The sequence below is a fragment of the Prunus persica genome, chromosome G3 (genome assembly GCF_000346465.2).
Source record: "Prunus persica cultivar Lovell chromosome G3, Prunus_persica_NCBIv2, whole genome shotgun sequence".
NCBI classification, from domain to species: domain Eukaryota; kingdom Viridiplantae; phylum Streptophyta; class Magnoliopsida; order Rosales; family Rosaceae; genus Prunus; species Prunus persica.
The window spans coordinates 13788673-13899608 of record NC_034011.1 but is presented as its reverse complement, the minus strand read 5'-3'; the positions used below and the strand labels follow the sequence as shown (position 1 = coordinate 13899608).

Below are 110936 nucleotides of genomic sequence, written 5' to 3'. Positions count from 1 at the left end.
CCCACATGATCGGGCCAGCCAGCAAGAGAAAGCAGACCGAGATCAAGCCCAAAGGGCGCTGACATCCGCCAACGGTAACACGCCACATGGCTCGTTCTAGTCACTCAGATGGTTTTTTTACTTAAATTCAACGGCTGTTCTTTTTTTTGGCATAAAAAATCTGGAAAAAATTTTGAAATTTTTTTTAAAAATTACCAATAAATTCTGAAATTTTTTTTCTATAAATACCTACCAATGTTGTTCACTTTCAACACCAAATCCTCATACATTTTCTTCTCCTTCTATTATTTTTCACTTTCTACACAAAATTTTCTTCACTTTCAATTTTCATTTTTATTCACCATCTTATGGCATCTTCCATCGAAGCCGAAGGGTCGTGGACAAACTATCAAAAAGGTCAAAATCTTGGCAACAAGGTAAAAAAATTAATTGTCGTTTTATTCAATTTAATGTAATTCTTTTTATATTTTCTAGCATTTCCAATTTAATTTTTTTCATACATTATTCAAGGCAAAACAAAAAAAACAAAAAAACCATTACACATGGCTCCTCAAGTGAACAATATACACAATCAGTTCTCTTGATGCCTTTCGTGTCGGAAATAATGGCACTATTACATCATCCGAAGAAAAATACTCCCCTACGTCGTTGTCCGGTGGAACCACCTCCGTCAATGATCGAGTCGTCCTTGTACTCAATTGTGTCGGACTATGAGGACCAAGAGTATGTCAATTGTATGATGAGTGAGTAGGTATTTAATTGTATGATGAGTGAGATGTGAATTTTATAATAAATATGGACATGTGGCAACCGAAAATTTTATTTTATCTTAAATTTGAGATGTGAATTTTATAATAAATATGGACACGTGGCAACCGAAAATTTATCCGAAATATGAGATGAGAATTTTATATAATAAAAAATGACATGTAGCAACCAAAAATATTCTCCAAATTAATTGTTTAGGTAAAAAAAATAAAATAAAAAACCAAAAGTGAATAGTATTTGCCCTTTGCCATGGCAATGGGTGGAAACACACCTTGTTTTTTGCAAGGGCTGCCACTATTCATGTGAATAGTAACAGCCATTGCCTCCTCTTGCCCTTTGACATGGCAAATGGATGGAAGTACTTTGAGGACGTTGATGTCAATGAAGCAAAAAAAAATTATTGAAAAAATTCTGAAAAATTACTAATCCTCATAACGACGTCGTCGCTCACACCATTAGAGCCGTCGTGAGCCCTCTATCAAGTTGGTAAAGAGAAGGTACACACTAGCTCTTTCCATGGCTATCTAATCGGTTTAATTATGTTTATTGTGGAATAAATTCCATAATTGATTGGAATTGTGAAGTTCAAGAGAGAAAGTTATGACACTTGTCACATCAATGAAAGACCCAATGTGTCAACTTTATTTGCTTCTCGTTGTGCAGGAGGCAAAACTGTTCCACAATGAGTGAGCATGGTACTTTGGATGGAGGTTTATTGCTGCAGGCTTAATTTTGAACCATATGTATACTGTGCTTCCTTACCAAAAAGGAAAGGGGAGAAGTAGGATAAGAAATCCTGCACCTCTAACGTATTTTGTATATGCCCAATATTTTCATTAAAAACCAAAAGAAAAAAATAACTCAGGAGAAACAAAAGGAAGCTTTTTAAAAATAAATTAGCATGAAATATTCATATACCATGCTCACATTACTTCTGGTTGTAGTACATTAGATCTTGAGGTAATGTGAGCTATTTACAGCAAAATATGTGTGTGTGTGTGTATATATATATATATACTTAAACATTTACAATTTTGAAAACAAGTGTTGAATCCATATATAGATAGTCAATCAAAGGCACGTATAGTATAGATGTAGCCACCTAATGCTGAATCATTATAAAATAAAGTGGAACTTGGAAACATAGATAGATATAACTCATGATTGATTAGTTGAGTAAAATGAATCTCTCACTATAAGTATCACCGCACTAATAAGAATCGATAATTTTGATTTCGGTATCAGTAACTTGGTGTGACTGAAGATCATATAAAAGCAATTTAACTTCGGAGCTTATATATTCCAACGGCCTAGCCATAAGAAACTTTTCATTTGGTTTTAATGAATGGAGACTTATAAATAAACCCAAAATGGGTGAAGTATTTATAAAGAATGACAAAATAAAAGTGATTCGACAATAATGCCCTTATCCATTTCTATATTGCCTAAGGAGTCTTGCTTTTATTCTTTTTCAGTTGATGCTGTATAGAGCTAAAGGGTCTGGATTTTCTTGCTTTGGAATGCTGCATCGTTCTGCTGTGATGATTTCCTCACATGAGGTGCTGATGCTGATCATGCGGGCTTCACATGGAGTTCATGCTTCTAACATGTTATCTATATTGTTGTTTCCCTCTTTTCGGCCGGGTAGGTCGATTGAAGGAGTTTTTGGTCCTTCTTCTTTTAGATTGCGTAGGCGTGCCACCACCAAGCCACTGACTTGCTTGAATGGAAAAGGTTGGATTGTTGTGTTCACGCTTCTGACTTCTAACCAGTCGATTGATCAGCCAAGCAAGGAACCTCCTCTTGGCCTAGGTTCTTTCACTTCCTCGGGGTCGAGGATGGTTAGGTTTCGTATAGGTATTTTGGTATTTTTGAGATTTTTAATGATAACGATGCAAATTAAATTAAAGGATGCGATTAAACTTAGAGACGAGAATTGAAGTGCGATAAAATAAATCAAAGCAATAGATGAACTTAAATTAAGTGAAGAACGAAATAAGAATGATATAAATGATAAAGGCAATAAAATAAAGTAATTTGAAATTAAATTAAGCTTAAAGCAAATTTGATAACAATTAACAATAAAGTGATAAAATTGAATCTTAAAACAACGTAAAGGAAAATACAAGAAATTAAACTTACACTAACGAAAGTGAAGAACTGAGCTAGTCTACTTGCTTGGAAAACAAAAACCTAGTCTAGGGATAGAAAAATTGAAAAATAAAAAGTAGGTTTTTGTGTCTGATGTCGGGTCCCTTTGCTCTTTGTCTGAAGTAGTTTATATAGGGGCATTTGTCAGCCCATGGGCTGGCCATTAAATGGCCAAAAGGTCAGCCTCGTTTAGAATCTTTCCTTGTGTGGCTTCCTAAATTCATGGAATTGATTCGAATGAGATCTTTGGATTGCAAATCTGATCAATCAATTCTCTCCTCCTTAGGAACGTTCCAGATTGACATCAACTCTCTTTGATTGCTTTCCTTGGATGGATCCTGTCACGTGCATGAAAATTTTCGGAGTTTCTGGACCCACTTTTGCGGGTTGGGCTTGGACCTCCGAGGACTTGGCTTGACATATGGTGAGACATCACGGCTTCTGGAGTCCTAGTCTTGATTGAAAATAATACACCGACATTGGGGAGGCATGAGAGCCCAATGAATTGCGTAAGCTTCTTTGACGTATGACCAACTCGTGATGAGCCCACAAAATCTTTGAATTAAGAAAACACTTAATATTCAATTTTGATAAAACTACATATATAATAATTAATAATTATATATGTAAGCCACGAAACCATTACAAAGCCAAGGACCATTTTTGTCTTCCAAAGTCTTGCCTACCTTTGAATTATCAAGATGACCCACATGGGTCTGACTTGACCACTCTTCCAGCCAAGTCCTTAACTTGTCCTAGCCAACTCCATTGTCCAAACAACTTCAAGAGGCCATTCTCTCAGCCAAGTCAAAGACATCAATTAACCTATCATATATATAATATTATATATATATATATATATACAGCCAATTGAAATAATATATAATATTAACCAATAACATAACCAATTCAATATATATAGTACTATATATATAACCAATCGAATATATATAATACTATATATATATAATCAATTGAATATATATAATATTATATATATATATGTAATCAATTGTTTCAGTCATTGAAACTTGCGGCCTGATCAACAACAGATTGGCTTTGACTAGGCAACCTTTCAACTCACAGCACAAATATTAATGTGGGGCTTGGCTTTTCAATTCAAAACAAATATCAACGTGGAGATTGGCTTTGGCCTTCCTGATATCACCCAAAGGTCTGAACCCCGCTGCTGTGGCTTGATAAAAAAATCTCAGCTCAATAACTTACTTTCCTTTTACTATTCCAGCTGCCATTGAAGGAAACCTACACTCCACCTGATTTTTGGTGGTGAGAATTCTTCATTTTCTTAAACCTCTTGGTTGGCCCCAAGCCAAGCTTGTGGACCTTGCCATTCTATTTATTTATTATTTGACTATTGTTATTCTAAACAACAATATCTTTTGTTTTGGCTAGGCATTTGAGTTTCCACTTGACTTGGTTTGGCTTGGATTTGGTGACGACATCCAAACATTGTCCCTTTGATTCCTTGGCCTTCAATTGATGAAAGGGTAAGTGAATCAAAATTCTCACGACTTTTAGTTTTCTCCGAATGTTTCACCTTCAAGCTTCACTGTAGCAATTTATGGTATTTGAGTTAAATTGATGTTTAAGGAGATATCCCAATCAATTCTTGAGAGACCTTTGAACTTCATAACCGTTAGAAAACCTAGGCATTATAAATACCAATTTGGCTCCAAACATTTTTTCATACTCAAAACTCCATTGCCATTGCTCTTAGAAAGCTTTCTCCCACCAAACCTAAACTTTGCTTCCAAGATTCACCACTTGATAGGCCAAAGAACCATTCAAATCACCACTAAATCCACTATTTTGCGAGTTTTCAAGTATGTTGAATTCTTTTCCGGTTGATATTGTTGTGATTTTGATGAATGGTGGCTATTGGAAACTCATTTTTTGAACTTTTGAAAGTTTGAATGTTCTTCATGTTCTTGGCAAATTTTAACTTTTTGCCACTATATTTTTCTTGATTCAAACAATATTTGTATTTGTAGGATGGATCTAGAGTTGAAGCCCATCATCTCTCACTTGGCCAAGTTCAAGAAGGCCATGACTGAAAGTCAGTAACAACCTGAGGAAGCCTACGCCATCAAATTACAAGGTGATGTCCCAAGATACGTTCTTGGCCCTTTGTACCCACTTCAACCTCCAGATGAAGTGGTGAAGATTTGGGCCGAGCAAAGTGATGATCCTCCGCCTTTCACCATGGAGTTCGATTGGAAATCAACATGGGAAACTCTTCGACCTTCCAAAGGTTGGTGATAAGGTCATAATTTCACACATTTGCATGCCTTCTTTGCTTAGTAATTTTGTTTAGCTTCTCTTTATTTTGAGTCTCTTACCTATGTTTGTGTGTTATGTAGGTTAAGACAGCAAGGGGATGACATTTGATACAATTCATGCATGTTAAGGGCTGAGTGGCACAAGAGGAATATGAGCTTAAAGACAAAACCAATTTGAGCCACACTCTTTGTCAGTCCAGTTTCGTAGGTCATTTTGCAGGCCTCGTTTCAGCAAATTACACAGGTTGGATGAGGAGACATCCTTGATAGAAGTTCTTCCAATGGGTGTCTATTATAACATATCCAAATTTCAGCCCAATTGGATAAATCTAGAGCCCTCAACACGTCAAAGACTAAACTAAGTTCACAGAAATGTCATGTTGACTGCCATCACATTTAATGCGGCTACAATCCCTAAAGCCATGTGCTACACATGGGCAGCCACACATGGGAGTCAAATCAGCTCAGAAGCTCAGAAAGATAAACAAAAGTCAAGCTTTCCATAAAGAAACCATACCAAAGCATGTATTTGGCAGCTGGAGCAGTTGGCAAGTATGTCAGCTGGAGCAGTTGGCAAGTATGGGCAGCTAGAGCAGTTGGGAGCAGCTAAGAGAGGTGTGCTTCAGCAGCCAAAGGGGAGGACGAAATTGCACTCTATAAATAGAGAGTTGCACACTCATTCAAGAGAAAGGGGTCAGACACACACATTCACTTCATCCATTACTCTCATACACACATTCAGATTCACCACAAAGAGAGAAGGGAGCTTGGTGCTGTCAAGGGAGCTTGGAGCTATCCTGGGAACTTCCTTGCTGCCATCATCTAGTTCTTCTCCTCTCTTTATCCTATCTATGTATTTCTTATTTTCTGTATTCATAGTTATGTCTAACTAATCCATTTAGTTAGAGCTTAGGATGAAGCCCTAGTCATGAATATTCAATGTTATGGATGATTTTATAGTTAATTGATTTCCTTGCTTTTATTATCAAGTTGTTAATCTCCAGTTTATTATGTGCTTGATGTATGTTTTCTTGGAGTAGCTAACTAGGATTTTATGCATCTAGCACAGGTTGGGAAGGGGTTTAGATTCACCAATTCTACTCTCCTTTCACAAGCAACACATGAATGGCCTAAGAATCATTCAAGGGGTTAATAACCATAGGTTGACTAGGACAGATATCATGTTCTAGGACTTGTGTGATTATCATATTCTCAAGGAGCTTAATGACTCTTGTATGCTTTATTCTAAGTAGATACCATGCTTAGGTTGCATATTAGAGATCACGTGTTGTGTAGATACCATGCATAATCACATGCCTTAGGAGAATCATGCATCCTGCACCTAGATACCATAGGCTTGTATGTGATAATCTATTGCTGATGACGCTTGAGTCAATTTCTATGCATTCATAACTTGGATAGGAAAACTAGTGGTGGAATCCAAGGCTCTAACACCTCTCAGTTATTGTTTCACAATCTTTTGATTGCTGCTAGTGTTTACTTTCGAGCACTTTCATTTCACTTTCTTCTTTTCATTTCAACAACAAAACCCCCCATTTCGAGTGCGTGTGTGGTGCTAGGATTCTGTCCTAGACCTTGAGTAATTAGCAAGAGGCCTTGTTGAATTCGACCTTGCCTTTAGCTAGTTAGTCAGTTTCTTTGTTCTATGTTTTTCTAGCATTCTAAGTAATTTAACTTGGAACCAAGTTACCATTCTCCGTGGGATCGACCTCGTATTTACATAAGCTATACTATAAACGGTTCGTGCACTTGCGAGAATTAAAGTTGCTGTTTTTAATAACTCATTTTAGTTGTTAAGAATTGGCTCAACAGTTGGCCATGCAAAGCTTCTGAAGTTGACTATGTGGCTAAGAAGAAGTCCAAAGCCAAGAAACCCAACCTAATGGCCAATGTTGATCCTAAGAGAAGTTGGTATGATTGGTATAGAGCTTTGGAACCAAGACTGAAGACTTCTTGGCAAAAAGCGGGATCTATGATGTCTTGGCTCTTTGTGCCTCCGGGGACTTTCCTTGTGATCGTTCACTCATCATTGCCGGCCTATGTTTTTGGTCATCCTCCGTTAACTGCATGAGGTTACGGTTTGGGATGATGACCCCCACTCTACTTGATCTGGCCGTTATCGCTGGCCTCCGTCCACACGGTGTGGTTTATTCAGCGACCGACCTTCTGGAACCCCTTTTGAAGCCGGACTACGACAAGCACAACAAGAATTTCTCCAACTGGATCAAAACCTACTTAGGCTATACCAGGTCATCTTCTGGGCTCCGATAGGTTCAACCAATGGTGTATCCTACATGGAGCATGTAGCCTTTCTTCAGATGTGGCTATGCAAATTCTTAACTTGCTCAAAATCTAGCCAAGTCACCAAAGAAGTCCAACCTTTGGCTGAAGCTCTGGCAGATGGCCAAGCAGTGGCCTTGGGTCCCATATTTTTGGCCTACCTTTACAGATGCCTTCGTGATATTGTTTTGCCCAAACCCATGTCATGCAACCCTTCAGGCCCGATTTGGCTTTTTCAGCTGTGGCTCCAAGTTTACTTCCCGGAGTTGGGTCCAGCCAACGTCACATTCCGGGGTGACTCACTTCTAGGGAAATCAATTGCTAGCCTCCCCTTGCCTAAACACCATGTTGAGGACTGCTTCAGATTTTTCTACGGATGTTCACAGAAGTCCCCTAGTGACTTATCCATGTGCTTGGATCATCGCTATCCAGATTATTTAGCTTTGGACCTTGCCAGCATCCCCACACTGGAGACCAAGGAAGAACGACAAGAACTTTGGGCAAGTATCTTAATCAATCGAGATCTTCCTTATGGCTTTGCATTGAACAAAGGGAGCCATTACCCTTGCGGCTGCAAGGTTTACTATCCTGTTGCCGTTGGTCGTCAGATAGGTTTTATTCAGGGTGTTCCATCTCCCATGGTTGACTCTCACAACTACTTTTCCTCATGGAGAGTATCTTTTAAGAAAGCAAGTGAGGTGAATTCCGTGGTGAACTTTAATCGTGAGCTAGTCAAAGTTTTTAACTTCCAAACCTGCGACCCAGAATTTGGCTTCACCCAATCCTTTAAGGCTTGGTGGGGGAAAATATCAGCCACATGGTTTTCCCAACCTTTTGAGATCGATATGGGGAGAATCTTCTGGGATTGCGCTTGCTTTTCCACTTATTACAGTTTTAAGCAAGGTAAAATTTTAGTCATTTCTTTATATTTTATATGCTAGTCTTATTAGTCTACCAACATTTTCACCTCTTGCAGCCACAAAAGAGGCGAGTGCCGACTCTAGTCATAGTCAAGGTGAAAAGAGGCCACTTCCTTCCACCCAAGGTAAGCTAACTTTTGTTGGACTTCTGGCCATTTCCCATTTAATCTTGGATTTTTAGAAGCCAACATTTCCGATGTTTTCTTCCAGATGTTGGGGAAGATCGGAACTCTTCCGGCTACGATGTTGAGATTCCACCAGCTGATGACATCATCCTTACTCGACCGAGAAAGATCCCGAGGAACCCATTGCCCCCAAGTATGATCGATTTTTTTTTTTTGGGAATTAATTCTAATTAGACTTTGGCCTTATAGGCTCGAGTATAATAGTAGGGCAACCTCATCCCACTCACTTGACCATGGCCACTCACTCAGTCGTTTCTTCTTCGGCCATTCCTGTAAATTTCATTCTTACTACATTTTCCACTTTATTCCTAGTATTCCCTTAACTTGTGGTTTAAATGTAGGAATTTTGAAATCCCATACTTGAGACTGAAGTTGGTGGACAGACCGCTACTTCTGAGGCTGAAGTTGAGGTAAGCTCCTTTGGCCCATCTCGGTCTAATTTCCATACTTAGATTTTTTAAGTTTCTACCTTTTTTTAAAATCAAATCTTGTCTGACAAATTCAGACGGAGGTTATCGGTGTCAACCCTTCCACCAACCCAGATGTCGTCATAGCCGAGTCTCAACAAGTCGCCCAGCCATCAAGAAGTCGCGAGGTTGATCGCGGAGTTATTGATGACTCGTTCCACATTCCAGATTATCAGGTAATCTTGGAATTTCAATTTCATCAAATTTTTATAAACGATAACTTGCCTCCAGTCGTCATTTAAAACTTTGAACCACTTTAGGTGGTTTCTCTTAGTCTCGAGACCACCTTGGTTCCAACGACATTTAGAGAGGAAGTTCAACTTTTACCAGATCACTCCTCAGATCTCTGAGACCCGATCGACCATCCCGCAGATGGTCAGACTCTTCAGGTAATCCCACATACTTCATTATTTTTTACATATTCAAAGCCTTTCGAAAATTTATATTTTCTCACTTTGGTGAATGTTGTGGATTATTAGACCATTTCGGCCGATCAGACGGCTAATGTCAGTGGTGTACTTTCGGCCATCCCAGTCATATTGAGCGACGAGCCTGCATCACGGATCCCTCAGCCGTCATCAGATATGTCCATACCTATTCTGACATATCAGCCACATGAGGTATGTCTTGACATCTTGCTTTTCAATGCTTAAATATTATCCCAACTCATTTGATCTCATGTCAGGTTAGAGAACCTATTATGCCCGATCTCTCTTTCGTTCGGGCATCTACAGCTGGAGCTTTGGTTGAGAGTGGCAGTGAGCAACTATTATCGATAGACCAAGATGACCTTATTCAGTCGCTTCTGGACCATGTAAGCATCACTTGCCAATCCATTTCACTCATTTTTCTATAATTTGGAACTTCTAATATTCATATAATCTAATTGGCAGGCCCCTGGCGACATCTTTGCTTATCTCGATCAGTGGGATGCTTCTGCCACTACTGTGGAGGCTTCCACCCGTCATGCCACTTCTTCGACTGTGGCTGAGGTGCTTCTAGATCCTGCAACTGAGGCCCTACTTCAGTCCTACAGAGATCGAGATTGCATATGCTTGGCTGACCAGGATGAGAGGGACAGGGTCAAAGCTGCTATTGAGGCATTGGCAAACTCCGGCTTCTTTCCTGACCACACTACAATACGTACGATCATGCATCTATTTTGAGAGGTGGCGAGATTGATTCCCCGCCATCCTTCCCTTCGAGAGGAGCTAAGGGCAGGTGAGGCCTTAGAGTGGCACATTGCTTCGACAAGTGCCATTATTAGGCAAAAGGTCGAACTTGACCTTAGGAAGAGGCACGAGGTCGAGAGCATTGATGAGCAGATCAGGCAACTTCAGGAAAGGAAGGCTACCATTCTCGCTGAGGTCTCCGAGGATATCCAGAGTTGTGGGCCTCTTGAGGCTCAGCTTCGCCAGGACTCAGTTGCAGTGAAGTCATTTGAGGCAAGGAAGCTACCCATCATATCTGCCTTATCTGCTGGAGAGAGCGCATGTGAGAGCTTCAGAACTGCTCTTCGTAGCCTGTTTCCTGATGTTTAGATATGTATTAGGCCATTAGTTGGCCTTTTTTGTACCCAGCTAGACTTACCTTTTGTTGTCATCATATATGATAGAAATAGCTTTTGTTTAGTTCGATGAGCGTTTTGGCCATTGCTTAGCCTATTTTATAGAGAACTCATCCGACATATCTATGTATACGATGTTGCTCAGGTTGATTTTTTTTACTTCAAACAACTTATTCATGTAACAACCTAATCTTACCAAACCCAAATGTTATAGTAGATTACTTCCCCACCATCTCCCAAGTCGTAGGGTAATATTTCTTTAGAAATCTGCCATTAATTGGTGCATCATGGACTCGCCCATTTCGGTCACTCAGCCTATAGGCTCCTTTCCCTAAAATTTGGTGGATAAGGAATGGGCCTTCCCACGTCGGAGACCGCTTGCCAAACTTAGGATCCTAAAATCCAATTGGAAGGATGGTCTTCCACACCAAATCCCCAACTCCGAAACTTTTGGCCTTAGTTCTCTTGTCATATGCTCGGGCCACCGTTTCCTTTTGTGCCTTGAGCTTGTCCAAGGCATCCAACCTCACTTCGTCAAGATCATCCAACTCTTGCGCCATGGCTTGGTTGTACTCATCCTTACTCCACTCCCCATGACGGGCCACCCTCAATGATCTCACGAATATCTCGAGGGGAAGAGCAGCATCATGTCCATATGTGAGTGCGAATGGTGTCGTTCCGGTACTAGACCTTCTTAAGGTCGTATATGCCCATAGGGCTCGTTTGGTACACCATATTAGACTCTGGATAGGAGTAAATAGTCTATGCTAGGTGTTTGGTATCAACTTGTATTATTTAACTACCCGACTATTTTATACGGGTTGGGCTTTTAATATTCTCCTTACCTGACTAACTAATACAACCCACACACCCCGGTTTAGATAATACACGCTTAATTATACGGCTAGGGAAAAAGAACACGCGTTCTACGAAAAAAAATCAGACGCTCTTTTCATCTTCTTCTCCCTAGGGTTGTTCTCTGCTATCTTCTCCACAGGTTATTTTCTTCACTCTTCTCCAGGTATCCATCTCTCACTCTCTCTCTTTTTCATACTCTCTCCAATATGCTTTATATATTCCAATTTTTTAGTGGAAATTAGGTTATGAATTTTTCTTTTTTGGCATTTTTTTTAATTGAATGTTTTCTTTGTATGTGATATAGTGATTCGACGTTGTGGGAATATTTAGATTGTTGGCATTAAACAGAGTATTGCCAATTTTCGTCCAAAAACAAACAACTGTGCTAGTGTTGGTAGTTTAGTTGAATACATACATACCTGATGACTAGGAGAGCATAATTACAAAATTAAAATTGTATGAACCTGAATTCTAGGAACCATTTTTTTTTTCTTTGTCAATTGCTATTAGAAAAGCAAAGATGGACTTGTCTATTAATGACCAAATTAAGGCACTACGGCTAATTTTGGAGAAAACAAGTGATGAAAAAACATTCCTGACATTCGATGGTGCTATGAGAAAAGCATTTGTTCTTCTCTTACTTGGGGCGAGGGAGTTGTGATTCACTCTTTGATGTAGTTTGGTTTATGAACAACTTTCTCTTTTGCTCTTATCACCTTAATATGTGATCACTTTGAATTATACATTATTTGGTACTGTTTTTATTAACGTATGCGAGTATGTTGGAATTTTTATGAGATACTACAATTATGATAATGGGTTATATGAAAAAAAACTTAGCAAACACAATTGAAAAACAAATCTTGTCATATGAATCTTACCCAAAAAAATTTGTGTCATTTGAATCTTAATTTCCATTAAAATTATCAAAGATTTTTTTTAAATTTTTTTATTTATAAATAGTCTGATATGATGTTATCCGAAACATCACCAAACACAGTATAACTTAGTCAGATTATTTATCCGGAACAGCACCAAACGCCTTATAATATTATGGATAAATAGTCAGTACTCTTCGGAACAGATTAATACTATCCGACGGAAATTAGTCAGTACAGTCCGACGTACCAAACGAGCCCATAGAGTATTAGAAAGGAGGGAATGCCATTCTTTGGGATTATTCTCAATCATTTTTCCCAAAATTCCCTTTATAACTTTGTTGCTGGCCTCAGCTTGGCCATTCGATTGAGGATTATATGGAGTGGATTGGACCATTCTAACTCCCCAATTTCTTGCGGCTGCTTGGACAGCCTCCCCCATAAAAGCCGTTCCTCGATCAGTCATGATGGATTCGGGTAGACCAAATCGGTGGATGATAGTTTTCTCGATGAATTCTAACACCTCGGCTTGGGTTACTTTCTTTAGCGGGACGGCCTCCACCCACTTCATGAATAAGTCGGTGGCCACCAAGATGTACTTGTTGTTAGACCAAGTCCTACTCTGCCTACGATTTCAAGAGTTTGTGATTAAGTCAACTTGTTATCCACCAAGAGTTAGTTTTGGTTAAGACTCTTTTAAATATTTCATTCCGTGTAAATCTAAGTGTGCTGTTTCTGTTGTATTGTTTGAATTTCAAATAGCCTTGTAAATAGGGATTTCAGTTCCCTGATGTAATCTTGAATGAAGTATAAATACATGCAACCCTTACTGATCGGGTATGCAATTGAGATCACACATCCTTCTCTAAGTCTTTCATGGTATCAGAGCCCTAGCAGTCTAACGACACAGGTCCAAATTTTTATTTTTTTTCTCTTTGCTTCCATGGCCAACTCTAGCAACAGTGACTCCCCCCAAACTATCAACACCACTCTCCCAAATTCCACCATGAACCCCTTCTCTTCCTTCACCTCAGTTGTAAACATTAAGCTGGATCGTACCAATTATCCTTTGTGGTTGGCACAGATCTTACCTATTCTCAGGAGTCGGGACCTGATGGGTTATGTTGATGGAACCATTGTTTGTCCTTCCCAGCAGCTTTCTGGAAGTACAACGACCAATCCTACTTACACAACCTGGGTGCAGTACGATCAAATGATACTCAGCTGGATTAATGGCTCTCTCACGCCATCTGTGCTCTCGGTCGTGGCCAGCAAGAGGACCTCTCGTGCTACCTGGGAGGCTCTTGAGCAACATTATGCTTCTATGTCCCAGAATCGCATCTTGTTTCTGTGGAATGAACTTATACAAACCAAAAAAGGTGATATGTTGATTGCTGATTATCTTGATAAAATGAATGCTATTTCTGATAACCTTGCCCTAGCTGGCAAACCTGTTTGTGATGATGAACTTGTCCAGATTATCTTGAACAATCTTGGACCTGCTTATGAGATGACAGTGAACGCTGCTTAGGCACGTGATACTCCCATCACGTACCCTACGCTTGAGGCGCTCTTACTGACTACAGAAAGGAGGATGACTGAGCAAGCTGCTCCCCTTGTGGAGGCTGCTTCTGTTAATGCTTTTGTCACTGCCAGAGGTCGTGGTGGACGATTTCGTGGCAACGGACGAGGAACAGTTCCAGCTGGACGTGGCGATGCTGCTGGACGTGGTGGTGTCAATCCTCGCCCCAATCCTTATAATAACAATGTGAGACCTAATTATGCACCCAATGGTGAAAGGTTTAATGGTGCAGGTGAAAGGATTACATGCCAGATTTGTGGGAAACAAGGGGATCCTGCCCTAGATTGCTACCAGCGAATGAATACTGCGTATGAAGGAAGGGTCCCAGCTAAGAAACTCACTGTCATGGCCACCTCTCCTATTACTCTTAATCGACAAACCAATGGGCAGTGGTTACTTGATACTGGTGCCAATGCACATGTCACTCCAGATCTTCAGAATTTGGTTAATCCAAAAGAGTATAACGGTAATGAGAATGTTGGTGGAGTAGGTAATGACTCTGGAATTTCTATTTCTCATCTTGGTTCAAATACATTACGTACTAAATCTTGCTCATTTGAATTAAAAGATATCTTAAGATGTCCCACTGCCTCCACACATATTATTTCTGCCCATAGATTTACCTTAGACAATCAATGCTATATACTTATTTTCCCTCATTTTTTCCTTGTAAAGGACCTCAAGACCCGGAAGACGCTTTTCCACGGGAGATGTGAGAATGGCTTATATCCATTTTCAGGTGGCGGTGGACAGTTTAACTACCCTATTTCAGTGTGTGTAGGCATTCGAGTCTCGGCTCAAAAATGGCATTCCCGTCTTGGTCATCTTACCTCGTCTACTGTCAAGTTTTTAATTTCGAATAAGAAAGTACCAGTTCTTGGTGCTTCCAATGTAACGTTTTGTCAGTCATGTCCCTTAGGAAAGAGTACTAAATTACCTTTCAGTATTTCCAAGTCTGTCTCTCAATTCCCTTTACAATTGTTGCATTCTGATGTTTGGTGTTCTCCAGTAAATTCAGTTGATGGTTTTCGTTATTATGTGTTATTCGTGGATGATTATTCTAGATATTCTTGGGTTTTTCCAATGAAAAGAAAATCTGAAGTTTTTGAAATTTTTGTGAGATTTAAGGCACAGGTCGAAATATGTTCAATACTTCCATCAAAACCCTTCAATGTGATGAAGGTGGGGAATATAAAAGTCATGTTTTTCAAAATTATCTTGCATCTCACGGCATTTCACAATGATTTTCGTGTCCAAAACATCCTGAACAAAATGGTATTGCCGAACGAAAACATCGTCACATTGTTGAGTCTAGTATTGTCATGCTTTCTCATGCCCATATTCCAAATAAATATTGGGTGGATGCTTGTTTGACAGCTACTTATTTAATTAATAGATTGCCAAGTCGTGCCTTGTCCCATAAATCGCCGTATGAAAAATTGTTTGCCCAAGTTCCCAAATATGAAACTCTCAAAGTGTTTGGCTGTCTTTGTTTTCCTTGGTTAGTCCCTTATACACAACATAAACTCCAACCAAAGTCAAAATCATGTGTGTTTTTAGGTTACTCACTGAATCATCAAGGGTATAAATGCTTAGACTTGTCCACGAGACGAATCTATTTGTCTCGCCATGTCCTATTCGATGAGGACACTTTTCCATTCAAGGAACTCACATCTTCCCTGGACAACGTTGGAACCACAGGTAGTAATACTTCCCCTGACTTGTTATTTACTTTTCCTCTTTTATCTCCATCACCCCAGGCCAACCCATTATCTCCTAGCCCGCCTTTACAGTCCCTTCATCAACCAAACACCATAGCATCTGATATTCCTAATCCTACTAACCTGCCTTCCACTCCTGCCTTACTTGATCCTCTAGCCACGGTAAACCCAATGCCTTTACAAATCTCTAGGCCTACCATTTCATCTTCCCATGAGCAAGAGGCAGTACCAGTTCCTGAACTGAACCAATCCGTGCCAACTGATACTCACGGTGCTCTGTCTTCCAATCAACAGTCAATCCAACCTCAAAGAATGACTACTCGTTCACAATCTGGCATTCACAAACGTAATCCTAAATATGCATTGCATGTTAATATTGATCATTCTCTCGTTGAACCAACCTGTTATAGTCAGGCCTTCAAGCAACATGAGTGGAGGAATGCCATGGTTCAAGAGTTCAACGCACTACAGCGTTGTGGTACCTGGAAACTTGTTCCATATCATCCACAAATGAATTTGTTGCCTAACAAGTGGGTTTTCAAGCTTAAACAGCGTGCGGATGGCTCAATAGAAAGGTATAAGGCGAGGCTTGTTGGCAACGGATTTCATCAGAAGCCTAGCATTGATTATACAGAAACCTTTAGTCCTGTGGTGAAGCATAGCACCATACGACTTGTTCTTAGTCTTGCGGTTTTCAAACGGTGGCCTATTAGACAATTGGATATACAGAATGCATTTTTGCATGGATTTTTGAACGAGGATGTGTATATGAGACAACTTGCTGGTTTTGTTGATCAGCAATATCCTCATTACATTTGCAAACTGCAACGGAGTATCTATGGCTTGAAACAAGCTCCTCGTGCTTGGTTTCATCGGTTCTCAGATTTTTTGCTTCAATTGGGATTTGAAGCATCCACTTGTGATTATAGTTTGTTTGTTTACAATCACAGAGGTATTTACTTAATTCTGTTGATATACGTGGACGATATTTTGTTGACAGGAAATAGCTCACGACAAATGGGTTGCTTAATCAAAAAACTAGGAACTTTATTTTCCATGAAGGATTTGGGTCCACTACATTATTTTCTAGGAGTTGAAGTACAATATATGAATGATCAGATGCATTTGAGTCAAGCTAAGTATGCCTTGGACTTGTTGAAGCGTACCAACTTTTTGGATGCCAAACCAATTTCAACTCCAGTTCCTTGCGGCCAGAAATTGAGTGCTTATGATGGTGAGCCACATGACAGTCCAGACTTGTATCGGAGTGTAGTTGGCGCGCTACAGTATCTAACCATCACCAGACCCGATCTTTCCTATGCTGTGAACCAGGTCTGTCAGTTCATGCACTCTCCAACAACTACGCATTGGACGGCAGTCAAGAGGATACTTCGTTATGTTAAAGCCACGTACAATCATGGTCTTCTGTACAAACCTGGTCTTTCACATCTCACGGCATTTTCTGATGCTGACTACGCTGGGAATCTTGACACTCAGCATTCCACTGGTGATTTCTGCATTTACTTCGGCTCCAATCTTGTGTCATGGAGTTCTAAGAAACACAAAACGGTGTCTCGCTCGAGTTCCGAAGCTGAGTATCGGCAGCTGGCTTACACAGCTGCGGAACTGTCATGGCTAAAGTCTCTTTTCCGTAACTTACAGTTACATCTTGTTTGTCTGACCATTTGGTGCGACAATATCTCGTCCATTGCCCTAGCTTCGAATCCAGTTTTTCATTCGCGCACGAAGCATTTGGAAGTTGATTACCATTATGTTCGTGAAAAGGTGGTTCATGGTCAGTTACTGGTGAATTATATTTGTTCTCAAGATCAGATTGCTGATTTGTTCACTAAAGGTCTGTCTTCTTTGCGTTTCAAAGTTCTAGTTTCCAAGCTTTCAGTGGCTTCCCCCCCTGTCAGCTTGCGGGGGGATGTTAGACCAAGTCCTACTCTGCCTACGATTTCAAGAGTTTGTGATTAAGTCAACTTGTTATCCACCAAGAGTTAGTTTTGGTTAAGACTCTTTTAAATATTTCATTCCGTGTAAATCTAAGTGTGCTGTTTCTGTTGTATTATTTGAATTTCAAATAGCCTTGTAAATAGGGATTTCAGTTCCCTGATGTAATCTTGTATGAAGTATAAATACATGCAGCCCTTACTGATTGGGTATGCAATTGAGATCACACATCCTTCTCTAAATCCTCAATCATTTGGCTGGCCAAAGCATGATAGCCAAGCAAGGCTTGGCTGGTCACCTTGTAATCCCCAAATAGTTGTTTCAAAACCAACATTGAATCCCCAAGGATCATGACATTGTTTATTCTGAGTTCTCTCATAATCTCCAACCCGATGATCAAAGCCTCATACTGGACCTAATTGTTCGAACAATCAAAGTCCAACTAGAATGAATAGCGAGTTCGGAAACCTTGGGGTGATTCTATGATGATGCCTGCTCCACCCATGTTCGAAGTTCGTGATCCGTCGAAATAGAGACGCCAAGGAAATAGACTCAATGTGTTGACTTGAAAATAGTCCATGTCTTCTCTTTTGACGCAAGGGTGAGCGGCCAAGAAATCGGCCAAAGCTTGCCCCTTGACGGCCAACTATGGCACGTAACGAAAGGTAAACTCAACCAAGGCCATCGTCCATTTTCCTATTCGACCTCTAATAATTGGCTGAGTAAGCATATATTTTATCAGATCAGTCTTGGCAATTATATGAATCGTTGAAGGCAACATGTAGTGCCTTAATTTGGTCGCGGCGAAATATAAAGCCAAGCAAAGTTTTTCAATCGGCGAATATTTCCTTTCAATGGCTGTTAGAATCCGGCTAAGGTAATATACTGCTTGCTCCTTCTTATCATCGTTGTCTTGAGCCAAAAGGCTTCTAATGGAATTTTCTGAGGCCGAGATATAAAGCTTCAAAGGTCATCCTCGTTTTGGTGGGATGAGAACAGGTGGTTTTGTCACATATTCCTTGATAGAATCGAAAGCCTTTTGGTGGACTTCATCCCATCTAAATTTCTCTTCATCTTTGAGTTTTAGCAAAGATGAGAAAGGTTCAACCTTCCTGGCTGAATTGGCTATAAACCTTCTAAGGAAATTTATCTTTCGGGGGTGGTGCATTAATGATGGCCTTAGCTTTGTTCTTATCTATTTCGATCCCCCTTTGGTGCACCAAGAATCCTAGGAAGTTTTCAGCTGAAACCCCGAAAGCACACTTCTTTGGATTCATCTTCAATTGATGTTTTCGCATTCTTTCGAAAGTCGACCGAAGATCAATCAAGTGACCTGGCCTTGACTCCGACTTCACAACTACATCATCGATGTAAACTTCCAAGTTTCGACCGATCATGTCGTGGAAGATGGCATTCATCGCTCATTGATATGTGGCCCTAGCATTCTTGAGGCCGAATGGCATCACCACATATTCAAAGGTTCCAATAGAATCGGGACATCTGAAGACTGTCTTGTGGACATCCTCCTCGGCTCTGAAAATTTGATTATAGCCTGAGTGCCCATCCATAAAGGAAAAGATCTCATGCTTGGCTGCCCCATCAACTAAGAGGTTAGCCATAGGCATGGGGTATTCATGTTTAGGAGTTGCAAGATTGAGATTACGGAAATCAACACAAATTCTTATTGCTCCCGTCTTTTTCTTTACAAGTACAATATTTGAAAGTCATTCTACATACTTAGCTGGCCTACTAAATTTGACTTTAACAAGCCTTACAATTTCTTCCTTAACCTGTAATTCTACTTCGATTGACATTCGGCGAGGTGACTGCTTGAAGGGGTTGAAATCCTCCATTGTTGTTAAGCGATACTCGACCAAGTCACGACTCAATCCAGGCATCTCGGTGTAATCCCAAGCAAAGCAATCCTTGAACTCTCTCAAAAGTTCTTCCATCTTGGTCCGAAGCTCCGACTCCATTAGGCCACTAATGTAGACTGGTCGATGGTTGTCTTCCGTTCCTAGGTTGATCTCCAATAGCGGATCTTGGACTTCCGCCTTTGAATCATCCATCTCAGTGGGTGCCAACTCGACCTCCTTGAGTTCAAGTGCATCATTTTCAAGACCTTCGTGGAGGAATTCCACCAAATGAGTGGTGGACCCAAAAAATAAAAAAATAAAAAAATATGAACACACCAGGGATGCGGAGGTGATGCTGCGGTGATTAGAAGGCATGACCTGTAGTTGGGATGTGAAGCGCGCTGACCAACAGCCCAAGTCCACACATATGTCAAATACTGGTAACGGCTTCAATATAACCTGGTGCATCCGCTGCATGTGTCATTTGAAAACATATTGGATCCCCTTCGTCTAACCTTGAGCCCAGAGCCAACAAGCTCCGCCTTTGGCCATTCCCAGCTCAGATTGTAAATCATAAAAGACGCTTTTTTATTGCACTCAGTTTCAACCCATCCATCTCCACCCTCTCCCCTTGTCATCTCTAGCAAGAACTCAAGAGCCTTGGCTATCTTTCAGAGCATAGTCGTGTGGGTTCATCTATGTGAGGGTGCCAGATCTAGAAAACCTTCAACAAAATCAAAATCACCATCCGCTGCGGCTTCGTCGAAGAGACAATCGGATCCTCACCGAGATCCGTCCCAACTCCGACCCCAACGACTCGGATGAGCTGACCCAGACCGAGTTCAACCCCAACACAACATACATTCGGAGTTCCTGAGCTTGGTTAACGGTAAGCTTCGCGTTGTGCTCGTAACTGGGTGTTAGTGTGGGTATTTTTGTGTTGAAAGTAATTAAGAACAAGAGTGATTATTGTAGACTTCGTTGCCTTGTTCTGAGATACTCATCCCCGTCTGTTGGCGGATTTCAGCGAGCAAGTCAATCTTCAAGTTGGAAGTAGGTATAATATCGAATCCCTGCAAGTTTTTTTTTTGGTAGATCTGCATTAATTCATGGGTCTTTCTGGATTGTGAGAATTTCTGCTTATTTGTGTCTTTTGGTTGGTTCTGATAGCGATACTCAGTTGTGTGGTGTCTGGCTATGTGATGTAAACTGAGCTGCAAGAAAAAAATTAACTACTCAAAATTATATATATGTGCTGGATCTGCAACAGCTTCCCCCAAACTTGCATCTTTGAGTGAGCTCATATGAATTGCTTTAACTTCCAGTATAGTGTAGATGTGGTGATGTTAATGTAGACTTGCTGCTGGGTGCATGATTCCAGTTGCTGCTGGGTGCAAGATTCCTGCTGCTACTGGGTGCAAGATTCCAGTATAAGATTTTCTGTTTTTTGATGCTTGCTGCTGATGGTTGTGTCATGCATTGAGTCAATTATGTGTTAGGAATAGAAAAAAAAATAGAAACAACTAGATAAAGAAAACAACAAATTTTTTTATTTTTTTGTTTATTTTGTTTTCAAAAATAAAAGAAGTAAAGAATTTAGAAAAACTGGGTTGCCTCCCAATAAGCGCTTTATTTTAAGTATGTAGCTAGATTTTGCAGAAGCCTGGTGGTCAAATCACTGGTTCCTTCAGAGTCAAAGACTCGGCTGCAATGTCAAAGGGTGTCTCCATGTAGGGTTTCATCCTATGACCATTCACCTTGAACGTGTTGCCTTTATCTTCATTAGTGATTTGAACTGCTCCATGAGGAAAAACTTGAGTCACTAGGTAGGGTCCAGTCCAAAGAGATTTTAATTTCCCTGGAAACAACTTGAGCCTTGAACTGAATAACAGAACCTTTTGCCCTGGCTGAAATTCCTTCCATAAAATTTGACTATCATGAAATGCCTTAGTTCTTTCCTTGTAGATGCGAGAACTATCATAAGCACCTTGACGAATTTCCTCTAGCTCATTTAACTGCAATTTCCGCTTTTCCCCAGCTGAGTCATATGCAAAATTTAACTCTTTAATGGCCCAGTAAGCTTTATGCTCCAACTCCATAGGTAGATGACAGACTTTCCCATAAACAAGTCGGAATGGTGACATCCCAATAGGAGTTTTATAAGCTGTCCTGTATGCCCACAAAGTATCATTTAGTTTGAAACTCCAATCCTTGCGTGTAGAGCTCACTGTTTTCTCCAAAATACGCTTTATTTCTCTGTTTGAAACTTCAACTTGACCAGATGTCTGTGGGTGGTATGGTGTAGCCACACGATGATTAATCCCATATTTTGCCAGTAGGTTAGCAAATAGTTTATTAATAAAATGCTTCCCCCTATCACTAAGAATAACACGCGGAATTCCAAAACGTGGAAATATAACCCCCTGGAGGAACTTCAGGACCACTGATCCTTGATTAGTTGGTGCTGCAATGGCCTCGACCCACTTTGAAACATATTCCACAGCCACTAAAATATATTGGTGCCCATTAGAAGATGGGAATGGTCCCTGAAATCAATACCCCAAACATCAAATAGTTCAACAATTAGGATTTGCTGGGGCATCTCATTCCTTCTGGATTGATTGCCAACCCTTTGACACCTATCACATGCCTTGCACCAATTTTGTGAATCTCTAAAAAGTGTTGGCTAAAATAACCCACTCTGTAGGATTTTCTCTGCTGTCCTTTTCTCCCCAAAATGTCCTCCACAAGCGTAGTGATGAGCAAACTTTAAAACACTTTCCTGTTCAGCCTCCGGAATACACCTGCGAATAATCTGGTCTGCACAATACTTGTATAAGTACGGTTCATCCAAGAAATAGTGCTTTACATCAGATAAAAACTTCTTTTTTTGCTGGTAGGAAAAATCTGGATGCACCACAACCTTAGCCAAATAATTGACAATATCTGCAAACCAAGGTGTGTCAATTTGGACAGCAAATAGCTGTTCATCTAGGAAACTTTCACTCAATGGTAGAGAATCTGCCTCTGTATCTGCTGGAATAATTAATCTAGATAAATGATCAGCCACAACATTCTCACTGCGCTTCTTGTCTTTAATCTCTAAGTCAAATTCTTGAAGTAAAAGAACCCAACGAATCAATCTAGGCTTTGCATCCTTCTTAGACAACAAGTATTTTAGTGCAGCATGATCAGTATAGACAATTATTTTAGCCCCAACCAAATAAGACCGAAATTTCTCTAGTGCGAACACAACTGCCAACAATTCCTTCTCTGTAGTTGCATAGTTAAGCTGTGCATCATTGAGAGTACGACTTGCAGAATAGATGACATGGGGAAGCTTATCTTTTCGCTGCCCTAAAACTGCCCCGACAGCATAATCTGACGCATCACACATTAGTTCAAATGGTAAATCCCAATTTGGTGCAGCAATGATGGGTGCCGAAGTTAGGAGTGCTTTCAACTTGTTGAATGCTTCTAAACAGGCCTTATCAAAATTAAATGGTGCATCCTTAGCCAATAAAGTACACAAAGGTCGACTAATCTTGGAGAAATCCTTGATGAACGGACGATAAAAACTTGCGTGTCCTAAGAAGGACCTCACACCTTTTACTGATGTAGGAGGTGGCAGCTTTGCAATAACTTCAATATTTGCTTTGTCAACCTCAATGCCTTTGCTAGAAATTGAATGACCCAAGACAATTCCCTGTTCAACCATGAAATGACACTTTTCCCAGTTTAGCACTAAATTTGTCGCTTGACATCTCTGAAGAACTAATGATAAATTCTGTAAGCACTGATCATATGAATCCCCAAAAACAGAAAAATCATCCATAAAAACTTCCACAATATTTTCGACCAAGCCAGAAAAAATACTCATCATACAACGTTGAAACGTAGCATGTGCATTGCATAATCCAAACGGCATCCTCCGATAAGCATAAGTACCGAATGGACAAGTGAAAGTAGTCTTCTCTTGATCCTCTGGTGCGATTGGAATCTGATTATAACCAGAATACCCATCCAGAAAACAGTAAAAAGCCTGCCCAGCCAACCTTTCTAACATCTGGTCAATAAAAGGCAATGGAAAATGGTCTTTTCTCGTCCCTGTGTTAAGCTTCCGGCAATCTACACACATTCTCCAACCCGTAGTCAATCGTGTAGGAACTAACTTATTATTATCATTTTTCACCACTATAATACCGGTCCGTTTGGGCACAACTGGAGTCGGGCTAACCCATTTACTGTCAGAAATAGGATAAATCATACATGCATCAAGTAATTTCATAACCACTGTTCTGACCACCTCTTTCATAATTGGGTTAAGGCGGCGTTGAGCATCAACTGTTGGCTTCACGTCGTCTTTCATTAATATTCTGTGCATACATAGTGCTGGGATGATTCCCTTGATGTCCGCAATTGTCCATCCCAATGCATCTTGATATTTTCTCAACACACGAAGCAATTTATCTTCCTCTGTCGGTGTTAAATCTGCTGCAATTATAACTGTCAGTGTCTCTGCAGCTCCTAAATATGCATATTTAAGATGTTGTGGTAAAGGCTTCAGCTCCAATTTTGGCGGCTGTTGTCTGGATGGTTTAAGGGGCTGTTTGGGCTCCCCTAAACTCTCGTACACATTCCTAAATTTTGGCAACACTGTGGACAGACTGTTCAATGCGTGAATGTACTCATGAGCACCTTCATCTTCAAAATCTGTCCCAAGTTCCCCCTGTAAAACATGCAGCAACTGATCTGTTTTTGAATTAGCATAAAATTTGTCCTGCACCATACTGTCTACCATGTCAATACGCATACAATCTTGCTGTTCAACAGGACATTTTGCTGCCTCAAACAAATTAAACACCACAGATTGGTCCTGAACCCGTAAAGTCAATGTTCCAGCTTCCACATCAATTAAGGTCCTAGCTATTGCCATAAACGGCCTCCCCAAAATAATAGGTGTTTGAAGGTCTTCATCCATGTCTAAAACCACAAAATCTGCCGGTAGATAAAGATTATCAACCTTAATAATTAGATCTTCAATAACACCTCTTGGATAAGTGATTGAACGGTCAGCTAGTTGAAGTATAATTGATGTAGGCTTTAAATCTCCTTGCCCCAATCGTTGGAAAACAGAAGAAGGCATCAAATTAATACTTGCACCCAAATCAATTAAAGCACTTTAAAATTAGAATTTCTAATAGTGCAAGAAATATTAAAACTCCCTGGATCTTTTTTTTTAGGTGGTAGTTTGTGTAGCAAAACTGTGCTGCACTGTTCTGTCAAAATAACTTTGTCCAAATCTGAAAGCTTCTTTTTGCTGCTGCAAACTTCCTTCAAAAATTTGGCATATGATGGAATTTTCTTGATTGCATCCAGTAATGGAATGTTGATTTGAACCTTGGATAATGTCTGCTTAAAGTCCTTGAGTTGCTGATCTTTTGCTTTTGGCTTCAAACGTTCTGGATATGGAATTGGGGCCTCATAAACACGCTAAGGAACTTGTTTTGGAATAGTTTCTAGATCTGCCAGATTATGTTTTTCTGCAGGTTTGGCAGGTTCTGTTGCTGCAAAATTTTTTGTATTATCCTCCACTGCTTGCTGCACCTTTTCAATGCTATTTTCACGATTGTCATAGCTTTTTCCACATTGTAAAGTCCGAACAACGTTGCAATCTTCACGTCCATTTGGATTAGGAATTGTTTGACTAGGAAATTTGCCCTTTTCTCTATCTGAAATCTGTGTAGCTAGCTGTCCAAATTGTTGCTCCAAACTTTTAATTGATGCTTCAACATTTTGAAATTTTTGATTGTTGCCCTCGATGAATGATTGAGTTGTTGCTGCCAGTTTAGCAAGTTGATCTTTCAGAGATGGTTTGGAGGGAACAAAAGGTTTTTGTGCATGCTGGAATGGTTTGGCATTAGTCTGATTGTCACCCATTTGAAATTAGGGTGATCCCTCCATCTAGGATTGTAATGAGTTGCATATGCATCATTCCTAGGCCTTTGATAGCTGTTCATCATATTGACATGTTGTTCAACAAGCTCTGGGTAAGAGTCTCTATGTGGGCAGCCAATTATGTCATGTGTAGCCATACTGCATATAGTGCAAACTGTTGATGTAGGCGGCTGCTGTGTAGAACTTGCTATATGTTGTAGAAGCATATCAAACTTTGCATCAATTTTCTTCTCCATTTTTTCCATTTGTGCAGACATGTTGGGAGAACCTACTGATAACTCAAAAATGCCCATTTTCTGTGAATGTTCTGCTGCCCATTGCTGAGATTCTATAGCCATCATATCAAACAGTTCAAATGCCTCTCTTGCAGATTTATTTGACAATGATCCTCCAGCTAATGCATTCACATGGCTCTTAGATGTAGGATTAAGCCCATCAAAGAAAATATTCATTTGTGTATCTGAATCAATTTTAACATGTGGACACTTTATGTACATCTCTGTATATCTCTCCCATACTTCATGAAACTCTTCATTAGGCTTCTGTGTGAATGTCAAAATCTCCCTCTTGTAATTCAATGTCTTGGATGCTGGATAATATTTGTTCATGAATTTTGTGTGTAACTGCTGCCAAGTAGTAATGCTATTAGCTGGTAAAGTGAATAACCAAGTTTCTACCTTGTCCTTCAAAGTGAAAGGGAAAAGACGTAACTTAATAGCTTCAGCAGAAAAACCCCTAATCAAAATATTCTTGCACCCCACAATAAATTTTGCAATATGTATGTTTGTATCTTCATTAGGTAGCCCCCGAAAAGTAGGTAGAATTTCAAGCATATGGTGCCTGATCTCGAACGAATCACCCTCTTCTTGTTCAGGATATACAATTCAATTGGGAACATCAGTGGCACGGGCTTCCAATGACTCCCTGAGTGGTCTACCTACCGCAGGTAATTCTAACGCCATGTTACCCTCATTTGCAAACAGATTCTGTAGAAAAGTGCCCTGCAGTGAATAGTCCTAAGCCCAAGTAACTTCTCTCTGCTTCTATGCAGTGTGTGCTCTGGTTCTGGATCAAATTGTACAATCTGTGCAGTTCCTGATCTGGTCTGGACCATGCAATCTGCAGAATCTGAAATAGAAACAAAATTGTTCAATTTCAATTTTTTTTTTCTTTTGACGAAAATTAAAAATAAAATAAATCAGAAAAAGGTTAACCAAAAATTGTCTAAAATAGTCCCCGGCAGCGGCGTCAATTTCTTGATAGGATTTTTAGTACCTGTGTAAACAGGGTTAAAATCAAATAAAACACTTGCAAGAATACAAAGCTATTGTAGTATAGATGCTCATGCAAGGTCGTTTTCCTTAAGGACTAATTAGCAATTTAAGTACAAACAAATTCCAAAAAACTACTTAAAATAAAAAGTCACGAAAGATGATTTTGAATTTGGTTGATTCTAAAAACAAATATTAAACAAAAACAAATACGATTGAAGGAAAGAGTTTTGAATATCAATTTAAAAAAGCACTAGGGTTTCACCATCACCTAGCAATCCTATGAACTTTTACCAATTACTTATGATTTGCACATGCCACTTTGAAGGTTAGGTTTTCCTAATGTATATTCTACATGGAACCTCCAACACAGAACGTATATCTAACATGCAACCCGTCCGGACGTTCGGATCAAATCTGAACATGAAAGATTCATTAAGTTTTGTGAAAACCCTTTGGAAAACCATGCAACCCTTAAGACGTGGTATTCATCTTAAGTGAAATTACAATTATTAATCACAAGAAGCTAGCATCAATTTCAGGGAACCTTCAGACCAAAATTGCATCCAATTACTTTTCTAAAGATCCTAATGGTGATCAGGCATTAAGACAATTAGATAGTTTAAAACAGTGATTAACAATTCAAGTAGGCATGCACTCATCATAAGCAATTAAATAAAAATCACATATTCATGCTAAGGTTCAAAGCTTCACCCTAGCAAAAGAAATTTAGTTACGTATACTCATAATTGAAATCCAAGAAAATATCATTAAGAAGAAAAGAACGAAAACACCTGAAAGTTGCAAAAACCCAAAACCCTAGCAATTGCTCTCCGCAATGCAAAGTTCAAAAGTTCAAAAGAATTCCTAAATTTCTTGTGAGAAAGAGCTTAAATACCCCCTTAAAACCTAGCTGCCAATGTATAGCTTTTCTATCCCCACAAGGAAACTAATTAAAATAAAATAATACTAGGAAATAAAGTCCAAATTGGAATAGGAGAATCTGCCTAAAATATGCCCAGCCACGTTTTGGCCCCAAATCTCCTCCAAATCTGGCCCAAGATAGCTTGTTTTAAAGATAAAAATGTTTTGAACACTTCTTTAGAAGGCCACGAACCCATCCTAGGTCATCTTGGGCTCCAAAAACGCAATAAAAGCCCAACACGTCACTATTCCAGCACCACCCTCTGCTCCTTTATTTTATTGGTAGAAAATAACTGCTTGGAAGAAAAATCTGAAAGTTTGATACGATCAAGCTAAGTAGCACACGAACGTCCTCCAACTGAAATTACTCCAAAATTCGTCCATTTAATTATGTTTTGCTCCAGAGAGATTCGAAAGTCCTATATTGGAAATATAATTCAAAGTATCAAAATTCTTCCAAAATATTAACCAAAATATACTAAGAATGAGGTTAAATATATAATATAAATTATGTCCATCAGCTGTCTCAAAGTGTCTTCCACCGCGGCTCTTTTCTCTTCCTCAATGGTTGAATCACTCATTGAGAAAGAAGAAATCAGCCATTATAGGGCGCTCCCCATCTGCTTAGGCATCATGTGCCCCCAAGTCTATCAATTTTTAGGCCGAGACTCTCGCAGGTCAGCCGTTCTTATCTGACCCAGTGAAATAAAGAGGACCAAGATCATCCTCATAGAATCTGGCCTCCACCGCATTGGCTGAAGCCATGAAAGGCCATGAAAGGCCGTGAATCGGCTTGAACTAGTTCCACACTCCCATCCTCGTGCCAAAATTGTAGGGTCTGATGAAGCGAGGAAGGGACACACATACTTCCGTGGATCCAATCTCGGCCCAACAACGCACTAAAATGAGCCATTGTTTCTACCACGAAGAAGGCTATCATCCTAACCTTTCCTCCTACTATGACTTGGAGTGGGATGATCCCCTTCGATCTTGTGGTATCACCCACAAAGCCACTGACTGTTGCCTCGGTCGGGATTAGTTCGTCTGAACTCTTCTTCAATTTCTTCATCACTGAGGCTGGGAGGATGTTCACCGTGGCCCCTGTGTTGACTAAAACTTTGCTCAACGGAATCCCATCAAAATGAGCACTCACGTATAGAGGTTTAAGACGGGATGCCATCTTCTTGGTGGGCATTTCGTAGCACACCTTCTCCGGCATTTTCTTTTCTAAACTTGGCACTACGATTTGAGGCTGAGCTACCTTTGCCTTCGAGATTTCTCGAATCACTTCGATTTCCTTTGGTTCTCCCATCTGAAATATGGATTCGATTTCATCAAACACATCCCCATCCGTGGAATTTGGTTGACCTGGCTGAGCTTCGAAAATTAACGGAAGTGTGACGACCATGGCCTCAACTTCATCGAAGTCCCCAAACTTCACCTTGGCCTTGCCCAGTTTTAGTTCATTTTCAAACTTGGTCATCTCTTCCGTGCGTTCTTTAGCTAGTTGCTCCATAACTTCTTCGAAATACTCATCATCTTCCTCATAAAGTTCTTCATCGGCAGCCAAAGTGCCTTCTGGATTTTCTGAAGCTTCTATGGCCTCAACATCGGCCTAGCCCCAACCTTTTCTTCCGCTTCGGGTGTTTGAACATCAACCATAACTTGGTCTTCTTCTACCTTTGGCTTGTCTTCTCTCGTTTGGGTTTTACGCTTAACATTCTCGACCATTTCATGGTCATTCTCTTTTTCCTCATCAACCTCAGATGCTAATACCACCTTAGTCGCTACTTGATTCTTGAGGGCTGGAGGTTTGGCCTTCAACTAAACCTTCCTAGGTTTCTCCACCTTTGATGGTCCGTCATCCAACCCCTTCATTGGCCCACTAGATTTGGCCTTGGAATTGTTTGCCTCAAACGCTCCACTTAAATGAGCCTCCAACTCTGAGATTGCCGGCAGATTTTCCTTTCTTCCGCCGCTGCTGCCTCCAACGAAGCCACAGCATCGGCTTTGGCCAACTCCACCTCTTCCAGCCAAAGCTTTTCTCGAAGCTCGACTAATCGGTTAAGTTGGGCTTGTCTCTTGTCCGCCCATTCGAACTCTGCATTACATGAGGCAACATATTGCCTCTTAGCCCTTCTTGTTTGAGTTTTGTTTAGAGGTATCGGAGGAAGCTTTGAACCTCTGCTCCTATACCATTGGCCTACCTTGGTGTTTGGCATCTTGAACGTTGGAATACCACTACCATTCGTTGGGCGAGGTCTTGATACATAGGCCACCTCTCGATTCTTTCCTTCTCCCACCGAAACCCACATGCTTCTATTTTGGTTTCGGCTTGGGTTCAACGGATCAACATCCTCATACCTTAGTGGCATCTGCTGACTTCTTCTCTTAGGCTGATATCGTGGCTTCTCGTACCTATCTTGATACTCATGTAATGGCTGTTTGTTCGGCCTTATATATGTCATGTCCCTTTGGCTATGTGGGCCGTAATTCTCAGCCGGACTTTTCATCATGTTCTTCTCGGCACTTTTGGGCCTAATTGTCTGGGCTTGCTCCTTGGCCGACTCCCTAGTTGATTCTCTGGATGGCTCCTTGCCTTTGGTGGAACTACCTCCAATGAGACCTCACATTGACATCGACTGCATAACACAATGGCCTTGGGAGGTTCTTCCTTAATTGGAATCCTTTCATTGAGAGCCTTAGTCATTTCCAGATACATCTTGGCCTTACCCTTCGCTTTAGGATCCACCTGGGTCTCCCTTTCTCTTCTCTCAGCTGCTGCTTTTCCAGAGCCATCTAAGTCCAACCTTGGTTGAGGCTGATCTGGCCTTGGGAAGTTGACTTCACCATGTTGGCCTGAGCATTAGGAAATGGATTCTGATCAACGCCCATTGTAGCTTTCTCATGAAATTTCAAGACTTTTCGATCGATGAGGTCCTGCACAACATTTCGAAAAACAAGGCAATTGTTAGTTGTGTGAGACCATACATTATGCCATTTGCAAAAAGTCTTATTTCTAAGTTCATTAGCCGACGGAATATCATGACTATTAGGCAATTTTATCATCTTTTGAAATGTCAAAGATTAGTTCGGCTTTTGAAATGTCAAAGGTATAGGACTTGGTTCCGATTCCCTTTTGTGAGGTTCCACTAAACATAGAAATCTGGACCGTCGTCGGCCTCCGATCCTTGGAGGTTTTAGATAAAGCCTTGCATACGTGTGGTCCGCTGGCCACGATTTCAGCCAAGTTTATTCTAGCCGATTCTTCTTCTTCCTCTTGGAAGACTTCCTCGGTTTTTTCCTCCGAGTCCAAATCTTCAATATCCACTGCATGGACAGCTGTGGTTCTAGAGGTGGAAGGTTTTCGTAGATCTCTATAAAAGGTCGGCTGAGATGTTGGCCGGTTCTTTTGTTGTTCCTCCTTTAGAAGAGCTTCATATCGATCCACTCGAAGTAGGAGGTCGTAGATATCGCGAAACTCAATACCCTCAAACTTCTTCTGGAGATCGAGTAATAATCCACGTTGGGCCAACTTCACGAACTCATGTTCAGGCATGTTAACCTTACATCTAACCCTTGCTTCTCTGAACTTCCCCAAGTATTCTTGGATTGACTCATTTGATCCTTGACGCATCTTGGCCAAGTTGGCCATCGAAACCTCTGGCTCTGGTCGATAAAATTGTTCATGGAAGATTTGCTCCATGGTCTACCAATTTGGAACTGAGTTCTGAGGAAGTTTGACATACCATGAAAAAGCAGCCCCTGTGAAGGTACTCGGGAATAGCCTTAATTTCAAGGCCTCACGATGTCCGTTTTCAGCACATTGAGCCGTGAATCGGCCAATATGCTCCACAGTCGACTGAAATCCGTCTCCTGAAAACAATGCAAAGTCCGGAACTTTGAATCCTCGTGGAAACTCCTCTTGATCAAAATGCTCCAGATAAGGCCTCCGATAAACTGGTCTACCAATCCTCCTAGCATTAGGCACCATATCCTGGATCATCTGTTCAATCGCCCCTCGGTCGATCGCTTGGTTTCCTAGTAGTGGATTATTCAAGTTTGCATTCCCCTCAAGATTATTCCACCCGTCGATTCCAGTGAATTGGTTAATATGGGGACCAGCGAAGTTGATTCCTGCCCCCTGGTGGACTTGTGGATGGAATTGGTTATATGGCAGGAATCTTTGGAATTGGTTGGCCGCCACATATGGGTTATTACCTATCGGCGGAACATTGATCGCTGGGGCTAGATTATCCCCAGCTGGTGGATTCAGTTGAGGCGGGTTCGCCCCCAAGACGTTTGGTTGAACCTCTACTTGAGGCCCCTCAGCTGGCACTCCATTTGGAGCCATCTGATTCCCATTTTGGCCATTTTGGCCTAGCAATCGATCAAACCTCTCATTTATCTAAGCATTTTGGGTTGCTATGGTTTGAGCCATATCTTGTAATCGTTGATGGTTGAGTTGGTTTCATGTCCCCATTGCTCGGATGAGCTGTTGGATCTCCAATGAAGTGGCCGGATTTGGCCTCAAGACTGGTCCTCCATCGGCTTTCGTAACATCTTTGACCACCACATGGTTGGGGTCGACGGCCGTAGCTCGGCCGATGCCGTTTTGGCTTTGTTGTCCATTCATAAGATTTTGTGGCTGAGTGTTCATGGGAAGTGAACCAGCCATACTTGTCTCTGATTCTGAACGAAGTCTAGACTCTCCAAACTCTCGACCTCTTCTAGTCCAAACTCTGCCAAATTATGTTTCCCTTTTTTCGGCTGAGTAGGTCGATTGAAGGAGTTTTTGGTCCTTCTTCTTTTAGATTGCTTAGGCGTGCCACCACCAAGCCATTGACTTGCTTGAATTGAAAAGGTTGGATTGTTGTGTTTGCGCTTCTGACTTCTAACTAGTTGATTGATCGGCCAAGCAAGGAACCTCCTCTTGGCCTAGGTTCTTTCACTTCCTCGGGGTCGAGGATGGTTAGGTTTCGTATAGGTATTTTGGTATTTTTGAGATTTTTAATGATAACGATGCAAATTAAATTAAAGGATGCGATTAAATTTAGAGACGAGAATTGAAGTGCGATAAAGTAAATCAAAGCGATAGATGAACTTAAATTAAGTGAAGAACGAAATAAGAATGATATAAATGATAAAGGCAATAAAATAAAGTAATTTGAAATTAAATTAAGCTTAAAGCAAATTTGATAACAATTAACAATAAAGCGATAAAATTGAATCTTAAAACAACGTAAAGGAAAATATAAGAAATTAAACTTACACTAACGAAAGTGAAGAACTGAGCTAGTCTACTTGCTTGGAAAATAAAAACCTAGTCTAGGGATAGAAAAATTGAAAGACAAAAAGTAGGTTTTTGTGTCTGATGTCGGGTCCCTTTGCTCTTTGTCTGATGTAGTTTATATAGGGGCATTCGTCAGCCCATGGGCTGGCCATTAAATGGCCAAAAGGTCAGCCTCGTTTAGAATCTTTCCTTGTGTGGCTTCCTAAATTCATGGAATTGATTCGAATGAGATCTTTGGATTGCAAATCTGATCAATCGATTCTCTCCTCCTTAGGAACGTTCCAGATTGACATCAACTATCTTTGATTGCTTTCCTTGGATGGATCTTGTCACGTGCATGAAAATTTCCGGAGTTTCTGGACCTACTTTTGCGGGTTGGGCTTGGACCTCCGAGGACTTGGCTTGACATATGGTGAGACATCATGGCTTCCGGAGTCCTAGTCTTGATTGAAAATAATACACCGATGTTGGGGAGGCATGAGAGCCCAATGAATTGCGTAAGCTTCTTTGACGTATGACCAACTCGTGATGAGCCCACAAAATCTTTGAATTAAGAAAACACTTAATATTCCTATTTTGATAAAACTACATATATAATAATTAATAATTATATATGTAAGCCAAGAAACCATTACAAAGCCAAGGATCATTTTTGTCTTCCAAAGTCTTGCCCACCTTTGAATTATCAAGATGACCCACATGGGTCTGACTTGACCACTCTTCCTGCCAAGTCCTTAACTTGTCCCAGCCAACTCCATTGTCCAAACAACTTCAAGAGGCCATTCTCTCAACCAAGTCGAAGACATCAATTAACCTATCATATATATAATATTATATATATATACATACAGTCAATTGAAATAATATATAATATTAACCAATAACATAACCAATTCAATATATATAATACTATATATATATAACCAATCGAATATATAATACTACAGTCCCGATCTCTTGGACCACAGGGGTCCAAGAGATTGTGGTCACCCACCGTTGGATATTAATCCAATGGTTGAAAAAAGTTTATTAAAATGAGTGCAAGAGTGAGTGAACCGTTGAATTTGCATCCAACGGTGAGTGACCACAAATTTCTTGGACTCCTGTGGTCCAAGAGATCAGGACTATATAATACTATATACATATAATCAATTGAATATATATAATACTATATATATATGTAATCAATTGTTTCAGTCATTGAAACTTGCGGCCTGATCAGCAACAGGTTGGCTTTGACTAGGCAACCTTTCAACTCACAGCACAAATATTAATGTGGGGCTTGGCTTTTCAATTCAAAACAGATATCAACGTGGAGATTGGCTTTGGCCTTCCTGATATCACCCAAAGGTCTGAACCCCGCTGCTGTAGCTTGATAAAAAAATCTCAGCTCAATAACTTACTTTCCTTTTACTATTCCAGCTGCCATTGAAGGAAACCTACACTCCAACTAATTTTTGGTGGTGAGAATTCTTCATTTTCTTAAACCTCTTGGCTGGCCCCAAGCCAAGCTTATGGACCTTACCAATCTATTTATTTATTATTTGACTATTGTTATTCTAAACAACAATATCTTTTGTTTTGGCTAGGCATTTGGGTTTTCACTTGACTTTGTTTGGCTTGGATTTGGTGACCACATCCAAACAATTGTGTAGCTGTTCTTCTCCTAAGTTGTTCTAGTATGTGTTGTCATTGTCTTATGCTGTAATCTGTTCTCCTATCTGGTTATAGATTTCATCAAAAACTTTTGCTCATGTTGTACTTATCATGTATTCATATATGTCATCTGGTCTCCTGGATGTAGATTCTGAATAAACCTTGATAAACTTGGATTGGTGAAGGAGGGTCAGACGATCATCATTGAACAATTGTTGCTCAGCTATGATTGCTCCTCTATATTTTTGAATGTCTTGCTTAGTAGGAATTCATGTTTTTGCTGATTCTACCGGACTAAACAGTTCATTAAAAGAAATAATAATTCTATGTTGCCCTTTGTTTGGGTAAATATTATCCTCAAACCATTCTAGGGGTATGCTGGTGAAATCTAATTTTACATTTTTCCAAAGAGGAAGATAAAAACTTATGACTTCTTTAAATTTTGAAGAGAATGAATCTAAATGATCACTACTTTCAATATAAAGTTGACCTAAATAACCATATTCTGCCAAAAATGCTAGAGTAACTGTGATTGTTTTTTGTTTATGCTCAAAATGCAGTTTTATATATTCAACCATGTTAATACTAGCTAAGTGAATAGTATAATGAGAACAGCTTTTGGTAATAATTTTGATGCCAAAGTGTGGATTACTTTTTAAATTGAAAAGAAAAGCTTGGATATATAGTTGAAGAGATGTATTTTGCTCATACTCTAATCTAATTATATGACTCTTAACATCTTGTGGTAAAAATTTATACCTTTCTCTAACTAGAGTTTGAAGAAAATATGAATTTTTAGTTTTTTGCTCAAGTGAAATAGCTATTAAACAATGACTTTGGTTTACTAGAGACATTGACAAATTGTTTTTGCTCGGTGGAAACAAAATGCTTTTCCTAAGGATTCTCTCAAATAGAAATAGAGAACGAAGTAACTAGAAATATTTTTATAATCCCCCTCTTTTCTATTAGGGATCGTCTAGAAAGCGGGTTGTTCTGAATACATTCAGACAGAAAAGCTGACATAGATGTTATGGGTGGAATTTTTTTTTTATTTCGTTCATGTCTTAATCTGGGAATTTATCCATCTTACATAAAGGAGCCGAATGAAACCAAGCTCAAGTAAGTTGGGCTCATTAGCCTCTTTTTCTTATAGAATTTGACATCTTAAATTAATGATTCTAAAATTTTTTACTATTGTATCATATCCCTTCTTTTGCTCTTCATGTTTTTCCTGCAAAAAAGAAAGTTGTTGTTTTGCTCTTTTATAATCATAATTATATGCTAAAAACTCTTGCTCAAGAACTCTAATAAGTTTTTCATGCCCTCTTCTCATGCTTTCAGTATTAGTTCTAATATTCCAAAGTTGTCTAAAAGAACTTTTTGTTTATCTGCTAATGATGCTTAAGTACAATATTTTAAAGCAGGATTTCTAACTTCTTGTACTGAAATTTCATTATAAAAATAAGTATTTACTACAGAACATGTTTGACTATTTATGCTTAATGGATTACCAATTGGTGATGGCGTACCATTATTTTTGCTGCCAGATGACAATGGTCCAAAATACTATATACATGTTAATAAATAATACGGGATAAGATATCTGCTAAAGTATTATCCATACCTTTAATATGCTCAAATATCGGTCTAAATTCATTTTCTGTAATAGAATCAACAAAATTGACCCATCTTCGGGCTACTTGTTTATTAGAAGTAATTTTATTATAATGAGAAACAATATTCTGACAATCTGTTCTAATAGTAAATATTTCATTATGTAAAAACAATGAAAATGCTTCAAAGGAGTTAATGACTCCTAATATTTCTAAGTCAGTAGCTAGAAGTCTAGCCTGTATATCATTAAATTTTCCTGATGCATATCTACAAACTTTTTCTTCAGATTTGGTTCTTCTTTATGTTTCTTCTGATATAATATTTCTACCCATCCTATTGATGATGCGTCTATTTCAACTATTTTGTAATTATTATCTAATGGTAATGCTAAATGTTTAAGTTGAGTTATATCTTGTTTAATACTTTGAACTAATTTAATATCTTCACTATTAAAATATTTTTGACCCGTTTTACTAGTTTTACTATGCAATGCTGCAATCTTTCTTCCTAAATCAGGAATAAAACTACTAACATAATTTAATAAGCCTAAAAATGCTTGTAATTGTTTTTTATCCTCTAATCTATCTAAAAATTTTAACACTTTTTTAGCTATGTGTTCTTGTAATTGTATAGTTCCTGACTTAATATACATACCTAAGAATTCTATATCTTGTTTTTCAAATTCTATTTTATTCCTACTTATAACTACACCATTATCAATAAATTCTTTTAAAATAATTTCTAAGTGTTTGCTATGTTCATTTTTATTTTTACTATGAACTAATATATCATCTACATACACACTACAAAAATTATCATACTTTTTGAAGCTTTGGTCCATCTTTCTTTGGAAAATCGATGGTGCATTTTTTAATCCAAATGGCATTACAAGCCATTCAAAATGTCCTTCTGTACAAGTAAATGTTGTCCATTGGATTGATTCTTCTGCTAATCTAGTTTGCCAAAATCCTGATTTACAATCAAATTTACTAAAATATTTACTTTCTTGAATTTTATTCATAAGTTCATCTTTATTTGGTAGTTTATAACTATCTTCATAAGTATTATCATTTAATCTCCTATAATTATACACTATTCTAGCTTTACCTCTCTTAAGTTCTGAATGTTTTCTAACTACAAAGGCTACTGATCTATGTCTAGATTTTGAAGGTCTAATTACTTTTAGGTTTAAAAGTTCTTTTATTCGATGTTCAAATTCTTGCTTATCTAACAAGTTACAAGGCATATCTGTTGTTTTAATTGTTAAGTCTGGATTAATAATGTCTAATTTTGCTAAAATCTTATTTTTATTCCAATGTAATTGGGGATCTTCTCCAACAATTCTAGTTTGTTCAGCTAATTGTAACAATTCTTCTAAATTTTTTGGTCTATCTATTTGCATAATTTCTAAAGGTTCTAGGTTTCTTGTAATTGGATATTCATAATCAAATATTATGTCATCATATTCTAGATTATTTTGTTAATCTATTTTTTCTTTACTTATTTCTTCTAATTCTTCCATGTTATATTTAAAATTTTGTTCTTCTATGTTAATACTATTATAAGACTCTAATATATTACTTTGATCTGTTGTGATTATTCCTTTATTAAAAACTGTAATGTCTGGAGATGTATATAAAAATCCTCCTTGTAAACTTTTTAAGAAATTTAATCCTAAGATAAAATGATATGATTCTACTGGGGATATAAAGGTTAAGGGTAAATTAAACCGTTGTCCTTCTATCATAATTGATACATTATTAATACAGTGTGTTAAGTATACAGGTCTTGTGTCAAACTGTATAATTCTTATTGGTCTAGCTAGTTTTTGTCTAAATTGTTTTGGCAATAACTCTTCTTTTATTACATTTTTTGTGCTTCTTGTATCTATCATGGCTGTTGTTTGAATTTTATTTTCTTTTGACAATTCTAACTCACAATTAATTGTTATTAATGAATAAGTCTTTTGTTTTTCTATGTTAGGGCAGTTATTCTTTTGATTATTGTTATCTATTTCAATTGTATTTATTTCTATTGGTCTATTATTGAAATAAGGTCACTACTACAAAAAGTGAAAAAGACGACCAGAAAACAACGACGGTCTAAGTGAAAACCGTCGTGGTTTTTAAAAAGATGACGGTTCTAAAAACACCGTCGTGTAATACAACCTTAGACAACTAAAAAATGGAGATTCAAATGGCTGTTCAAAAACAACGACGTACCTAATTAAACAACCGACGTCTATTTGAAACAGATTTCCGCAGTGTAAAATCAATGCCAACAAAGAACAACAGAAGTTATGAATCGACCGACGTAGAAAGTAAAGACGACGATTTCAATAAAAACCGCCGTTTTTACTCATAAAATAACACGACGAGGTTTTCGTATAAGACGCCGTATAATTACAAACAAATCCACGGCTTTAAAATACAAAATATCGCCGTATTAAATTAAAGTACAACGACGGAAAATATAAATATATCGACGTCATTCTCGTATAGTTCTACGACGTTATCTTTAAATCGTACAATAAAATTTAACGTCGTATTTATTCATTTTATACGTCGTACCTTTAATTTAAACCGTCGTCTTAATAAGAAAAAACTCTATTTATAACGCACTGTAATTGAAAAATAAACAGAAAGGTCACGGGAAAAAAAATTCTATTCATAATTTAAAAATTCAAATCCACGTCGGTTATATTAAACCTAACGACGTTAAATGAAAAGATTCCACATCGCAAAACAAATATTGCGTCGTGTTAGTTAAAAACGACGGCATAACAAAAACCCGTCGTTGTTTCAAACTGAATTAATTTAAAATTTCTTCGGGAAAGCAAAATCTATTTATAATTTCCTCGGGTTAGTAATATTGCGTCGTGTTAGTTTACAAATTCTAGAACATTAATTTCCCTCATTTTAAATTTCCTTGGGAAAGAAAAATCTATTTATCACGCTTTGTAATTGAAAACTAAAACTGAAAGAATTCGGGAAAAAAACTCTATTTATAATTTAAAAATAAAATCCACGTCGGTTGTAGTACACTTAACGACGTTTAACAAAATAATCTACGTCGGTAATTATAAATCTACCGCCATCTTACCTTAATATAGACGACGAGAAAAGACGACGGTAGAATAGAAAACCGCCGTTGTTTCAGTTTCTTTAACAGTTTGGTCCTTTATCTTTCTGCAGGACTTGTATAGTTCAAAGCATTGACAATGTCTTCATCATATCTCCCAGCAACTACTGATTCGATTGCTCATGCTTTAGAGGCCATCTGAAGCCATTTCTATTCTTTATCGCATTCTTGAAACTCTTCTTCTTCTTCTGAAGCTCTACGGATAAAGGAAGAGGCTATCACAAATCTGACGGATCTTCTTAGCCAAGAAAATCAAGCAGAGGATCAGGCACATCTGATCTTCAGATTTCCCTGAGAAGCGAACTTTCCTTCGACAGCGAGTGGAGGCCAGGCTTGCATCTCTTTTGATGGAAAGCAAGGAGTATTCAGAAGCACTAAGTGTCCTATCAGGCTTGATCAAGGAAGTGAGAAGGCTAGTTGACAAGCTTCTTCTTGTGGACATGTATTTGATGTGAGTAAGCTCAATTTCTCTTTGAGAAAGACATCCAAATTATTGTCTTTGAGACGTGAGAGACAGTGTCTCTGAGAGAGGAAGAGTACTCGGAACCCTAAATGTAAACCGAAAATGAATGAAAGCGACAAATTTATAGAATAAATTTTTAAAACCAACGGCGGTCCTTACAAAAAACCGCCGTTTAAATTGTAAAATCAACGTCGGTATGACCGACGTATATTACAGAAATCCACGTCGGTACATTAATAAAAACGACGTGTTAAATAATCTACCATGACGCGAGTTATTACTTATGTACTTTATTTTTGAGACGACGGTACCTACAACACTACTGTCGTATTTATTTACTACGTCCGAAGTTAAATGTACCGTCGTATTTTGTAATTTATACGTCGTAGTTATATGTAACCGCCGTATTATTTTTTTGAAATGGTTTTATATGTAAGCAACTTTTCGTCTACCTGACTTACACATGCGCTGTTTCCAAACCCGATTAAAAATTTCAATCTCCCAGAGAAAACTTTTAGACTTTTTTCCTTGTCAGAGCACTGTCAGAGTATCTCATCGTCTTCCTCTCGTCTTCTTCGTCGTCTCTGAACTTAAACATCGTCTTCCTCTTGCTTTCATTGCACGCAAAAGGTAAGCTTTCATTTTCACTATTTTGGTTGCTGTTTTGCATGCTCATACGTTTTTTGTTTGAAAAATCTTTTTACCTTTTTTCTGGCCAAAATCATTTTTACCTTTCGTCTATTATAATTTACAACTTTTTCAATTTCTTAACCCCGACGTGGTTTTTCAGTCGTCTTTATATCAAAATATTCAAAATAAATTTCAAATTAATCCGAAAAATGAAGCGTCAAAATAAACGGCGTTACATTCAGTGTTTCCGTCGTGGAATATTACATTTACGTCGGTTCTTGTAGAACTTTCGCCATGGTTTTTCTTTCGACGTTTTAAAGAGAGCGCTCTCTAAAAATTTTCGCGCGCCCTAAATTTTTTAGATTTGCTCTTATTCTTATACTTCTAACCCTGAACCCTAAAATTTTCAGATTTCGCGCAACATAACATTTCGCTCTCTCACTTCTGCTCTAATTAAAAGTTGCACTCTCCAGGCTCCGTCGAATCTGTGAACTCGTCCAACCTGTAAGTACAAACCCTATCTTCCCCTTGTAAATTCATTGAATGATATTAGGTTGTTTTGTTAAAGGGTTTTAGGTATATGCTTTGTGATCTATTAATAATGTGCTTATAGGTATGGGTTCATGGATTTTCTGTTTAATGGGTTCATGGATTACATTATCTGTTATGTTGAATTGGGAATGGATTTAATTTTGGCGGATCTTTTAATCACCCTATGTTATGTTGAATTGGGAATGGATTTATTGTTTTCATGCTTGGTTTCATGTATATGTTGGTTTCTTGCTTGGTTTCATATATATGTTGTGTTCTTAATGGGTTTTGGGTTCTTGAAAATAAACTGAGACACGACGCCTTTTTAGGCATACGACGACGATTACACAACGGTTTATGAAAAAACCGTCGTTGTATTACTTATACACGACGGTTTTTTCATAAACCGTCGTTTGTATTACTTATATTAGACGACGTCTGTTGAAAATTCGTCGTCTATATATGCCAAATACGTCTGTTTTTGTTTAAAACCCATCGTCTCTGTTGTGTATTACTTGCTATTAGATCTTTGTATAATCTGCTATAGTGATGGTTATTGCCTGTATTTTCACTTTATTATAGATAATAGGTTATAGTGTCGGAGATGGATAAGTCATGGATGCACTCGGATAGAAGATCGAAGGCATATGAGTTTGGGGTGGAAGCATTTTTGAACTTTGCTGTAGAAAATCTTCTAACTACAACACATATCCGTTGTCCATGTGTTAAATGTGTTAATTTGAAGTTGTTTGGGGTTGGAATTATCCGTTGCCCAAACTGAAGCAGGGCAAGAGCTCTTCTCCTTCCAGGGTTAATCTTCAAAGTCAAGGGCTTGGGGTTTCTCATTCAACCAAAGATGATGACTTGGCCACCCTTGTTCAACATGCCATGGATCAGGCCTCAGAGAATCTTTCTCCATGTAGGGCTAGTCGAATTCAGTTACTAAAGCTACAATTTTCAGATACGATATTAAAAGCAAACAAGACACTTAAGGGGCTACCTGATTCTCCACCAAGGAAAAAATTGATGCAGCGGATGAAGCAAAGGAAATTGGCTCGCCGTGCCATTTTGAACGTGGAGAAGTCAGTGCAATTTGAGGACTCTTTACAGGATCTCAAACAACTTGAGATGCTGTGTGGCTGTGGCAGTGGAGATACTTTTCTACAGGTCCACCTCGGATTGCCGCTTAAGAAGTTGGGTCTATACCTCAAGGAAGACGATGAATTGCAAGGTCAGGATGAGGAGATCTTTTTGAATGGAGATTGGGAGGAAGGCGAGATCCATTCATGAAGTATAGGTGGTGTAGAGGGAAACTGAGCATAGGTTATAGCCTTATAGGCCTCCTTGGCTCTGTTATTTGTTGTACATGATGAATAGGTTAGAGTTTCCACTTTGTAAATGATTAGCAATTCTTTGATTTCTAGGAAGAAAGAAATTGAGGATGTGATTCTGAATTATTCAAATTTTCAAAGTTGAATGATATTATTGAAGTTTCTATTTCTGTTTGTTCTCTAATTGGAATTTGTTCTCTATTTTCTATCTGTTTGAGGAAGTTGGTTTCTATGTTAAAACAGCATACTGGTTCTAAAGTGGAAACTTCACCCTGCCCCTTCTATTTTCTGTTGATTTCTGGTGTATGTGGGAAACAAAAGTGGATCGAGTCTTTCCAGTTCTTTTTTGAGATGATAGAGAAGGGGCTTCTCCCTCAGAAGGTTACTTTTGGGATACTCTACCAAGGGCTAATACAATCTGATATTAATTTGCAAGACAGTTTTAACATGTTTAGTTTGTCAAACTGTAGTAGCATTCACTTTTCTATTTTTGCAGAAATTCATCTTTGGGTTATTTCTTCCAGGTGATTGATTACATGCACTGCTGAATTGTGTCTTTTAATTTCCTTTAGATGGTTCATATGGTATACATGTATATTTGGTCATATTCATTATACATATCATTTTCATATTAATTATCTGGTGTGCAAAGGATAATGAAAGTTTAATCCTGGAAAGTCAGATATCTTGGCAACATCTTCTTTCCACTTGGTTCTGGGTAATGAAAGTTTTCGGCCGCTGGAAATCATAAGATTTGCTCAACTTTCTATTGCATTTGGTGGAGCCTGCTGGTTTTCTTTTTCATTTCTTTTGCATCATCCATTACCCTGCAGTAATTGTCACTTGGTTTTTTGTCAAACCTAGTAGTAAATTTGAATCAGTTTTTGTTAATACAGAGCCTTCTATGGTTTTCAGTTACCTGTTCCCTGCACTTATCCCAATTTCATACTAGTATGATTTTCACTAGGAACTTGCGTTGATGTAATGTGAGCATGGTATGTGGATCAGAATGCCAGCAACGGTGGATTTTTTATTTCAGTTGCAGTACATTTTTTTTTTGGGGGGGTAAATAGAGCTCTGGTCGGAGTATAATATATTATTGTATTTTTTTCACCTTTCTGAATGTTTTCGGGAAATAGTCCTCTCAGTTTTTCTTTAATTATCATCAATGACACTGAAAATCAAACAAGGAAACCTTAGGTGTTCCACGTTTTAAGCATTTGCCACCGCTGATGAGGGCACTCCGAAAAAAAAATTTGGAAACCATTTTTATTTGTACATGTTGAACATGGTCAATGGATCAGTCACATCACTGGATCAGGTACAAACAAATCAGTGTTAGAATGGATGACGGAAAAATTGAAACTACAACTACTGCTTGCTTGCTACTTCGGCCACTACTAATGCCTGTTCCTACCCTTGTTTTCCTTCTGCTTCCGGTTCTGCCACCGCCACCGCCACTTGTCCATTTTATTTACACAAGGCTGGGAGAAGTCAGATCCTGGGAGAGCCTTTGATTTTTCGCAATCTTTCCCAACAATGTTGCCGGCAGTAACGAAGAATTACAAGAGATATAAATGCTGGAAAGGTTAAAAAAACATCATTTTGCATAAGAATCTTCAGGACAAGGAAATGATCCTACAAGATTGCAAATAGAAGCGATAACAAGAGTGCAAATAGAAGCGATAACATAGCTGACTATTAAGTTCTCAGAAAAGTAATTGTATATTTTTACATTAATCTGCGCATTGATCTATTTAAATCACTATTCAGCAAACTATGAATTAGACAGATTTCAAAAGGCCACAAAATTAAAGGAAAACTAAGAGCGCTTTCGTTATGAATATCTTTGTAAGTTGATCCTAATTTATACCGGTTTCCACATGTTGTTCCAGGGACGAAAATATCCTGCAATGCAATAAAATTACCTGTGAAGATACGGGTTCTCACAGAAGACAGATTCCAAAAAGCTGTGGCTGCTACAATCTTTTTGTGTGAGGAAGCTCCCCATGTTTCCAACGCCCACCATTTCAAGCAGTCAACTGCATACCGAAATTAGACTTCGTTTAGTGCGGGATGAATATAAAGGCAAACTTTATAGACATCAAGCACATTGGTGGATTCTAATACCTTTGTGGTTCATTTGGATGGAGTAGCATGAGTACAGTTTTGGGATTGTGAAGCTGATAAAAAAAGCTAGCCATAATTTTACACAATTGGTTAGCAGCATGTACTCCCATTAAATATTTAAAACAACAGAAGAAGAAAAAAAAATTCATTGATTGGCAGATGGGCATGAAGTCTTATACCAAGCATACAGAGCCTCCAAAGGATTGGCAGATGGATACAAGTACATGCTTGATACTACCACTAAAATAAGGAAATCCGGGAAATTTGAAAGAGAGAAGCAGTCACCTAAAGTTGATTTCTCTGGCAAAGCAAGAGGACAAGAAGAAAAGAGACCCCAAAACCAAACCAAAGGCTTGACCTTGCCACATCTCTCCACATAATCAGATCATTCGATCCAGGCTTCCACGGTACTCATCATCAACTATCAACAAATGAAATCATAAAAACCCAAGGAATTGAAAAGACCAAAGAGTGTGTTAAACGTAATGCATTTGTATCAGTTGTTAAGTAGAGTTATGTCTCTTGAGAAGAGCTATGTTTAGGAAGAGTTGTATCTCATTAGAAGTCTAGAGTTGTGTCTGCAACTCTTGGAACTAATCCAAGAGTTATGTCTGTTTATGAAAAGGTCTGAGTGTTATTATAAATAGACAATGTTATAGGCTGCTGTAGTATCAAAGAAGTTAAAAAAATCAGTTTGAATAATTCTCTGTTTTACAAACACTCTCTGCCTTACTTTTTATTTCCATCATATTCTTCAGTTTTGTGATCATTCCTCCAACAGAGTGCAAGAAAAGAGAGCAATTGGGACTTACTTGATGATGCGCTTGGGGAGGGCAAAGAAAGGACCAAGCTCAGCTTAGACCGCCTTTTCCTTGGGTTTCCAATCTCTTCCACCAAACCCGAATCTTTATCTTCTCTTCCATCTGGGCACCTCTGCTTTTGCACCTCCGGCGTGGCCCTGCGGTCTCGACCGCGGGCTCATCAACCATTTCTAGTCGATCCGTGAGACGGATCTTGGACCTTTTTCGGAGAGGTGAAGGTGAAAGAAGGAGAAGCTCGCGGAGAGGGAGGGAATCGGAAGATCTGATAGAGTGAGCAGAAGGGGACGCAGTTCTCTTGGGTGATGATGTTATGAGGCCAAGAGAGAGATGAGGAATTTGTCCGCTTTGGGCAAGCCGTGAGGCTGATTTCGTCCTGGACGGTGGTTCCGAACGAGAATGATGATGATAAGGAGGTGTTGCTGCTGCTGTCGAATCCATGAGATTGAGATTGGTGGTTTTATTTATACGATCAGATTTTGCCAAGGATTTTGTGGGTTGTTAATGAAAGATATCAGTTTCTTGGGTCAAAGATTTTATGGGTCTTGATTCAAAGTGCAAGATCTCTGGGTTTTAATTAAGAGATTGAGGGAAAAGAATTTCGGTTTTGGGAAGGGTTTGTTCTTGATTCTTGAAAATGGGTTCTGCTGGATTGTGTGAGGTCTCTGAAGTAGCCGTTAGGGGAATAAGAGCACTATATTTGAATTTCAACGGCGGGGATAGTGGGGCAGTGAGCACAACGGTAAGAAATTAACGTGCCGTTTGTTTGACACTATTCGTGGTCGGCTTCACTCCCATTATATTTTGGTAAATCCCTATGCAAAAAAATTAAGGGGTCTCTTGAGTGACATCTGTCTAGGGCTCACACACTTTGCATTATATTTTCAAATATCATTTGCAAAAAAATCTACAAAATCGAAAATCAGTTAACCATTTTATTATGTGGTAGTCATTTTAATGTATGTTTTTGAGTGCTGTTAAATGAACCTTAAAATTAACTGAGTGCATCATAGTACAAAACTATTTATTGAATTACTAATTTATCCAAATATAAAATAACCAAAAATAATATATTTATTTATGAAACAAATATAATAAATACATCATACTCACCATATTCAATCATAATCCGTAAGTGAAAAACCCTTCCAAGCTTGTTGCTGTACTTCAAGTGCAACCTTTCAAAGCTCTTCTAATTTAGTGCCTCATATACATCATAGCTGCAAAACAGGAATTTAACAATGTTCATAATCATAAGGCAGATTCTTAGCGAGCCTCTTCAGAGACTAGAATATAGAGGTTAACAGAGAACTAAAGGAATGCTGTACCTTCATCTATAAAATATTACTAATCTTACTCTTAGGAAATCCGCATAGAAAGAATTGAAAAGTCAGTAACCTTATTAAAGAGACTGGCTATAGCAATATGAGGAACGGGAACCTTTTTTTTTAGAACTTTCTTTTGGGCTATTATTATTTAATTTTTTCTCTCTAGGATAGGAAGCATATCCTGGACAAATCTTATGATTGACTTAGAGAATCTAGTTTTGGGTTTATAATTTGAAGAATGCTAACGAATGGAAAAAAATGAGTTTGTTGTTGTGTTATAGAGTGTATTAGAGTGTACGAGGGGTATTTTTGGTAGTTAAATAAGGACTACTTAGTTAATTTTATATTTTGATTTAAATATTAGGGTGTATTTAGATAATAGGGTTGTTGAGGCCCAAAAAATTCAGGGTTAGGTCCAAATAAATTCCCGGCCCAGTGCGACACCTTATTAAGAAAAGACCCAGTTCAGAGCATGCAAAATTCGTCATGCATGCTTACACTAGCCACGACTACGTGCCATGTCAAATAAATATGCAATCCATCACGCTAAGAATTAAAATGAGCCTATAAAAGGCATTGGCTCTATAAGTCCATGCTAATTATTTCGTCAAGCATCATATCCCTTTTCAAAGCGATAAAATTCAAGCACGCCGATCAACATGCAATGCCAAGCAAAAAACTCTTATTTTGCACCTAGCCACGCTACAAGCTTAAGTGGGTCCAAGCCAAAGCCACGTAAATAAATGCTCGGGGCTTGCTGAGTGGGTTGTGGTATGGATGGTAACGAGCTTTCATGGGGCCCATTGATGAGCCGAGAAATAGAAGTTTTGAGCTGCTTGGGAGCCCCAAAACTCAAGCCTATTTCTTGAGCCTAAATATGTGGGTAAGAATAAAAAAAAGAAAAAAGCCCAATACTCTACAGAAAAAAGCCCAATATTTTAGGCAAAATTAGCCAATCATCTCAATAAAATAGCCTATCACTTTAGGAAATTAGCCCATTTCCTTAAATGAGTTAACCCATCATCTTAGGAAAGCCCAAGCAACCAAAGAAAATATCTATAATCTCCAGCACTTAGTTGGAAACAAGAGCCACGATGAAAGCCAAAATATCCATGTATGTAAGCTACTAAGAAGCTCCAGCACATGGGCAAAAACAAACATCAAGGTAGAACACACAAAGAACTAATGGGTATTAGCGTGCACAGAGCAGAATCACCCTTCAACCCAATACCCTTACCAATTTCTTTCTCCTACCAGCTCTTGCCACGGAAGAGGGAAGGAAAGAAGGTGAGGAGGTAGTCCAAAATAGGAGTTCAACACTGAAGTAGTTGCAGGAAGACCTTAGAGCTTCCAAAAATCTTGTCTTTTTGTGTTTGGACAGAGGAAGATTTCACAAAATGGGATGAATCAAAAGGAGAGAAGAGAAATGAAAGGGGAAACTTGGCAAAATTGGAGAGAACCCATTCGGGTTTCTTGGGAAGGAGGAGCTTCTAGAGACTATAAAAAGGGCTATTTCCTACCCATCATCTCAACAACCCACATCCAGAGAGCAAGCATTATCTCTCATCCCTAAAGCCCTGCAATTTCATACCCTATTCCTCCATCTCCCTCTTCTGGCAAGCCATTCCAGAGTCTGACATAGCTTTTGTTAGGTTGCCGAAAAATTACTCAACACACCCATTTGTTCTTCCCATCTCTCTCTCTCTCTTTCTCTTCAACGATCTTCTCAAAATACCCTTCTCCTTTTACCTTAAACCCATGTTTCTCATAGGAAATCACAGCCATCTCTCTCTCTTTAATGCCAAACTCATAACTACTTTGCTTCCATGCCACAAGCCTCTCATGCCAAGCATTTATCTGTAAGTGACTGTTGGTTTCATTGGTGAAGAAGACCAAGGTGTTTCCTAAGGCTCAACTACCCTTTCAAAACACTTTTGGGGTCTGATCTTTGAACTCATACTCAAGGCGCAATTTCATACAATTGGCTTTTTACAGCAGCCCAGGCCTATATGTAGCTGCCGAAACGAAAAAGCCCCTACATAAATTGGCAACTCTGCTGAGAATCAGGCTATTATCTTCACCTATGCTTCCAAGAAAGAAGACCAGAAGCAATATCATGGCTTCCCAAGACGGACCAGACCATGGTGACTCGGAATCAGGGCAAAATGCCTCTCCTAGAGAAGAACATGCAAGTAAGGGAGCTTTTACCCTTTCAGACCTCATTGTAGCCATCAATGCTATGGGGGAAACCCAGAGGGAGATGGCAGACACAATCAAAGAGCTAAAAAGCTCAGTCTCCAAGCCAAGCAAAGAAAATAAAAGACCTCCCCAAAAGGAATTTGCTGTTGCTGGAAAGGGGTCTGAACAAAATGGGCCATCTTTTGTCACTCATGAAGATGTCATTGCCATGCTAGATAAGGAGCTGAGTCAAAGCCAGGAGGATTAGAAATATGTTCCTCAACCACCGTATCCATCAAGCCTACTCCAACAACCGTATCCCAAAGGTTATAAGGCACTAAGCATCGTTCTTTTTGACGGAAGGAAAGGAAGCCCAAAAGAGCATGTCAACCGCTTCATTGATGCTTTGGGTCCGTCTCAGAGAGTTTTCGAAAAGCCTTACCGATCGTGCTTATACATGGTACACAACATTGGCACCAGAGTACATTTGCTCTTAGGAAGTGTTCACCTGTTTTGAGTTTATTCCTGAGATGGAAGGGCAAAGTTCCCCACTGCCTTGGAAACCATTGATTGGTCAACAAGTCAGCTTTCTTTAGTGTATGAGCGTACCACTATTAGCAATAAAGATTCTAGCAGACTTCTTTAAAATCGATAACTTGCGCCCCAAGTTACTGATTTCTAAACAAACGATTATGAATTTGGGTGGGGAATATCTCCCAAATAAGTTCTTTTTCTTACCTCAGACTGGTGAGGACTTCACAATTTATCCCAGTATAAAATTGGTAATTCTAGCCAGAGTAATGAATAATAAAGTGGACTGTTTTTAGACAGAACTGCTCTTTTCAGAGTTACAAAGGAAGAAATCAACTCTAGAAAAGCAAAAAGAAAGCCAGAACTCCATTCCTGTCTGGATAGAAGCTTCTGATCCGGGCTGGACTGGGTATGTCTGAGCTAGACTGGACTTTTAACAACTTCAACTGCTCAGTTTCAGCTGTAGGTCGATACCAAAGTTCAATTTTGGTAGAGCTTTAATCTACTCCAAGCTTTGGGAGGCTTTTGAGCTGGCAGAACTACAGCTTTTTTGTTTGAAGGGACAGAAGTGGTCGTTCTTAAGAACCTAATAAGCTGAAAACTGCACTGTGAAATTTGTTGAGGTTTTCATACTTGAGAAAACTCAAACTCTGCTTGTCTTGGCTTTTGTTGAACCAAATTCGTAACGAGAGAGATCTCGTTTTGAATGACTTATTTCTTTAAGTCTGAACTTTGGGAATTCTGATCTAAGACTGTTTTTTCTTGTGGTTTAAGTGAGCTTTTGGTTGATTTTTTGGTTGTTTGTTTGATTGATGAAAAATCGAGTCCCCTATTCTGTTCACCCTCTCTAGTATTTATAAGGAAATGCTTTGGAGTAAGGTTTCATTCTTCTAACAATGGGCGGCAAAGATTTCTCAAAAGATCTTTTTATTTTTAAATGCAAAGAAAAAGAAAAGTTTTAATCAATTCTGGCAGATAAGCTCTCAATAGTCAGTTCTCAAGATCATTTCCCTGTTTTGCCTGAAAGAGAACCTATCCCTTTTTTAATTTCCAACTGCCCCCCTGCGAGAGCTCAAACCGTGATGGTTAGTTTGATTCTCAGTTTGAACAGCTCCCTGTCTCCTGCTTATCTCTTTTTGAAAGTATGACCTGTTTATTTTTTGGGAGAATCACCCTTTTGTTGGAGTAGAGGAAAATATCTCTAAATATTTTATACATAAAGTATAAGGGTTTGATCTTCTGATGGTAGAGATTTTTAGAAAGGTCTTCTCCTAGTTCGCCTGCTTTTGATTGACATACTTTATCAAATTAGTTGAAAATGTTGACTTTTCAAATGTCAAAGAAAAGAGATTTCTCATGGGTGGGTCTGTTTTTATTTTCTTATTTCTTTAATCATGCTGGGCCTGCTCTGATTTTTCTGGAATCAAACCAAGGGCTGGTTTGCTTTTTTTTCTTTTTCAAGGCCCAAGTTTTTGTTTTGCCACCTTTTAATAGATCCTGGGCTAGGTTCTTTTGGATTTCCTGTTCATTTTGTAAAGTCCAGGTCTGGGCCCGTAGTGCTTGGGCGGAGTGTATAATCTTGGCCCAATTCAAAGGAACATTGGTGGCTGGTTAAAAAATTGCTATGGGCTTTGTGACCTTGGGCTAGGTGTGCCAAATTAAGCCCAAACAGGAAGATTTGGCAGGCAGGTTTTATAAGAAATACTTCCAGCATAAGGAAAGAGTTACTACGACTAAACTCAACAACACTTGCCAAAAGCATGGGGAAGACCCTGTGGACTTCGTGCTCCGATTCCAGGACCTGGCTCTAAACTACTATGATGAGAAAGATGAGGAAGCGCTTGTTGAAATTTGTATCAGCAACATCATAGCAAATTACAGAGTCTATCTCGAGAATATTGGCGTCAGCTAATTTTCTCGACTGTTGGAAGCAGTAAGAAAAACAAGCATGTCGGTCAAGCTAACTGGGCAAGAAGCTTGGAAGAGTGAAGAGGAAGAAGCACACTAGACATTAGATGAGGATGACAAATCATCTAGTGACTACAATTCACGCAAAAGAAAAGACAAGGAGACGTACCCGCCACTGCCATGGAAAGATGAAGAATTCCATGCCATTCTTGATACAATGTTTGTTCATGGTGCAATCGAACACCTCAGGCCCTACAAAGTTCCTACAAGAGAGGAAAAGGGTGATCCTAGGTACTGCCGTTATCATCAGTTTGTGGGTCATCCAACCATCACTTGTCAAACTTTGAGGATGATATTGCACGCTGAGATACATTGCGGAACTCTTGAGCTACTCTTTAAGAGGCAAGCTATTGACGAAGACCCCTTGTTGAAACGAAGGGGGAAGGAGATGGCTACTGTCATTACATGCTTTGATGACTTGCTCGACGACGATGCATTGTGCCACCCGTGGAAGAATGACTCAAAGCCATCGGAGACTATTTGGGAGCCTTACGAAAACATGGAGAAAGCTTACTGGCATAAATATTCAAAATCCTCGAGCTATAACACCCCATGGTTGCTTGCTAATGGATGGGAGAATGGTTCCAACAGCGAAGTATCCACATTGGACATGTCGGAAGAACGCCAATCGGGGGATTCATTTGGTCAGCAAGATTATCAAGAGACAGCTGTCGTAACCTCTCATAACCTCACAAAAGTTGAAGAAAGTGTGATGGGTTATGAGCTGCAAATCACTCTATGATCAGTTGGGTTATGAGCTGCATGTAAGTAAAGCAGCAGCTGTGGCTCTGTTAAATATCTCTATAGAGCATGGCAGCCTAGTACAATACATGCTGAATACATGCCAACCTAAGCCACAAGCTTTCATGCTATTGAAAGTCATGCACACTCCTTGACCCTTTCATACTTGGGGGCTTGATTGGATTGGAGTATTCATCAATGCAAAGTGGCTCAAATCCTTACTACTGCTGAGTTGCTTTTGCACCTATCCTTTTGTTTTTGGCTTTTCAAATTTATTTCAAAGAATTGCTTCTGTGTTTCACCATATGCTTTCACAACTTTTATAGAATGCACCACTATTATAGCATGCCAAGGTGTAAGATGATATTTGCAATGAGAATGAAGTATTTTGAAGAAAAAAAAAAAGACAAGCAACTTTTCTTTACAAAACTAAGCCTCTCAGTAGCAACTATACCAAGCAAAGCCACTTAGATAGGATCCCAAGCTGTTAACAAGCACCATGCACAAACAATATTATGTGTCAATCTTAAAATAAAATTTTTTTAAAAAAAAGGGAAGGTCATGCTATTAAGTAAAATCATCCTAGGCCTTGCAATATTTGAAGAAAGTGTATGTGTTGGGGTGCTGTGAAAGAAAAATCAGATCACATAAGGAAGGCTTTGTGGAAAAAAAAAAAAAAAAAATATATATATATATATAGGCAATGGGGCAAACACTTTTGCGATCCTGTAAAAATTGCCAGCATTACCTTGCACCTACCACAACCCAACCTATTAAAATCTCAAGCAACTCATGCATTTCATTGTTTCCAACTAAGCATACTGTATAGAACAAGCTGGAAATCATTATCTCAATGCATTCCAAACCTCAACAATTCATGCATTTCATTATTTCCAACCAAGCAAAGCATACAAAACAGGCCGAAACTTAATATCTCAAGATCATACACCCTGCGGTTTCAAAAGGAAAAGCTACTATGCACCGAGCCAGCCAGCCCCCAACAACAAAGAAATGCGACCTGCAAGGAAAAATAAGGACATGTGTTAGAGAAAGATGGTGCTGGAAGATATAGCCTTGCTACATTATATATATATCACGGTGCAAACAAAGAGAATTCGATACCTCAACTATATCATGGTGCATGACTAGAAGAAGCGGAGAGAAATGATCCTTTCAATGTTTCCACCACGCACCAAGCTCCATTACCAGTAGCTCATTTGTCAAGGAGAAGGTCTCATAGCTTACGACACTGGCTCTCTAATTCTTAAGGCTCAACGCATTAAGGACAACTCTTGCTTAAGGGGATTGGGCATACATCTGTATGCTACAAGCAGCTTTTGCTTTAAAAACAGCGCATGATATAACTTCTTCTAAGTATCAAGCGGGAAGTCCACGCGAGGTCCTAATAAGAGACATGCTCAAACCCTTTCAGCACAATACTGTAAGGTCGAAAACGATGTTTCCTTTGCAACCTTCAATCATTCGCAAAACATCTTCTGTAGTTGAGTCTGCCAACTCTCAATCGAACCACTCTGGCCAACCCTTAGTGATGCTGGGTATTGAAAAAAAATCAAGTGGCCGCTAGAAACATGCCTTTTTTCTATAGAACATCTGGAAATGAGAGTAGCCTCCAAAGCTTACCCAGTGCCTATGATCGAGTCTTGGCAAGTGTTTCTAAGCTATGAAGGTAGTCGTCCCTTCTTCAACCCATCGTACAAAGGGAAATAGGCCATCACTCATAACAGAAGTCATTGTGACTTATTACGTGATTCCCTGCAAGAATTGCCAACAAAGAATATGCTGCAAAAAAGGCAAAGCATCTCTGTGTTAAAGCCAAGTAATCTCCACACTAGCATGCAAGCAATATGAACTTCACAAACCAAGCCAAGTAAGCTATCTCATGTCAAGCGAAATGCATAAACAAAAATATTTTCGAGGCATCATGCAATCTATTACTCGAGCTCATGGCAAGCAAAATTCTCGTTCCATGATCGACAAGCAATTCCCATGGCAAGCAAATTCTATCCCAATAATGCAAAAATTCAAGCATTGTGAAACATACATTATGTAAGTTTCTTAACAGCCTTTTTCCTCACAACATAAAACAGAGTCCAAAATCAATCACGCAGGTGTCCACAAGAAAAACAAGCCTAGACCAAAGCATCAGTCTATGTCTACTCCTACAACGTCAAATGAAGAACTCACGATTTCAGCAAATGGGCTGAACTACTACTGAAAGACCAAGATTGAAGCTCAAATGCCCAAGTTATGAAGCCGGTGCGCTCAAAGCTTCCAACATCAAGGAATGCGACACAAGCTTTCGGCGTCTCCCATTTCCTATGCCAGAGATATATAAACCTACAATCAGAATGCAGTGCATCACCCAAAGTTTTGCCTTTTGGCTAGCACAAAGAGGCCTAGCATGCGATAAAATGAAGAAAAGAAAAGGGAGTAATCCATATTGGTGACTCCTCCGCACGATTTCGGCCAAGGCACCCTTCCAGCAACTTGCCCGAAAATTGACGCAAACCCTGCCTTTTCTAGCAACTATGTCGTGGGTACTCTCGTCGCGGCGACAACAAAGAATGGATAGGTCGAGAGGTTTGGCGCTTGGCTGCCAAAACAAGAAAAGAAAAACCCCATGAGGATGAAGAACCCAACAAGCCCCACAATAGATTCAAGAAATTGCAAAGAGGAAAGGCAATACCTTTTTAATCACCTCAAAGGACAGCCTCATATGCACCAAGAAAGAGAGAATTGGGAATTTTGGAAGAAAAGTCTGCACAGAGACAATATCTTCCAGCAACGGCAAGTGGGTTTCTTCGCGCAGGAAATGACGGAGTCAAGTTTGGCTTGACCGCCCTTCCAGCGGCTGTAGACAGGCGGTTTTTCTTGATCTCACTCTATTTCTCGCGCTTTGAGTTTGTTGGAAGAAGAAAAGGAAAAAGAAGATGAATTTGATGGGGAGAGAGTTACTCTAGTGCGCGTAAAGAGGAAGGAGAAGAAGGAAGAAATAATAAATGAAAAAGAGGAAGAAGGAAGTTGGTATCTGGGAAAGCACAAATAACTGCTGGAACTTATGAATTTGATTTTTGGGTCGGGTTTAATTATTCTGCCCATTCCAGCACTTATCCATGGCCTTAATAAATAAGGGGGCTAATGTTGAGGCCCAAAAAATCCAGGGTTGGGTCCAAATAAATTTACGGCCCAGTGCGACACCTTATTAAGAAAAGACCCGATTCGGAGCAATGCTTGCACAAGCCACGACCATGTGCCATGCCAAATAAATATGCAATCCATCACGCTACGAATTAAAATGAGCCTATAAAAGGCACTGGCTCTACAAGCCCATGCTAATTATTCCGTCAAGCATCATATCCCTTTTCAAAGCAATAAAATTCAAGGACACCGATCGACATGCAATGCTAAGCAGAAAACCCTTATTTTGCACCTGGCCACGCTACAAGCTTAAGTGGGCCCAAGCCACGTAAATGCCCAGAGCTTGCTGAGTGGGTTGTGGTATGAATGGTAACGAGCTTTCATGAGGCCCATTGATGAGCCGAGAAATGGAAGTTTGGGCTGCTTGGGAGCCCCAAAACTCAAGCCCATTTATTGAGCCCAAATATGTGGGTAAGAATAAAAGAGAGAAAAAAACCCAATACTTAAGGAAAAATTAGCCAATCATCTCAATAAAATAGCCTATCACTTTAGGAAATTAGCCCATTTCCTTAAATGGGTTAACCCATCACCTTGGGAAAGGCCAAGCAACTAAAGGAAATATCTATAATCTCCAGCACTTAGCTGGAAACAAGAGCCACGATGAAAGCCAAAATATCCATGTATGTAAGCTGTCGGGAGGCTCCAGCACATGGGTAAAAACAAACATAAAGGTAGAACACGCAAAGAACCAATGGGTATTAGCTTGCGCAGAGCAGAAACACCCTTCAAACCGACGCCCTTACCAATTTCTTTCTTCTACCAGCTCTTGCCATGGAAGAGGGAAGGAAAGAAAAAAGGTGAGGAGGTAGTCAAAAATAGGAGTTCAACACTGAAGCAGCTACGGGAAGGCCTTATAGCTCCCAAAAATCTTGTATTTGTGTGTTTGGACAGAGGAAGATTTCACAGAATAGGATTAATCGAAAAGAGAGAAGAGAAATGAAAGGGGAGACTTGGCAAAATTGAAGAGAACCCATTAGGGTTTCATGGGAAGAATGAGCTTCCAGCGGCTATAAAAATGGTCATTTCCTATCCATCATCTCAACAACCCACATCCAGGCATCAAACATTATCTCTCATCCCTGAAGCCCTGCAATTTCGTGCCATATTCCACCATCTTCTCCCATTTTCTCTTCTGGTAAGCCATTCCGAAGTCTGACATAGCTTTTGTCATGCTGCCAGAAAATTACTCAACACACCCATTTGTTCTTCCCATCTCTCTCTCTCTTCAACGAATCCTCTCAAAATACCCTTCTCCCCTTACCTTAAACCCTTGTTTCTCATAAGAAATCACAGCCCTCTCTCTCTTTAATGCTAAACTCATGATTGCTTTGCTTCTATGCCACAAGCCTCTCATGCCAAGTTTAGTATTTATCTGTGAGCGACTGTTAGTTTTGCTGATGAAGGTAACCAAAGTGTTTCATAAGGCTCAGCTACCCTTTCGAAGCATTATTGGGGTCTGATTCTTGAATTTAGACCAATGTTCAATTTTCACACATTTGGCTCTTTACAGCAACCTAGGCCCGAAGTAGCTGCCGAAATGAAAAAACCCCTACAAGGGTATATTCATTTAATTTTAGGGTTGATTTAGCAACACTCTATTTTTTCATCACATTTAAATGTATTAATGGTTTATGATTTGTCTAATTTTTTTTCAAGCCTATAATGAAAATTAGAGAGTGAAAAAAGGGCCTTAACTTGTAGATTAGTAGTCTTAGGTTCGAATACCCATGACACTTAGTCGTGTGTGTATATGAGAAACCCTTTTTTCTTTAGAGTTTAGACTATTGCTTATATTATTAAAAAATTAAAATTAAAAATGAGACCACTCGTATCAATGAAATATACGGTAGAGTGGCATAAAGCCACAGTTTATATAAATATATATATAAATTGTTTCACCATGCACTAATCACTACTAGAAAAGGGGTATAAAGCCACAGTTTCCCTAGCCACAACATGCCAATTGTGGTTATTGAAGAGACTTTATTTCAAAATTTTACCAAATTAATCCAATTAGATTTGAGCACAAAATCAATCAAGGAAAGAAGGAAAAGAAAGTACACGAGATTTGTACTTGGAAAACCCCCCCAACGATCCTAAAATCTTGAAAATGTCCTAAAATTTCTCATCGGTCTTTTATCTTTTAAAGGGTAGCTCAGACTAGGTAAATTGAGCACAATATGTACTAGTAAAGGCCCAATAATTTATGCAAAGTAAGACAAGAAAGACATAATAATTCAAGCCCAATCAATCAATCTGTTATGATATACTGTGTTAAAATTTCAGAGAGACATACCGTAGGTCACTACTAATGAGTTCAATACTGATAATATCTCCAACTTAATCACGTGTTAACTCAGGGATCAAAACTTTAGGTAAGTGAAGAAAAGGGAAAAAGTATTATGTTCTTTTACTAAAATAATATTATATTGTGCAGAATCCTATAAAGAAAAACAAGTATTTGGCACAAAAATATTCAATTAATGAAAACACATTTTGGTTTTAAAAAGAAACATGTTTTGGGGCAACCTGTTGTTCACGTTTTCGCAGGGTTGCCTTGTATTTTTATGTGTTTAACGTAGACAACTGTGGCTACATGACAAATCACATAATTGTAACCTAGTGGCTAGTACAATATTCTCTCACTACATGACAAAAACTAACCCAGTCGCTATGTAATTTCTTATAGTAAATAATTGTGGAGCCCACATTTCATAAATAATAAAAAATTACCAAGCCCTTTGTGCCTAATCCAAATTTTCTATAAATATAAGCCCTGCTTGGTCACTCTCTCCCCTCCAGTTGAAGCCCTTCTATAAACCCAACACCACCCACCAAAACCATTGCAGCTTCCACCATGGAAAATGGTTCGCAGCGGAAATGGCAGTTTGGAGGGAACGAAGAGCTGAACACGGCGGCAATCTCCGTCCGCGGAGCTCTCGCGATGCTAATGAATAATGTTAACAGCCCAGATGACGGTGATCATCATCCGCAGCGGCCGACCATTATGCTGGGCCGCGGCGACCCTACGGAGTTCCGGTCATTCTGGACTACTCAGTCGGCTGTTGACGCCGTCACAGATGCCCTCCAGTCCTTCAAGTTCAACTCTTATTGTCCGACGGGCGGTGTCCTTGAGGCAAGAAGGTATGCATGCGTATGTTCTGGCTTAATCTAAGCTTGGAGACTCATTTCATTAATTTGCTGCTTAATTTGTTATAATTTTTTTACTCAAATCCCTTTTAAATTTCACGTACGGTTACATCTTCTCCGTCTATGGAGGGCCAGACTTACAATGAAATGGACAATTTGCAGTGAAAGGGCCAGACTTACTCCAATCCCTTTTAAAATTTTATTTTGTGGATATTGGGTTGAGTTCATTCTAAATATATAAATATTTATTTATTTATTTATTTATTTGGTACAACGTCGTCTTATTTCTCTGTTTTAAAGTTAATATTCCATTATTTAAGAAAACTGAACAATATGCTAATAGTGTTTTTTATAATTTTTATAATTTATAAATATAGTATTGTATATTTATAATATTTATACACAGCCACTCGTGAGTGGTGACCCCACATATACATGCCTGCCAGTCAGCGAATATGTCATTTTTTATGGCAAAAACACCACTACCAAAAGCCAAATTGGATTTGATTTTTTTTGTTGTAAAAAATACAAGGGAGGAGAAGAGACCCGTGTTCTACTTGCTTGTCTATGGTAGTCTCAAGTCTTGCAAACGTGACTATTATTTTTAGTTTTTTATTTTTATTTTTTATTTAATACAAGCTACAAGGGAGGGTTTCTTACACATACATTATCATGATGTTATGGAAGCTCAAACGTCAGATCACTAGCCTACAAGTCATTTAAGAGACTAATGTTCGTCTTCCAAAAATTAATCACAAATAGTTTACACGGATTCACTCATTCTCTATAGAGATGATCGAAGTGAAACTGAAAAATAATAAGTAATGCTAGATTCAAAAAGCATTGGAGACACATATTGCTATATCATATAAATATAAATATAAATATAAATATAAATAAATATATATATGCAGATATCTGGACGTTATTATCGTACAGATGCTATATACTTTCTATTACCTTTCCTTGTTTACAATGGTATCCGCACGATAATAACGTGCATACATTTAGATGAGAGAATAACTGTATATATGTGTGTGCGTTTATTATATTTTGAAGACAAAAACTATAGCTAGTATGAAACCAACCATTTATCTAATTTGAGGCATATATAAATGATGATCTCTTTAATTTATAGTTAATTAAATATAATGAAATTGATCATGCACTTATATTTGTGATTTCTAAAAGGGCTATTGCAGAATATCTCTCTCGTGACCTCTCGCACAAGTTACTAGCGGAGGATGTATATCTCACTGGTGGATGCACGCAAGCAATTGAAATCATGGTATCTGTTCTTGCACGACCTGGTTCCAACATTCTGCTTCCAAGGCCTGGTTACCCTCAGTATGAAGCTCGGGCGTCTTTCGACCACCTTGAAGTACGCCATTTCGATCTTCTTCCCGAAAAGGGTTGGGAAGTGGATCTTGATGCTGTCGAAGCTCTTGCAGATCACAACACTTCTGCTATAGTTATCATTAATCCTAGCAATCCTTGTGGAAATGTTTTCACCCACCAGCATTTGGAAAAGGTGTGCATATATGTAGTTTCGTCCCATACACACTATCTATGTAAAATGTTCTCTTGCCATATATGATGATTTTGAGTCTTGTGACCATTGATCAGTTTGATTTTTGCTATAACATGTGATTCAGATTTACAGTCTGACAAGAAATCATTACTGAATTATCTATATTTTAACTACTTGAAAATTTTATCTATCATTTTCACTTGTTGGTATGAGTGTTAGGGCTGAGATTTGGCGTATTATTTTCTATGAAGTATACTTCAATGAAATCTTACTAATTCTATGTTTGTATTTGCTAAAAACAGATTGCAGAAACAGCGAAGAAACTGGGCATCTTTGTGATTTCTGATGAAGTTTATGGGCATCTAACTTTTGGCAGCAACCCTTTTGTGCCTATGGGAAAGTTTAGTTCCACTGTACCGGTCATTACGCTTGGCTCCATATCGAAGACATGGATTGTTCCTGGCTGGAAACTTGGCTGGATTGTGAAAAATGATCCCAAGGGCATCTTTGATAAAACTGGGGTATACTTAAATTGTTGTTCTTTGTCATTAATATTTTGCTTGACTAGCTTATTTATAAAATGGTGTCTCTCTTATTATTAATAACAGACCGAATTGGGCTAGACTTATTTAAAAAATTCAAAGCCCAAGTCCGGCTTATGGGCTGGACTTGAGAAAGCCCACCGAACAGGGCCGAACTAAGCCCAATAGGCCTGGCCAAAATGAGCCTATTTTATATTGTTTTTTTTATATGAATTTTTTTTTTGTCGAACTTTTTGTTTTCTATGTTTCCTTTTTTTCACAATTCCTTTACATTTGTCTATATCTCTATTTTTTTCTTTGTTCATAACTTCATAGTTCTTTTTTTGTTTTTTGTTTTTTTTTTCCCCATAAATATGAAGATTTAGATATAGTTATATCTATGTGAAGTATTTGTCATATTTTATAAACTTAATTTGTCCCAGATTGTGGACAGCATTAAGAACTATCTGGACATCACTACTGACCCCGCAACCTTCATTCAGGTATTTATTTCTTCAAGTACTTGAACTTTTTTTCTCTTTTTTTTTTTTTTTTTTTTTTCCTGAACTAAAACTTCAATAGACAAATATACATGCATACATATATATGTACATACATACAGTCATAAATTTACGTGCGTAGCTTCAAATTTTTATGTGTCCTAATCCATTCCCATGGGAAATATTTATTGTTAAATGATTCTCATTTTCAGGGAGCTATACCTCAAATCTTTGAGAGAACAAAAGAGACTTTTTTCTCCAACATAATTGGCATCATGAGAGAAGCTGCAGATATTGTATATGAAATGATTAAGGAAATCCCATGCCTTACTTGCCCACACAAACCACAAGGATCCATGGTCGTATTGGTAAATGATAGTTAAATAAATTTTTTGTGGGACTTATTGGATTGGAAGATACACAAATAGAGTTAAGCTGAAATTATTAGTGACAAATTTTTACAATAAACAGGTAAAGCTAAACTTATCAACACTTGAAGGCATTGATGATGATATACAGTTTTGTCTGAAGTTGGCCAAAGAGGAGTCAGTGATTGTTCTGCCAGGTAAAAATAATTGAACAACTTGTGAACTTTCCCTTACTCAATAATATTGCACTCCGAGAACATAACATGTCAGACTGTAATTTAGCAACACGGTCAAATATATTAGATGTTAACTTGAAATGGTTTGCTTAGTTAGATATTCATTGATTCATATTTTTCAGGGGTCACTGTTGGACTGAAAAATTGGCTCCGCATTACTTTTGCTGTTGAGCTTCCAGTACTTGAAGATGGCCTTCAGAGCATAAAAGCCTTCTACCAAAGACATGCCAAGGAGCAATAGGATCTCTTCTTTTGTCTTCGTCACAGTCAAATTAAGCGGATGATGCTAATCGGCAACTTCATTGGATCCCCAAATAAACATGCAATGTAACAAATAAATGAAAACAATAAGAACAAGCTAGTACTATTGGTCTTGTCTTCACATGACTTTCTTGTATATATCCTTAATTTTTATGTATGTGTGCAACTACCTAAAAGAATGTGGGGTTAATTGCTCTAATGCCCTTTCAAAGTATGACCATATCCATATTAATCCCCATTGAAAGTAGGCTCGGCAAAGGGTCGTGTCGTATCAGTATTTTTAACAGGTCAAAAATGCTCAATCGGAACACATTCCTTTTATAAACGAGTTGTCACGACACGACTTGTGTAACCAGTTTAACAAATAAGTTTTTTAAAATTTAAATTTTTTTGGATAAAAATAACAATTTTCTAAACATTCCAAAATCACAAACAAATTAAATACAACAAAAATCCAAAATTACAATAAAAATCACAACCAAAATTCAAATAACTGTAACATTTTCAAGAGTTTTTTTTTAAAAACCTTCTGTATCTGCAAGAGAAACTCCATCAGCAACTTTCACTAAATCTTCAGTTTGAACGACAAACAATGTCAAGCATATTGGAGCTTGGGAATAGAGAGAGAGGTGATACAAAATGTTTGGGGTTGGTCAAATTTCCCTATATTTGCCAACTCGGAGACCTCCAATCCACCAAGGATGAATCTCCAAAGCTTTCGAATCTTCAATATGTCAGAGTTCCACCGAGGGAGTTCTGTCGAAGGTGAGGGAGTTCCGCACAAGAGGGGGGGGGGGGGGGTCGAACTATGCTTCCTTTTTTGATACAAGCAATAGTCTGCTTTAATCTAATCTAAATTATGGCGGGGGGTCAAATTCGGTGGGCAGAGTGAAGAGCACATCCGCTCTAGCCAACTTCGCTAAGCCCATGTTTGTGTGAACTATGCTTCCTTAAGTGATAGCAAATAAGCAAAGTATGTAGATACAGTTTTAGATATATTTCCAGTGCCTCTTTATCTTTTGTTTTTTCTTGATTATGTCAAAAACAGTCAAATAACTTCTCTGCGTCTTCTATGTTTGCAGGCTGATGACTATGTTCTTTGTCGCATCATAAATAAATTAGGGAAGGGAAGATTGTCTAAGAAATGAAGAATTTTTACCTTCAATGCATCTCTGTCTCCCTAAGGCCTCTAGAACTCTGTATTGGGCATTAGCCTATTCTTATATAATTGCTATGTAGATGGCGTATGGTATAAGGAAAATCATATTTGAGGTTGAAGCATTGGAGGTTTGATCCCCTCGAAGTGATCTAGTCGCTGGCTTCTAGAAGGAAGGCAATACAACTAATAAGGTAGCCTTGTTATGCTTTAAATGGCTGATCGATCAAATCAACCTAATCTTCTAGAAGGAAAAAGTTTTACATGGATGGGCAAAACTTGAAGAGCAGTTCATAATCTATCCCATCCCATGTGCTGCCACGTGTCTGGCACATGGCTTTGCCTAATCTCAACTTGATTACTTGATTTACTTGCTTTGCTCCATGCCTGCCCCCCCATGAGAATTTGTTGGCGCATGTTTATCTTTTGCTTTTACTGTTTGTGTGGGCTACTAAAGCTTCCTTATTTTTTTTTTTTTTTGCTTATTATCACAAAACGTCTTTAAGGTTTACAAAACTATTAGATTGCATCCTTAAAGTTTTTTTGTGTCATTTATGGTCCTCAAGATTGGTATGTGCAATCACAAATCGTCTCTGCTGTTAGGTTCCGTCAAAAACTTCGTTAGTTTGCTGACGTGGCATACATATATATCACAAAACATCCCTGAGGTTCACACACCTATCACAAATGGTCCTTACGAATTTTTTTAATTTTTTAATTTAAAATTCATAAAATTTTGATTTTCTTTTTAAAATTATTTATAAATGAAAAAAACATTTATAGAAGAATTTTAATCTTGAGGACCATTTATGAACCTTAAACCTTTAGTTTTTTCATTTTAAAATATTATAAAATTTAAATTATTTTCTAAAAACTCCATTAGTTTGTTGATGTGGCATATATATGGAACCCACATCTACAATAATATAGTGTCACATGTATTTAAATTCATAAAATTTTTAAAAGAAAACAAAAATTTTATGGATTTTAAATTTAAAAAAATTAAAAAATTTCGTAAGGACCATTTGTGATAGAAGCATGAACCCACAAAAATTATATATATATGTCACGTTAGCAAACTAACGGAGTTTTTGACGAAACCTAACGACAGAGGCTATTTGTGATCATGCATACTAACTTTGAGGACTACGAATGACACAAAAAAATATTAAGGATGCAATCTGATAGTTTCGTAAACCTTAGAGACGTTTTGTGATCATAAGCCTTTTTTTTTTTTTTACCTTTCTACTAAATATTTGTTATTAGGGTAAATTACTCAAATGGTCCCCAAATTTGTACTTGATTTACATTTTGGTCCCTCAATTAAATTATTAGTCCAAATGGTCGATTAACTATATATTAATTGCTCTATTGGTCCTACCGTTTAATTTTCTGTTAGATTTAACCAAATTTTAGGATAAATATGACTTTTCATAATTAACAAATAAAAATAGGGTTAAAATAAATACAAAATTAGAAAAAAATTAAAGAAAATGAGAAAAAAAAATTATAATCCTAAGAACAGACCCCCCCCTCCCCCCCCCCCCCCCATCCTCTTTCCTTCTGCGATTTCTCCTCCCATTCTCCCATGAATCTCAGCATCTTCAGCAAGAAATAGAGTCATGTGACTGGTGAGATTAAAGGGCGCTGTAAGCAAGCGCCCAGGAGGCACATTAGGCTGACCACCGCCTTTTTGGCCCAGCTTGGAAATAGCCGACACAGCCTTCTTGAAGGCCTTAGTGTTCAAAGTAACCCCATCACCCACTGCTGCAAAATCAGTCAAATTGAAAGCCACATGTCTCAGTTTTGGCATGGCTCTCACTGGAACTCGCTTAAATATTGAAAACCCATCTAAAATATTCCTCAGCCACACAAAAACTAATGCAAATGCCCCGATCCAAAGCACAGTGAAGAGGGTTTTGTGCGAGGACAAGAAGGTCGAGAACCAACACTTCAAGTCCAGCCTTTGGTGGTGGAACCGCCCGAGTGGTAAGTCTCCACCATGGTCAATTAGACTGTCCAACAATGTAAAGCAATGATCATTTTCCCAGATGAACTATTGGGTTGGCCCGATTTGATGCAGAAAATCGAATGGAGCTGTAGATGGGTGGTTGGGGAAGTCGGGGTGTTTGATTTTGATAGCATGAAAATTGTGGTGAGACGTTAATGTTGTTGGAAATCAGAGTCAGGCGGATTTGTTTGGACAATTTGATCACTTATGGGACAATTTATGGGACAGTAATTTGATCATTTATGGGACAATGTTTGCAAATACAAACTGCCCAGCCATCTTGGTGGAGAGGGGTTGATGTCCCATGCTACCCAGCTATCAGATTGGGAAGATGAAGAAGAAGAAGAAATCTAACGAAGAAGAAGAAGAAGAAACCCAGTCGTCAGATTGGGAGGAGGAAGAAGAAGAAGAAGAAGAGAGAGAGAGAGAGAGTTGATGGACGAAATGACCAATTTGCCCTCACATTTAACGGAAATAATGACAGAATGTAACGTTAGGACCGATAGAGAAAATAATATAGAGTTAATGGACCATTTGGACTAATTATTCAATTGAGGGACCAAAATGTAAATCGAGTATAAGTTTGAGGACCATTTGAGTAATTTACCCTTTGTTATTATTAGTTCACACAGCAATCTCTCTCCCTCCCTCTCTCTCTCTCTCTCTTAAAAAACAATACAAGTCAGTCTCTTAAAAATATGGAATGAATGAATGAAATTGTTAGTCAAAAGTAGGGTAAACGGCCGAAAACCCTCCTGAACTATCACGCTAGTAGAAATGTCAACCCCGAATTATTTTTCAGCCAATTTAGCCCTTGTATTAAATTTATTCGCCAACTTCACTCATGCCGTTAGCTTTTTCACAATTTCATCCAAATGCCCATCAAATATAAGGGTAAATTTGACATTTTATAAGATTTTTTTTTAAAAAAAATATTGAACAAGATATTGGGGCTTAAAATTGAAAATGAGGGGGTTGAGATTTCTCATTGGCAGTTCGCAGACGATACTATTTTTTTTCTTGGATGTTGAAGAGAATTGGGAAAATTTACTTGAGTTGCTGAATTTATTTTGTAAGATTTCTGGGTTGAGCATCAATAAAGCTAAATGCTATCTTCTAGGCATCAACTCTAATTGTGAGAAGATTTCCTGACACAGTCCTGGGTCTATCTCTTGGGGGGAATGCGAGCGCCCTTAAATTCTGGGATGTTGCTGTGGAAAAGGTGGAATTTCACCTCCAAAACCAGAAAAAAAACCTACTTATCTGGAGGTGGAAGTTTTACTCTAATTTAGGGAGAGGATGGGATAGATAGATTTCAAAGAAGGAAAGAAAGAAAGAAAGAAAGAAAGAAAGAATGTAATTACAAGTAATGAAATCTTCCGACAAATTCTCTTTAATAATTATGACCCTATAAAAAATTCCCACCCACACCATCTCACAAAATTCGTTGAGCAAAGGAAATTCATCATGAAACCAGTGCTAGTACGAATCATCTCACCTCTGAAGCATGCTGCAACAGCCACTTGAATGTCATGGGCGGTGGACTCACAAGATTAATGGCGTCTCCTCCTCCTCCTCCAGGGCGTTTTGGCTCCACCACAACCACCCCAACACCCTCGCTTCCAACCTCCTGCCTATTGCAGCCTAGTTTGGGTATGGTGGTGGTATGCGTGACCTTGTGCAGATTCTCTACTGGATTCTTACGGGCCAAGACGAAGTCGATGAAGAGATGATGTTTGGCTGGCAAGGTGGCTGTCGAGAGGGTTTGGGGGATGGGGTGGGGAAGAGGTTGATTGCTAGGGTTTTTTTTATTTTTTATTTTTATTTTTTTACTTTTTTATTTAAAGATTTAATTATTTTTAACGGAAAATTGGATGAATTACATGAAAACTAACGGCAGGGGGTAAATTGACCATTTAAAATAGTCTAACGGTTAAATTGGCTGAAAAAATAATTTAAGGTGGACATTTCAACTAGCGTGATAGTTCAGGGGGGTTTTCATCCATTTACCCTCAAAAGTATACGTGTTACTAGATAGAGACTTGTCTAGCTAACAGTTTTTAGTTGACAAAATATTCACCTTCAGTGCTTGTAGTTTATAATTTTGTTTGTTTTATAGGATATTTTGTGTTTCTCTCTTTTCGGCAAAGGTGGCCGATGGAAGGAACTTTTGGTCCTTCTTCTTCAAGTTGCATAGGCATTCCACCACCAAGCCACTGAATGGCTTGGATGGAAAAGCTTGGATGGATATGTTTTGCTTCTGACTTCTTATCAAGTGATTGATTGGCCAAGCAAGGAACCTTCTCTTGGCCTAGGTTCTTTCACTTCCTCGGGTTCGAGGATGGTTGGGCTTCGTATAGATATTTTTTGTGATTTTTATGTTTTTTTAGTAAAAACAATGCAAATAAATTAAGGACATGATTAAACTAAAAGACGATAGTTAAAGTGCGATAAAATATATCAAAGCAATAAATAAACGTAAAATAAAGCAAGAACGAAATACGAATGATAAACTAAATTAAACTTAATGAAAATGCGATAACAATGAAAAGTAAAGCAATTGAAATAAACTTGAATTTAAAAGACAAGATAATGTAAATTGCAAGAAATTAAACTTACACTAAGAAAATGAAGAACTTACTACACTAAGTACTTAAAAAGTAAAATCCTAAATCTAGGGAAAGAAAAGTGCAAGAAGAAAAATATGTTTGTGTGTTTGATGATGTGTGTCTTCTCCCTTCGTCTAACAAGGTTTATATAGGGGCATCCGCCAGCCCATGGGTTGACCATTAAATGGCCGAGGTCAACTCTCTTGAAACTCCTTCCTTCTGAGGCTCACTAAATCTGTGGGATTGCTTTGATTGAGAGAATTTGTTTGCTTGAGTTTCTTTTCTTTCAGAACATTCCGAATTATCATCACTCATCTTGATTTCTTTCCTTGTAAGGCCTCTGTCACGTGCATGCAGTGCTCCGAAAATCTTGGGTTTGAATCTATGGCTTGAGTTTGGACCTCCGAGACTTCATCTTGATGTCTGGTGGAACCTCGTGACCTTTAAGTTCCTAGAATTCTAGAGTTGGTTGACAATCCACCAAGATGGGTGGTATGGGAACTATAAATATTTGGATGTTGGGAATTCTAGATTTGGTTGAAAATTCACGGAAAGCATGGGAGTTTTGAGAAAACTGTTATTTAATTATCATATTTATTTATTAATACATATATAAATAAATTTGAGCAAGGCCATAGCAACGAAGAAACTCAAGAATGAGACTTGGCGTATGCGAGGAACCTCGATGGGTGATGGTCGCTTGGTCACAGATTGCAACGAGGAACCTCGAGCATGGGACTCGACTTCGGTAAGGAACATCCATAGCAGAACTCTCTTCACCAGAACTACCTTGGTGGAACTCCCTTCATGGAACTCCCTTGGCGGAACACCCTTCTGCGGAACTTACCTCAGTGGAACTCCCTCGACGGAACTTCCTTTCGCGGAACTCCCTCAGTAGAACCCCCTTCTACTGAACTCCCTCGGCGGAACTTCCATTCGTGGAACTCTGATAGATTGGAGATCCGGAAGCTTTGGAGATTCCTCCTTGGTGGATTGGAGGTCTTCGAGTTGATGGATATAGGGAAATTTGATCACCCCCAAACATTTGATATCACCTCTCTCTATTCCCAAGCTCCAATATGCTTGACAGTGTTTGTTGTTCAAACTGCAGATTTAGTGAAAGTTGCTGATGGAGTTTCTCTTGCAGATACAGAAGGTTTTAAAAAATAACTCTTGAGAATGTTACAGTTATTTGAATTTTGGTTGTAACATATTTAATTTGGTTGTGATTTTTATTATAATTTTGGATTTTTGTTGTATTTAATTTGTTTGTGATTTTGGAATGTTCAGAAAATTGTTATTTTTATCCCAAAAAATTTAAATGTTTAAAAAGTTATTTGTTAAACTGATTACACAGGTCGTGTCATTGTAACTCGTTTATAAAAGGAATGTGTTCGGGTTGAGCATTTTTGACCTGTTTAAAATACTGACACGACACGACACTTTGCCGGGCCTACTTTCAATGTGGAATAATATGGATTTGGTCATACTTTGAAAGGGCATTAGAGCAATTAACCTCACATTCTTTTAGGTAATTGCACGCATACATAAAAATTAAGAGTACGTACAAGAAAGCCATGTGAAGACAAGACCCAGAGTACTAGCTTGTTCTTATTGTTTTCATTTATTTGTTACATTGAATGTTTATTTGGGGATCCAATGAAGTTGCCGATTAGCATCATCCACTTAATTTGACTGTGACCGCTACTACAAAAATTGAAATAGATGACGGGAAACCACCGTCGTCTAGCAGGTTTTCCAACCGTCGTGAAATCGATCGTCATCTTTTGTACAAAAAACAATGACGGTTAATACCCGACGTCGTTAAGTCATTCAACGTCCAAATTTATTACTAACCGAAGTTTAATTACTATATAATTAGCCTAAAATGAAATTTTCGACAACATTAGACGATGGTTTTATGAAAAACGAGACGTCTAAGGAGTATTACATGTCAAGATCAAAAGAAGAACCAATATACAGATAATTATCCACGTCCCTAAATGAAGGAAAAAAACACTTGGATAAGCTAGAAATCATCGTGGTTAATTTATACTACGTTAAACAAACAAAGAAACCGATGTCTAAAACATAAACGACGTCGTTCACAAAAACCAACAGACATGTAAAGAAAATTACATGTCATTTATCTCTCAATAACTGTCGTAACCTGAAATAACCACATCCTGCAACTGACTTCACCGGCGCTTATGTATTTATCCACATCGCTAATTATAACAAAAACCGACGTGTTAAGATTTTTCACGTATGTTTCTTGCGAGACTCGTCGTTTAAATTTCACAAAGAAGGCCTTTTGATAGAGTTAGACGTCACTTTTTCTAAATAACCGATGTCTAAAAGATTTAAAATGACATAATATTAATCAATATCGATGTACAAAACAATCTCCCACATCGGTTTTTTTTTTCCAGAGGATGACGTTATAAATAGTATTGAAGGAGTCGATACGAAAATAACCGACGTGGAATATATATTCAACGTCCGTTTCATTAAAATAAAGGACGTGGTTAATTATGTCACTACGTCTAGAGATCCAACTGCTTGACGTTGTAATTGCTTACCATGTCGGTGTTGATTACATAATGACGTGGTTGTCCTTTTAAAATTCGCTTGTTTAACCCGCCTTGACATATGTATGCTCGGAGACGTCAGTTGTTTTAGGCTAGCCGACGTGTAGAACATTTGTCACGACAGTTAATGGAACTAAACGGCCTTTATTTTTCTCTTTAAACGACGGTTTATTTTAAGCAAACTGTCTTGATTTCTTTTTCATTTGTCTGTTTTTTTGTTTTGCCGTCTTTTGCCTTTTAAAACCCGACGTTGTTTTTATTTTAGACGTCTGTGTTTCCAATTTTTTTACCGGACCGTTGTACTTTACAGCTTTAACCCAACTTTTTTAATATTTGATTTGTCGTGCCCAAAGCCTGCATAATGAAAATGGGATCAGAATTAAAATGATGTACAGAATTATTAATTAATGTCATACAATTAACTGAATAACTAATGTCATACATTACAACAATCAATCAATCCATATATCTTCACATCCAGCTCTAATATTTTCATTCCCAAACTCACCCACTAGGTCATCAAATGTGTCAACATTTGGTATCCCTCTAGTAAACGGCTCACACTCAATTCTAGTATCACCTAGGACATCATCACCAATAACATCATTATATTCTCTATTAGGCATTGATAACACTACCGACCAATCATGATGCATTGGGTTGTCGACATAAAATACTTGTTTGACTTGAGAAGCCATAACAAATTGGTCATTCCTATGTCCAATTTTACTCAGATCTATAAGGGTAAATCCAAGTTCGTCGACTACAAGGCCCGAAGTGTTATCTACCCAATCACACCTCAAGACTGGGATTCTAAACTTATGGTAGCCAAGGTCCCAAATCTCTTGAATAACACCATAAAAACCCATATTGGAGACAATAAGGTTTTTATCCTTGGCACTAGCCACTTGCATAGTATGTGCAAGTAAATAAACTCCACTATTTTGGACAGTTCGCACATCATCTTGTGCCTTGGTGTTAAATTTAACACCATTAATAAGATAGCTCCTATATGATGGCACTGCCATGCTTGGACCAGCTGCTAGCTACCTCAAATTTTCTGATATGCCATTATGCTCTTCCCCATTAAGTTCACTTTGAACCTGTAAATTAATCATATATATATTAATTCAATCTAACATATAGAATGGAAGAAAATTTAAAGTTGAATATGCATGTCATCATTCAATAACTTATATATACCTTAAAGTGGAGCCATTGAATGAAAGTGCTATTGTGCTTATCTTGCAGCCACTTTGAAAGTGCTATTGTGCTTATCTTGCAGCCACTTTGTTCTCTTTCTAAATTTTGGATAAGTGGTCATGATGTGGATCATATGTTTCCTACATTGATACGAAAAAATCAAGCATTATGGTTCCTTGTATATAAGATGAACATAAGGAATAATAATATTTAAAATGGCTCCATATGGACAATAAAAGTCATACGTACTCTATATAAGGTAGGACTTCCTCCGTACTCTCCAAGACATATAGATGTGCCTGGTTTAACAAGTTCCGATCAACTAAGCTTACTGTGCAACCTGATCTGGCTTGAAGGCACTCCAACTGTACTAACATCAGATAAATGCTTGGTGCAAAACTCTACAGCTTCTTCAGTTATATACCGCTCAGCAATGCAACCTTTCGGACAAGTACGGTTTCGAACATACCCTTTTAGCACTTTCATATACCTTTCAAATGGATACATCCATCTAAAATATACTGGGCCACATAGACGAACTTCTCTGACAATATGTACTACTAGATGAACCATGATATCAAAGAATGAAGGGGGAAGGTACTTCTCAAGCAAACACAAAGTAACAACTACATCTTCTTCCAACTTATCTAGCTTGGAAACATCTACCGTCTTTGCACATATAGCATTGAAGAAGAAGCACAATCGAGTTATTGCATACCTTGCAGGCTTCTCCAAAACAGAACGAATTGCCACAGGGAGCAATTGTTGCATCAAGGTATGACAATCATGAGATTTAAGTCCAAGAAGTCTTGAATCTTTTAAAGATACAACATTTTTTATATTTGAACAATAACCTTCAGAGACCTTCATACCATAGAAAGAATTGCAAACTGCTCTTGACAAATTCCAGGGCCTTGGAGGCAAGCGAGTACGTCTTTCTCCATACTTGAGTTGCGAATAAGTTTTGACCCTCATGTTCAATAAATCTAACCGAGCAGCAATCCCATCTTTATTTTTTCCAGGGATCTCCAGTAATGTACCAATGATACTATCGCAAACATTCTTCTCAATATGCATAACATCTAGGACATGCCTCACATGAAGGTATTTCCAATATTCGAGATCAAAGAATTTTGATTTCTTCTTCCAACAAACTCTGTCACCATCATTCTTACCAACACTTCCCCCATTTTTCGAGCCCCATATGTAATTAATATCTTCAATAATGCGCAACACTTCTTCTCCATTTAACGGCTCGGGAGGCGTGCCATATTCAGGTTTTCTATTAAAAGCTGCACGCTGGCTCCGATATGGATGATTGATTGGTAACCATTTTCTATGCCCAATGTAACACATTTTGTGGCCATTTTTTAAGTTATAACTAGGTGTATCATCGCCACATATTAGACAAGCTTTACATCCTTTAACGACACAACCAAATAAGTTCCCATATGCAAGAAAATCATTAACAGTCCACAGTAATACACCTCTGAGTGTAAAGTATTCTCCTATATGTGCATCATACACTCCTCTAATCCCATCCCACAAAGATTTTAAATCATCAATCAAAGGCTCTAAGTAGACGTCTATATCATTTCCAGGACCGAAAATCAATAAGGTCAACATCATAAACTTCCGTTTCATGCATAGCCATGGTGGGAGATTATATGTAACTAAGATAACTAGCCAACAACTGTATCTGCTACTTAAAGAATTGTGGGGATTGAATCCATCAGATGAGAGAGCCAATCTCAAGTTCCTCGGCTCTTTACCAAACTCGAGCCATTTATCATCAACAAGTTTCCAAGACGGGGAATCCACTGGATGAGATATATGACCGTCAATTGATTTTCTAGCAGCATGCCAAGTCAAAACTCTTAGCTGTCTTATGTGATTGAAACATCCTTTTAAACCTTGGAATTGGAGCACAATACCACCCCACCTTCGCTGGCACACCCTCTTTCAAGATTGCATCTTTGCCTTCCTTCCACCTTCAGACACCACAAGTAGGACAATTAGTTGAATCTTTATAATCCTTCCTGTACAAGATGCAGTCATTGGGACATGCGTGGATTTTCACATAACTCATCCCTAAAGCAGACAATATCTTTTTTGCCTCGTACATAGAGGAAGGTAGTGTATTTCCTTATGGAAGCAAATCTCCTTGAAGTAGCAATAATTCTATAAAACAAACATCACTCATCCCATGTTTTGCTTTCAAATTATATAACTTCACCAAAGCAGACAACATCGTGTACTTACTGCTACCAGGGTACAAGGGTTGATCTCCATCCCCAATCACATTGGCAAACTCATAAGGATCAAATCCAATATCGCCCAAATCATTATCATCCATCCCTACTTCTGCAGAAACAAAACTGAACCTGCTTTGATCATCTTCTTCCACATTTCTAATAGCATTAGTAGTCCATTCCCAAGGTTCTCCGTGCCATATCCAAATCTTATAGCTTTGGTCAATTCCATTAAAGTATAAGTGTTCCCTTATAATTCCAACACCAAACAATCGAATATTCCCACATTTAACACATGGACAACGAATATGAGTTGTATTTACAAGATTTTCTACAGCAAAATTCAAAAATCCTTCCACACCTAACTCATATGTCTTCGATCTTCTATCTGCATGCATCCATGACTTATCCATCTCACACACTATAAAATCATACATATAATAAAGTGAAAAGACCAGCAATGAAACACAACTATATTGATAGAGAAGAGAACAAAGTGGGAAAAAAGGGAAAAAAAAAATCCACAATAATCAGACGACGGTTTTTACAAAATAATCGTCGCGTAACATAGATTAAGACGACGGCATGTCTATTTACCGTCGTCTTTAAGCAAACAACAAGATATTTGTTTTCTTTTTAAAGAACAGGTCTGGGTTATGGTCGCCTAACAACAACGGCGGTAGTAAATAAAAACCGACGTATAATAAAAATTTAGACAACGGTTGGTTTGGTGGAAACCAACCGTCGTCGTGGTTTACAAAAAACCAAAGCCTAATTATTACATCCCCATTCCATTTCAAAGAACCCTTTACAGAATGCAAACATCAAAACATAAAAGAACCCATATATAGCTCCCAATCAAGAACCCATAGCTCCAAAAACATAAAAGAACCCATATTAAGAAACCAAAGTTGAGAGAATATACAAACTAACAGAATATTTAGAGAGATCTAAGAGAATATACAAACTAAGAGAGTGTTGAGAGAATATATACAAACTAATAAGAGAATATTGAGAGAGAGATGAGAGAATATACTTACATGGATATTGAGAAAGAGCTGAGAGAAAATATCAAATGCTTGAGAGAGCTCAGAGAATATACGCAATGCTTTGAGAGAGAGCGAAAACTTTAAGACAAATTTACGTTAAATAGAGAGAAGGAAATAATTCAGGGTTAAAGGGAAATTCTGAAAATTTTAAATCCTAGTCAAAAATTTTAAAGGACCGCGTTTATTAAAAACGACGGTAAATACAACACAATAGTCGTTTAATTTCAAATTTACAACAACGGTTATATTACAATTACGCCGTTGTACAACGTTTTGACGTCGCTCATACAAAAACCGACATCTAAAATATTACATCATTAGCTTTGGTGTGCGTTTCTTGGGATTCGAACGCGTGTGCACGTATTGACCAAAAAGAGCGAAAGCAAACCGGCATCATTTCAATAAAACCAAAACCCTAAACCCTAAACCCTAAATTTTTACAATAATTATAAAAAAAAAATACACAAGTATGAGAAAAATGAACCGAAAATTGCTACGGACTCCTTACAACAAGGCCTTCTATATTAGTAGGCTAAAATCTATATTAAAGAATTTTCAATTTTATGACCACCAATGGATCACATAACCTTAGGGTTATGTTATGGAAAGTATAATGACTATTGTGCTTTGTCTCTAAATCTTTTTCACTTTTGTTATCACTTGTAATTTTGAAATCTAAAATTAAAATTTTCAGGCTTGTAAGGGGTAGATATTGTCTCCATGAGTGCATAGAATTTGTCGGTTTATTTTTCAGATTTTGTTTTGAATATATTATGAATATTAGTAATTAAATACAAATAAAAATATTTTTCACATTAAATTTTATAAAGATTTAGGGGAGATAAAAAATTTTCAATGAGTGCATAGTAGTTGTCAGTTTATTTTATGGAATTGGTTTGAAATTATTATGAATATTAGGAATAAAATATAAAAGTCATACAAAAATTAAATGACAAATGTAGATAACTGACGTTGCATCAGTTTACGACGACGTTAAATAACACAAGACGTCGTCTTAGACGTCGCAATGTAATCACCAACGTGGTTAGGGAGTTACAACGTTAATCTTATTTCAAAACCGACGTGGGTATAATTTACATCGTCGATTATTAGTAAATAGACGACGTTGTTTATAAATACAACGTCATATTTTAACCTGTAACGGACGTTGTATCTCTCTACAACTGTTTTCATAGATTTCAGTTTTATAAATTAAGCGACGTGTATATCAACCTTAAATGACGTTTTTGAGATATGTTGTCGATGTTTTCTTTCCCGCTATAATAAGGCGGAGGTTTTCTATATATATGAGACGTGTAAATAAATAAAAAGACGTCGGTTTTGGGAACAATTTAAATTTTTATGATTTATTTTCATTATGAATATTTGTAATTAAATACAAATACAAATATTTTTAACATTAAATTTTTTGAAGATTTATAGGATATAAAATTTTTCAATGAGTGCATAGTAGTTGTCAGTTTATTTTATAGAATTTTTTTTGAAATTATTATGAATAGTAGGAAAAAAAATATATAAAAGTCATACAAAAATTAAATGACAAATGTAGATAATCGATGTTGTATCATTTTACAACAACGTTAAATAACACATGACGTTGTCCTAGACATCATTAGATGTCCCAATGTAATCACCATCGTGGTTAGGGAGTTACAACGTCAACCTTTTCTCAATAACCGCCATGGGTATAATTTACACTGTCGATTATTATGTTGATAACGAAGTTGTTTATAAATTCAACGTCACATTTTAACCTGTAATGGACGTTGTATGTCTCTACAACTATTTTTCGTAGATTTCAGTTTTATAAATTAACTGACGTGTATATCAATCTTAAATGACGATTTTGATAAATGTCGTCGATGTTTTCTTTCCCGCTATAATAAGATGGCGGTTTCCTATATATATGAGATGTGTAAATAAAAATAAGACGTCGGTTTTTGGGAACAATTTAAATTTTTATGATTTATTTTCGTTATGAATATTTGTAATTAAATACAAATGAAAGTATTTTTAACATTAAATATTTTAAAGATTTAAAGGACATAAAATTTTTCAATGAGTGCATAGTAGTTGGCAGTTTATTTTATGGAATTTGTTTTGAAATTATTATGAATATTAGGAAAAAAAAATATAAAAGTCATACAAAAATTAAATGACAAATGTAGATAACCGACGTTGCATCTGTTTACAATGACGTTAAATAATACATGACGTCTTCCTAGACATCATTAGATGTCGCAATGTAATCACCGTCGTGGTTAGGGAGTTACAACGTCAACCTTTTCTCAATAACCGTCGTGGGTATAATTTATACCGTCAATTATTATGTTGATAACGACGTTGTTTATAAATGCAACGTCACATTTTAACTTGTAATGAACGTTGTATGTCTCTACAACTATTTTCGTAGATTTCAATTTTATAAATTAACCGACGTGTATATCAATCTTAAATGACGTTTTTGAGAAATGCCGTCGATGTTTTCTTTCCCGCTATATTAAGACGGCAGTTTTCTATATATATGAGACGTATGAATTAGAATGAGACGTCGGTTTTTGGGAATTAATTTAAATTTTTATGATTTATTTTCATTTTATTTCATTCCACGACATAAATATTTTATACAAAAAAAAAACACTAGAAACAAAAATATATTTCATTTGATTTTTTTTTATGAATGTTTAATTAATTACCAAAAATATGTTTATATACATTATCAAAAAATTAAAATAAACCAAAACATTTTAAAAATAAATATATATATTATCACTTATATATTGTTATGTAATTGCTTGTTCACGAATTCTGCCCATTCTAGCCTGGCTTCATCAATATATTCTTGAGTATACACAACTAGTTCCTTTGTCTTGTCAAACTGCAAATAAAGAACAAAAACTGACGTGTTACAAGTAATAAAATGACGGTTTTGAAAGAAAACGTCGTGGTATTAAAGTAAAGAAATTATATCTTAAATTTTACCTTCTTCTCAAATGCTAGGCTTGCATCATGAATTATATCTCTCATGAAACAAATCACGTAATAGCCACACTCTACATTTGTTGGTTGTCTAGGAGTGCCTTGTAGATTTTTCCGTATGGGTGATTTACGTGATGATTGTTTGCCTGTGTGAGAGTTATACATTTTGATTGAACTGTTTCAAAAAAACAAAAAGTGTTGATGACAAAACTAAAAATCAGCATAAAAAAATATTAACTGTCGTGGTAAATAAGTGAAGACGATGGTTTTGTAAAACAAATGACGTCGTATTTTATTTCAAATGTCAAAAAATAAGAACCGTTGTTGTGTATCATTCTAATGTCGGTGACGAAGAAAAACGACGTATAACCAAAGTTGTTTTTAAATGAAAGTTGACCAGAAAAAATTAAAATGTCCTAAAATGAAAAATACAAACGATGTGGTTTTTCAATTAAGACGACGGTTTTAGGAAAATACTGACGTTATAAATGATTTCAAACGTCGGTTATAATATACCGTCGTCGTGTTTTCACTACAACGTCGGTATTTGAAAAAGCCATCGTATCATTCAAATGCAGAAATAAAAAATCTTAGATTTTTATAAATAAACTTACATATTCACTATATTTCTCATGTCCTCGTCAACAGAGCGGTTTGGCAATGAATCCATGTAATAGACAATCTCCTTAGCTGGTCTCACAATTATTAACACCCAATGACCCCTAGAAAAAATGATCCATATAGATTAAATATACTACAAAAAAAAATATATTACAAGGGACCAAGTATAGAAGGGGACTAACCCTGGATTATAAGGCACCAAGTAAAATTGATCCCTATTTGCATTTTTTAGGCGGTCTGAGAGATATTTTGAACGGTGAGATAACGTTCCAGATTGAGAGCTGACTTGTCCAAGGTCCACGAGGCCAACAAGGTTTACCATATTGGCCATTTTTAAATAGTCAAATAGGTACCTAATTAAATATATGAAATTCAATTAAATGAGATTTTAATTTAAAAGGAAATGTAAAAAAACAAAATTGGATTTATAGAATTACCTCATGTATAGTGCAATCATTGTGGATCCAATCTCAACCATGGAAGCAAACTGTAAAATGTCTTCACATAAGAGCAAGATATCATGCTCAATGCCAAACACTTCCTCTGGCATGTGAATTGTAATGGTCTCGTTAGCAGGCTTCAACTTGGTCTCGACATATTGGCATAGGGTTAACAGAGGAGCTGGCATGTCAAGCTTTGAGAGATCCTACAACAAGAAATATAAATAAAGAAATAAAATTTAGTTTGTACATGAAGTAAAATAGACAACTCCAACAAATAAACAAAACCGACGTGGTATAGAATATCAATGACGGTTTCTAGAACATACTGACGGGGTAAAGGTTATATACGACGGTACATACATAACAGTCGTGGTGTAAATGTTATAACGTCGCTACACAATAGAAAGGTCGTCTACGTTAAAATAGACGACGGATGGTAAATTTAAACCTGACGTCTATTTAAAATTTAAAAATCAGACAAAATCAAATGTCAGAGATTTTACCATTTCATCTTGATGGTTTTCATCAGCATCATTCGTGGGATTGTCTTCCTCCAATTGAAGGACATTAGAGCAGCTAGCTTTGTCAGACATTGGATTTTTTGGGCTTTGCTCTTGAGGAATTCGAGGTATTGGAGTAATTGGTGTAGTTGGAGTTTTATCGAGCAAGTTGGGATCAAAGTTGGGAATTAGTTGACTGAATTGTTTCAACAAAATTTCCCTCTTTGCTCTGATTGCCTCCAAAACACTTTGCTTTGCCCTAGCCTCCATCTTTTTGGTTTCCTCTCTCACTGCTTCCATAACACTTTCCTTCAATTTGCAGCAAATTTTACTCTGTCTCGGAAAATTGAAGAATTGAGTTGGGGAAACCCCAGCTCCAACACCTCTGACCCTCCCACCATGCTCAGGGGTTCCCAAAGCCAAGGTCAAAACATCGTTGCTCCCAGAGATAGTTAGAGTGCCCTCGGAGACTTGTTTTTTCAAATCATCCTAAAAGTGAGAGAGAGAAGGTTAGTGAGTGAACAGATTGTAAAACTGATTAAATTAATAAATTAATAAAAATATTAACTGACATGGTAAATAGGTTACGACGACGGTTTATTTAACAAACAGAAGCAGAAAAATATTTAATACGTCGGCCCAAAACTACCATCGTTTTGTGTACATTAAAACGTCGGTCAATGAAATAACCGTCGTTTATTTGACATCGGAGATAAAAACCCAACCAAAATATTCATTGATCCAAAAATAGTGTACAAACCAATTGCAGAGAAAAAGAGAGGGAGAGAGAGTGTGTGTGCGTGTGAATATGAAGAAAGTTCAAAATTTAATTTAAAAAACCTAACACAAAACCGTCGTTGTAATTTAATACAGACGTTGGTTTTATAAAAATATTGACGTTATATCTTTTTTAAAAGGCGGTAAATAAAAACCGTCGTGGGGTTTCATTTATAACGACGGTTAATAAAAAGATTGACGTTTGAATGAAAAATTAAACCTCTGTTTTACAAGTTTAGAACAAAGTCTGTGAGACTTACGATTAATCTTGCCTTCTCTGCAACCTTTGGATCAGGGATGTTTCCCTATTTATCTTCTCTTGCCTTCTTCCATAGCAGAGATCGATCGATTTCTTCACCGGGCATGGTTTCTTCCAATTGATCCTCCAAACCAACGTACCCTTTCGAGTCAACCTATGGTTGTACTCGCATTTCTCCCTTCTTTGTGACTGCTCAGAATGCACAACCTCAAAATCTTGGGATAAACTTGAAGCTATAAAGGCATCCCATTGAGATTTCTCTATGAAGTTATAAAGCTGAGGGGGCTCTTTTAACTTCTTCTTCTCATTTGCGAATGGAAGGATAAACTGACTAGTTAAGGTAGACTTAAAATCCTTCCATTTTTTGGCGGCAGATGACAGCACCATCTTCTTGCCCCCTTCTCCAACAACATAAGCCATTTGAACAGCTTCCCAAATCTACTCCTTCAGGTCCTTGGGCAATTGAGTTCATTTCTTGTCCACAAGAGGGACTCTGGTGCGTGCCAAAACACCAATGTAAGTCTGCATCTCAATAGCAGCCTTGCCATGTGGTCGCCCCTTTTATTGTACTCACAGGCTTAATCTTCTGGATTTTCCTCTTCACAACATGGCTCATTGTGTTGATACCGCTAGTCGATTTCATCACTTCATCAAATGTTGCAGAGCTTGGGTCTTTCTTGAAAGATGAAGTAAATCTCATCTTCTTTGCGGGATTGCTTGGAACAGATTTGGATTCACTCATTTGTGCCTTTGAAACTGCAATGTCCTTGCCTTGACCTTTTGACGCTTGAGCTTCCTTACTTTGAGATTTCGAAACCATGTTTAGAGGGAAATACAAACTGCAAGGAAAACAACGGCGGTTAGGTAAAATACAGACGTAAAATAAAAGTTCAGACGATGGCAAAACAAAAGAACCATCGTGCTAATCCATAGAAACGTGGATGTGCTAATACGACGTGGTCATTAACTTAACACGATGGTAATTAAATAAAACCGTCGTCATATTATAAGTTCATAAATAAAAAAACGGCCCAGTTTTCTCTCTCCCTCATTTGTTTCAAATCAGACGACGGTTTTCTCTTCAAACGTCGTATTTATTAACACACCACGTCAGTTAGTATGAACAGTCGTGCTATTGAAATAGCACGAATTTAATTACCGTCGTGGTGTGTCAACAAAAACGTCAAATTCGAGAAAAACCCGTCGTCCTCACATGACCTATGAGTGATAACAGTGAAAGGTTTGGCAATTTCAAACCACCTTCTTGTCTCAAACATCAGTGGGACTCGTTCTTTAAAAAATAAAAATAAAAACTTCAACTGATAAGGAAAGTAAAGAAAAAAAAAAGGAGTGAGAAAGTTTTCAAACCTTTGGCTTGCAAAGAAAGTTTTCTTTGGAATCAAATTTTGGAGATGAAGAAGAGGAAGAACGTAAAAGTTGAGAATCAGAAACGCAGCTTTTCGAAAATGAGATGGAAACTGAGAGAAAACGGAAAATTTTAGAGAGAACGTAAAAGTTTAGGTCAGGTGACCAAAAAATATATATAGTGTCCCAATGATAAATATAACGACGGTAGTCATGAAAACCACCGTAGTAAGTATTTATTACGACATTAAAATAACATCAACCGACGTGGTTAGTAAAAAAGCTTTTTGACCTTTTGTATTCCGAAAACGACGTGGTTAGTTGGGCGCTATACGACAAAAGTTTACTTTTGAATATGTGAAATTACAAGTTACCACGTCGTTTTTTTTATATAGACCAACGTTATTTGTCCAAACCTCGTTGCCTGTAGATTAATGACCGACGTTGTTTGTATGTTTAATACGTCTTCCGTGTTTCATGAACCGACGCTGATTCCTTCTGTTAAACGTCGTTAGGGTTTATATAACCGATGTGGATATGAACTTTTTTTTTTATAAATTGAGTTTTTTTCCACGATTTCTTTCAGTTTCAGTTTTCAATTAGGGTTTCAGTTTCAGTCTCACCTCTTAGGAGGCAATTGTTTGGATGTTGGTGTGTGTGTATGTTTGTGTATCTGATTCACAAACATACACACATCACCAACATTTAAAAAAATTTCTCTCTGAATGAATATATGTGGCTGTCGTCGTCAAAATTTTAGAAGGCAATTGTTTGGATGTTGATGTGTGCGTGCATTTGTGTATCTGAAGGACACAAACACTCACACATCATCAACTTCCAAAAAATTGTCTATCTGACTTCGAATTTGAGGCTGCCGTCGTCAAATTTTAGAGGCAAATTTTTAGATGTTGATGTGTTTGTGCCTTTGTGTATCTCAAAGACACAAAGACACAAACATCATCAATTTCTAAAATATTGTCTTTCTGTGGTCCGATTATGATGAGGAACAGAGTTCCATCTAGTAAGATTTCGAAACTCTTGGGATCTCAGAAAAATCTGATTTTGTCTGCGATTTTCTATATAAACCGTCGTGGTTATTCTCAATTCTTGTCATTAAGTTGATCTACCAACGTAGGACACAAAAATACAAGAAATAAATAATATAAAAAAATTACAATTAAGACGACAGTTTAGATATAAGTTGAGACGTATAAATTGAATAAATACGACAGTCTCAGAAAATTGATTATGTTGGCTGTTTTCTATATAAACCGTCGTGGTTATTCTCAATTATTGTCATTAAGTTGGTCTACCGTCGTACGATACCAAATTCAATAAATACATAGTAAAAAAATTATATTAATAAGACGACGGTTTATATATAAGGATTGACGTATAAAGTTAATAAATACGACGGTAATGTTAACTTTACGACGTGATAAATTTTATTATACAAAGTTACTTGAACAAACCAACGTGGTTATTATTAAAAATACCGTCGTAGTATGTTCAAGAAATAAGTCGATAAATTTATCTTTATCGTCGTTGTACATGCATTTAATACGGCAGTAGTTTGTAATTTACCACCGTGGATTATTTTGAAATTATACGGCGCCGGATACGAAAACTTGGTCATGTTTATTACAAAATAAAAACGGCTGCTTTTTTTACACCGTCGTCTTTACTTTCTACGTCCTTGGATTCATACCTTTTGTCGTTGTTTGTGGGTTCCGAGTTTACTCTGAGGAAAAACTTTTTCAATAAGACGTCATTTTTTTAATTAGGTATGTCATTTTTTAAAAACACCAATTGGAATCTCCATTTTTTAGATGTTTAAGTTAATCATACACGACGGTTTTATAAAAAACCGTCGTCTTTTCAAACACAATGACGATTTTCGGTCAAACCGTCATTTTTTGCTGGTCGTCTTTTTCACTTTTTGTAGTAGTGGACGAAGACAAAAGAAGAGATCCTATTGCTTCTTGGCATGTCTTTGGTAGAAGGCTTTTATCCTCTGAAGGCCATCTTCAAGTACTGGAAGCTCAACAGCAGAAGTAATGCGGAGCCAATTTTTCAGTCCAACAGTGACCCCTGAAAAATATGAATCAATGAATATCTAACTAAGCAAACTATTTCAAATAACAGTCTAACATGTTATGTTCTCGGAATGCAATATTATTGAGTAAGAGAAAGTTCACGAGTTGTTCAATTATTTTTACCTGGCAGAACAATCACTGACTCCTCTTTGGCCAACTTCAGACAAAACTGTATATCATCATCAATGCCTTCAAGTGTTGATAAGCTTTACCTGTTTATTGTAAAAATTTGTCACTAATAATTTCAGCTTAACTCTATTTGTGTATCTTCCAATCCATTAAGTCCCACATAAAATGTATTTAACTATCATTACCAATACGACCATGGATCCTTGTGGTTTGTGTGGGCAAGTAAGGCATGGGATTTCCTTAATCATTTCATATACAACATCTGCAGCTTCTTTCATGATGCCAATTATGTTGGAGAAAAAAGTCTCTTTTGTTCTCTCAAAGATTTGAGGTATAGCTCCCTGAAAATGAGAATCATTTAACAATAAATATTTCCCATGGGAATGTATTAGGACACATAAAAATAAAAAATTGAAGCTACGCACCTAAATTTACGACTGTATGTATGTACATACGTATGTACATATGCATGTATATAGGCGCAATAACATAGATGAAGTTCTCCAAACAACATTGATATTTGTCTATTGAAGATTTAGTTCAGAAAACAAAAAAAAATCAAGTACTTGAAGAAATAAATACCTGAATGAAGGCTGCTGGGTCAGTAGTGATGTCCAGATAGTTCTTAATGCTGTCCACAATCTGGGACAAATTAGGTTTACAGAATATGACAAATACTTCACATATTTATGAAGAAAAAAAAAAGAGAGAGAAAAAGAGACTATGAAGTTATCAACAAATAAAAAAGTGGAGATATAAACACATAAATATGTAAGAAGGGAAACATAGAAACACAACAAAACATAGAAAGAAAGAAAAAAATTGACACAAAAAAAAATAACAAAATAAAGTAGGCCCATTTCGGCCCGTCCATTGGGCTTAGTCCTGTTCGGCTTGACGGACTTTTTTAGGCCTAGCCCATGAGATGAACTTGTGGTTTTGAATTTTTTAAATAAGCCCAGCCCAACTCAGTTCATTATTTTTTGTCTCATCTTTAAAGCCCAGTTCGACCCGACCTAAACCCGTTGAATTTGGGCCGGGCTAGTTCGACTCGGCTCAAGGCCTACATAGATATATATATATATAAGGCTAAAAGTCACTTTTGATCCCTGTAGTTTGGTACTTCAACCACTTTTGACTCTGTAGTTTCAATTCTATCAATTTTGACCATGTGGTTTCATATTTGTAGCAATTCAATGACAAGTTAGTATTCCTATCAATTTCTTTGACAATGCAAGGGACATTTTTGTCAACTCAAAATCCTTGAGCATAAAAGCTCGTCTGAAACTCCCCTAATTTTATATTAGGGCTTGAAATTGGTTATTTGGGTTTAAGGTTCTTCAAAAATTGGGATTAGTGGTTGAATTTCGAGCACTAATATGAAATGGGGAGAATTTCAAACAAGCTTTTATGCTTAAGGGTTTTGGGTTGACGAAATTGCCCCTTCAATAGTCAAAGAAATTGATAGGAATACTAACTTATCATTGAATTGCTACAAATATGAAACTACAGGTCAAAATTGACGGAATTGAAACTACAGGGTCAAAAGTGGTTGAAGTGCCAAACTACAGGGACCAAAAGTGACTTTTGGCCTATATATAAAGAACAAAGAAATTAATAATAAGAGAGACACCATTTTATATATAAGCTAGTCAAGCAAAATATTTATCACAAAGAAGAACAATTTAAGGATACCCGAGTTTTATCAAAGATGCCCTTAGGATCATTTTTCACAATCCAGCCAAGTTTCCAGCCAGGAACAATCCATGTCTTCGATATGGAGCCAAGCGTAATGACCGGTACGGTGGAACTAAACTTTCCCATAGGTACAAAAGGGTTGCTGCCAAAAGTTAGATGCCCATAAACTTCATCAGAAATCACAAAGTTGCTCAGTTTCTTCGCTGTTTCTGCAATCTGTTTATAGCAAACACAAACATAGAGTTAGTAAGATTTCATTGAAGTATATAGAAAATAGTATGCCAAATCTCAGCCCTAACACTCATACCAACAAGTGAAAATGATAGATAACATTTTCAAGTAGTTTAAATATAGATAATTCAGTAATGATTTCTTGTCAGACTGTAAATTTGAATCACATGTTACAGCAAAAATCAAACTGATCAATGGTCACAAGCTTCAAAATCATCATGTATGGCAAGAGAACATTTTACATAGATAGTGTGTATGGGATGAAACTACATATATGCACACCTTTTCCAAATGCTGGTAGGTGAAAACATTTCCACAAGGATTGCTAGGATTAATGATAACTATAGCAGTAGTGTTGTGATCTACAAGAGCTTCGACAGCATCAAGATCCACCTCCCAACCCTTTTCGGGAAGAAGATAGTAATGGCGTACTTCAAGGTGGTCGAAAGACGCCCGGGCTTCATACTGAGGGTAACCAGGCCTTGGAAGCAGAATGTTGGAACCAGGTCGTGCAAGAACAGATACCATGATTTCAATTGCTTGCGTGCATCCACCAGTGAGATATACATCCTCCGCCAGTAACTTGTGCGAGAGGTCACGGGAGAGATACTCTGCAATAGCCCTTTAGGAAATCACAAATATAAGTGCATGATCAATTTCATTATATTTAATTAACTATAAATTAAAGAGATCATCATTTACATATACTTCAAATTAGATAAATGGTTGGTTTCATACTAGCTATAGTTTTTTCTCTTCAAAATATAATAAAGACACACATATATATAGTTATTCTTTCATTCGGATGTCCGCAACTTTATTATCGTGCGGATGCTATATATATATTATAAACAGGGAGAGGTAGTAGAAAATACATGGCATCTACACGATAATACCGTCCAGATGTCCGCATATATATATATAACATTCATGACTTAGCAATAACATATCAATAACATGTCAATAATTTGCAGGTTAATGGTCCTACGTTCGAACTCTTATAACATTGTGATAATATATGTGTAAGAAACTCCTCTCTTGTAGCTTTTATTTAAAAAATAATAATAATAATAGTCACGTTTGCAAGACTTGAAGACTACCATAGACAACCAAGTTGAACACGGGTCTCTTCTCCTCCCTAATCTTTTTTGTAACAAAACAAATCAAATCATTTGGCTTTTAATGAAATGAGTCTCCAAGCTTTAGATTAAACCAGAACATACGCATGCATACCTTCTTGCCTCAAGGACACCGCCCGTCGGACAATAAGAGTTGAACTTGAAGGACTGGAGGGCATCTGTGACGGCGTCAACAGCCGACTGAGTAGTCCAGAATGACCGGAACTCAGTAGGGTCGCCGCAGCCCAGCATAATGGTGGGCCGCTGCGGATGATGATCACCGTCATCTGGGTTGTTAACATTATTCATTAGCATCGCGAGAGCTCCGCGGACGGAGATTGCCGCACTGTTCAGCTCTTCGTTCCCTCCAAACTGCCATTTCCGCTGCGAACCATTTTCCATGGTGGAAGCTGCAATGGTTTTGGTGGGTGGTGTTGGGTTTATAGGAGGGCTTCAAGTGTGGGGAGAGCTTGGTAATTTTTTATTTATGAAATTGTGGGCTCCACAATTATTTATTTACTATACGAAATTACCTACACGCTAAACTTTTTATTTTATTTTACTGCTACAAATAGTCACAAGGAATTCTTGATATTTTAACTTTAAGGCATTAATTCTAAAATTTACAAAGTAAATTCAAAACTAGTTTTTGTCATGTAGTCAGAGAATATTGTACTAGCTACGAGGATACAATTATGTGATTTGTCATGTAGCCACAATTGTCTACGTTAAACACATAAAAATACTAGGCAACCCTGCGAAAAGGTCAACAGCAGGTTGCCCCAAAACATGTTTCTTTTTCAAACCAAAATGTGTTTTCATTAATTGAATATTTTTGTGCCAAATATTTTTTTTTTTCTTTATACGATCCTGCACAATATAATATTACGTTGGTAAAAGAACATAGTACTTTTTTCCTTTTTCTTCACTTAAAGTTTTGATCTCCGAGTTAACACGTGAATAAGTTGTGTTGAGGTCCAAAAAATCTAAAACTGGCTCAAACATATTTCTAGCTCAGCACAACACTTAACTGGGGAAAAAGCCCAACTGGGATATGCAAGAATTTGTTTTTCGCGCTTGCACAAGTTGTGGGCCACATGCCACGCCAAGCGCAAAGCAACCTGCCACGCAGAAAGGTCAAAATGAGCCCGTAAAACTCATTGGCTCAGTGAACCTACGCTTACTGACCTGTTAAGTACCACCTAGCCCAGCCATAGCCTCTTACAACGTGGTAGAACTCGAGCATAAGTACGCCAAATAAGCACGCAATGCCAAGCGAAAGACCGTTATTCTGACACCAAACCACGCTACAAGCTTAAGTGGGTCCAAGCCAAGCAAATGTCTGGGGCTTGCTGAGCAGGTTGAGGTATAGATGGTTACAAGTATTCACGAAGCCCATTGAGGGTTCAAGGGATGGAAGTTTTGGTCTACTTAGGAGCACTAAAACTCAAGCTTATTTCTTGAGCCCAAACACATGGGTAATCAAGAAAGAGAGAAAAGTGGCCCAATGCCTTAGGAGAATATCCAATGGTCTGCACCACTTAGGAAAGTCCCACATCAGCTAAGACATCCAGCACCTTGTCAAAAAACAAAGCAAATAGGCTACTTCTAGCAGCTTGACGAAACCAAGCCAAACTCGCAAGCCACTGGAGATAAAATTCCAATGACCCAATGCCTTAGGAAAAAGCCCAGCCCAGCACCTTATAAAATATCTAGCATCGTATTTAGCACTGTCAAAAGCCTCATAACCAAGTCAATTCGTAAGCCACTGCAAAAATCAGAGGAAATTCACATGTGTTGGAGGAATACCCATAAGATTAATGCCCCTACCCTTTTTTATTTCTTCTGCAAGATCAAATAGGAAAACCAAGAAGAAAAAGGGGTGGTGCCTCACCCACATGAAGAAGTCCAACTACGTGAAGATCTTGGAACTCCAAAAAGCTTCATGCGTATGCACTCGGGCTGGTAAAGTTTCACCAAATAAGATCGAATGGAAGAAAGTGAAGGAAAAAGGGGCAGAAGCTTAATACAATCGAGGGTTCCAGTGCCTATAAAATGAGGCACCTTTAACTCAACAAACATACAATCCAAGAATGCGACCAAGCTTTTGTCGAGCAATTGGAAATTTACTCAAGACACCACATTCTCTTATTCCATATTTCCTTATCTTCCTGTAACACCCCGAATCCAAATTTAATTAACCATTTAAAGTATTTAATTGAAATTACGAATTTAAACTTGGGATAGGGGTAGTTTGGTCATTTTCTCATCCAGAAGGATTTTGGGATAACGAGTAGTATGGTTACGTAGGCTGTACTGAGATGAGTTCGTAGACATTCGATAGGCTTGGATCGGAGTTGTAACGAAGAAATGGCGACCAAAACTAGTTCAGTGGCAAACTTGTAAATACTTCAAACTTGGGTATAGAAAATCTGAAACTGGCTTTCTCTCTCTCTCCCTCTCTCTCTCTCTCTCTCTCTCTCTCTCTCTCTCTCTCTCTCTCTTCGATTCTCGCAGCACCGGCCACGGCAGGACGTGAGACCGGTCACGTTCGAACCAGCTCGACGTCCTGATCATGCCGCACCCAAAATCCCAGTCGAAACCTTGAATTTCAGCCACGATTTCGACTGGTTCAATTGAAAATTTTTCCGTCGTTGCGCCGCTGCCACCATCACCCAATCCCAGTGAAACAGGTGAGGTTTCTTACTCTTTTTCCTAGCTCCTGCTGTATGTTGCATAGGATTGGATCAATTTGTTGTCTAGGATTCTGATTTTGAAACCTAGGTTTTGGCCAGTTGCCATCTAAATTGGACCTTCCCATAGTTGAATAAAATGATCCCCTTCTATTGAGGGATCCCTCAAATAATTTTATTTGAGGGACCCCCTTTAGGGTACCTTACAATTTTTTTCCCAATGATCCAAACCATCTATTTTTTAGGTCTTCATTCATAGATCATCCTTACAAAAAATTAGACAAATCGGAAACCGTTTCGACATCCAATTGTGTCTTACAAAATCAATGAACACAGTGCTTCAAGAAAGTACTAAAATTTCAATAACTTAATCAAATGATATCGGATTCAAGTGATTTTTTGTAGAGATGATCTTTGAATGAGTATCTACAAAATAAATTGTTTGGATTAGTGAAATACAATCCGGAATGGGGCCTACAAAGGGTGTCCCTCAAATAACTTATTTGAGGGATTCCTCAATGGAAGCTCTATATATATATATATATATATATATATACGTGTGAGTATAAATTAGTTAAAGTATATGTAGTGGTTTGGTAGGAGCAGTATAAATGTTGTAAATAAGGTTTTTGGATAGAGTGTTTGGTTTTAAAGGGTTTCAGAGAATGATGTTTTTGATCATTAATTGAAAGTTATGAATCTGCATGTCTTGAGCATAATTTTTACACGGTGGGATTATTATGTTGTTTTGATTGCAAACTTTGATTTCGTCCACTCACATGTTTTCTGTTTTGCACCCCCCAAACAGTAGTCGCTCAAGGAGAGTTGCAAGCAGTGTTCGAGGCCTCAAACCGTGAATTTCAGTAGTTTAGGTTTTGAGTAATTTATTTCTACTCAACTAATTGTTCTTGTAAACTAAATTCGATAGATGCTCTGTTATTGCTCATGTTAGGTTTTACTTGTGAGGTCGAAGGCCATTTAATGTACTGTTAAATGTTGAATGCATGCTGCTAGTTGGGACTATATTATGTTTTTGTGTAGGTTGAATTTTGTTGGGATTGTTAAATTTACAAAGGAGACTCTGCCAAAATTTTAGTAGGAAGTCTCCATCCTTAGTAAGTAGGCCCGACATCAGGGTGATGTCGGTAATAAGACTGAATTCGTCCCGATTTCCAAGGAAATCTGGGGCGGGTCTTGTCATTCCTTAGTCAAAATCCCTCCAAACTTCTCTACCCTAGCTCTAAACCTTTGCTTCCATAAGAAATGCAAGCAATCTTTCTCTCTACTACTAAACTCTTGAAGACTTAGCTCCCATGCCACAAGCTTCTCAAGCCAAGCCATATTACTGATTTGTCACAATCGTCTGGTTCATTTGTTAAAGGGATCCACAATGTTTTCTAAGGCTTCACAACCCTTTCAAAACACTCTTGGGCCTGGTCCTCGAACTTAGGCATAGGGGCAACTTTATATGTCTTTTCTTTATGGCATCTCAAGCCCATTCGTCAGGTTGCTAGAACAAAATAAATCCTTACATAAATTGGAGATTTCACTAGGGACCAGGCTGCTATCTTCACCAATGCCTCTGAGAAAGAAGACCAGAAGCAATACCAGGGCTTCCCAAGACGGGCCATACCATGGTGACTCGGAATCAAGGAAAAATGCCTCCCTAAGAGAGGAAGAACATGCAAGTGAGGGAACTTTTACTCTCACAGACCTTGTTGGGGCCATCCATGTTATGGGGGAAACCTATAGGGAGATTGTGGACACAATCAAGGAACTAAAAAGTTCAGTCTCCAAGACAAACAAAGAAAACGGGAAAACTTCCCAAGAAGAATATGCTGCTGTTGGAAAGGGTTCTGAACAAAAGGGGCCATCTTTTGTCACCCAGGAAGATGTCATTGCCATGCTGGAAAAAGAACTAAGTCAAAGCCAAGAAGATTGGAAGTACATCCTTCAACCACCATATCCATCAAGCCTACTCCAGTAGCCATATCCCAAAGGTTATGAGGCCTCTTTGATAGAAGGAAAGGAAGCCTGAAAAGGCTCTTGAGGCATGGTCCTCGAACTCAGGCACAGGGGCAATTTTATTTGTCTTTTCTTTACGGCAACCCAAGCTCATTCATTAGGTTGCTAGAACAAAAAGACCCCTACAAGTTGGAGACATTATTAGTATTGGACCCATTAGTAGTGACCCACGGTATATCTCTCTAAAATTTTTACACGGTATATCATAACAGATTGATTGATTGAGCTTGAATTATTATGTCTTTACTTGCCTTACCTTGCCTAAATTATTAGGCCTTTACTGAGTACATCGTATTCATATATCGTGTTCAATTTACTGGGCCTGAGCTACCTTTAATTGATCAAAGATCGATGAAAAATTGAGCAAATGAAAAATTTTAGGATATTTTTCAAGATTTTAGGATCGTTGGGGCGTATTCCAAGTAAAGATCTTGTGTAATTTATTTTCCTTCTTTACTTAATTGATTTTAGGCTAAAATCTAATTTGATTAATTTGGTAATATTTTGAAATAAAGTATATTTAATAGCCACAATTTGCATGTTGTGGCTAGGAAAACTGTGGCTTTATGCTCTTTTTCTGGTAGTGATTAGTGCCATGGTGAAACAATTTTTTTTTAAAACAATTTATATATATTTATAGACATACATTATTTTTAAATTTATACGATTATGGGCCCATTTTACCTTATATTTAATTGATACAAGCGGATTCATTTTTAATTTTTTTTAAATACAATCAATAGTTTAAACTACAAGAAAAATAGAATTTCCCACACACACACGATTAGGTGCTATAGGTGTTCGAACCTAAGACCACTGGTCTACAAATTATGCCCCTTTTTTTACTCTCTAATTTTCAATTCTTTATTTATAGGCTTGAAAAAAAATTAGACAAATTATAAATATACACACTAAAATGATTACCACATAATTAAATGGTTAAATGATTTTCGATTTTGTAAATTTTTTTGCAAATGATACTTGAAAAATACAGATGTCACTCAGGAGACCCCCTAATTTATTTGCATTGGGATTGACCAAATTATAATATAATGTATGGGAGAGTGAAGCCGACCACATACAGTGCCAAATAAACGGCACGTTAATTTCTTACCGTTGAGCTCACGGCCCCACTATCACCGCCGTTAAAATTCAAATATAGTGCTCTTATTCCCCTAACGGCTACTTCAGAGACCTCACAATCCAGCAGAACCCATTTTCAAGAACCAAGAACAAACCCTTCCCAAAACCGAAATTCTTTTCCCTCAATCTCTTAATTAAAACCCAGAGATCTTGCACTTTGAATCAAGACCCATAAAATCTTTGACCCAAGAAACTGATATCTTTCATTAACAACCCACAAAATCCTTGGCAAAATCTGATCGTATAAATAAAACCCACCAATCTCAATATCATGGATTCGACAGCAGCAGCAACACCTCCTTATCATCATCATTCTCATTCGGAACCACCGTCCAGGACGAAATCAGCCTCACGGCTTGCCCAAAGCGGACAAATTCCTCATCTCTCTCTTGGCCTCATAACATCATCACCCAAGAGAACTCCGTCCCCTTCTGCTCACTCTATCAGATCTTCCGATTCCCTCCCTCTCCGCGAGCTTCTCCTTCTTTCACCTTCACCTCTCCGAAAAAGGTCCAAGGCCCGTCTCACGGATCGACTGGAAATGGCTGATGAGCCCATGGTCGAGGCCGCAGGGCCACGCCGGAGGTGCAAAAGCAGAGGTGCCCAGATGGGCTTATTGGGCTGTGCCTCGCCGAGGAACACTCGAAGGTCGCGGAGGCGGTCAGAGACTGAGATTCGAGAAGATAAAGATTCAGGTTTGGTGGAAGAGATAGCAAAGCCAAGGAAAAGGAGGTCCAAGAAGGAAAAGCTGAGCTTGGTCCTTTCTTTGCCCTCCCCAAGCGCATCATCAAGTAAGTCCCAATTGCTCTCTTTTCTTTCACTCTTTGGTCCTTTCAATTCCTTGGGTTTTTATGATTTCATTTGTTGATAGTCGATGATGAGTACCGCGGTAGCCTGGATCGAATCGGGCAGCTAATGAACGATCTGATTATGTGGAGAGACGTAGCAAGGTCAAGCCTTTGGTTTGGTTTGGGGTCTCTTTTCTTCTTGTCCTCTTGCTTTGCCAAAGGAATCAACTTTAGGTGACTACTTCTCTCTTTCAAATTTCCCTGATTTCCCTATTTCAATGGTAGTATCAAGCATGTAATTGTATCCAATTCAATTCTTTCAGCATTTTCTCAGCGATTTCCCAACTAGGACTTTTGTTTTTGGGTGCTTCATTTGTCTCCAACTCAATCAGTCAAAGGTGCAATTTTCACTTACTTTTTGTATTACTTTCGAGTTCCACCCGTCTTTCTCTGTTGGCTAAGATTTGCTAATGATCTCTATATTTCAATTCACAGAAATGGTGTTGAGAAAAAGCTTGATTTCATGCTCAAAGAAAGTGACATTCTTGGTGTAGCCAAAATTATACTTCCTGCTACAAATCTTGCCATATCGAAGACCAGAGCGCTTTTCTCGGGAGAGCCATCCATGACCCTCAAGGTAATCACAAAACAAATTCTGATTGTTGATGGATTAAGACAGTGTTTGGGATTGATTGCATGATTAGTAAAGTGAGCTCAATTTTCTGGTTACAGGTAGCTCCATTCTTTCTTCTGGGAGCGGAGTATGGGCATCTTATAACACTTTGGAGGCTCTGTATGCTTGGTATAAGACTTCATGCCCATCTGCCAATCAATGAACTATTTTTTTTTTCTTCTTCTGTTGTTTTAAATCTTTAATGGGAGTATATGCTGCTAACTAATTGTGTAAAATTATGGCTAGCTTTTTTTATCAGCTTCACAATCCCAAAACTGTACTCATGCTACTCCATCCAAATGAACCAAAAAGGTATTTAGAATCCCACCAATATACTTGATGTCTATAAAGTCTGCCTTTATATTCATCCCGCACTAAACGAAATCTAATTTCGGAATGCAGTTGAATGCTTGAAATGGTGGGTGTTGGAAGCATGGGGAGCTTGCTCACACAAAAAGATTGTAGCAGCATCAGCAGCCACAGCTTTTTGGAATCTGTCTTCTGTGAGAACCCGTATCTTCACAGGTAATTTTATTGCATTGCAGGATATTTTCATCCCCGGAACAACATGTGGAAACCGGTATAAATTAGGATCAACTTACAAAGATACATAATGAAAGCGCTCTTAGTTTTCCTTTAATTTTGTGGCCTTTTGAAATCTGTCTAATTCATAGTTCGCTGACTAGTGATTTAAATAGATCAATGCGCAGATTAATGTAAAAGATACAATTACTTTTCTGAGAACTTAATAGTCATCTATGTCATCGCTTCTATTTGCAATCTTGTTATGGCTTCTATTTGCAATCTTGTAGGATCATTTCCTTGTCCTGAAGATTCTTATGCGAAATGATGTTTTTTTTAACCTTTGCAGCATTTTTATCTCTTGTAATTCTTCGTTACTGCCGGCAACATATGGTACAACCGCTGGAGAATGGGGAAGCAGAAGTGGAGCAGGAGCAGCAGCAGGCATTGGCGGTGGCGGTGGCAGAACCGGAAGCAGAAGGAAAACAAGAGCAGGAACAGGCATTAGTAGTGGCCAAAGTAGCAAGCAAGCAGTAGTTGTAGTTTCAATTTGTCCATCATCCATTTTAACACTAATGTGTTTGTACCTGATCCTGTGATGTGACTGATCCATTGACCATGTTCAACATGTACAAATAAAAATGGTTTCCAAATATTTTTTTCGGAGTGCCCTCATCAGCGGTGGCAATTGCTTAAAACGTGGAACACCTAAGGTTTCCTTGTTTGATTTTCAGTGTCATTGATGATTAAAGAAAAACTGAGGACTATTTCCCGAAAACATTGACAGAAAACATTCACAAAGGTGAAAAAATACAATAATATATCAACTCCAACCAGAGCTCTATTTACCCCAAAAAAAACAATTTACTACTGAAATAAAAATCCACCGGTGCTGGCCATTCTAATCCATATACCATGCTCACATTACCTCAAGATCTCATAAAATGCAAATACTATACTTCAATAACGGAAGTTCCTAGTGAAAATCGTACTAGTGCAGGGAAGGTAAGGCTCTGTATTAACAAAAACTGATTCAAATTTACTACAGGGTAATGGATTCTCATTCGGGCAATACCAAAAGGTAATCCTATTATCATTGTTCCCTTGTAATGTCATTTTCTGCCAATATATCACGTACAAATGATGCAAAAGAAATGAAAAAGAAAACCAGCAGGCTCCACCAAATGTGATAGAAAGTTAAGCAAATCTTATGATTTCCAGCGGCCGAAAACTTTCATTACCCAGAAACAAGTGGAAAGAAGATGTTGCCAAGATATCTGACTTTCCAGGATTAAACTTTCATTATCCTTTGCACACCAGATAATTAATATGAAAATGATATCATATGAATCATCTAAAGGAAATTAAAAGACTCATTTCAGCAGTGCATGTGATTACCTGGAAGAAATATCCCAAAGATGAATTTCTGCAAAAATAGAAAAGTAAATGCTACTACAGTTTGACAAACTAAACATGTTAAAACTATGATGTCTTGCTAACATGTTATATTTTGCAATAGCAAATTAATATCAGATTGTATTAGCCCTTTGTGGAGTGTCTCAAAAGTAACCCTCTGAGGGAGAAGCCCCTCCTCTATCATCTCTACAAAGAACTGGAAAGACTCTTATCCACTTTTGCTTCCCACATAAACCAGGAATCAACAGATAGAAAATAGAAGGGGCAGGGTGAAGTTTCCACTTTAGAACCAGTATGCTGTTTTAACATAGAAACAAACTTCCTCAAATGGATAGAAAATAGAGAACAAATTCCAATTAGAGAACAAACAGAAATAGAAACTTCAACAATATCATTCACTTTGAAAAAATGAATAATTCAGAATCACATCCTCAATTTCTTTCTTCCTAAAAATTAAAGAATTGCAAATCATTTACAAAGTGGAAACTCTAACCTATTCATCATATACAACAAATAACGGAGCCAAGGTGGCCTATAACCTATGCTCAGTTTCCTTCTACACCACCTATACTTCATGAATGGATCTCGCCTTCCTCCTAATCTCCATTCAAAAAGGTCTTCCCATCCTGACCTTGCAATTCATCGTCTTCCTTGAGGTATAGACCCAACTTCTTAAGCGGCAATCCAAGGTGTACCTGTAGAAAAGTATCTCCACTGCCACAGCCACACAGCATCTCAAGTTGTTTGAGATCCTGTAAAGAGTCCTCAAATTGCACTGACTTCTCCAAGTTCAAAATGGCACGGCGAGCCAATTTCCTTTGCTTCATCCGCTGCATCAATTTTGTCCTTGGTGGAGAATCAGGTAGCCCCTTAAGTGTCTTGTTGGCTTTTAATATCGTATCTGAAAATTGTAGCTTTAGTAACTGAATTCGACTAGCCCCACATGGATAAAGATTCTCTGAGGCCTGATCCATGGCATGTTGAACAAGGGTGGCCAAGTCATCATCTTTGGTTGAATGGGAAACCCCAAGCCCTTGACTTTGAAGATTAACCCTGGAAGGAGAAGAGCTCTTGCCCTGCTTCAGTTTGGGTGACAAACCCTCAACTTTGGGCAGAGGATAAGGACAAACAGCCTTTGACTTTTTCTCCACAGCTTCTTTCCACTTGGTCTCAAAAACCCCATTGAGATGCTTGGCTGCTGCACGCTCTTTCCTCCCAAGCGGATAATATCTGAAAGCGTTGGAGAAGATAAGCCTGACATCAGCAGCAAAGCCATCAGCGCTGGAGTAGGCACCCCTCTCCAATTTGGATTTCACAGTACCGAAATCCATAGGCCTCCAGATTTCTTCGAAATAACCAGGCAAATTCTCGGCCACAGGATCGACAACAGGCTTCTCGAAACACCTCGCATGGGGGAGATTCATCAGATAAACCAAGACTTTAGAACAATACATCGTCTCTTTGCAGTCAAAACCCAGTTTTTGCCTCTTGCTCTTCTGGGTCTGACAGAGACCATCAAAACCCAATTCCTCCTCGGATTGTCTAGGCTTTCTAGCAGACGAAGCCAAAGGGATGATTTTCTTGCCCTGTTTGGGTGACGAAGACTTGCGCAGAGGAAGACAAGCAGTCGGCTTTTCCTCCACGGCTTCATTCCGTTTGGGCTCAGAAACCCTAGAACAAGACCTCTTCCTCTTCTCAAAGGGACCAACACCATCTTCGAATTGTCTGCGCTTTCCATTTCGAGTAGACAACGCCATTCTTGATTCTTGACTCAAAACCTAAAATGCGCTCGTTGCACACAGAGAGAAAGAGAGAGAGAAATCGCTCGTTGCTTTTTGAACCCAAAAATCACAAAATGGTTGTAGAGAAACAGAGAGAGAAAATTCGCTCCTTCTTGAACCCAGAAAGAGAAAACCACTCGATCGTTGCAGGCAAACAGAGCGAGAACTCGTTGCTTTTTAAACCACTCAACCCAATACTCGCCTCGCTCACTCAGTCGTTGCAGAGAAGAGAGAGTTTTGGAAACTAAGGAGTGCAGTGTTTAGGGTTTGCAGAGAAACAGAGAGAGGGAGAGCGAGAGAGACGAAGAATGGAGGGAATATGCCAGAATGAAGGTCGGTGCTGTCACTCGGTGAAACTTGTAGCAGTGATATACGCGTGATAAAGGAAAAACCGCGCGGATAAAATAAATAAAAAGTATTTTCCTTTCCTATTACCAAATGGACTTCATTTTTTTTGACCCCGTGATATCAGTTAAAAGGCAAAAATGAAGGTATATGCATTAATAATGGAAAATTTTATAAGGAAATTCAAAACAATTAATAATGTAAAACCTCTACGATGGATAAAACAATTAATAATGAAAAATTAATTGAAAAAATTCAAAAACAATGTGCGTAAAACTTCTATCAGTGATGGTAATAAAACATCACTGATAAGCTTCGAAGCTAAATTGCTTTTATATGATCCTCAGCCGTATTAAGTCAATGATATCAAATCAAAATGATCGATTTTTATCAGTGCGGTGATACTTAAACTGATCAACTGATCAACTGATCAATCATGAGTTGTATCTATCTATCTTTCCAAGTTTCACTTTATTTTATAATGATTAAGCACTAGGTGGCTATATCTATACGTGCCTTTGATTGACTATCTATGTATGGATTCAACACTTGTATTCTAAATTGTAAATGTTTAAATATATATATACACACACACATTTTGCTATAAATTAATGCTCACATTATCTAAAAACCTAATTTACTACAACCAGAAGTAATGCGAGCATGGTATATGAATATTTCATGCTAATTTATTTTTAAAAAGCTTCCTTTTTTTTTTCCTAAGTTATTTTTTTCTTTTGGTTTTTAATGAAAATGTTGGGCATATACAAAATACGTCAGAGGTGACGAAATAAACTGCCATCCAAAGTACCATGTTCACTGACTGTGGAACAGTTTTGCCGCTTGCACAATATTGACGAGAAGCAAATATTTCATTGCTGTGACTGTTGACGTGAGTCTCCTAATTAATCAAGGAGATTTATTTCCTTGATTAATTAAGGGATTTACTTTCCCATTTTATTTAGTTGACAAATCTTTGTATAATTAGGAAATAATATTCTAATTGATTACTACATCTATTTCCTTGTAAAGCACTCATGTAAACTCCTATATATACCTCATTATGGAGAAGAATATAATTCAACCTAATACATTCAAACCATATTCATATTTTAGTATGGTATCAGAGCAATCGATCCTAGGTTGTCTCTAAACCCTTATCTCAAATTTCTCATATTCAAATCCTAAATCCTAAATCAAATTACTCATAATTTTTCCCCATATCCAAATCCCTCAAATCTAAAGTCCTCAAATCCTCTTATCCAAATCCCTAAACACATACCCTCAAATCTTATACGCATACCTCTTAAATCCAATTCCTACATCAAATTTCTCACATTCTCATATCACATCTTACTTCCGCTGCGATGTTAGGAAATCCTACGATTCTCCATCTTATTGCAGACTCACAGAAGCATGCGGTCAATCCTGCTGACCTGGCTACTCGAACTCTTGCTTCTATCACCACCACCAAAGGTTCTACTTTTTATACGTCCTTTGAAAACTCCGCATGGATTATCGACTCAAGCGCTACGAATCACATGACATTTGATCCGAGCCAACTTATTAATCGCAAATCATCCACACCGTCGGTGGTGTCTAATGCTAATGGTACCCCCTCCCATGTGGTTGGGGAGGGCTCTCTATCTCTCTTTCCTTCCCTACATCTGGATTCTGTATTATTTGTTCCATCTTTAGACCATGACTTGTTATCTGTTGTACAACTTATTAATACTTTAGGGTGTACTGTAACATTTTGACCGAATCATTGTGTTTTTCAGGACATCCTCACAGGAACGACGATTGGTTGTGATACTTGGCGGGACAAACTCTATTACTTGGATTGGGCATCAGATAGTGAGGTCAAGGGTGGTCAAGCTTTCACAACCAGTGGAACTTGTCCTAAGGGGGAGAGAGACAAAATTTGGTTATGGCATAAACGTCTTGGGCATGCCTCGTTCGGTTATCTTAAGAAGTTGTTTCCATCATTATTTTCCAGTCTTAATGTTTCCAGCTTCTAGTGTGATACGTGTGAATTGGCTAAGAGTCATCGTGTCCCGTTCCCATTAAGTTCAAATCAGAGTTTGGTTCAGTTTTCCTTTGTTCATTCTGATGTTTGGGCACCTACTAAAATTGCCACTCCGGCAGGGGCGCGATGGTTTGTTACGTTTATAGATGATTGCACACGCATGACTTGGGTTTCCCTTCTCAAAACAAAAGGGAAGTCAGTTCCAAGTTTTAACCGTTTTATCAAATGGTGGAGACTCAGTTTCATGCCAAAATTCAGGTTCTTCGTTCTAACAATGGCGAAGAATTTCTTAACCATGATCTTAACTAGTTTTTACAAGATCATGACATCATAAATCAAAGCTCATGCCCTTACACTGGGGTGGCTGAAAGAAAGAACAGACACTTATTGGAAGTCGTTCGTGCCTCTCTCTTTGGTGCCATTATGCCATGATCATTTTGGGGCGAAGCCGTTGTCTTTGCAGTATACCTTATCAATCGGATTCCCTCTAGTATCCTAAAGTTTCAAACACCACTTCAAACACTTCACCACCATATCCAAACACCTCCCACCCCAAACCTGGAACCCCAGATTTTTGGCTGTGTTGTATTTGTCCACTTACATGATCACCAACAAAGCAAATTGGATCCCCGAGCTGAAAAGTGTGTTTTCATTGGCTATGTACCTCATCAGAAAGGATACCGATGTTATCATCCTCCTAATCAGAAAGTCTATACTTCTATGGATGTTGTGTTCCGGGAAAATAACATATATTTTTTCAGCTGCACAGGAGGAGCATTGCGACACCAACACTTCTCAAATTTTTGATTTTTTTTGCTCCAGAATCGTCCCAACCTGAAAGCCACCGGTTACATGTTGAAAGCAACCGGTCGCCAATGAGTCTGCCTGAAAACGACCGGTCGTAACCTGATAACGACCGGTCGTAACCTGATAACGACCGGTCGCTTATGACTCTGCTAGAAAACGATCGGTCGCAGCTTGGAAGAGACCGGTCGCTACCCGAAAACCAGCCTCAGCCTGATCTATCGTCTCCTTGCTGTCCAACTCAGGATGAGGAAACTAATAAGATTTTGCCCACTCCGGAGATTTCTTCAGCTCCAGTACCACACCAATCACCTGCTGAGGATGTCATTCCGATAACATCTTGTCCTGAAACTGATAACATTAATGAAATATCCCATGATAATTTGATTTCATAAGGCACAGAGCCTGCATATCAAATTCCAAAACGGAAGAACCTAGGCAAACCTCCAGTACATTACGAAGCAGATCTAAATGCCAAAGGAAAATATCCTATCAACAATTATGTATCCATCAGCAGATTATCAGAGTCACGGGTACACTTTGTGAAATAGTTGGCCGACATACCTGTTCCCAACAATGTAACTGAAGCATTGGAAGACCCAAAATGGAAAAAAGCCATGAATGAAGAAATGCGAGCCCTCCAGCACATGGGAACTCGTGCCATTACCTCATGGAAATAAGACAATGGGATGCAGGTGGATTTATACTGTGAAACCCAAAGCATATGGATCCATTGAAATATATAAAGCTAGACTGGTGGCGAAGGGCTACACACAAAGATATGGGATAGACTACCAAAAGACCTTTGCCCTAGTAGCTAAGATTAAAACTATCGGAGTCCTTCTAGCAACAAATCTCGATTGGCTATTACATCAGTTTTATGTAAAAAATGCATTCTTACATGGAGAATTGGAAGAAGAAATATATATATATATATATATATGGACATGCCACCATGATGTAACTTAGCTCGTGATAAGGAGAGTCAAGCTTGCGAGCTCAGAAAGTCATTATATGGGTTAAAGCAATCCCCCAGGATATGGTTTGACAGATTCACTAAATCCATAAAGAATTTTGGATATATATATATATAGAATAATACATATCACACTTTATTCTTGAAGCGTGATGAAAGAAGACTTACTGCATTGATTGTTTATGTGGATGACATAGTCGTAACTGGAAACAACACAAGAGAGCAACTGAAACTGCATAAGTATTTGTCTCAGGAATTTGAGATGAAGGATTTAGGTGATTTGAAGTACTTTCTAGAAATTGAAATAGCCAGGTCCACAACTGGTATATTTCTGTCTCAAAGGAAGTATGTATTAGATCTGCTCACTGAAATATGAATGCTTGGATGCAAACCTGCTGATACACCCATCGAGATGAATCACAAGTTATGTGAAGGCATGGATTAATAACCAACCAATAAGGAACAGTACCAATGCCTTGTTGGAATGTTGATATATTTAGCAGACACAAGACCACATATTGCATATGTTATGAGTGTGGTTAGTCAGTTTATGCATTCACCTATTGTGTCCCATAGGAATGCAGTTGATCGGATCTTAAGATACTTGAAGTCAGCACCTAGGAAAGGATTAATGTTCTCAAAAAATAGAGATCTCGAAGTTGTTGGATATACAGATGCTGATTGGACTGGCTCCATTACTGATAGACGCTCTACTTCAGTTTACTTTACCTTCATGGGAGGTAATCTAGTCACTTGGCAAAGTAAAAAATAAAGTGTGATTTTTCGGTCTAGTGCAGAAGCAGAGCATTGAGGAATGGCTCAAGGAGTTTGTGAACTACTGTGGATCAGAAGACTATTGACAGAATTGGGTTTCAAGCCAGGAAAGCTAATGGACTTACATTGTGATAACAAATCAGCCATTGACATTGCCTATAATCTAGTTCAACATGATTGAACCAAACATGTTGAAGTGGATAGACATTTTATCAAAGAGAAGATTGAGAAGAAGATCATCCACCTACCATTCATAAAATCAGAAGATCAACTAGCAGATATCTTAACAAAAGTTGTTTGTGGCAAAGTATTTCATGACTCACTTACCAAGTTGGGTATTAGTGACATATATGCACCAACTTGAGGAGGAGTGTTGACGTGAGTCTCCTAATTAATCAAGGAGATTTATTTCCTTGATTAATTAAGGGATTTACTTTCCCATTTTATTTAGTTGACAAATCTTTGTATAATTAGGAGATACTATCCTAATTGATTACTGTATCTATTTCCTTGTAAAGTACTCATGTAAACTCCGATATATACCTCCTTATGGAGAAGAATATAATTCAACCTAATACATTCAAACTATATTCATATTTTAGCAGCGATAAGTGTTATAACTTTCTCTCTTTAACTTCACAATTCCAATCAATTATGGAATAAACAAAATTAAAATAGAAATCACAATAAAAAGGAAACAAAACCAAGATGCACTTGTCTATTAGATTTAAAAAGATGCAATCTTTAAACCGATTAGATAGCCATGGAAAGAGCTAGTGTGTACTTCTCTTTACCAACTTGACTGAGGGCTCATGACACTCCGGTGGTGCAAGCGACGACGTCGTTCTGAGGATTATGTTTAGGGATTTTGTTTTGTCGAATAAATTTGGGGATTTTGAGAGGCAACAGGGTTGGGTCGGGTGATGGACGAAAGCCGGTTCTTAAGAGAAAAGAAGTCTTGTTGTAGCCCAAAGCTTTATTTGGACTTCTGACGTTTGACCATAATATTGGAAGTCAAACTTTTTTTTTTTTTTCCAACGAGGCCCAGATTATTTTTCTGTTTTCCATTTTATTTTTAGTTCAGTAGAAGAGCTTGGCATAATTTTTAATTTCGTCCTTATTTTTTAACTTATCTTAAAAAGTATAAATAAATAAATATAAATAATAAAAAAAAAGGATTGTGTTGATAAAAATAAAAACAAAAATAAAAAATAAAAAACAACTTAACAGGATAGAGCATAAAGTTCTTCTACAAAATTTACTTCAGAAGTTTTGAGAATGTATTGAAAAAACCTCTATGAAGAAACTATGTTTACAAATGTTGTCAGTGGTAACTTTGGTTGTAAAGGGAATATTAAAGTTAGAGTTAGAAAGGACTACAAAGATTTAAAATTTAGACTAAGGAAGGTAAATCATAATTATTTTTTTAAATGATTGAGAAAAATCAAAGTGAAAAAAAAAAACAATGGGCAATTTTTATTTTTATTTATATTCTGTTTTGGTAAAAAGCTAGGGGTTTAGTCAAAGTGTAAAAAAAAAAGGACAAACTACATTAAAAAAATCCCAAATTATAGGGTCATTTTCAAGTTCATACCCAATTTTGGAGACATTTACGAGTACATACTCAAATTCCCTGAAACCCAACAAATTGCCCCCTCCGTTACCTAAACTATTAGTGAATCTGTTAAATGTTGATGTGGAAAATGAGGGACCCATTTTTTTTATTATGTAGATTTTCAAGTGGACCAAAAATTAATAAAAACTTCTTTATTTTTTCAAATATTAAAAAAAGTTAAATTATATTAAATAAATAAATAAAAACTCAAAACAAAAAATTATCTCCCCTCTTTCCTCTCCACCCGACCAACACCACCCAACCAACCCTAGCAGCCTTCACCATAGCGCAACCAACCACCCACCACCGTAGCCCAACCAACCACCCACCACCATAACCCAATCAACCACACCTACCCCCTTCTCGATCTCTTTCTCTTTCTCTCTCCCTCTCTTGGCGATGAAGATGAAGTTTGGCGATTAGGTCATCTCTCCTCCCGACCCATAACCATCTCCAGCTGCCATGGGCTTCTACCTGGAGAACTGTGTACCAGTTGGGGTGGTTGTTTACGCTCTTGTAGGTGGCCAAGATCTGATCTAAGTTGTCCAATAGCTGCTAGATCTCTTGAATTAGAATTGTGAAGTTGCGGAAACTGCTTAGATCTTGGATGTGAAGTCTAATAGCAAGCGCTCGATTTCCACTCTATTTGGATCCATGGATTTGGATGGCCCACGACGTTTGCTGGGAAAAAAAAAATTTTGAAATCCAAAATGGAAATTGAAATCGAAAAGTTCCTCTTTCACTTGCAGTCTGATTTGGTTGTTAATGTTTCTGAGCTTGGGTGTCTAAAATTTCTCCAAACTCGAGGAATATGGGTTTCATACCATTGCCTGAGAATTACTGAAGCTTGGCTAAGTTTGGGTGTCACTCATCAGAGCTGTGGGAGGCTGCTCGGTTTGGGGTTGGGGGAGGGGTGGCTGCATGACAAGACCCGCCCTAAATTCCCTGGAATCCAGGATGAATCCCGTGGTATTTTCGGCATCATCCCGATGCCAGGCCCATTTACTAAAGACCGGGACTTTCTGCCAAAATTTCGACAGTCTCCCCTGTAAATTGTATATTTACCAAATTTTCAAAGTTAAAAACACAGTTTAATATCCCAACAGGCAGCATGCAACAGAAAGATTCAATCAGTTTACATAATAGGCCTCCGGCCTTAGAATCAACCCTAGTATGGGTGATAACAAAGCATATCTAGAGAATTCAATTTACAAATGAAAATGAAGTTCAACAGAATAGAAAGGATTAAAAGTTCATCCTACGTAAGGTCGGGATTCCGAAGCTCGCAACCTGGCTCTACTGCTCAGTTTAATCACAACAATAAAGAAATCTGAACTCCCATAAAGGTACTTTGTTTCTCAACCCAATCAAACCTTTTAAATATACCCGAACCATTCTCTCAAGACGCGTGCCCGTTGGCATGGTGAGCGAGGAAGTATGCTCACCGATAAATAATAATGAAAGAATAGTTATATATATATAAAGTTTATATAATATGACATCTATATATATAAATAAGTAAGATACCACCTAGTTCGGGGAAACAATCTAACTGGGGGACTGTTTGATTAGTCCACATGCAAAAATCATCAATGTGGCTAGGGAACGAGCCATCCAACTGGGACTAAGCTCACCAGCACGTACATCAAAATCCTCAATACTCGTACGCTTATGACAAGTCCTACACGTGCAGACTACTCCGTTAAGGGTTTATGAAACACACCGTCAAGGGTTCCCAGGTTCCAACATATCCAAGTATCTTAACAATTCAAATCCAAAGTTCCAAATTCGGGGAGGTACATAGGGTAGTGCTTATAGCACTTCAAACTGACATAACTATAATCTGCTCTCTTTTCACAATCTCAAACCAACATCCCACGTACCCCACACATAACCAATCATAGATAGAAATTCTCAAAATCCAGATATATAAACTCAAGATACTCAAATATGCCAAAACCCGAATATAATGCAAATACTTTACGAAAATATTAAATTCCACAGTTGAATATATAATATATTCAATAAACCATTTAATCAATATGCATAGTTTTTCCATCATAAAACAATGCTTATTATTTGAAAAAAAAGTCCACTCACAAGTAGTCCCACGCTGCTTGACCCTGAGAGGGTCTCGCCTGCTGCGTACGCGTTGTCCAAGTACCTATTTCAGAATACGAGTACGAAATTAATATAAAACACCTCGAAGGGAAACTTTAAATTAAAATCCTAGTTTTCCCTGGTTTCAAGTAAGTGCACAAGGAACGAGACATTCTTAAAGTCCAACTACGTGTTTCGAATGATGGGATAACCTTGGAAGACACTTGGTCAACTGAGCGGTCAAACTTTCCAAATTGGGTCAACCGGGCCAGCAGGGCCCACGACCTCCTATTTCCGATCCAGAAGTTCTTATGGATTCCACATGGTTTAGAATACATGTCCTGCAAGTTTGGTTCGGATTGAACGGTCGAGTTGCTCGCGATCGTACGATCGGATGATTATCATTTAACGCAAACTTTAAGTTACTGAATCAGAACATCCGGGGCTCCTATTCACGATCCACGAAATCCTAAACAATCCTAGGGATGCCTAGATCAACATATATTAAATTGGAGTCGATCCAACAGTTCGAACATGTCCAACCCGGATAACTCCTAATATGCGATATCCGATCGACGGTCAAACGATAATCGAATTCAAATCCAAGCATACCGTCATGCTCGTGACTACACGAGGAACATTTAGGACCAAGAGGGACACCAAAACAGTTCCCACGCGCTGCCGGCGCGTGGGTGTCCAAAGAGATTTCGGTGATTGAAAAATCTCCACACCGCAGATCAAGACTTATACCTACATGATCAGGACATTGAGTGGAGCAACTTTTGTTCTTGAACCTACTCCAAAAAGTTGGTCAAAGTGGTTGGAAACACGGGCCGAAACCGACCAAAACTTCTATCGCTTATTTGACAACCAAAATGCAAAAATTGATCCTAAACAACACAACCAGCAGCTAGATCACATTGAGAGGATGAAAAAGCATACCTAGTTTGCAATTTTGGTAGGCAAAATCGTCTGAAACAATGTCAGAAGTTTTGACGAAATTCAAGCTATTTTTCTGCAATTTTTGGCCATTGCCGGCGGCGGTGGCAACTGGGATGGGTTGGGGCTGGAAGAGGAAGACTAGCTGGTCATTTTGGGACCGGTCCCGGCATGAGTGGCGGCCGAGAAGGAGAGAAGCCGTGCGGCTGTTTAGGGTGAGGGGGAAAACGCGACGAGAGGGAGAGAGAGAGAGAGAGAGAGAGAGAGAGAGAGAGAGAAATGAGGGTTTTTCAAATTTTTATTAAACCCACTTCGAAATAATTACGATTATGCCATTGAGTTTGTTTTGATCGAAACTTCTTCGTTACAACTTCGATTCGAGCCCACTACGTGTATATGGACTCATCTCGGTACGATCTACGTAAAAGTACCAATCATTTCCCCCAAATCCTTTTGGATTAAAAAGTGACCATAATACCCTTACCGAGGACAAAATTAGAATTTTGCAATTAATTTAATTAATTAATTTAGATGGATAATTAAATTAGGGTCAGGGTGTTACACCGCTAGGTTTTGCAAAAAAAAAAAAATTTAATTTTTGCTTTTTAAATTTAGAAATAATTTAACAATAATAAATAATTTAAACAATAAATTAATTTTTTGTCCACTTGGAAGTCCAATCCATCAAAAAATGGGTCCCACATTTGCCATATCAGCATTTAACGGATTCACTAATAGTTTAGGTAAAAGAGGGGGCAAATTGTGGGGTTTCTAAGAGTTTGAGTATGTACTCGTAAATGTCTTTAAAATTGGGTATGAACTTGAAAATGACCCTATAGTTTGGGGGGTTTTATGAAGTTGTTTTGACAATTAAAGAAGAGAGGACACATGTCACTTTGTGGTTGAGCCATAATACAAGGTAAGGAGGAGTTACTCAGAGGTAAGGAGGGAAGTATCGTCGTAAAGCTTATATCTGACTGGCCAACCAAAGAATGACATGTGGAACTGGGGACCCACAAAAGGCCTATTAAATCTTGGCAACTTATCACATCCCCCTCAGGTGATGAACATCTCCCAATAGGGACTCGATCTCATTGGCCCAATGCCACAGGGTAAAGGCCAAGTTAAGTACGCTGTGGTGGATGTGGATTATTTCACCAAGTGGGTCGAGGCTGCAGCTCTTGTCACTATTACAGCTGCTCGAGTAGAAGATTTCTTCTAGACTCATACTTTCTACCGATTTGGTATCCCATATGCAATCATCATCGACAAGGCAAGCAATTTGATTTGGTTCTCTTTTGGCAATTTTGGTCGCACGTAAAGATCAATCTATTTTTCGCCTCACCAGCGCACCCACAATAGAATGGTCAGGTCGAAGCCGTAAACAAAATCATAAAGAGAATCATGAAGAAACGACTAGACAATGCCAAGGGTGAATGGCCCGAAAAGCTCCCAAAAGCAGTATAGGCCATTCGGACATCCTTCCGAACATCCACCAGAGAAACTCTCTTCTCCCTCGCCTTCGGTTTGGAAGCAGTCGTCCCAATCAAAATCGGCTAAACTTCGTACCGAACAGTAACTTTTTCACCCGAAGGCAACAACGCGCAACTTGCTCTCAACTTGGATCTAATCGAAGAACGCCGAATGCAAGTTAACGTTCAGAATGAGGCTTACAAACACCAAACTTCCTGATACTATAATTCACAAGTGACGCCTTGCTCTTTCCAAATCGGCGACTAGGTTATGCATAAGGTTTCGCTAGCGACCAAAATCCCAACGAACGGAACCCTAAGCCCTTCTTAGGAAGGTCCATATGAGATCATAGGCATAAGCAGATCTTGGACATACCAATTGCACAACTCAAATGGTATGACCCTCGGTCACCCATGGAATGTCAATCATTTTAAGCACTATTACAAATAGAAGTATCTTAGCCATTGACAAGTTTTTGTTGCTATTTCTAGTCTAACAATACCCTCGGCATTTACACTTTGTTTTTAGTTCGACCATTCGGCATATGATCAATGAAAGGCCCATCAAGGCAATCTTAAGAACATATTCAATAAACGGCTATGAACCCACAACAATAGTCAATAAGGGTAATACCTTCGGCAATAAACAACTGAAATATGTTCCCATGCATGTCGTGTTAGTCATTGGCAAACAAATTTAATATATATATATATACACGTGCAACATATGTATGAGTTAAACGACAAAGTCATAAAAGACACGACATTTAAAGCTTAAATACCATTACCTTTCAACACGCTATTCGAAATAAGTGCCTTATGGCAAACTTTGTTCAAAAATATTACGAACACAAAACAAAAGACTGGAAGGTTAAACGGCAGTGTCAGTGACGTTGATAGCTCTCTTCATATAGAGCCACATGTCCATAGAGGCATGCAAACAAATTTTGCTAAAAAACACCAGCACTACAAATTCCAGACACAATGAAGGCCCTACATTACACACATCAAACAAAGAACGATTAAAACTGGCTCCATTATCAAGATATACATGAAGTGTAAGGCTTCTGAATGCAAAAATAAATAAGAAATAAACAAAACCCAAAAAGTTGGGTATACATTTGATGGAGCTTAAGAATACCTAGAAAGGATCAAAATTGACTTTAATGAAAGACAAATCCATGGAGTGATTGAGAGACAAATCCAACTAATCACGAAGCTACATAGAGACGTTAATGAATTGATGAGCAAACAGAACAGTTTTGTTACTAAAAGATTTTCAAAAAATAGTTATAAAACACTATTTCATTCTACTTGTTGACAATATAAAAGATCATACAGATGAAGTACTTAAAAAAGCCAACATTTTGTATCTGCCACCAACTACTTAAGAGTTACCAAGTCTAAATGGTATTTGAAGCTTCAACCACCTAATTTGCAAGCAAGGAAAGGAGTATCTGGTGTAAGCATAGTATACCTGCTTGCGCATGTCTTCCACAGAACGCAAACCAAGCACGCCGCTCTCCCTACAATCTTCACGAAGCTCCTCTTCTGAAAGGGATTCTACACCTTCTTCTTGAATTAACTTATCATCAGCCTTAATCCTGACCCAAAAAAAAAAAAATGGAACTCAATCATCAGTTCCTATTTTAGACAAGAGGTTGAAAAACTCTTGCATGTTCGTCTACTCACATCAAATGCAACCATTTCAAATACCGACTAGGATAGTAGCACTTTCAAGGCAGGAAACCCCTCATCAAATGCTCTAAGAAGATAATACATATTCTCTCCAACACTAATCAAACGAGCCTTAACAGCTCCAAACGAATAATTAAGCAACAGATATCCAAGCCAGGCAGGACTCTCCACACAAAAGCAGCAACCCATATTCAAATTGTGACTCCAAGTAGCCGACCCATCAGCTACATCAT

The 110936-nt window shown here is 38.0% G+C and overlaps 5 protein-coding genes and 1 pseudogene across 5 annotated transcripts; 3 read left to right on the top strand and 3 right to left on the bottom strand.

Annotated features, from left to right (window-relative positions):
• LOC109948055 lies at nt 13339-13926 on the top strand. Its single transcript, XM_020559960.1, has one exon. It carries the CDS (start codon nt 13339-13341, stop codon nt 13924-13926), a length of 588 nt encoding a protein of 195 aa, XP_020415549.1.
• LOC18766016 lies at nt 43498-45967 on the bottom strand (annotated as a pseudogene).
• LOC18766018 (probable aminotransferase TAT2) lies at nt 58023-62014 on the top strand. The gene is made up of 7 exons (XM_007198767.2): nt 58023-58379; nt 59577-59916; nt 60219-60437; nt 60881-60940; nt 61150-61305; nt 61409-61502; nt 61664-62014. Exons 1-7 carry the CDS (start codon nt 58093-58095, stop codon nt 61780-61782), a joined length of 1275 nt encoding a protein of 424 aa, XP_007198829.1. The 5' UTR covers nt 58023-58092; the 3' UTR covers nt 61783-62014.
• Nucleotides 83571-87327, bottom strand: LOC18765981 (probable aminotransferase TAT2). Its single transcript, XM_020559958.1, has 7 exons — nt 87026-87327; nt 86075-86414; nt 85559-85777; nt 84446-84505; nt 84353-84387; nt 83858-83940; nt 83571-83729 (listed from the first exon to the last, which is right to left on the bottom strand). Exons 1-7 carry the CDS (start codon nt 87310-87312, stop codon nt 83611-83613), a joined length of 1143 nt encoding a protein of 380 aa, XP_020415547.1. The 5' UTR covers nt 87313-87327; the 3' UTR covers nt 83571-83610.
• Nucleotides 92798-95426, top strand: LOC18766024 (reticulon-like protein B17). The gene is made up of 8 exons (XM_020558984.1): nt 92798-93562; nt 93643-93793; nt 93883-93957; nt 94055-94196; nt 94292-94361; nt 94479-94544; nt 94635-94757; nt 95104-95426. The coding sequence occupies exons 1-8, from the start codon at nt 93043-93045 to the stop codon at nt 95289-95291; spliced, it is 1335 nt and encodes a 444-aa protein (XP_020414573.1). The 5' UTR covers nt 92798-93042; the 3' UTR covers nt 95292-95426.
• On the bottom strand, nt 96767-97927 carry LOC109948054 (bromodomain-containing protein 2-like). Its single transcript, XM_020559957.1, has one exon. The coding sequence runs from the start codon at nt 97925-97927 to the stop codon at nt 96767-96769; it is 1161 nt and encodes a 386-aa protein (XP_020415546.1).

Bases quoted from the DNA above. Each gene is read 5' to 3' on its own strand.
- LOC18766024 (XM_020558984.1), top strand. From the start codon at position 93,043: ATGGATTCGACAGCAGCAGCAACACCTCCTTATCATCATCATTCTCAT. The intron at 93,958-94,054 runs GTGCAATTTTCA...TTCAATTCACAG, and splicing joins TCCAACTCAATCAGTCAAAG to AAATGGTGTTGAGAAAAAGC. The intron at 94,758-95,103 runs GTAATTTTATTG...TAACCTTTGCAG, and splicing joins GAGAACCCGTATCTTCACAG to CATTTTTATCTCTTGTAATT.
- LOC109948054 (XM_020559957.1), bottom strand. From the start codon at position 97,927: ATGGCGTTGTCTACTCGAAATGGAAAGCGCAGACAATTCGAAGATGGT.
- LOC109948055 (XM_020559960.1), top strand. From the start codon at position 13,339: ATGGCCAACTCTAGCAACAGTGACTCCCCCCAAACTATCAACACCACT.
- LOC18766018 (XM_007198767.2), top strand. From the start codon at position 58,093: ATGGAAAATGGTTCGCAGCGGAAATGGCAGTTTGGAGGGAACGAAGAG. The intron at 58,380-59,576 runs GTATGCATGCGT...GATTTCTAAAAG, and splicing joins GGTGTCCTTGAGGCAAGAAG to GGCTATTGCAGAATATCTCT. The intron at 60,438-60,880 runs GTATACTTAAAT...AATTTGTCCCAG, and splicing joins GCATCTTTGATAAAACTGGG to ATTGTGGACAGCATTAAGAA.
- LOC18765981 (XM_020559958.1), bottom strand. From the start codon at position 87,312: ATGGAAAATGGTTCGCAGCGGAAATGGCAGTTTGGAGGGAACGAAGAG. The intron at 85,778-86,074 runs GTGTGCATATAT...TGCTATAAACAG, and splicing joins CCTACCAGCATTTGGAAAAG to ATTGCAGAAACAGCGAAGAA. The intron at 83,941-84,352 runs GTTATTGCGCCT...AAACAGGTAAAG, and splicing joins GTTTGGAGAACTTCATCTAT to CTTATCAACACTTGAAGGCA.